Source organism: Schistocerca serialis, chromosome 4, assembly GCF_023864345.2.
Source record: "Schistocerca serialis cubense isolate TAMUIC-IGC-003099 chromosome 4, iqSchSeri2.2, whole genome shotgun sequence".
NCBI classification, from domain to species: Eukaryota; Metazoa; Arthropoda; class Insecta; order Orthoptera; family Acrididae; genus Schistocerca; species Schistocerca serialis.
Genome location: NC_064641.1, coordinates 248,552,190 through 248,696,368, shown reverse-complemented (window position 1 = coordinate 248,696,368; position 144,179 = coordinate 248,552,190).

Below are 144,179 nucleotides of genomic sequence, written 5' to 3'. Positions count from 1 at the left end.
TGGCATAGTTGTATACGAAGTGTCACAGCATTCCTCGAATGTACAAGAGACTGACACCTTTTTTCCCTCGAAATGATAAAGTGCGGTTTGCACATAGATCTAGCACAAAACCTGATTGACTATCTCTACAGACAGCATTTTCAGGCATAACAAGAATCACCTATGAATTTCTCTACAGTATTACCTCTTAATGTCGTCTCTAAACGTTTAGTTTAAGTAAAATTCGTAATTTTGCGACTTCCTTTTCAGTATAATTTCCTGAATCTATGTAACCAGAAGGCTCAATCTCATAGATCTCCCTCAGACGGTGCATTATCACGAGCTGTCCTAAATCTAAAACTTTTTGTTCCCGACTTTTGCGATTTTCATTTTGGAGCATATTTCGTACTTCGTGTAGATCTTTCTTCCATTTATACAATTTACATTCAGATTCTTCGAACGAAAACTGGCATTGCACACTTCTTACTTTCAAACTCATTTTCTCTCTTCGTTTAACAAAAATATTTATAACCTTTTCTTTGTCACTGAAAGCTATTATTCTACATGTTTTCTTTGGGACTGGAAGGTACTGTCTTTTTATCCTGGACTTTAAATAGCACCAACAGTTACCGTTCGAACTACAGTTACGGCAATCAGAGTTATTTCCTGTTCCTTCTAGTATTCTCACAATTTCTATCGAAATACCAACATCATTCAATGAATTTCCAAGAAATAAATAAGTGACACATATATAGTTCTTCAGGAGAAGTGATTTCGATTACATACTCGATTCTTTGTCTTTCATCTTCACAACATTTAAAACATTATCGTATTCCACTATACTGTGAATCTCTGGAACCTGCACAAGAATATTAATTGACTTGCGAATTGTAGTGGATAGTAACTGTGAACAACTGTGACAGAGCAACTGTCAACGAAAACTGAAATCCGCTTTAAAAAATAACGATGGCGTCGTGCCGTGTTATCTGTTTACTGATGTGTCGTCAACGACGGATGTGCGCCTGCCGTGTTGCTCATGCACTGTCTGCTACAACTACGGTAGGTGTACTTTTCTCCAGCCGCCTGGGTAGTTCAGAATTTTGCAATTTTCAACATTTTTCAAAAAAATATTTGCAGTGTGTCTTTTTTTTTTTGGGGGGGGGGGGGTCATCAGTCTTCTCACTGATTTGATACAGCCCGCTACGAATTTCTCTCCTGTCCAACCTCTTCATCTCAGAGAAGCACTTGCAAACTAAGTCCTAAATTATTTGCTCGATGTATTCCAATCTCTGTCTTGCTCTTCAGTTTTTGCGCTCTACAGCTCCCTCTAGTACCATGCAAGTGATTCCCTGATATCTTAATAGATGTCCTATCATACTGTCCTTATCAGTGTTTTCCACATCTTCATTTCCTCTACGATTCTGCGCAGAACTTCCTCATACCTTACCTCATCAGTCCACCTAATTTTCAACATTCGTCTGTAGCACCACCTCTCAAATACTTCGATTCTCTTTTGTTCCAGTTTTTCCACAATCCACTTTTCACTACCATACAATGCTGTGCTCCAGACGTACATTCTCAGGGATATCTTCCTCAAATTAAGGTCTATATTTGATACTAGTAGACTTCTCTTGGCCAAGAATGCTCTTTTTGCCAGTGCAAGTCTGCTTCTGATGACCTCCTTGCTTCGTTTGTCACTGGTTATTTTGCTGCCTAGGTGGCAGAATTCCTTAACTTCATCTACTTTGTGACCAAAAATCCTGATGTTAAGTTCATCGCTGTTCTCATTTCTGCTACTCTTCATTACTTTCGTCTTTCTTCGATTTACTCTCAATCCATATTCCGTACTCATTAGATTGTTCATTCCATTCAGCAGCTCATGTAATTCTTCTTCGCTTTCTCTCAGGATAGCAATGTCATCAGCGAATCGTGTCACTGATATCCTTTAACCTTGAAGTTTAATTTTATTCACGAACCTTTCTTTTATTTCCATTACTGCTTCTTCGATCTACAAGTTGAAGAGTAGGGGGAAAGACTACATCCTTCTCCTACACACATTTTACTCTGTGCGCTTCGTTCTTAGTCATCCATTCTTATTACTTCATCTTGGCTCTTGTACATATTGTATATTACCCGTCTCTCCCAATAGCTTACTCCTATTTTTCTCAGAATTTCGAACATCTGGCAGCATTTTACATTGCCGAACGATTTTTCCAGGTTGACAAATTCTATGAACTTGTCTTGATTTTTCTTTAGTCTTGCTTCGATTATCAACCGCAACGTCAGAATTGTCTCTTTGGTGCCTTTACCTTTTCTAAAGCCCAACTGATAATCATCTAGCACAAATTTAATTTTCTTTTCCATTCTTCTGTATACTATTCTTGTCAGCAACTTGGATGCGTGAGCTGTTAAGGTGATTGTGCGATAGTTCTCGCACTTGTCAGCTCTTGCAGTCTGCGGAATTGTGTGGATGATGTTTTTTCGAAAGTCGTACCATACACCATCGTGAATAATCGTTTTGTTGCCACTTTCCTTAATGATTTTAGAAATTCTGATGGAATCTCATCTATAACTTCTGCCTTTTTGATCTTAAGTCCACCAAAGATCTTTCAAATTCTGATTCTAATACCGGATGCCCTATCTCTTCCAAATCGACTACTGTTTCTTCTCCTATCACATCAGACAATTCTTTCCTCTCATAGAGGCCTTCAGTGTACTCTTTCCACCTATCCGCTCACTCCTCTGCATTTAACAGTGGAATTCCCTTTGCACGTTTAATGTTACCACCTTTGCTTTTAATTTCACCGAAGTTTATTTCAACTTTCCTATATGCTGGGTCAGTTCTTCAGACAATCATTTCTTTTTCGATTTCCTCACATTTTTCATGCAGCCACTTCCTATTTATTTCATTCCTCAGCGACTTGTATTTCTGTATTCCTGAGTTTCTCGTTCGTTTTTGTACTTCCTTCTTTCATCGATCAACTGAAGTATTTCTTCTGTTACCCATTGTTTCTTCGCAACAACTTCCGTGACTGCCCTTTTTAGAGACGTCCATTCCTATTCAACTGCATTTCCTACTGAGCTATTCCTTATTGCTGTTTCTGTAGCCTTAGAGAACTTTAAGCGTATCTGGTCGTCCCTTAGTACTTCTGTATCCCACTTCTTTTCGTATTGATTCTTCCTGACTAATTTCTTAACCTTCAGCCTACTCGTCATCACTACTATATTGTGATCTGAGTCTATATCTGCTACTGGGTAGACCTTACAATCCAGGGTCTGATTTTGGAATCTCTGTCTGACCATGATGTAATCTAACCGAAATCTTCCCATGTCACCTGGTCTTTTCCAAGTATACTTTCTCATCTTGTAAATCTTGAACTGAGTATCCACTATTACTAGCTGAATTTACTACAGAACTGTCTTTGTCCTCTCTCATTCTTTGTCCCATGATTATTAGATTTCTATCTCCTTTTATGTACTGTGTTACCCTTTCAATATCCTCATATACTTTTCCTAACTCTTCATCTTCACCTTGTGACGTCGGCACGTATACCTTATCTATCATTGTCGGCGTTGGCTTGCTGTCGATTCTGATAACAACAGCCCTATTACTTGAACTGTTGACAGAAACACACTTTCTGCACTACCTTCCTATTCATAACGAATCCTACTACTGTTATAACGTTTTCTGCTGTTGTTGATGTTACCTTACACTCATTTGACCAGGAATCCTTGTCTTCTTTCCGTTTCACTTCACTGAGCCCTGCTACATCCAGATTGGGCTTTTGCATTTCCCTTTTCAGATTTTCTAGCTTCCCTACCACGTTCAAGCTTTCGTTGGTTATTCATGCTTTTTTTCATGGTCACCTTCCTTTTGACAGTCCCTCCCCGGAGATCCGAATGTGTCTTAACAGCTAAAATACTGACACTGTGTTTCTTTTGCTGTATTCTTCCTGTATAAAAAATGTCAAGTCATGTCGGATTGGATCATTCCCTTGTTAGATAGCATCGAATATTAGCCTTTCTTGAATGAAGCTGGTCGTTCATTAAAAAGGTTCCTGGCTTAGAAATAAAGCTGCTAGAATGATATATGTACAAAATATGTTTAATGATGAGGACAAAGGCTAGAGAAACTCTGCAGTGGGTCACCAAATGCGATGTGTCGCATGAAATTACAGTCATCAAAACAGTATGACAGTGATGCACTGCAGCACATGTTTCCAGAGCTGTCGCATCACTTGGAGTTCTGCTGCAGGTGTTGTAACGTGACTCTTACGCTTATTCTTTAATATAGTTGATAACATACTAATTTATGCATTAAGGCTATAAGGGGCAGCCACGTGAAAACGAGACAAATGGAAGAAAAGTAAGTAAACTGTTTTTCATTTCTAAAGTAATCGCCGCAACAGCTCCAACATGTATCTCACTCTGATACAAGTCGGTCAGCGCTTTCATGGGAAAATGTTTGTTGTTGCCTGTGGAATCATGATTCTACCCAGACATGCACTTCTTACGTCCGAAGCAAATCGGCGACCACGAAAGTCTTTCTCTGGGACCCCAAAAACATGGATATCGCATGGGGAGAGGTCGGAATCGTATGCAGAAGGTGTAAGTGCTTCCTAGTGAAACTTCTGCAATATAGTCACCCAACCTTGGCGTCATATGGGTGTGCTTGTGTGCGATTTCCATATTTTTACTTCTTTTTCATCTACTTCGTTTTCATTTGACTCTCACTAATAACAACCGACAACTTGCTGTCCAAAGTTCAGTAAAATGAACCCGTAGCTAAAACAACAGTTTTTTTTATTCAAGTCAGAAGCGTCAAATTGGAAATTACACTACTGCTCATTTACATGTCAACACCAGCAATGATAAGAAAATACGAATTTTTTGTATTGTGTGTATAGAGTATAATAGGAAGAATATGTTATTAAATATTTAGGTGATTTGCAGGCCTACAGGAACCAAAATTTAGTACACCGTGCAGCCATCTCTGGCAGCCAGAGTGGCTCTAAACCGGCTGTGCTTCGCGTCCGACGGCCGGTGTGGCCGAGCAGTTCTCGGCGCTTCAGTCTGGAACCGCGCAACCGCTACGGTCGCAGGTTCGAATCCTGCCTCGGGCATGGATGTGTGTGATGTCTTTAGGTTACTTAGGTTTAAGTAGTTCTATGTTCTAGGGGACTGATGACTTCAGATGTTAAGTCCCATAGTGCTCAGAGCCATTTGAAGCAGCTTCGCGTCCAATTAAGCTTGGAAGACAATTACGGGAATGCCATTTTATGCTGCTTCACGTTCATCAATCATAAAGGGTGGTGAATTACGACATGCAGTGTCTTAACATCCAATGATTAGAAGTATTCCATAGCTGGGAGATCTGGACTGCAGAACGTGCTGGTCGGGGTAACAGCCGAATTCATTCTGTATTGAGTTAGGTCAAGTCAGCAAGGACAACATGCAGTTGAGCATTACCTTGTTGAAAAATAACATCACAGAAACCCCCAAGACAGCGCACAGCCAATGGTCTTGGTACGTCATAAATGTAACGGGTGCTGTCCAGGTTACCGACTATGCGAAACAGCGGTGTTCTTTTTGTGAATTCAGTGACACCCCGCACCACCAATCCAGATGCTTGAGCAATACGACTATGAAGAAAGCAGTCAGCCAACATTAGTTCTCGTCGGTGTCTCGACACTCTGATTATCATGAAGATGTATGCAGAACAGGGACTCTTCTGGAAAGACGACGTGGTGCCAGTCCTGTGTCCAGCCTTATTGTTTAGCACACCATTGAACAGAATGCCTCTCACTGATGCTGCGATGAGGGAAGCTGCAACAAAGATCGCCGTACTGTCAGACCATATTGATCCAGACATCGTTGCTTCCTCCGTGTGGATGTATTGCTGCAAACAAGCCCATTTCATGTCTCAAGGGACATGAGGTGGCTGTATGATCCTGTGCAGCTGAGCCAAAAATATGCTTGTCCTCTCGGGCGCTAGTCAAGTGGGAGTGTTGAGATCTTTCATGGAGTTCAGTCTGGCATTCTCGAACTTACTCAAACTGGTGGCATTAATGTGCATTTCATGAAACTGCTTCAGCGTCATGATCAGCCTCATCTTAATGCAGCTGTTAGGCATGTTAATATAGGGGTGGAGAGGGCACTGATGGCAGAGGGCATGGGTTATATTTCAGTAGTGCCACCTGAGTCTATCAGTTGATTGGGTTTCACTAGGCATGGCCTATACCTCATTAGGAATGGGAAGGGGAGGCTGAAACGCCTATAGGCGACAGTGTAGTGCATGGCGGTGGGATCACTGATGGAAACATTCCTGTAGTAGTTGGTGTTAGAGCTGCACCTTTTTTTAGATTGAAGCTTGCTGATAGGTATACCTGCTTAAAGGAAGTCCCTCTAACTGAGGGCTCACTTTCAGAGGATGTCATGTTTCAAAGTAGAGAAGGAATTAGAATATTTCATCAAAATATATGAGGTATTAGAGATAAAGTTAGTGAACTGCTTATAGATATTGATTCTGAAATTATTGGTATATTGAAGCACCACTTAAATAATTTGACAATTCAGAGGTTTCCTTTACCAGGATACAGATTAGCTGGCTGTTTTTCTAGGAGTTCCTTGCACGGTGGGGAGTGGCTATGTATGCACAAAAAAAAAGTATTCCATTTGAGTCCATAGACGTGTCACGGCACTGCACTGAACGTTTTGGTCAGATCCTCTATGCTGGTCGGAAATCTCGTTATTGGGCTGCAGTGTTCTGTATTTTCGCTATTTGCAACTGGCACTCTTTGGCAGAAATGGAGTGCAGGGCGTAAGAGTGGGCGAAAAATATTGCAGTCAACGTCGAGACGAAGTGAACGTGGATCTAGTCAGGATCGAGACACGGTGGATTCGGCTTTGGCCGAGACATTGTACTGACATCAGCGATTTCCAAGGTAGAGGACATACAAGGAAAGGTGTTGCAATTGTAACAACGCGCCCTCGTCTTCTCGAAAGAGCCTGCACGACAGTGGCGTTCATTATAGTGTACAGGAACTAACTTATGGGGAGCGTACATAGTAGCATCGACAAGGTAGGTCATTCATATAGTTCACTTGAGTAATTATGTATGATCACGTATTTCGATTTAAATTACGCATGCTGAATGTATGAACCTTTCAGTTCCCAAGCTTTCAGTCATTGTTTTCCATCAGGAAGTAGAAAGTTTTGAAATTGAATTTCAGAACCTCATTTTTGAGTTAACAGATCGTAATTTTTCAGAGTCAAGTAACACTGCTATCCATATAATCAATAAGCAGAATTTTCATACATTGGTCAACTGTTTGAGTGTCTCCATTTCATGAGTTGTGATCATCTGTGTGTTAATGTAAAAATTACTGTGTTGAAATTAAAGATTGTTTTCATCAGACAGCTTGCTGTCACATTAAATCCCCACTTTAGGATATATGCCTATGGATAGCAAATGTGCTATGCATTAGAAGTTGTTCACATTAAATTTATAGATAAGGTCTTACAGGAGTAGCCAGCCCACAGCTAGTTTTCTGGGCTAGTGAAATTTTTCACAAATAGGGGATTTCGCAAATTTGGACTCTAAGCTAAGTACCCCAATTATATATTCATGCCTAAATCGTTACAAATGAAAAACGAAACAGATAATTAACATTTCAAGTTTGTCCTAAAATACTGTTTGGTAAAACTGACCTGACAAACCTTATAATTGTAGAGAATACATGTTAGCTAAAATACTATACTGAGCAATTAGACATACACAAAAAAGAGGTTTGCAATTGCTGCCAGCTACTGAACAACTGTAATTAATTCCATTAATCAGGACTAAATTATTCTGAAAGTGTTTAATGTTATATCCACATCTGAAATACGTAAAGAGTGTTGATATTTCAATCTGATGCTGTGCATTCCCATAATCTAAGGTTTTCAATAATGGTTCATCTTAGTGAATACAGTATTATATAGGAAGAGAACGATGTATCACTAGAAAATGCAATCAGTGTTGTTATATCAACTAATATTTCTTTTAATTTGATTTAGTGGTTAAGCACAACATGAATTTCTACATAGGCTGTAATATTTACCAATCGAAATTGTGGTACCAAGGCTTTCTAAAATTGTATTATCGTCATTTTAGGAAGGAAGGAGAAAGGTGTAGTGATAAGGTTTTTTTTCTAGCAAATTTTCTCAAAACACAAAGAGAATATTTTCTTTTTTTTTACACACAACACAATGAAGCCTTAAATTAGAAGGAAGGTCTAATTTCACGTATATGTTCATTGTGCATACAGCACTGTGTGGAGTCACCAATCAATAAAACATTGAAGCATGGTGCTGGAAGAAAAAAGAGACGAAATGTCGTCAAGGACGATGGTGCCCAATGACAGACCTGATATCTCAAAAGCAAAATCTTTGCCTCCAAAATAAAGTTATTTATCAAAGAACACGTACAGGTTGCATGTAAATATAATTACAGATCTGTGATTACATACAAAAATTCAAACAAAAATAAAATTGTATCATTTCTCACAATACACAAGATTTAAAATACAATACACACTTTGCAAGCACAATAGACTCCAAATGAACTATTTTCACATTTAAACTGTTCTTCATAAATTATTAAAATACATGCAGCTCACTTATTAAACTGCTGAAAGAAATTTTGTGTTAGTAGATGAGCATAGTGTGAACTCAGCACCAAGTACTAAATTCATCAAAGTACTCTAAACCTGGCTGAAAAACACACATGGACACTAACGCTGATTTAATTTAACCTTAAAGTGCACTTGTTGGTGCAAATTGTTGAAATGAACAATGTTATTCTCAAGACAAAAACTCATCTCTAAAATCAAAACTTCGATATCCCTACCATATATTGTAAGAACAATGAACCTTAAAATTAAATATTAGCCTTACAACTTATTAAAATACACACAGCTTGCTTATTGACACTACTGAAATAAATTATGAATTAGATGACAATCATACTTGTTGCTTAGTAACAAGCATTATACTATTCTATATGCATAAAAATAGATTACAAAAAACATATTGGTAAACAAACTTGCAGCCTAACATGGTCTTTTCGACAAAAAGTAGAATGTAAACAATGGCAACATATTAGGTTCACAAAAGCAGTCCATCATTTATTGATACATCTTCCAACACCTGGTATGCATTTAACACAGCATGATGATCAGAAAGCAGATCCTTTTTGTTGGTATCAGTAATTTCTGAGAAGGTGGAACAGTTTCTCTCACAGTACCATCATCTTAGCCAGTTGTGGTTCATTAAGCAACTTAACACTGATATATAGGTAACAAACGAGTTTACTATACTTTCAACAATGTAGTTTCAGGTCAAACAATGACCCACTTCTCTGCACCCAAAAGAAAAATGTAGATTATTCTAAATACGAACCTTTTTGTCAAGATTTTTGGCTGGGAAATAAATAAGAAAACAAATATTATTCTACAAAACATTCATCAATTTTTTGCATACTCATTACACAAAAGAAACAACTATTTCTTTAAGTTTATTTTGTTTAGTTTTAATAACACTTACGTTAGTTTTTAACTTATAACTTGACATCTACATCTGAAATGTGTAATTCCTTCTCCAGTCAGTAATATAACAGAAAAAAGAAGTTATGTTCTCAAATAATAACACATACCAATTTATATTCCTATAAACTATATCTTTTATAGGCTTAATAACTGCTGTAACTCTTCTAGTCAAAGCCATTCAGAATATTAATATTGCCTCCTGTTTCCCATCTAACATTATTGTTAAAGTGTTCCACATCTTCTTGGGTGGTGTAGTGTAATGATGTAAGTTTTGTATAAATGGTTTTCTTTTGACATATGACCATGTGTAGACTTTGTCACCTACGTCAGTTACAACACACTTCAAAATTATTTAAATTCTTTTTAAATTGTCTCTGAATGGTTCTTGAACGAAACTGTAATTAAAACATCATCATTTGAGTCATATGCGCAGAATTATGTCACTCAGTCCATTTGGTTTGCACAAACTTTTTTCAATTTAGATGTCATTTGTTTCTTCTCAGAAATTATATTAATGCAAGTAATCTGATTTAATAAATACTAGAACCACATTGAATAAACTTTCAAGATTCAAACTCGCTACAAGCGTTGTCAAAAATTAATAATCTTGTCAAATAAATTACGTAACATAATTCTTCATAAATAAATTCTCGGAACACGTATTTAAACTTTAGTAGCATCCACTAGTTTATTATCTTCGTACATATAGACGTGAACCTGAGCCTTGACAAGATAGAACTGAACATTTACAACATGATTAACTTTCTATGATGTCATTGTTGTACAAACATTACAAATTCTTATTCTTTTTCAATTGTTAGAAGCACGATGCAACAACTCGGTTTCAGGATCTTCTGTTGCTCTTTGGCTGTCGACCCGCAATGTTTAGTGGCCAGAAATTTTATCTCTGGTCCCGGCAGTGAAGATGCTGTCTCCGTTCATTGTGCCGCCCCCCCTGTACATGAAACATAAAAAATAAATACAAACTTTAGATAATTCACAGCCATTACAAATATTACAAAAATACATAGACAAAACAGTAAATTAACTTATATTCACCTGCAAACTGGGCTGACACTGGTGGATGGGTGACGCTTCAATTTCGTGTCCCACTACATACCCCACCCACAAGCTCAGTTTGTCAGGTTTTAACCGAAAATTAAACTTCTTCTATACACAATATTATACATTTTTCTCACATTTTCCGTAATCTAGAGTCCTTGCTCTTAGATAGATTTAATCCTTTTATGACAATGTTGTTGTGACTGTTTGTCATTTACTTTTAATTGTGCTATTATGGTAATTCACAACTGAATATATGGAGATTACTCCTTTTCATTAATAGTTGATAGTAAATAATAATTCAGTACGTTCTTTAACGTTGTTACATTAGGACAGAGCGTTCAAATAGTGATAGGTTAGTTTCGGTTTTATTCATTTACTAGAGTTATTCTTTTCAAAATGTACATTACTAATAAGTTTCTCATTTACTTTACATCGTTTCTTTCCCTAATGCTTTATTAATGCCTGAGGTCAAGAAGAAATCAAGCAAAACTTTCTTTAGAATCTCGGCATGGCTTTCTTTACCTTTGGACATCTTGTTGGGTAATGGCAATTTATTTCGGAAAAACAAGCGAAAGAGCCCCGTTTGGTGTGTTCTATATTAACACTATTACAAATCTCTATTAAAGGCACTCTGCTATGTTCCTGTGAGCCATATAGCTCTGGACGCCCATGGTCCCTAAAATTATTAACCATCCCCTTTGGTCCCTGCTATCCGAGTAAATATAATATATACAAAATTCCTTCTGACCTAATAACAAAACTTTCTTCCATATAAATCCCCTTTTAGTTATCTTTTTCCTTTTTGAAGTACCAGTAGATTATTGTAAAACACTTGTTTAAACTTCCTGTCATTTTTTTAAATAACACGTAACTATCACGAAAAACTTCACATGAATAAACTATGAACACTCTTCCATATGTAACATATACTAAATATTAACTTATTTAGGAATGAAGGGTTTCATTTGATCGACACTATATAATCCTTTAATTACACCTGATGAAGGTTCCATAAGAAGTAACGCTTTGGGATGTACAATCTTATGTACAACATAATCACCTTCAAAGATAAAGAAGAATTTTCTACATTCGTTATTGATCTTCGAACTTTTAGGATGAGATCGTACTAACACAAGATCTCCTACCTGAAATGAGGGTTCTATAGCATGTTGATTATAACTTTTAATTCTCTGTTCAGCATTTTTAACAATCTGTTCGCAAACTTTTCCATCTGGGATGCATTGTTGGATCTCATTTACTGGTGGCCAAGGTAGAGCAGCTAGTAAAGGCTCACCTATAATTCGTTTGCCTAAAATTTCTATAGGTGATAATCCCGTCGTTAGATGAGGCAATTCATTTAATATCTTTTCGAATTCAGGCATTAGTTTGGCCCACCGAGTATGGTTATGTGCACAATAAGTTCTACATAATCGTCCTAATTCTTTCATGACTCTTTCTACTAAATTACTTTGAGGGTGATATTTCGAAATTAAGATATGTTTGATTCCATATTGTTTTATCATATCTTGAAACTTTTGCCTAATAAAGGCACTACCGTTGTCAGACATAAGTCGTTTAGGAATGCCCCAGTTAACAAAGTAATTTCGGGTAAGACAGCGTATAATGCTTGTGGTATTCGCTCGTTTCAAAGTATATAGCTTCACATGTTTGGACCAACATTCCATTACAACAAACACATAAGTAAATCCTCCTGAACTACGAGGCAGAGGGCCGAAAAAATCTAATGACAGTAGATCCCACAGACCTCAAGGAATTACCGCATATAATTTATAACGCTTAGATTTGTTATTAACTTAAACCTTTTGACAGGTTTCACAAGCCCTAATAATACTTCTCACAATATGGGACATATTTTTGAAATAATAATACTTCATTAGATGTTTAATACATTTATGAATTCCAAAATGCCCGTAACCTTCATGAATATAAGTAATTAATTCGTATACAACAGTTTTCGGAATGCAGATTTTCCATCTCTGGTGTTCTCTCTGTGCTTTCCAATACAACAAGTCGTTGAAATATAACCACACACCCCGGGTGTTAACTGTTTCGTCCCCATTATTAAGGTTTTGTATAAGGTCCCTATATTGATCGTCATTTCTTTGATTGCATCTAAAAGCAGTTACTATCCGTTTAACCTTACATTCGTTCTCCTGAGTTAAAATGAAATAAACATGGTAATTTGTTCCTGGCTCTTCTGCCATGTTAATATTCTCCATTCCTACTGGAAGTCTCGACAAAGCATCCGAAACTACATTTTGAGATCCTTTTATATACCTAATTTTATACTGAAATTCTTGCAAGCATAATACCCAACGTAATAATCTACGGTGAAGTAACCGACAATTGTTCAAAAAGGTTAAAGCCTGATGATCAGCATATACAATTGTTTTCCTTCCAGTTAATAATCCTCTAAATCTTTGAAAACCCCATACCACTCCGAGAGCTTCCTTCTTGTTTACAAAATAATTTCTTTCATGTTTATTTAAAGTTCTACTAGCGAATCCAATAGGCTGATATAATCCCTTTTCATTGGTCAGATCACCTTGGAATATTATGCAAGACACACCATAATCAGAGACATCCATACACATACGAAAGTCCTGATTGAAATCTGGATGGTATAACATTTTGGCTTCTGTTAACGCTCCCTTTATCTTATTAAAAACTTCCTCTTCCTCTTTTCCCCAGAGCCGTACTGACTTCTCTTTTAATAAATCCAATAATTTAGGATTAACAATATCCTGCCCTGGAAGAAATCTTCTCAGAAATCCTATCATTCCTAAGAATAATTTCAGTTGTTTCCGATTTCTAGAACTCGGGCATCGAGCAACAGCTTCAATACGTGCTGGGTCTGGCCTAATACCTTTACTGTCCACTATCTGCCCCAAAAATCTCACTTCCTTCTTTCCGAAGTAAGACTTAGATAATTTTAAAGTAATTCCTCCGTCAATTAAACGGTTAAACAATTCCTGTAATATCGTTACGTGTTCTTCCCACGTTTTAGTGGCTACCAAAATATCATCTACATATAAAATAATCTTTTGTAATAATTGCTGACCCAAAGCAGAATCTAATGCCCTAATGGAAGTTGACACTGATATATTAAGTCCAAAAGGTAAAACTTGGAACTGATATGATCTGCCTTCAAAAAGAAAAGCCGTATATTGCCGTGAATCTGGGTGTAATATTACTTGATGGTAGCCAGCAGTTAAGTCCATTGTACTCATATAACGAGAACCAGCAACCTTAAGAAGTACGTCCTCCATAGGAATATGTCTCTCTCTTTCCATCTCTATAATTTTGTTTAATTCATGAGCATCCAGAACCAGTCATACCCCACCAGTAGCTTTCTTAACTACCCACAAGGATGGTTAAATGCACTACATGATCGTTCGATAATATTTTGTTCTAGCATCTTACTTATTTCTCTACTGGCTGGTTCTTTTAATTGTACTGGAATAGGATAAGGTTCCTTAAAGAATGGTTTTTGATCTTTAATCTTAAGTTTACAAACGTAATCTTTGATTCTACCCAGTTCATCTGAGAAGACAGCTCTAAATTCTAACAATAAAGATTCCAACTCTTCCTTTTCTCGTTCGGATAGACAATTCATAGAATAACATTTTTCTTTCACTTCGGTTTCGATACTATTACTAACCTCACATTGGTATACTTCATATTCAAGATCACTAAAATTTGTTAATAGGTTCATGGTCTGTGTGTACTTAATCTGTAAGGATTCGTAGCAATTTTCAGGTACTTGGTTATTAGAAAACCTCAGTTTAAAAGCACATGCCTCCTTATGGATGGTTAAGGAAGAGTCTTTAAAATCTAATATAGCTTTATATTTACACAGCCAAACTATACCTAAAATTATGGCCACATTTAAGTTGGCTACAACAGGTACAGAGTGAGCAATTAATTGTTTAGAAATTTCAAAAGTTAAATAAACTTCCTCAGTAATATTTTGACTTCTTTTATCAGTAACTCCTATGATTTTCACCCCAGTTACAGGTAAGGTTGGGAAATTCCAATATTTTCTTTTAAGTTGAAATAATTCTTTGGATAAAATACTTAACTTCGCTATCCGAATCGATTACAATATTTACTTTGGTATCTTTAATATAACCTTTAATAACAGGTTTATAAGTTATATTCTCCCTTATCTGATTGTCTTCCTGAAGTAAATCTTGTTGCCAATCACCTTCCTTTTGGCAGCTTAATGATAAATTGCAATTGGGTCCTGTATAATTTTGACTAACAGTTCCCTTTAGTTGACCCGTACTAAAGGACTTTACTAGTTTTCCGAACTTTCTATGATAATGTCACCTACTACGTGACCTTCATTAATTACTTGAGGATGATTTATCTCATTATCGTTACTGTGTAATTTCCGCATTTTAGAGTTATTACCACGATTTTGTTGGCTCTCTTTATCTTTAGATTGACGTTTTATATAACAAAACCGGCTATGATTGTTGTTAAATTTTCGTGGTTCTGAATTATTATTATTTCGAGGATTGTCATTTCTACCAAATCTAAATTTCTCGTCTTCCCTTTCTCTATTAACTATATCTAACTGTTCTAAATATCCTAATAATTCGCAAGGCTGTGACCATTCCCTTTCTATCATTCTTTCCTTTACATAATACAGCAAACTACTAATTAGGACTCATATTAGATGACTTTCAATAATTGGATCTTCAATTAATTTAGCATGGTTTAAGTGCCATTCGAAATAATTCCTATAACCTCCCCACCGTTTAGAATATGGAGGAGGGTCTAACAACACTAAAGTTAAGTGTTGTTGTTTTCCTCTTGACCAATAATTTTGTTTAAACTGCTTAACAAAATCATCCCAGTCCCTAAATTCAGTTCTATGCAGTACTGCCCATTCCGCAGCTTCTGCTTCTAAATGTCCTATTACAAATTGAATCCGTTTTTCATTACTCCATTTAGGAGATAATGAAGTTTCAAAAGCTTTTGTAAAGATTATAGGGTGAAGTTCGCCTTCTGGTTTGAATACAGGAAATCGACTTGCTATGTTTGAATTTGTCATTATATCATCCCAACATTCTGCGAGAGACATAGTTGGATTTTGTTTAGATTGCAGAGACAGAGTTGCGTCGCATTTGCTTGCCGTGACTTCTTTATTTATATTGTTGTCGTCCGAGCTAGCAAACACGATGCGACTGTTGTCTCTGATTACGTTATTACTTCTACTACTTGAAATGTTTTCATTATTATGTAATTCCGATAACCATTTAGTAGTTTCCTGTCTTCGCATTTCTGTATTGGATATGCGGTTAGCTAATATCGATTCTTCACTGTGTTCACGATGCGAACGCTCTGTACCTTCGTCAATGTTATTATCTTTGGAAGTCTCAAGGTTACTGCATATTTCGGTAATTAAAAATTTCATGTTTTCTATTTCAGTATGATCTTTTCCTACTCGATGAGTTAATGTCTCTAATTCTACATTATCTATTGAAGAAATCTCCACAGGTTTGGTAGAAACCTCTTTAATAGATTCTAGTAATTCTCTACGAACAGTTTCTGTTTGCATAGAAAATTCATCTCGTAACTTATCGTTACTTTTCTCTATTTCATTTACAACTAAGACATTGACGTTATCTAGTCTCTTGGTTAAGTCAGTAATATCATTTCGCATGCGAGCTTTTTCCTCACGTGATTCTTGGATATGTTCTTCTAACCTTTTACAATTATCAGCAATCTTATTACTAAGTCCTACTAGTTTTTCCTGCATTTCAACTTTAGAAGCCTCTATTTTATCACTTAATTCTCGACTGGTTTCATTAAGATGTTCCTGTAACCTGTCTGTCGATTTTGTTAACTCCCCTTTAAGTTCCTCTTATAATCTAGCCATAGATTCTTCATTAGACTGTTTTAATCTAGCAGTAGATTCTTCATTAGATTGTTTTAATTCCTGTTTTAATCTAGCAGTAGATTCTTCGTTAGACTCTTTTAATCTAGCAGTAGATTCTTCGTTAGACTGTTTTAATTCCTGTTTTAGTTCCTCTTTTAATCTAGCAGTGGATTCTTCGTTAGACTGTTTTAATTCCTGTTTTACTTCCTCTTTTAATCTAGCAGTGGATTCTTCGTTAGATTGTTTTAATTTAGCGATCGCCCTAAAAAGGGATCTCATGCTCCTTCATCTGACATTTCACTTCCCGACATTATTGTAAGATATTAACTAGTTACACACGCAGACTTGTAATCAACAATCCTATAAAAGCACACTCCCTACATACAACACTCCACTTCCAACTTAAAACAGACTCACCGGACACCAATATTGTAATTTGTAATTCTCGATGATCAGTGTGCCGCTATGGGCTGCAGAAGTAACAGCCGTCAATGCAGCCGCTGAGATGCTGCGACCCCGCTTCCGCAACCGGCAGGACGCTGAGTCGAACACTGGAGACGTCACTGGCTGCAACCACGCCCGGCCCCACCATAGACAGGTGAAGCCCTCAGCAACACCTCTAATACCAGCCGGAGGAACGCCCCCCAGCTGACGTACTGGGCCTGTTAGTTTAGGGAGGAAAAGGGTATCAGGGTTTGCAGCGTTCAGCTGCTGCCCAACAGATGCGCCTTCTCGTAGAATAACTGCGTGACCATACTGCTTGGCTGTGCTCTGTCAGCTGCCCACACCCGTGAAGTCGCCGCTGGCTGGTAAAGGCTCCACGAAGACTCTCGTTGACTTCCGAAGGACTCTTGATGTTTTAATTGTTTCGTACCTGTGTGTCTTATTTGCACACAAGTCCTGTTTTTAAGGTCGCCACGGTGTAGTGTAACGACGTAAGTTTTGTATAAATGGTTTTCTTTTGACATATGACCATGTGTAGACTTTGTCACCTACGTCAGTTACAACACACTTCCAAATTATTTAAATTCTTTTTAAATTGTCTCTGAATGGTTCTTGAACGAAACTGTAATTAAAACAGCATCATTTGAGTCATATGCGCAGAATTACGTCACTCAGTTCATTTGGTTTGCATAAACTTTTTTCAATTTAGATGTCGTTTGTTTCTTCTCAGAAATTATATTAATGCAAGTAATCTGATTTAATAAATATTAGAACCACATTGAATAAACTTTCGAGATTCAAACTCGCGATGAACGCTGTCAAAAATTAATAATCTTGTCAAATAAATTACGTAACATAATTCTTCATAAATAAATTCTCGGAACACGTATTTAAACTTTAGTAGCATCCACTAGTTTATTATCTTCCTACGTATAGACGTGAACCTGAGCCTTGACAAGATAGAACTGAACATTTACAACATGATTAACTTTCTATGACGTCATTGTTGTACAAACATTACAAATTCTTATTTTTTTCAATTTCTAGAAGCACAACGCAACAACTCGGTTTCAGGATCCTCTGTTGCTCTTTGGCTGTCGACCCGCAACGTATAGTGGCCAGCAATTTTCTCTCTGGTCCTGGCAGTGAAGATGCTGTCTCCGTTCGTTGCGCCGCCCTCTCCGTACATGAAACATAAAAAATAAACACAAACTTTAGATAATTCACAGCCATTACAAATATTACAAAAATACATAAACAAAACAGTAAATTAACTTATATTCAGCTGCAAACTGGGCTGACACTGGTGGATGGGGGACGCTTCAATTTTACATTCCACTACAGTGTACATTATCCACTCCTCTCCTCCAAAGTTTTGTGGAAGTTCCATACAGGACAATAAATATTTAATTTTATAAAAATAATGATTGTGAAATATAGTTATTATGTTTGTTTTAAACTCTGAAGATAGCAATGCTAAACGCCCAATGTCCAGTCTGCCACCGTTAGATCCAACAGTTTGCATCTTTCTGTTATGGTAATGGTCTTCATCACATACTGAAGTTTTCATTTTTTATTGGCGTTGATCCCTTCCATTTTCAGTTTTCTTTTGAATTCACATAAGACATTAACTGCACTTAAAAGAATAATATCTCTAATAAGGAATGGTTTAAGTGTGTGCAATAAATATATTCTTCTTTATATGGGTGATAGTAACTGGTTAATTGGTAAATTGTCAAATGATTAAAAGGGTAAATGGTAAATGGTTATCCAGGTACATATGTATAGGGCAAACAATGGAATTATTCAATTGTGAAAATGTCAATGGCAAATGGAATTGTAATTTGAGACTTACAGATGCCAGCCAGTCAAATGATGTTGTTGTTGTTGTTGATGATGATGATGATGATGATGCTGATGATGAGGCAGATGTGGAATATGTGGAAACATTCCCCAGCTGAGGCAGAAAGTGAGAAGGAGATTCCCTGGAATAACTTCTCATATGAAACACCAAGTTCCCCCTAGTTTCCACACATGTTCCAACAAGGAAAAAAGTGATCACTACAAGTGGAAAAGTGGTATAAATAGAGATGTCTGCTTATAATTAGTTCAGTTGTTGATTCAACACTGCAGTTTTCAACATGTCTCTGAGCTACATTGGATGACAGAATAGTTTTAAAGCTCAAGTGTTCAAATCTCAATAAAATACCCAGAAACTGGAGTGGCTTCAAAAAAGGCAAGCTGAAACTGACTATATATTGGGAAGCATATTCAAATCCATTTCTCAGTCACTGCAGAGGTTGTGACAATTAATTCAAGAGAAGATCAATGAAGAAAAGAAACTGAATAGAAAGGAAACAATGCATTTATGAAAGCAAAAGGCATAAATATGGAAGTATATTTTATATTTGAACTGATATGAATAGTGTGCACAGTTGATGAATTACTGGTAGGTGTCAGTGGAGACAGTTTAATAATTCAAATTGTAAGATAGTCAAATCTACTGTTTAAAATTAAACCTTCTAAAAATAGTTAGTCATAAACATCCCAGAAAACATTGACCACAATAACATGGAATATTATTTTTGATATTATATTTGAAATGCAATATTTGCGTTTTACACATAAATGTATCTTTTACCATCATGGATTATACTCATATTCTAACTCTTAAATTCTTGGTCCCCCCATACCCAACTACACCTTTCTTAAGAACTACTAGGTATTCATGTTGCTGACAGTACAACCTACACTACAATTAACACTATGAACTGACAAACTATTTTGTTATTATTCTTATGTTTTTTATTAGAGACTGATCTGTGGTGTGGCATGGAAATACGAATTATATATACATTTACTTTCTTTCAATGTGTCAATTATTTTTACTACTTAACATTTACAGTAATGCCTTGTTTCAAACCAACTTAATTCCTCACAAAGAACCTTAAATTTCCTTGTGAGTGCAATGTACATATCTCTGAATATAGAGTGTAACAGCATACATATGGTTAAGAAATTATAATGAGTGTGGCATGCTGAGATATTCTTTCCACAAAATGCTGAATACAGTACTAATGAACCAAGATTAATACCTCATTAGGGACTTCAGAGCAACTATCACTGCTTGTAGGTAACATGGAATACTGTTATGGTCTGAAAATCTGTCTCTTTCCATGGCACTAATAGTGACCGACATTAGCATGGCACATGTTGACTACTTTAGCAAAGATCACACTGACACAGTCACAAAACTACCAATAGCTTAATGTATCTGTGTTGATATTACAGGTGCCTTATGTGATAATGCTTGTCATCAGGTTTGTATCATATTTAATTAATATGTGCAATACTTGTCTGACTTAGAATAGGACTATATTATTAGGCCTTGACTTCTACAGATACATTCATAAATGGCACATGATAGTTATGCAAGCATTTGGAGCTATATGCTGTAGCCCAAGATTCATTAGTGAATCGAATCTCAACACTCAAAGAAGTATTGTGCTCAGTAAATCAGCAATATTTCTGATGAACTATTACAGTTTCTGCGAACTACAGAATGTAAGATCTCTACTAACACAGAAACTGGAAGGTGGCTGTAGTGCTTTGTGTGTGTTTATACTTTAGCAGGTACACTATGTGGTAATTAAATTATCATCCAGCCATTTCATAATGCTTGCTTTTCCTTTAGCTAATTGGATACACTATGTGGTAATTAAACTATTATCCAGCCATTGCATATTGCTTACTTCTTCCTTTAGCGAAACAGGCAGTAAACTTTATGGTGTCAGAAAATAGCATTGTAAACAGAAATAATTACATTCCTTATCTTAGTTGATTCTTCTGTTAATGCTTGGAAGATCAACTGCATAATTACCAATTAGAAACATAATATTGTCGATGTTCTACAGTATTATGGTTTAACATCTACAATTTTGTGCTTCTCATTTATATATTAAAGTAGAATGAACAGTCATGTCACTGTTGTAATGAATGTTATTGCATAGCTTATTAGATGATTTGATGATTAGCCTAATGCATAACTAGTCATCAGGTAACAAAGAAAACTAACCTACAACTTTGGTGGTTCTCTGCTATTTATTACATAAATTGGTGTATATTGTTTAGTAGACCCTAATGATATAGTTATCTAAAGTGAAAGAGAAAACTCGTGAAAGTTGATGCTACAAAATAGCTCAGAAAACAGGTGTGAAAATTCATATGAGATAAAGCTCAAGTAATACAACTACGAACTAGAAAATACTACATGGAATTTTTAAAAAGTTAGAGAAATTCCTATACCTGGAAGAATGAACACATTCAAATTGACTCAACAAAGAAACAAATGAGAATTGGTTTATTGAACTAAGGCTTGAAAAGTATGGATCAGTGATATGGGTGATATGGCTAGTAGCATTATTTACATGTGAATGTTTAGGAAACAAGTAATTCAGGATCTCAGAAAGAAAGATGACATTCATAACAACAGAAAAAGTAAGTACTTCTACAAAGAGAAAAATAAAATGACAAATGAAATGTGTAAAAGACAGCTAAAGGGTGTTGGATATGTGTATAGGATGAGCAACAGTAGAATGAATACACTAAGGACACTAAGGATCATCTCAATACATATGAAAAAACGAATTACAAAATGGTTGTAGAAAGTAGTGCACAAAAACATGTAAAGAAGATTAAAAAATATTCACAAAAACCTATTGATGGGACATGTATTGTGTCATGTATTGTGAATTGTATGTGTATTTTGGGGAAAGGGGTGGGAGTGTAGGGGGCAGGAATAGAGTTCGGCAAAGTCTTGATCACAGTAAGCAGTATCAAGTGGATGTGAATTAGAATATGTATGCAGAGACTTGTAAAATATCGATTACCATGGAGAGGTGTATGACTAAAAGCAACAACAATAAAGTTTCTGTGTAAGAAATACAGTAGTATTATTCTTGTTATTGACAAGGGAAAATTTAAGCCCATATTCTGCAAAAAAACAGAAAGTAAAAGTACTGTTAATGAATTGTTAAGTAAGTGTATCAGATTCATAAAACAGAAGATCACTTGGAACTCACAAACCAAACTAAAATGAATCAAAAATTAGTAAGAAGGATTACACGCCAATTACAAAAAAACATATGTCTAGAGATAGAAACAAATAGCGAGAAAACGAAGTCGAGGGATTACCGCAAAATATTTATCAGTAAACTACAGAAATAACTCTCTAACATTAATGTCAAAGGATAAAATTAATAAGAAGGCCCATAGCAATAGAAAAAACACACCATCAAAATTATTAAATTGCGAAGATCTCCAGAACTACCACAAATAGACAGATACCCCTATTTAAAACACCAGCAGAAAATATAAACCCGCCCTTAATCTATGAAGTCTATAAAGCTTTAAAAGAGTTGAAACACTACAAAGGAAGTGGAGAAGATTGAACATATGTGGAACTTTGGAAATATACAGCAGAACCAGTGACGATATCAATACACCAAAGCAAATGGAAATCTGGAAAAAAGAAGAGCTACCAGAACACTCCACTATAGCTACACTCCACCTCTTACACAAAGAAGGAGTCAGATCAAATCCAGACGTACACGAATTTCCCTTTTGGGTATCACATATAAAGTCATATTTAAGAATTTTATACAATCGTTGTAAACCTCAGCTTGAACTGGAACGAAGAGAATACCAAGGAGGATTTGGGCCCTGGAGAAGCTGCCCAGAACAAATAATAACTTCGATACTGATAACGGATTGTTACAAAAGAAGACAAAACAAGAAGTCAGAAGCTTTGTTGTATTAAAAAAAAAGCTTATGATTGTATCCACAGGTCTTTGATGATGAAAATACTACAGAATTTTGGAATCCATCCCAAATTAATAAAAATTATAAAATTAACTGTAACGAATGACAGATCTAAAGTAAAGTTCAGAGAAGAAATATCTGAGCAATTTATGATTAAAACAGTGTTAAGACAGGGAGATGGTTTATCGCCATCCCATTTCAACTATGTTCTGGAGTAGATGATGAAGGAACGGTACAAGAAAAATTCTAAAAACATAATAATTGTAACCAAAGAAGATTAAATAACCTTCATTTGTTCAGGATTAGCATATGACTTAACATTGCCAGCTAATAGCATTCAAGAAGCCAGATTCAATTAACAGGCTCATCAAATAAAGCATAAAAAGTAGGACCCGAGATACCATTCGAAAAGACTGTGGTAATGATAGCAGATCCACTAGTAATCAATCGCACTACAGTAGATAACAGGAAAGTAAAAATAGTGAAACACTTGAAATATCTAAGAGAAATTGTAACATACAACTTGGACGAGAAAGCTGCAAGGCAAGAAAGCACTAATAAAACAATAAATCTCAAAAATTAACATGGTCTACATACAATAAGAAAAATCTATCAATCAAAATTAAATTAAAAAACCAGTGATTAGAAAACAGTGGTTCAACCAGAAGTGACATACGGAAGTGAAACTCTTTTCAGAATCACTCAGAAAAACGGAATCGACGAAAATAGAGAGAAGAATAACTAGGACACACAAAAGCAGGAAATATGTAAAAAATTGCACAATGGTGTATGGTGCCATATGAAATCGTGCACAATGACCTGGAGCCTACAGCAGAGACCACATACCACATGGAAGAAAATAATCTTTGTCTCGTTTCTTTTATTTTCTTTCTTTTTTTCTCGGATTTGAGGAGATCATAAACCAGATTACCAGGAAGAATTGAAGGAAAACTTTGGAACATGAAACAAAAAGTAATATGGATGAAGGAAATCAGGTGGGATAGGAACCCTGGACGATTTGCAAAACAAAACAGAAATTTTAAAGAAACTATAAAACATGAAAGTGAGATTCAGACCAAAAATAGACAAATGATGTACTATGAAAACGGTATTAACAGATGAGGAACTACAGAATAGATCAGAACGTATGAAAAGCTACTGGGAAGTTCAGAAAAAAAGGTTACTGATGCACATGACCAGAAAATGATTGGTTGAAGTGGTCCAATGAGGTCATAAAAGCAGAAGAAGAAGAAGTAGAAGTGTTGACGTCGAAGAACGTTGGCCATCGATGAAGAAAAAATGTATAGAGAGCAGGAAAGAAAAATGTTAATCATGTAATTCCTACATTTCAGATGGCGGTATAATTCTCAGTTAGCTATTTACGACGTGAATTTTGTTTTTTGATTTATGCTACTGCTGTGGCCCACTACCGCAAGGGCAGCCCATTGTCGTTCCTGCAAAATGCGGATCAAACAGCACGTCCAATGTGCTTAGTTGCTAATCTGAGTTTTCTCTGGCCGTCAGAGAAGCTTGGCGAGCAGCGAGAAAAACGGCGCGTTAAATCTGCCATCTACCGCTAGCTTCCACGTTACCTCAGCGGCGAGCGACTGAAATACTTGTAGCGGGCAGCGCGTGCCCAGAACACTAATGGGCGCTGATCGCCATGTGCCGCTGCTACTGAAAGCAACAGCCTGTTGCCCCCTCCTCCGCTCTGTAAGCGCCGTGCACACTCGCACGGTCTGTAGTACTCGCTGACCGGTCGCCTTTCCCCGTAAAATCTGACGAAACTCATCCGACACGTCTTTACACTGTTACACACTTGCCTTTCATTTTCACAGTTACTAAGGTTTTGCAATTTCTTTCGTGGGAGGAATGAAATTCCTACGAATTCCGTCAAACCACTATGAACAAACAAAAATCAATAATAACTTATCACTATAACTGACATATTTGTCTCGTAAGAATCAGAAACTGTATTGCTGTTTAAGAAAATTCGGATTTACTTTTCAATCTCAATCGCATATTTTTAATTGTATGACATCATTCGATCACTCAGAATCATCTTTAGTCTGAGTAGTCTCGTCAGCAACCTGTCTTGTCTGTTCAAAACCAGTACTCTGATATGAGGTTCTGAACAGACAAGACACGTTGTTGAGGCAACTACTTAGATTTAAAGTTGATTCTGCGTGTTCGAAGCATGTCATCTAATTGAAAACGGAAGTGAACGATGGACGATGAACAGTTTAGACAAGAAGAGAATAGAGGCTTTCGAAAGGTGGTGTTACAGAAGAATGCTGAAGATTAGATGAGTAGGTCGTGTAACAAATGAGGAGGTACACAGTGGAACCGGGGGGGGGGGGGGGGCGAGAACTTTGTGACACATCTTGGCTACAAGAAAGAATCGGTCAATAGGACACATTATGCGACAGCAAGGAATCACCAGTTTAGTATAGGAGGGAAGTGTGGCGGGTTAAAAACGTTAAGGGAGACCAATAGATGACTACATTAAACAGATTAAGAAGGATGTAGGTTAGAGTGGTTTTTCGGAGATGAAGACTTTTGCACAGGGTAGAGCAGCATGAAGAGCTGCATCAAAACCATCTTTGGACCAAAGATGAAACCAACAATAAACAATACCAAAATTATAAATATGCTACTCAGACTTAACAATAAATAAGAATTATCACTAATAATAACTTACGCTCAAAGTCAGTTTATTTTTATGTTTTAAACTGAAACAAATACTGCACTGTATTTTTCATGTCGGTTTTTTTTTTTCTCTTTTAAATCTAATGTTTCGTAAGAGCAAGGAAATATCCAAAAATTCTTACAGTATTTACATTATCTGCTTTTAATCAAGTTTTTATTTATGACATTTATCATGAATTTATCAGAAATTCAAATGGTGACTATCAGCAGCAATTAATTTGATATTCGGAAACAACAACCATCTAATTAAATAAAAAGTTCTTCCAAAGATGGTACCTAATTTTCTATAAACGTGTACAATTTTTTCCTCTGCAGTGACTGGTAATTAGCTTGCGATTAATAATGTTGTTTATTTATTCACTGGCTCGGTATCAGAAAAGCATTGATAAGTTCTTAACTTTATTTGTTGAAGTCGTTGTGTAAGTAGGCTGTTAAGTTTTTATGTTGGTAACGTCATGTAGCCCTCTGTATGAAAATCACTGGCTGTGCTGTGTGCAGTCTGTAGCTGGTTGGCATTGTTGAAATATTCGCTAATGTAGTGTTGGGCATTTGGATGTGAACAGCGCATAGCGTTGGGCAGTTGGAGATGAGCCGCCAGCAGTGGTGGATGTGGGGAGAGAGATGGCGGAGTTTTGAGAGCGGATGATCTGGACGTGTGTCCATCAGAGACAGTAAATTTGTAAGACTGGATGTCATGAACTGATATATATATTATGACTTTTGAACACTATTAAGGTAAATACATTGCTTGTTCTCTATCAAAATCTTTAATTTGCTAACTATGCCTATCAGTAGTTAGTGCGTTCAGTAGTTAGAATCTTTTGTTTAGCTGGCAGTATTGGTGCTCGCTGTATTGCAGTGGTTCGAGTAACGAAGATTTTTGTGAGGCAAGTGATTCATGAAAGGTATAGGTTATTGTCAGTCAGCGCCATTCTTTTACAGGGATTATTGAAAGTCAGATTGCGTTGCGCTAAAAATATTGTGTGTCAGTTCAGTGTTGATCAGAATAAGTAAAGAGAGAAATGTCTGAGTACATTCAGTTCTGCTCAGCTGTTTGAAAATCAATTAACGTAGACGTTCATCAGCACAATCATTCATAAATTTTTCTAAGGGGAGGTTTCAGTTGTTATGCCGTTCAGTCCGAAGATTGGTTAGATAAAGCTCTGTATGCTGGGCAAGCTTCTTCGTCTCTGACTAACAGCTGCAACATACGTCCATCGCACTGAATCACGTCTTGCTCTGCTTCTACAATTTTTATCCTCTACACTTTCCTCTTTCACCAAACTGATACCTCAGGAAGTGTCCTATGGACCTATTTCTTCTTTTATTCAAGTTATGTCATAAGTTTCTTTTTTCTCCAATTCGAGTCAGTATCTCCTCATTTTTTATTCAATATACCCACTTAATCTTCAATATTATTCTCGAGCACGACACTTAAAAAGCTTCTTCTCTCTTTGTGTTTGAGCTGCTTATCATTAACATTTCACATCCGTACAAGGCTATGTACAGTCCTGAAATATGTCATCAAAAAGACTTCCCATCAGTTACATTTGTATTAAATATTAACAAATTTTCCTTTTCCAGAAATGTTTCCCTTGTTATTACCATTCTGTATCTTATACACTAACCATTTCAGCTGGTATCAATTACTTTACTGCACGGAAGTGTTAAACTGATCTGCTACTCGTAATTTTACTGTCTACTTTCCTAATCTGATACCTGTAGCATACACTGATTTAATATGATTATATTCCATTATCCTTGATTTATCTTTCTTTATGTTCGACGTATAATCTCTTCTTAAGACATTAACCATTCCGCTCAACTCTTCTTCCAAGTCCTTTCCCGTCTCTGACAGAATTACAATGTCAAAGGAAAACCTAAAATTTTTAATTTCTACTCCCTGAACTTTAATTCTTTTTTTCAAATTACTCCGTAGTTTTTTTTTAATTTTTTTTTTTTTTTTACTACTGGCTGATTGTACAGACTGAATATCAATGGGGATGGGCTACAACCATGTCTCTCTTCTCTCTTCTAAGGTACTGCTTTCCTCTCATGTTGTTCGACTCGTATAACTACAGCCTGGTTTCTGTATAAGTTTAAAGAACTTTTCCTAGGTAAGTCATAGGGTGGGTGTTTCATTTATTTATTTTGTGAAGGTTAGAGCCGTAAGTTGCCCCGTAATACATAACCAGACATTCTTCATATTTTACTGTTGTATTTATGGTGAGACACATCTTGCAACAGGTCTTACAGTTTGCGTTGGACCTAACGCTTAGAAATAATAATGACAGGCATAGTGAAAGCAGGAATATGACAAAATTAGCAAGTATGTATATTTGTGAAGACTGCAGTAGAGATAATTTAAAGGCAGGTAAATTTAAACTTGCGCAGTGGCTACAATGAACGTCGGAGAAATATCTTACAAACCGAAAAAAAATGCAAAAAATACTAATACTGAAACGTCCCCTTTGAACAATTTACACACGACTGTGCTTAACCTGACACACAATATTTTTAGCGCAACGCAATCTGACTATCAAAGATCCCTGCAAAAGAATGTCCCTGAGTAACATTAAACTATACCTTTCAGAAATCACTTGCCTCACAAAAATCTTCATTACTCGAACTACTGCAATACTGCGAGGGCCACTACTGCCAGCTAAATAAAAGATTCAAACTACGGAAGGCACTAACTACTGATAGGGATAGTTAGCAAATGAAAGATATTAATAGAGAACAAACAATGTATTTACCTTGATAGTCATAATATATATAGCAGGTCATGACAAATTACAAAACTCCGCCATCTCTCTCCCCACATCCACCACTGCTGGCGGCTCACCTCCAACTGCGCAACGCTACGCGCTGTTAACAGCCCAGCTGCCCAACACTACAATGGCGAGTATTACAACAATGGAAAGCAGCCACAGACTGCACACAGCACAGCCAGTGATTTTCATACAGAGGTGGCGTTACCAATAAAAAAAACCTAAACAGCCTACTTACAATACCTATAGCTGCATATGCACTTTGCAAACCACCTGGTTTTATAAAGTGGCTAATGTGTCTTTCTAAATAGTAATATACTCTGAAACATATATATCCGTTTCACTTTGATAATGTTGACAACATTGACTACAAAATGAGTTTCATAATACAGTGGAGTGTATTATGGTGAGCTGTTTTTATAATTTCTCTCATAACAGTATGATCCCAGAAGCGCATTCCAGTTCGTAGAAATCGTGGGAGACGGATGAAACCTTGCTCTCAGTGTCAACACTCCAGTCAGCATGCATGTATTGACCACAGTCTGATGAGACAAGAACAGAGTTTGCGTTTATTTCTGGCACGTGAGAGGACGTTCTAGTAAATGTATGACACTTGTGATGTCACCACAAATATTAACGACAGTGACGGGTATTAAGGCAACTAAAACAGTGGTTAAAATAAATGTAGCACATTGCTGAAACTTTAATACTGAACTTTGTGATCGAGAAATACGTTATGATACCAATACATTGGTTTGTTTGGAATCTAATTCTAGGGGAAACAGTCCATGTTTCTACTTATAATTTGAGGGGACTGTATGTGCAGTTTGTGGCAAACATTTCACCTGTAAACATTGCAATAGTTGTGCTGTGTGTCATTACGGGAACTGTGTTGATTCAGAATGGCTTCAGATGGTTCAAATGGCTCTGAGCACTATGGGACTTAACATCAGTGGTCATCACTCCCCTAGAACCTAGAACTACTTAAACCTAACTAACCAAAGGACATCACACACATCCATGCCCGAGGCAGGATTCGAACCTGCGACCGTAGCGGTCACGCGGTTCCAGACCGAAGCGCCTAGAACCGCACGGCCACACCGGCCGGCCGCTTCAGAATGGTTCAGACAACAATGATGTATAGTCACTGTAATGGAGCAGAGAATCAGACAGGTGGGAGTCGCAGTGAATGTCACCGTGAGTCAAAGTAATACGTCTGGAGTCTGGAAAAAGTATCTACGACAGCGTCCGCTGAAGACTGTCACAGAGGTGGCCGCGGAAGAAAACCAACAGGCGTGCAGGACCTATATAAGCAAGTAGACAGCCTCAACACAATGTGAGAGGTCTATGGTGGCACGTCCAGACAGCTGGAGGTGTGCAAGCGCCAACACAAGTGATACGAAATAGGCTCCATACGTGCCAGAAAACCTCTCAAGGCTCCTCCTCTGAATTCGGTTCCGAGAGCGGCTCGCGTCGGATGAGTACGAAACCACTCGTGTGGACCAGGCAGCAGTGCAACACTAAGCTCTTTTCTGATGAGACGCGTAACAGTCTCCACCCAGAAAATGCTGATGTTCGTATGGGGAGGCAACGAGGACAACGTTTACACCCAAAGTAATAGTAGATCGACGATTCAGTCAGGTTTTGGGGTGGAATAGTGTATGGCCAGAGGATGCCCCTTGTGCCGAAGTGAAGTGTCGGGACAACTTACTTCCACTCAGTGTGGCTCCATTTGGTGAACGTATCAGAGCGGGATTGACGCCGATGTACGACTATGCGCGTCCCCATCGTCTCAATCTCGTGAACACCTCCTAGTTGAGCATAGAAACAGTTGAATGGAATGGCCTTCATATCCTCCAGATCTCAACTGCACTGAGAATGCATGGGCCATGCTAAAACAAGCTGCGTGCTACAATCCTGTCCCACCAGAGAGGTTACAGGGAAACATAGGGGCCGCTGACGACGAACGGGCCTGTATTCCCCAGGCTTCTCTGTACAATTTCGAAAGAGTATGCCTAGTCGCATTCGAAGACCTCCAATTAAGAGGAGGGCCAATTGTGTCATAGACAAGTTATTATGCAAGATAAAACTTAGAAGAAACTGTTGTGTTTCTACAGCAATCTTTTGACGTTTTGTTAGGTTTCGTTGTTTCATTTTTCTGTAGTGATTAGCAAATGGAAGTAGGTTTATCTTCTTCATTTTTTTTTTTTTTGAATGTACGTGGCGGAACAAAATCAGATTTTGTGGTATCGATAGCTACGATACCACGATGTAGGTGCAAGTTCGTACGTTGGCACTTCGATAGCGCCCTCTAGCCGGCGCCGTGGAGCTCTCCGAGCGCCGCTCCTGATTCAGCCCATTTGATTCCGAGCCCACGACCAAGCAACTTAGCTTATACTTCATAGTGGGTAGCCATTACAGACTTTGTTTCTTCAGTCACTTCAATGATAGTTTGTCCTACTACTAGTGGCTATTAGCGTTGATGCCTATCCAGTTTCGCACCTACATGCTCTTCAGTGCAAAGTTACGTATGTCATTGACTAATATTCTCTGTTAAACGTTCTGTAAAGTTAAACGCAGTATCGAAGCATTTTACGTTCCCATGATCGTACTCGCTTCCTACATCCGGCCTGCCCTTCAGTTTACAGGAGCAGACCCACGCGCCGCCTACCAGGCGGAATACAAAAGATTTGTTTCCCATTATGCCCAATACAGACAATAAACCAGTATGCAACACTTATTTTTACGACTGTAGTTTCAAGAGGAGGTAGAAATTTTCTGTAAATGTATGTTTATGTGTACGTCACATATTCACTTAACTCTTTTTCACTGCTCGGCAGAGCCTGTTCGAGAACATTTCTCAACACAAGCTAAATTCCAATCTTCACCCCCTCTAACCCCTTTCGTTCACACTCTCTTACCCGTTGTAACGCAGCAAGTTATTACGAGATGACATTCGTTGCAGTAAGGCACGCAGCCGACTAGTAAGGTGGCTGCAAGATGGCTATGCTTTTCTTCCCTTTGTTCACAGCGCAGCTGACGCTGCCTGCCATGAGAACTGCATAGCGTAACATTCAGTAGATACGAAGATTCATACCCTCCACAAATCTAAATAATTCATATTAGTTATTATCCGATTTTGTTCAAATTTGCTACACAGCCTTTTGTTATTAATGGAATGATACTGTCAAAATTTCAGATTTTTATTTATTATCGTTTTGGATATAAAGAGAATTATCTAAAACACCTAAAACCTACTCTTGTGTTTTAAAACGAAGTTCGGAACAATAACAGGTTGACTTTCATTATCATTTGAAGCCATTCCAAAATTATCAGTGCATAAAAATCAGTGAATTAGAATTTTCTTTTTAAAACTTTAGTCACTGTGCATTACGTAATACAAAAATTGGTCAAAATTATTATTTGATTATATTTTGCCGTGTGAGTGCGTGAGAATGATTGAAAGAATGTATGTGGGACATACGTTAAAATTTAATATTTCGTATTACGTAAAACTTGTACAAACGAACCGTGCGAAAGTTATGTTGCAACCACGATTCAGATGACATATGTCTGTGTGTGCTTTCTTTTGTATAAAAGTAGCCAGAATGGAAGTTAGAGGCGGAATATATTTATCAGTTTGAAGAATATTTCGCACTTTGTTTATTTTGATTAAACAAAATACAAGAATTTGAAGTTATGCTGACATTAATTACTATCAAATTAGTGATCGGATAAGGCAAGATTTGCCGCGAGAATGATCTGGAAGGAACGTTCTGATTGGTCGTTTAGATCAACAGCCAATCAGAATTAAACTGTTCCCGCGCAAAAAGAGGAGTGAGCATATAGGAGAAGAGTCGCTTGCTTGCCGGCCTACGGATAACAAGATGTCAAATCGCTCCTTAAAAATACTACGTAAGATGAGGAAATACTGAACTAATTTCGGTTCGAACATATTGTGACTGAAGCGACTGAAGTTACGAACGTTTTAATGAAAGTTTGATGTTTCTAAATTAAATAGTTCGAGAGATATGAGCGTGTAAACTGTCTGGTCGTAGTAACAACTCCGCGTGGCGTGTTTCGTGCTCTGTACGGAATATTTTGGCGCGCACCTCTTGCGAAGAAGACCACTGAAACGACTAAATATTTTTAGTTGTGAGTCTGTGGCTGGTAGTAGAACGCGAAAATTAGTCGGGTGAGACTTACTAAAATTCTGGCTGCTTTTCGAGTGAATATTCGTTATACAGACAGTAGACTTTGAATGATAACGTTTTAACATATTAAATACAGACTTGATAGCCATTTCATGTGTTTCAATATGAATAAAGAGCAGAGTTAATCTAATTTCAAACGCTTTTCTGCAAGTAGACTGAATATCCCGAACGCCCGATTTTTTTAATCATGAACTTTCAGGAACTGACTTTCAACTAGATTTACCCGGCCTGTGTGTGGTAGCTATTAGGTGGTGGTTTCATCAACGCTCTGCTTTACACTGCCTAGCACGTATCTGCTACCACAGAGTGGAGAGACATCGGCAAGAATCCTACCGAGGTAGGTGGACTGAACCACAGCGTTAACAAAAACGCAGACGACCGACCCCGCCCCGCCACACCGTGTCAGTTTTCGCTATTAATTGTGATAGGGGAAACAGGGTATGGCAGCCACATTTCTTTATTTCAGTTTTTTTACGAGGTCACCAACATAAATATTCGCACTTTTATTTAACTAACTTGTAGTCCATATTTTTAAGAAAGTTTATAAAAATAATTTACGGTTTCAGAAGTATTGTGATAAAATTACCATTGCCTATTTTATTATACAATGCTTGTGACTACCGTCCCGGGAATTGGGACGGTTGTCACAGGGATCGGTGTCGCTTGTCACGTGTTAATGATACACCAAAAATACAGGCGTTTGAAGAAACAAAATCCTTCCTGTATTCATACAAATTACTTCAATCCGAAGGTGCATTCAATATTAAAATATAACTATCATGTCAAACACTAATAACATAAAGACAAACAAAATAATTCTGATAACTACACACAAAAAGTTCAGCAAAAATGACTTAGAAGCTAATATCATTGGCCTACAAAAATAGCCTGCTCTGAAAACCATCCAGTGATAACAGCTCCAAAATAAAAATTGTTAGGACTCTACAAAATTAAATTGAAAAATCGGTCTGGAAATACTGACAAAAAAATGGGCACCTCATGAGATACATTTTTCATGTGTCCATTTCTTACAGTCTGCATATTGTACACACATTTTCCATGATCTGCTGCTCTTGACAAGCGAATCAAGACATACAATACAAAAACAATAATCGAATTCGCTGTCACTACTTTCAGCTTTCTTTTGTTGTTTCTGCTTTTTAGTTTTATTTATTTATTTACTTATTTATTTTTGGTTGGGGAAAGACGATTTTTGACATTCGTGGAACTTTGCAGTATTCCGAGTTCCTCTTTCACAAGATTGTCCGTGAGGGCAGCCGAGTATCTCTTTCGGTTGTTGTTGTTACTCCTTCGTTGTTTTCTTTTTCTACCTTTAGGGAAAGATTTGACGTCTTTCGGAGAAACAGTGGTAGGCCTAAACAACATTTTCGAAGCTAATTACGAGGAGGATGGGATTCAGAGCGCTTTCTTGTGTCATTAATTTGGTTCATGGAAACCTTCAGTGTTTGAATTTGATCGTCTCTTTCAATCGTGGCAGTATTTAGAGCAGTATGTCTAAAGGATTTGGTCGGTCTGTTACGAAAGCAGGAGCAAAAACCTCCCTACTGAAGGGACAAATACCACAACTCTTAAATCCCGCTTGGATACCTGATACATCTTTAATGATCCGTGCACTGTCCGCTTTAATGATTGCAATCGGTGGGAACAGTGAGGAGGAAATGACAATAAAACAGTGCCATTATCTTTCGCATAGTTCAGGCCAGTAATCGACAGATGAGAACTATGATCATCAAGAGAAGATTCGCAGACGTCTTCCTCCACCATCCATCCATAAGGGTTATTCGCTGCAAGGCAGCCTACTGACCAATCACAAATAAGGCGTTGTTTGAAGTACAGCAGGGGTAAAATGAAGAATGGTGGAATAGAATTACGTGTAGCAGAAACTGTAGCAGCGAAAGTAACTAGGCTACCTCATTCTCCAGATGTGAGCGATTTCACTTCCTTGAAACCTGTTCGTGACTTACTTCGATTTGGCTTTTGAACGGTTGTAGTACCAGTCTCGTCCATGTTCCAAATATCTTTCGTTTCAAAGCTGTATCGTTTTATAACAACAGCCAGGTTATCTAAAACAGCGCCAACGTTTGTTTTATTGAAGCTAGAAGCTCTTGCTAAGATGGTAGCTTCAGAAATCCTAATTGACAAATCCGTATGTCTCTTCATCAAACAAGAAAATCAGTCGGCGCCAGCTTGTTGAATTTCAGTCCATTTTGCAAGAATTTCGAGCTCATTAGAAATTGCAAATTTATAACAAAATTTTCGCACTTCTTTTGGACTGAGACCGAAACATATATGAGACTCAGCTTTGATATATTCTGTCAATTCGTTTTCAAGATCAGATGTCAAATGAGGCTATTGGGATAATGGCGTATCTGCAGTGAAGGGCTAGTCACTTCACTTCTTATATCCTCACTAGAAAACATTTTACAGTAGCGAGCCAGTGTTCGGTAATTTACATTGAAATCTTTGGCAACACTGCGTGTAGATTTATTTTCCAATTTCAACATTTGAGGTACTTTCAGCTTAGTATCTGCGGGTGTTAGACCTCTTCCTGTTTTATATTTGAAATTTCTAGGCATCTTGATACTGAAAACAACAAAAGAGCAGGATGGTACCCGAACGCGAACCGCGAATACTTTTGCAGAGATGACTGTCCCGTGTGACAGCCATCCCCGTTGGTTGTGTGACGAGGAAATCCGAAGCGCCATTTTGAAAACTGTAGCTAGTAACCAGCACTGTGTATTTCATAACGATTCAGAAAGACCGCACATAATATATTGAATGATCGCTATATCACTGTAGAATCAGATCATCACTATAGCAAAGACTTCTTTAGTTGAATCGAACGATAATAATGCTTTAAATTTTACTTACCTGCGTTAGAAACAGAAAAATATGGACAGCTACTCTGTCACTGGACGAAACAATTGAAACTTCACGCAACAGCTGCAGATAGTGTTGTCATTGTTAACAAAGTAATTCCAGTACGGTGCGACGTCTAGTGGACGAGTTATTAACTGTGGGACAAACAACCCGTGTGACTACCAACCCGGTCTCTCCTACTCGCTGTACGTAATCTTGCATTTCGGAGTCGCTCGCAGCTTGGCGCACAAAGCGACGGCTTGTATCGCTTGAGCTTTAACTCGACCCCGCTCTCCGATAAAAGCAAACGTTTTATACGCTGTGTCTCGTTACAGAACAGGCAGCTGAAAGTGATCTTAATGCTTTTGATATACGTATTTCGATTTCTACAAAAGTGAACTTATTTTATTCATTCTTTCCGCCAATGATATGTATTTAGCCTGCACCTTTTGCAAAATCTTCTTTGGCAGTAGTGGATAGTTTGTTGCTCAAGCAAGTACTTGCGTGAGCTACGACAATAACGTTATTGCAAATTTTTATAGCCATGGGCGTATTGTGATGGATCAAGTGAATCACTGATAGTGTACATGAAATCTACTGGTTATAAATTCCTTTAAAAATGCTGTAAAATTTATTTTCATTACAAGCTGATTCGTTGATTAGAGAAATTGTAGCTAAGCATGGAACGACAGATATTAGTTCAATAACGTTCCTTGCAACGATAAGACATAACTGATTATACAGGATGGTTATAATTAACCTTTCGCTACTACTTCTACTATGTACTATGCGGATAGACAACTTTATAGGACTGATGTTCGAACTGTGCGTTGTTAGTAGTGTTAGTGCTAACAGTGTTAGTGTCATGACACCAACACATGTGGGAGGTTGAAGATGAGCATAGCGAAGGAAGTAGCCAACATCCCACCTGAGATGTTTCGGGCAGTAGCAGAGCAATGTCTTAGTGCGGCCTAAGGTTGCATCGGATGCAGATAATCGTCAGACTGAGCAATGTTTGTAAACTGGAGCGTAAACATGGTACCCAATTAACAAATGTTACCACCTCATATTAATTAAAATTTGCTTCTTTCAATAGTGTCTTCATTATTTCTCTTCTGAATGTCCTCAAAAAAGTTTCTGCAAAGATTCATTGTCCTAAGATCATTCTTACGTTGCGAAAGTTTAATTACAACCTCCCTGTATGGTGTGTTTCATATTAACATCCTTAATTTCTTTCCGTTACTGTTAGGAAAAGAAAAAAAACCCTATCCATTTAGTTACATGAAAAAGCAATTGGAACTTGACATATCTTCGTTGTTAAACGTTAAAGGTTGATGAGATACACAATTTCACTAGCTGTTGAATTGCGTGATATGCTTCGAAACGGAACAATTATTGTCTGAGTGGGGCCTGTTATAATGCTACGTTTTCGTATTCATCTAGACTGAAAATAAGACGTCTAAGAATATTCTTCTATTAAGCTACGAGACTGCTATGCGACCTATAGACATCTTAAACCAGATGGAGAACCAGTCGACCTTGCGACCTAGTCAAGAGATTGTGCATTCTCCAGTAACCTCTACCTATCTTTAATCTCCTCATATTTACGACTGTTGGCACGGAATACAACAGCGGCTTGAGCGAACAGGAAAATGGGAGGGTTATGTAGAAGATATACCGGAAAGAGATTGCTTCGTATAAATTCCGTGTGCTGAGACTTAGTTTTCTTTATCAAGTATGTTACAGCTTGTTACTCGGTTTTTTGTTCACTTAACTTTTCCTCGTCTGCTTAGTTATACCTTTTGGCTTAATCTCTTTAGCCAGTGATAATATTAAATTCGTCAAAGGCCAGGAAATATTATTGTTTCTGCTGTAGCAATGTGGTATGAACTTGTGATGATTTGATGTGAAACCGTAATTGGTTGCTCGGATTTGTACTAACACATCCCCACCTCTTTCTGTTTTTAAATCTGGTTCAGTAAAAATGGATACTCTGCAGTTTCTTCGTAATTCTTGTTTTGCTATTAGCAGCAATGCCAGTTGTGAAATATATTAATCGTTAATAATTCCCTGAATTTGAGGTAAGTAACTTAGAGATAAAGTTCCCATCAATATCGGAAACTATGGAGACAGACCACTACCTCATCTGGATTAGGATATCGAAGAGTAGCTGTTTTGAGGAAATCGTTCAGGATTCACTCTCGAGTGAGTCTCGAAAATTTCACGAAGCTTAAATCAGAATGGCCGACAATGTCAGGCATTATGCTCTTGAAGAATATAAATGAAAAGCGGAACCAATAAGGAAAGACTAGAAGAATATATCCATGTAAATTCTGACAATTATATTAACATAAATCTAATGACCCTCCTATGTAAAAATTATGGGTAATCTTAAGAAAGCTCTGTTAAATGACAAATGTCTACAGAGACTTCTCTGACGTTAATATCTTTTAATGACTGCAACGCCTTTCGTCTCCGCTCGTTAGTACACCATCAAATAACATGCTTCTAATGAGCACACAACGGGTTCTAAAAGGCGTACAGCGATTCAGTGAGAGACTATGAAGTACCGCTGATCGTAAACAGGTACACGGTTATAGGCCTACTGTTGGACACCTGAATCACATCATCAAACAGTTTCATCTTCGAAAAAGTTCTGAACGACACTATTGGTATTTGCTTCTTTTAAGGGATTCTGCGTAGGGTATAATATCGTAAAATGAGACACGTGTGATTACAAGATGTTACATGAGGCTAACAGCGACTGATTTTAGTCTAACAGAAAACTGTGCTCGTTGAACTTGTATTTACAGGAGTACATAAAAATCATTTCACAGAACTGCCGCTGTTACTCCCTTCCTTCTGACTTCATTTTTTAAATAGCAATCAATTTTTCAATTCCTTCTTCGTTCATTTCTAGTCATCTGGTGTCAGCCTCTTCATTTCTGTATAGCAGCAATAGCCAACATACCCCAATATCAGTCGAACGCTGTTCCAGTCACTGGCATACAACACTGTCCGTTGCTCCACTTCTCGGTATTGCAGGAATGGTCATTAAAATTGCAGCGTCATCACGGCAACATGCAGCAAATTTTTTTTTAAAAAAAAAAAAAGAATACACCCCATTTCATTCTATATTTACTGCGTACAATACAGATTTCGGCTTTCACGCCATTATCGAGTACAATGTCAAAAGCAAGAATATGCAAATAATGACTCACGTAGAAAAAATTGAAAATTAAAAAAAAACATATTAGATGTACTCTGATACAAATTTACAAGATATGCAGTTACATCTTAGTCCATTAAAGTCTTTTGTTGCGCACTGTGCAAGCCGAAATATTCTTTCACGCCTTTACCGAGTACTAAGATAAAAGTTAAACAGGTAAATAACAGCCCATAAAGTAAAAATATTAAATAAAAGCTAATATACAATCACGAGAGATGCACTTACTTCTTAGAGAATTAACAACAGTTTACTGTGTACTGTGCAGCATGACAAATACACAGTTCAACACATTTGCTTAACTTGATATAAATGGTAGGAAATTAACGTTCTATAGGCTCTCAGCACTATGGGACACAACATCTATGGTCATCAGTCCCCTAGAACTTAGAACTACATAAACCTAACTAACCTAAGGACATCACACAACACCCAGTCATCACGAGGAACGTTCTATAGGATCGCAGCACATTATTGTACAAGGGATCTGGGAAAGTCATCCCAAAGCAGCTAAAGACAAGACTAGCACAAGCCTATGAAAATAATGTCAAGGAATGCAGACTCTAGAAGAACGGAACATTAAAATATAGAAGTATCACAGGTGTAAGATTACTAGTGTTAGGTGTTATCGGACTGTATGTGTTTACATTTGGAGGTGGCATTGCCAATCATCATCTATATATTTACGTATAAACATCACATCGATAATAATATGAAGTGAACATACGTAAGGTAACATAAAGAAAGTAAAGTCTGGATTGTTAGGCCGTGTCGTATTTCCTCTTTAACTTCAGTGAAACGGCCACGAAAGCCTGCAAACTCACATAAATTATAGTTTGTGACGAACAAACGAAATAAATTACAGAAGCCAATGGAACGCACTTAACGATATGGTAAGCGCCAGTAATAATATAGGAAAATTCATGTAACAATAGAAGGGGAAAAACGTGAAATTGGCATAAAGTGTACTGCTTGCATGGATATGCAAATGATCTGCATTCCAGTGCGACTGCCCAAAGTATTTAGCAGCTACGATATTTACACTGCTGGAAAAAAAAAATCGCATCGCAAGATAGAGTTATGTCACTTAAACAAAAGGTAGTAGGCATGTTTCTACATCTCATAAATTATGTTTATTAAAATTTCGCGCCAGTCGCATAAGAGTGGCGCTAGTAGCTCTACTATGAGGATGGAAATCAGTTTCGCTTTAAATATAGACTGTAACCTTTGAGATTTGTCGTGCTGAGATTATGTTTATTCAAGAATGCCTTTAAGACGATAAAGACGCCATTATCGACACCTCACTGAGTCTGAACGAGGTCGTGTAATAGGGCCACGAGAAGCTGGATGTTCTTCCCGCGATATTGTAGAAAGTGTTGACAGGAATGTTGTCACTGTACGTGACTGCTGGCAGCGGTGCCCACGGGAATGTACGGTCGCAGAAGATCGGGCTCTGGATGGCTACGTGGCACTACCGAAAGGGCAGATGGGCAGATGATGCGGTCATTTACCGACTTGTACAGTCATCAAATGATCAAAATGACTTGCAAAATGATTTATGATTTAGATATCTGTATGGTGGGAAAAGTGGAAATTGACCCTGAATAAGGAAAAGTGTGAAGTTATTCACATGAGTACTAAAAGAAATCAGCTAAATTTCGATTACGCGATAACTCACACAAATCTGAAAGCTGTAAATTCAACTGAATACTTAGGGATTACAATTACAAATAATCTAAATTGTAACGATCACATAGATAATATTGTGGGTAGAGCGAACCAAAGACTGCGATTCATTGGCAGCACACTTAGAAGGTGCAACAGGTCTACTGAAGAGACTGCTTACACCACGATTGTCTGCCCTATTCTGGAGCATTGCTGTGCGGTGTGGGAGCCTCATCAGGTGGGACTGACGGATGACATCGAAAAAGTACAAAGAAGAGCACCGCGTTTTGTATCATCGTGAAATAGGGGAGATAGCGTCACAGACATGATACGTGAATTGGAGTGGCAATCATTAAAACGAAGGCGTTTTTCGTTGTGACGGGATCTTCTCACGAAATTTCAATCACCAGTTTTCTCCTCCGATTGCGAAAACATTCTGTTGGCATCCACCTACATAGCGAGAAATGATCATCACGATAAAATATGAGAAATTAGGGCTCGCACAGAAAAATTTAAGTGTTCATTTTTCCCGCGTGCCGTTCGAGAGTGGAACGGTAGAGAGACAGCTTGAAGGTGGTTCATTGAACCCTCTGCCAGGCACTTTATTGTGAATAGCAGAGTAACCACGTAGATAGATACATAGAAGACCATCGTGTTTGGCGTATGGCTCTGGCGCATCCTACTGCACCTGCAGCAGCAATTTGAGGAGTAATTGGCACTGCTGTGGCACAACAAACTGTTACAAATCGGTTACTTCAAAGACAGCTTAGAGCTAGACGTGCTGTAGCGTGCATTCCTCTGACCCCAAGCCACCGCCATTTGCGACTTCGGTGGTGTCAAGCGAGAGCTCTTGGAGGGCAGGGTGGAGGTTTGTTTTGTTTTCTGATGAAAGCTGCTTCTGACTCGGTTCCAGTTATGTCTGTATGTTGGTTAGAAGGTGGCCAGCTAGTTGAGGGACTACAATCAATCTGTCTGCGTGCTAGACGCACTGAACCTACACTTGGAGTTAATGTGTGGAGGGCGATTTCGTATGACAGCAAGAGAACTGTCGTGGTTATCTCATGCACCCTGACTGCAAATCTGTACGTCATTGCGATGATTCGACCTCTTACGCTGTCATTCATGAACAGTATTCCAAGGGGTGTTTTCCAATAGGACAGCGCTTTACAGAGTGTCGAGATGTTGCCATGGCCTGTTTGATCATCAGATCTGTCTGCAATCGAACACATACGGGACATCACCTGATGACAACTCCAGCCTCATCCACAAACAATATTAATCGTTCCCTGTACTGACCGACCAAGCAGAAGAGGCATCAAACATCACCTCGTCAACTGACATCCGGCACCTGTACGACACAATACATACACGATTGCATGCTTGCATTCAACTTTCTGACGGTTAATCGGTTATTAATGTAGCAGCATTTCATGTATGTAAAGCTTTAACTTGCGTTTGCAATGTTAATCAGTTAAATATGTTTCCTAGACAAATGTATTGTCGAAATTTTATTATTCTACATAAATTTCTTTTTAGTGCTACGATTTTGTTTCTGCCAGCGTATATCCTGTTGATTGGTTGGTTGATTCGCTATATATCCTGTATACAAGGCAAAATTATGAAGCTGTTTTCTCGGTAGAAAATCACATTTTAATGTTGGTAGTTTTTGAGAAGATCTTGTTATGCCTCATGCAAGAAGGATAACATTTGTAAGTAACCTGTTTGTATGTTGGCAGCGCTATGGACTGTGCTAATATAGCTGACAGCGCTCTGCGCCGCGGCAAGAGATTCTGTGGCTGGACGGACTAGCAGTTAACGAGTGTATAGAGAAGTGTATGGATATGTTTTTTCTTAGTCGAGACTGTGTTGGTAGGACATGCATTGTAAAGTGCGACGCAAGGAAATGCATGATGACGAATGTTTGATTGGCAACGTTGGGGCAGTGGAATTATTGACAACTATGTAATTTTTGGAACTGGATCTCACATGAATAAGGTATTGAACTTTATGAACATTTTCGTACAAAAGTCAGAAGAAGACGAAATAGTTAATGTAAGAGTGTGCTGTAAAAGTTGTGATCAGTTAAGATTCACCCATTATCTAAAAGATATTCTGAAACAGAAGGAGATTTTTATTCATCACTCTATCTTCAGACTGATTCACAGTTGCTACCATTTTTATCGTGAATAAAGCGAAAAGTTGTATTACTATTTCAAACAGACACACGTACTGAAAGGATAGAGATAGCATTACTTTATTGGATAAATTGTGAAGTCACTTCATAAATAAGAAACTTCCTGGAAGATCAATGCACACTCCACTGCAGAATGAATATTTCATTCTGAAGTACATAAATACAATTTACATAAAATGTATAACGAAAGATCATGTTGCTTAGTTATTAGTCTAATGCAAAAATATTCACACGCAGAGTTCGGTATTGCGCCCCAGAAGAGTCACTTCCTGTCTCTATTTGGGACTCCATTTTTACTCTTGTCAAGTCACTTTTCATATTCACCATTATGCAGTTCTATTCCAGTTCACGTGCTGTAACAGAATGGGCTACTGCAACTAACATCAGCGCTACTACCTACCAGCCATTTACTGTGCTGATTCTTCTGCTATTCGGGAAGTTATACTAACTCGGATTGCCTCACAAATGACCCCTACTTGGTTCAGAAGAACGCCTTTGTAAATAATTACTGATATACATTTCTGCACGTAAATATTACGCATAATAATACAGCGTTAATAGGAGTCCAAAAACAAACTGTTACATTTCATTCTTACAGAATATTGTGTTTCGTAGTACAGCATCGTTTCTTTCAGACTGCTGTGTGTGAAACCTGTGACTTCAGGCACAGCTTTCAAAAAAATTTGATGACGGACATACGTAAGTCGCAGTTAGAAATGACACTTTCGAAGGCCGAAGCGCATAGGCATCTGGTTTGATAGGCGTCATGTATATTTTTGGTATCTGAATCGATTGTGAGCGAGCAGCGATGTTGTAAGCTGTATCGCAGAAGTTAAGTGAGTATCTCTTAGCTGCGTGAGGGCGCAGTGGAGCAGACAACGTTTAGCTTTGGTTGAGACAGAGTCGAAGTTCAGCTGTGTTACTGTTAGGCAGATAATGTTTAACAGTTTTAGTGAGGAAGCTTTGGTAATATTACGATTCAAATGTAATTCTCAGTTCATCATTTTGCATAATCGACATGATTATGAAACTGATTTGTGAAGGAAGAAATTTAATGGAATGTCAGGTAAATAGAAGAATGTTGTTACCTTTTTCACTATTGCTGCGCCATCGAACTAAGTTCATTATTGTATGGAAAGTTGTTAGATTTGAGAGATAGAAAAGTGTATTGTATGGATGTTGAGAAGTTCATTAAATTTAAAATCTTCCTTCAGCACTTTTTCTCAATACAAAAAAACCATAGTGTTGTCATTTGTGCGCATATTTCATTTTCTTACAAACCTTTCTCTTACAGTTCTTTCTAATGGATGATCCTACCTAAGTATGTTCGATAAACTGTTCGATTTGCATTTAACAGGGAGATCATTGCACCTCTCGAGTGTCTGTGTAGGTACTGTAGTTTACAGCTTTAGCATAGCAACGTATTATACAGATTTGCGCAAAATAGAAGTAAGGAAAAAAGATTGTTATTTTTTATTTATTCGATCTGGACCTACTTACGTTATTCCAACACAGTGTTTGTGATCAACTTTTGCAAATACAATTACTCTAGGTTTCATGTCCTAGTTAATTATTCAGGCAGTTTATACTGTTCAAAATTCTTGCAGATTACTAACTTTTAAATTATGAAAGTCTTCCATTTTCATTACAATCAACTATTATTAAAGTATAGCTTTGCTTTCACAATATGACAGTTGATTTACTATCACAGCTCATGCATACAACGATAAACTGTATACTTCGGGCTATATTTTTATTTATTTAGATAACTTTCATTGCCTATACAGAATAGTAGGAAAAATGCATCATTTAATTCGTAGGAATTTGGATGTGTATAACATGTGAAATCATGAATATGGAACTGCCATCTCTGGTAGCAACGATGGCTCTAAACGGCCTAGGCATCAAATCGAATTCAGGCTGGATGAGGGATAGGGGTACATCATTCCACACTGCTCCAACACATCACGAGAGTTCATCAACCATAGTAGCTGGAGATGGTATCGTGTCATTTTCGGCCACCAGTCATCAATGGTTCCAAATGGATCAGTTACCTGGAGAAAGTGCTGGACAGGACAACAGTGAAATACCTCACGTATCAACATTATATATTCAGTAAGCCAAAACGCTGCTATATACAAAGACTGTTTATTACTATGTAAAGGTTTTTTTTAATTATCGCTACCAGTCACAAACTTTGTCAACTATTGTATTACTTATTTATTTAGCGACATGTTTCGAGGGTGAAACTTCATCTTCAGGCCAAATGGCGTTACAAAAACAATTTTACAATAAGGTGATACTGTTATTACATAGTCTTTTCGTAAATGCTGTGGTCATCCTGTGGAGGAAGAGAAAAAGTAGTAAGAGGTGATGTTACTTTGGAAGCTGGACTAATGTTTGCACGGAAGTGTTGTGTAATGGTCACTCACTTTGTTCTGGCATGGCAGTCTCATTGTGATGTGTTGCGGTGTATCCATTTCCGTGACTCTCTTGGCCACTGTTCACGAATTGTCACTAACATAGCAGTAACTTGGAAACACGATCACAAACAGTTCTGTAGTGCAGTGGACAAGATGGCGGTCGAAATACAGCTGGTTTCGAATTGACTATCGATTTGTCGATCTATGTGGTGTCAGATGTTTACATGTCTTTTGCACGTCTTGTTATCGTACTACAGGTGTAGGATGACGAAATAGATTACAAATTGAGCACCTGTTACAATATTATTGAACACATCATGATATAAACTATTTATTTTACATATTTGCAAGCTACTGCTGGGGCTAGAGTCGAACGACTGTCATGTAATGTATCTTTCATTCAGGGAAAGGAATGTGAATTTTTGCAGTCTGTCATTTCATTCAGGATCTCGTTATTCCCCATGTGGCCATGGAAGAATATTTGCATTTCTTCCAAGATGTACATTTCCAGCTATTTCTAAATTATGTAGTACTTTGAGATCGTTGCCTATTGTAACACTGTGTCCTGCTTCATTTATATGTTTCGCTATAGCTGATATATTCGGTTTCCCAAGTCTGAAACAGTCAATGTGTTCTTTAAAGTGGGTTTTAAAATTTCTTCCCATTTGGCCAATGTAATATTTGTTGCAATGACTTCATGTAATTTTATAAATTCCTGCTTTGTTAAGTTTCTCTGTGGGGTGTGAGATGTCTTGTATCAGTTACTTTTTTAAGTTGTTGTTAGTGGCAAAGGTGATCCTGATGTCTGTTTTTTTGAACAGCTTGGCTATTTTGTCTGATATGGCACCTAAATATGGTAATGTTATGTACTTGGTTTTTTTGGATGTTGTGTGAGGAATCTGTGTCACATTGCTTGTTGTTATTTTTAGTTGTGCATTGTGATAGTGTGTCTGTTTCATGTTCGTGATAGCCATTATACATGCAATGTATTTGATAGTGTTCATTTCTGTCTCATAGACGGCAGCATTAAGTGGGAATTTCTGTGCTCTGTTTAAGAAGACCTGCATGATGGTAAATATGTAAATGACTTGACAAGAGTGAAAATGAAGTCCAAATAGATACAGGAAATGACTCATTTGGGGCGGAATACCGAACTCTGGGTGTGAATATTTTTGCATTAGACTAATAAGTAAGCAACATGGTCTTTCGTTATACATTTTATGTAAAATGTATTTATGAACTTCAGAATGAAATATTCATTCTGCAGTGGAGTGTGCATTGATCTTCCAGGAAGTTTCTTATTTATGAAGTGACTTCAGAATAAAATAATGCTGTTTTTACCATTCAGTACGTGTATCTGTTTGAAATAGTAATACAACTTTTCACTTTATTCACGATAAAAATGGTAGCAACTGTGAATCAGTCTGAAGACAGAGTGATGAATAAAAATCTCCGTCTGTCTCAGAATATCTTTTAGATAATGCACTGCATATTTCGCACACTGTGGATGAATCTTAGCTGATTACAACTTTCAGAGCGCACTCTTACATTAACTATTGCGTCTTTTTCTGAGTTTAGTACGAAAATGTTCATGAAGTGCAATACCTTTCATATACATGTATAAAACATACTTTGACAATGTTTGAATTTATGAAAGCCTGACACTCCTTTTGAATCTGGACGAGTGGGTTCGTATATAATTATTAACATGGTTCTTGCCCTGAAACATACCCCCAGACACTGAACATGACCCACTAATAATGCGCTCTACTTTACTGAGTCTCGAAGATGACAATAGTTTGGCAAAGCACAAAAAAAGGGGTAAGGCGTTAAACTAGGTATATATGTGAGAGTTTTTCACACTCAGAGAGCTTTTGCGAGTAACACGTGTCGTGTAAAATGCGCCGAGAGTCAGCTCACCGACAGTGTCCGATAACGGTCAATGGAAGCGCCCAGGCGTCTCGGAGTGAACCAAAGAGGTATCGGTGTGTACTGTAATCATGAATACCACCTCTGCAGGTCTCGCTGTATGGTGGTACAGTATGCCATGTATGGTTTTCATGAGCAATAAAAAGGGCGCAAATGATGTTTGCGTTGATCTCTATTCCAATTTTCTGTACAGGTTCCGAAACTCTCGGTACCGAGATGACGCAAAACTTTTTTTGGTGTGTGTATATTGTCGTTCGAGAGGTGCTCAATCAAATTAACTTTACTTAGGAAAATACTGCGATAAAGAAGATCTGTGCATGAAATTTACGAAGGAAGGAATCTTCGTGGAGAATCACATAATTTATATCTTCAACTAAGAAGATCACAAAGCAAATTCGTCGAAAATATGGAGATGAGCAGAGATACATTCGAGTATCGCGTCAATAACTCAGAGACGAGTGATACTTATGTCATTATGAATTTTCAACACACCGTAAGCGCGCGAGATTTACTGAACAAATACTGATTAACTCATTTTTCGGTTGCCTGTGGTGGAGCAGTAGCTTGTTGGGCTAGTTAAGTTCAGTCGTCGTGGGATCCAGTCCGGCCCTGTATACTTCTTAAATTTCCTTGACTCAATTATAGTCCTATAACATGTTCTCTGTACTACGTTTTATCTATACTTTTTAAACTGCAACTCGAAGTGTATTTTTAAGGTCTTTCCAAAGAACTTGTCTTTAATGTATATACACCTATACCAGTATACAACATACATTAAATTCCTAATAAAACAAGTTGAATAACCACGAAATTTTATTGGTATTTTATTTCTGGGAAAGTAAGTCATCAGCAATCAAGTATTTCAAAGTCCGCATAAATAAAGAAAAACAAAGTTTTTGAAAAACAAAGGTCAAACGATTTGTGAAAAGATTTGTCGAAAAGCAAGAAATAAAACATATTGGAGAAACATTTTATGCACCTCATTTTCTGTATATGATTTCGAGCATCACTCAAAGGCACGCCAAATGTTACCCTTAACCTCTTTTATTTCTTTTAGACAAATCAGTTCAAAAATATCTGACCTATTTGTTTTTATTTTTTCTATTTTCAAATGTAGTCAGAAAACATGATGTTACTGACACCTTATTTCCCTTTCTAGATATCCTTAATGTAGCATTTGATTCAAAGGAAGCCCTTTTTGACAGTTAAACGGCACACCTTTTTTTTAAGCCGCAAAATAGTTAGTCCTTGAAGAGATGATCTTTATGACACTTTATTTATGTAGCTAGCAGCTATTGGTGAAATTCTTCAACTTTCCTTCACCTCAGTAAGGTTTCTTAATTACCCAGAATACCTACAATTAAATATTCTTTTGTTAAATTTGATACACCGTCTGTCCATTTCTCACTCCTCGTTTGGCTATTAAAATTCGGATGAAAACCTTTTCCCGAAAGATAAATGCCAGTGTTGCTTAGTTATAATAGCTGCCCTGAGCAGATCGTAATATAACTGAGTGGAGTATGTTTTATGAAGCAAAATTTTATATTTTCACTTGCGTAAGTATCGGATACACGGTGGAATTTGTGGACGAAGGATATGGTGGAAGATTCGCGAAAACCAAACTTACAATAACTGCAGTATTATATCTGAAATGTCAATATACACAAGGTTATCCGTCTTGAATGAATGTAAGCATCGGATAAACCATTACACAACCCATGCGAACATCGTTACATAAAAATATTTCAAATAAAGTTACAAACCTCTGAAACATTGTCTTGGGAGAGAGAGAGACACTATTTGTAAGTCACTTGAATTTACTGATGGTTAACTCTGAAACGGATACCGATCACTATGTGTTCTGGAGAGATTAAAAGAGACAACAAGAGCATAGCGAATTCCACAGCAAAGTAGAATGAAAACTGTCATGAGAAATAACCTTAAAGCACGCGTGAATTCCAATCACCTAGAAACAACCTGAATGCTCAGCACTAGTTGAAATCTCAGTGTAGCGCTGAAGGTTGTCCGCCGACTTCACCCATCTCAAAAGCACGAGAGAACTGTCTGAATCATTGGTTCAGAACTAGCATCTTCATGACAGACGAACGGAAACATATAAACCCTCGATTTTTCAGTGACAGGGAATACTATTTGTTGTATTTTACATTTTTAAGAAGTTATTTATGAGAAGTAACTGCTAATAGAAAAACAACGTATACAGGTTCTTTCTGGAGGAATGGTAAATACTTTAATAAGGGTTGGTAGCATAGAATTGGAGGAGGCATAATGAATGACTGTGCTAGTAAACTTCTACGTTATTTGATACGAAGACAGCTGAGTAAAACTGAAAGTTCTCAGACAGTTCTCTCTTTACTTATTCTCATCATCACTAAACTGGCACACAATATTTTTTAGCGCAACGCAGTCTGACTTTCAATAATCCCTACAAAAGAATGGCCCTGACTAACAATAACCTATACCTTTCATGAATCACTTACCTCACAAAAATCTTCGTTACTCGAACTACTGCAATACACCGAGCCTTAATACTGCCAGTTAAATAAAAGATTCTCACTACTGAAGGCACTGATAGGCACAGTTAGCAAATGAAAGATTTTGATAGAGAACAAACGATGTATTTACCTTAATAATGTTCAAAAGTCATAATATATATATATAATTTTGTGACATCCAATTAAACAAATTTCCTTTTTCTGACGCACACACCTCCAGATCGTCCGCTCAGAACTCTGGCATCTCTCTCCCCACATCCACCATTGTTGGCGGCTCACCCCCAACAGCACAACGCTACGGCTGGTCACATCCAACTGCCTAACACTAATCAAGAGAATATTCCAACAATCAGTCCAACCAGCCACAGACTGCACACAGCACAGTCAGTGATTTTCATACGGAGCGCTACGTGGCGTTACCAACATAAAAACCTAAACACCCTACCTACAGATGATGCACGGGGCATATTTGATACACAAGCATTTTTCAAAACTGATTAAACATAATCGATTGGTGACGGCTCTAAAGCGTGTCGATGCGCGTGTGAATACAACAATTCCGATGGCGCCGACCGCCAGTTAGCTGATGGCGTTTGACGATAATGAACGTGTTTTTTGTGCCGCCAAGTAAAAAAAAAGTTGAAGGTTGAAGCTAATCTTCTCTGTCATCTTATAGTATTAAGGATATCGTATTTTTTAAGATCAATAACATTGTTTTATTTGAAGCCTTCATTGTTAGAAGCACATAGGTATGTATCAATGTGCCTCACGTTTGTCTGAAAGTGTTCCGGTAAAATATCGTTTTACCGAAATATAATTAAGTTTTTTTTTCACCATAAAATGGTACATACGTATAAACCAAAGACCGAGACGAGCAATGGAGATGAGAAGAAGATAAACGCTGCCATAACCGAAGTTACACTGAAGATATTATCCACATAAAAAACAGCTGACACGGAAGTTCTGGCTGTAGAGAAGCACTATCACTTGTTCAGAGAAGCTGTAGAAATCCAAAAACACGCGAACAGTTTCAACAAGAAAGAGGAAAGCCTTAAGGTAAACGGATCCTGGATTCCCGTACTGCAGCGAACACCCGTCGCAGGTAGCAAGAGGAGAACCGCACCGGAAATGACCACGGAGAAGCCCTCATACGTTGGCGCGCCCGGTACATATAGTCTGCGGCCGCGAGCTCGCCTCCAGTTCACCACCGGCAATGGAGGGTGAAGCTTTGACAATGCCAGACACTCGTGCTGGCGAAACGTCAGAAAAATCATTAGATGAACGTCGGCCGAAGAACCCGAGACAGAAGCCAATAGGCAGTTCGTAAGTACATTTCGTTTTGAATTGAGAACACTTTACAAAAATCCTGTTTTTTTTTTTTTTTTAGTTATGTGCTTGAATACCATGACGGAGCTTTGTACAATGTAGTTGTTATAGTCTGTACGCGTGCTACAGGTGGATGTGATCAAAACGTTCATGTGGATGGCAACCGCATTACTTATTTTTCTATGATTGCAGTATGTTATATTTGCCTCTAATAACTCTTATCTGTTCCAGTCTATGCTTATTTCACACGCCGAAAACGTAACATTGAGAGAGCTCTTTTGGGGCCCACTATACAGACGACGGAAGAACAAAAACACGGCTCTGCTGGTTACGAGTAGGCGCAGGTCTTTATTAGGAGATGTGAGTGACTTTTATGAAATTTTAAGATCTCAGGTAACAGCAAGGGGAATACCCAGGGAGTAAATAGTATTACTTTTAAAATATATCCTCCTTTACTTTTATATATGCTGCGCCTGTTCATTTGGCTGAGAAAAACGAGATAGCTATTTCCACATTTAAGGAAATACTCTGCAGATATGTTTCATCAATGTTGCTTCGTTTCGGACCCAGTGATCTTTGCAAAGAGTTCTGATCATTTTCACAGCCTTTGATGTCGTCTGGACGAGGAGCGGAGAGGGCTGCAGAGGGAACGGTATCTGTGCCACCCGGGCACCTGGCCTAGGCTGGGCTGTCTTGGAAGTAGTTCCCAGCGTTTACACAGCACCTGCAGACGATTACGTCATCGCTTCCGCGAAGATTGCACAAACACTCAAGTGGAGCGTGTCTGGCAAATAATACCCTCCCCCCTCGCCCTTCCTGGCTGTGCAGTTTTTACCAACACAACGTACGTTGTTTTGAGGTAGAAAGGTAACGCTGTCTTCAACCAGTAGCTAGGACTGAACATACCAGTTATTTACCAAAAGCGATGTGCAAGTAAGAAGAAGGGTGTGTGATGTGTTCTACGCAGAGAGGAGTGGAAAGGGTAAACAAGCTACAGAAATGTTTGATACAGCACTGAATGCAGTAAATTTCCAAGTTTTATTCCCTCCTAACAGTGTTAGTTCGAGACGTTCCCTCTACGTGGCTTGTGCGAATGACTTATTACAACAGTCATTATGGAGTCGCATAGCGGTGCGTGTGCGGTGTTGTTTATGGTTTCATGAATCCAAATCCGCTTCTCCAATTCAGAGACGATTCAGGACATATAATAAGTCACCACCTCAAAGACAAACTAACTGGTACAATCGTTTCACCGAAACTTCTATCTATCTATCTGCATCCATACTCCGCAAGCCACCTGACGGTGTGTGGCGGAGCGTATCTTGAGTACCTCTATCGGTTCTCCCTTCTATTCCAGTCTCGTATTGTTCGTGGAAAGAAGGATTGTCGGTATGCCTCTGTGTGGGCTCTAATCTCTCTGATTTTATCCTCGTGGTCTCTTCGCGAGATATACGTAGGAGGGAGCAATATACTGCTTGACTCCTCGGTGAAGGTATGTTCTCGAAACTTCAACAAAAGCCCGTACCGACCTACTGAGCGTCTCTCCTGCAAAGTCTTCCACTGGAGTTTATCTGTTATCACCGTAACGCTTTCGCGATTACTAAATGATCCTGTAACGAAGCTTTTCCATCTCTTCTATCAACCCTATCTGGTACGGATTCCACACTGCTGAGCAGTATTCAAGCAGTGGGCGAACAAGCGTACTGTAACCTACTTCCTTTGTTTTCGGATTGCGTTTCCTTATGATTCTTCCAATCTCAGTCTGGCATCTGCCTTACCGACGATCAACTTTATATGATCATTCCATTTTAAAACACTCCTAATGTGTACTCCCAGATAATTTATGGAATTAACTGCTTCCAGTTGGTGACCTGCTATATTGTAGCTAAATGATAAGGGATCTTTCTTTCTATGTATTCGCAGCACATTACACTTCTCTACACTGAGATTCAATTGCCATTCCCTGCACCATGCGTCAATTCGCTGCAGATCCTCCTGCATTTCAGTACAATTTTCCATTGTTACAAACTCTCGATGTACCACAGCATCATCCGCAAAAAGCCTCAGTGAACATCCGATGTCATCCACAAGGTCATTTATGTATATTGTGAATTGCAACGGTCCTACGAACTCCCCTGCGGCACACCTGAAATCGCTCTTACTTCGGAAGACTTCTCTCCATTGAGAATGACATGCTGCGTTCTGTTATCTAGGAACTCTTCAATCCAATCACACAATTGGTCTGATAGTCCATATGCTCTTACTTTGTTCATTAAACGACTGTGAGGAACTGTATCGAACGCCTTGCGGAAGTCAAGAAACACGGCATCTACCTGGGAACCCGTGTCTATGGCCCTCTGAGTCTCGTGTACGAATAGCGCGAGCTGTGTTTCACACGATCGTCTTTTTCGAAACCCATGCTGATTCCTACAGAGTAAATTTCTAGACTCCAGAAAAGTCGTTATACTCGAACATAATAAGTGTTCCAAAATTCTACAACTGATCGACGTTAGAGATATAGGTCTATAGTTCTGCACATGTGTTCGACGTCCCTTCTTGAAAACAGGGATGACCTGTGCCCTTTTCCAATCCTTTGGAACGCTACGCTCTTCTAGAGACCTACGGTACACCGCTGCAAGAAGGCGGACAAGTTCCTTTGCGTACTCTGTGTAAAATCGAACTGGTATCCCATCAGGTCCAGCGGCCTTTCCTCTTTTGAGCGATTTTAATTGTTTCTCTATCCCTCTGTCGTCTATTTCGATATCTACCATTTTGTCATCTGTGCGACAATCTAGAGAAGGAACTACAGTGCAGTCTTCCTCTGTGAAACAGCTTTGGAAAAAGACATTTAGTATTTCGGCCTTTAGTCTGTCATCCTCTGTTTCAGTACCATTTTGGTCACAGAGTGTCTGGACATTTTGTTTTGATCCACCTACCGCTTTGACATAAGACCAAAATTTCTTAGGATTTTCTGCCAAGTCAGTACATAGAACTTTACTTTCGAATTCATTGAACGCCTCACGTTACAGGAAAGTGGCGTAATGTTTGGATATGGGGTTCTAACCTCGTGGTTTCGCTGAGCTCATCCTACAGAAATACAGTCCATACGCCTGCCCTGTGAAGAACGAATAATGTGTCCCTCCCTACTGGAAAAGCTATAGTAGAACCAGGAGCATTACACGAGTCCAACGGGTGGAGCAAATGTTTTATTAGTATCAGTTTAGCAGACCTATTAAACGATGGATAGTTTGTAAGTGAAAACTTCAATATATTGTACTTCTCTGATATACCGAGCGAGGTGGCGAAGTGACTAGCACATTGGACTCGCATTCGGGAGGACGCCGGTTCAGTCCTGCGTCCGGCCATCCTGACTTAGTTTTTCCGTGATTTCCCTAAATCACTCCAGGCAAATGCTGGGATGGTTTCTTTGAAAGGGCACGGCCGACTTCCTTCCCCGTCCTTCCCTAGTCCTATTAGACTGATGACCTCGCTGTCTGGTCTCCTTCCCGAAAAACCACCCAACCCAACTCGTCTGATACAAAACGCCGACAAGTCCGTGCTAATCTGAAGTTACAATTTCGGCACACTCACAAGCAATCACAGTCACTCATAATAGCCAGCTTATGGTAATCAACCGAACCCGTTACCAAGAGTATACCAAACAGATTACTTGTGATATAATGCTCGCTCAAATGTTAGACAATTTCACCACTGCGAATGTTCAGTTTGCCGTCACGGCTTATATAACATGCTACCCGGATTTTGATTATTAAAATGTCACAGTTTACATATTAAAATCGGAATGTCAGGTGTTCCTTTTTCTCACACATTGGCATCCACTTTGCGGCGCTCCACGGTCAAGTTTTAATCACTATTCTGCAAAACTATCACATCCGTTCAGATCTCCTCATATGCGATTCCGAACATCATGCCTGAACCCCTAAATAACTCTTTAAAACGAGTTTGTTAGTGTGGCCATTATCCACAGCAAGCACAGAAATATTTGTTTCGTAAATAAATACCGCCTTTTCTTGTTGCACTGTATTTTATTTCCCCCATACGCGTTTCGTCTAAATCACTTTAAGGCATCATCAGCGGGGTCTATTATGGTACGGTTTTGTTTTGATATGTATTATTTGTAGATTATAAAACACTTCACGTATCGTTTTCCATGCAAATAAGTGATTCATTCAGTTCTGATGGCAATCAAAAACGTGAAGAACTGTGTGAACCTTTTATAACCTGCAGATAGGACATATCAAAACAGAACTTTATCATTCTATATCCCACTGACGTATTTGTCGCGTGACTAGGGCCTCCCGTCTGGTAGACCGTTCGCCGGGTGCATGTCTTTCGATTTGACGCCACTTCGGCGACTTGCGCGTTGATGGGGATGGAATGATGATGACTAGGACAACACAACACCCAGTCCCTGAGCAGAGAACATCTCCAACCCAGTCGGGAATCGAATCCGGGGCCTTAGGATTGACATTCTGTCGCGCTGACCACGTTTTCTTTTTTTTTTCGGTGATGGTCGTGTATTTGTTTGGGGAGGACGTCCCATGACGTGTGTTCAAGTTCATCGCTGATCCATTCACTCGGTTTTTGTATTACAGAGGGCAGCTAACCCTCTGACCGAACACGCTGAGCTATCGTGCCGCCGGCGAACACTCTGCTACCGGGGCGGGGGGGGCGACATCCCACTGATGACACCTTATAGTTAGGCGAAACGCGTCTGGGAGGAATAAAGTACAGTGCAGCAAGTAAAGGCGGTTTTTATTTACAGAATAAATACCTCTTTGGACTTCACAAAGGAATTCTTTAGCTCACAAAATACGAGCCAAAGTACTATCGCCTGATTGACTTGTACACATCATAGCCAGCCCGATATTCGTATTAAACCGTGCAATCCCCTGTCTTTTACCTTTGACCAGTCACAGCTTAATAGCTTTTATGAACCATGTACCAAACGAACAAATTTAGAAACTTTACAAACATAAAAAACGCCCACCTTAAAAAAAAGAATAATTGAAAATGTTTCTCGTTTTCCCAGTTCTACAAGCAGGATAGTTCTACATTACAGAATTCCTTGATGGTATTATTAACTTTCTCTGTACAATTACAGTTCTCACGCTAATGTGTACTCAGTTAATAGACATAACAATATTCATTTAATATCCTACTCTCCAGTCATACCAACATGCACGTCAATAAACAAATTAGCAATAATTAATGACCGCCTTAATAATCACAATAACTACGGTTTGAAGCTGATGACTTTTCGCCACAGTTGTAACCAGTCCATTAAAGCTGTAAGGCTGAGTCTACCCAAAAAAATCCAAAATAACTCGTCCAAATTGAATTTAATCCGATCTGATCACGTACCCTCATAAATGTTTTCCAATATTTTACGTTTGAACTTCGCATATGCACCCGCCAATATAATGCATCATTTGTCAACAGCAACTCGGAACTCCGCGATTGTTACGATCATGCGCACTAAGGCCGTTTCTTTCACTTGACGAATTGGGGTTTCTACAGCGTGAATACGGTTTTGAAAGCTGTTGTTTGATTTGCCTCTACTTCTCACCAGCAGGTGGATACTCGCCTAAGGTGAATGACAAATTATTCAGCAGTTCCCTAACAGAGAGCGCTATTTTGCATTGTCTAGCACGCTAACAGCCAGCCGAGCAGAATGAGGAACCGTTAACACTTACCGTGCGTGGTGGCGCAGTGGTTAGCACACTGGACTCGCATTCAGGAGGACGACGGTTCCATCCAGCGTCCGGCCATCCTGATTTAGGTTTTCCGTGATTTCCCTAAATCGCTCCAGGAAAATGCCGGGACGGTTCCATTGAAAGGACACGGCCGACTGGTTTCCCCGTCCTTCCCTAATCCGATGAGACCGATGACCTCGCTGTTTGGTCTCTTCCCCCAAAACAACCCAACCCCATTAACACTTAATTTATGAGTTTATTTAAAACAGAAAAACAAGAAGACATCCATAATTCATAAAAAATTAATGCGAATCTTTCATTGGATGTTGTTGCAAGATGATAGAAAATAGCTTGTGTGTGTTCATTGTTCCTCCGATTATAATTTAACAGCCTTGCTTATTGCAAAAGTTGTAGTTCCATAGCCCGTCTGTAATTTTTCGTATCAACAGTACTAGACGCGCTTATGGTGCAACATGGAACATCAATTTTGTAGTTAAAATGTAGTAAATAGCGGTAGTGAGTAACTAATTAGTGAAGTATGTTTCGGTGTGCCCTGTCACATGCGAGGTGTCATCGTCATTTTTTCTTGTCATTCTGTTGTGGAAAGGAAGACTGTAAGTTGTCTAAAATTTGAATCATTAGCTTGTAACGCACGGTATTCCTGACTACCTCAAGCTGCGATGGAAGCGTTTATTTATCACAAAGTCCACTGAATTTTTTAACTGGAAATCCTGTATTCTTCTCTCGTCTTTCTTTGGAAGACAAATTCCTGGTGAACGAACGAAAGCAGACGCCAAGCCCGTCTATTAAAAAGTCGTATGGAGAATTTGTAAGACGTTCCAGACACAATAGTACAATTTAACACCGTGGTTAAGCAGCAGCGTCGTAAAGAGCAAACTTTTTTGTTTTTCCTGTGTACTGTTTGGAACCTGTTATGACGGTTTTGAATGGCGTTAGTGGAAAGTATGCGAGGATAATCCTCAAAATTTCGAAAGCTAAAATGCATGAACGTTCCATTTCACATATCACAGCAGCTGTTACATACAATCAGCAAGGTACAACTGACCATTGTCCTTCAGAAACAACACGCCTGGAAGCCTTGAAGCATAACGAGAAAGTTGACCGAGACAGATGTATAATGAAGAGACTTATTTCGACTGTCTGCTTTTTAGCAGGGCAAGAGTTAGCTCTTCGAAGTGATGACGAATCTGAAGTTTCCATTTCACATATCACAGCAGCTGTTACATACAATCAGGAAGGTACAACTGACCATTGTGCTTCAGAAACAACACGCCTGGAAGCCTTAAAACATAACGAGGAAGTGGCCCGCTCAGATATATAATGAAGGGACTTATTTCGACTGTCTACTTTTTAGCAGGGCAAGAATTAGCTCTTAGAGGTAATGACGAATCTGAAGTGTCAGGAAATAAAGGAAATCATTTAGAACTCCTGGATTGGCAAATGTTTTGCTGAAATCTAAGAAGCGCATGACAGTCGTCTCTTGTGCATCCATGGCAAGCTTCAGATCATCCATTACCTTTTTTAAGGCAGATGTGCTGCGATGTTCAATAAAACTTTTGGTCCTGTTCCTCGCCGATTTAAGGTCGTTAACAAGACTAGAGGCAGGATTGCATGAGATTATCGTGACGACTCCTGAGGATATTTTTTTATCCGTTGTACTAATCGGAGTTATCGGTTGGTTGGGTTGTTTGGGAGAAGAGACCAAACAGTGGGGTCATCGGTCTCATCGGATTAGGGAAGGATGGGGTAGGAAGTCGGCCGTGCCCTTGCAAAGCGGCATTTGCCTGGAGCGATTTAGGGAAATCACGGAAAACCTAAATCAGAATGGCCGGACGCGGAATTGAACCGTCGTCCTCCCGAATGCGAGTCCAGTGTGCTAACCACTGCGCCACCTCGCTCGGTCCGAGCAATGCTATATATGGAGAAATAAGCACATATTTGTTGTTAGTGGGGGCGACTATTTGATACAGTCTGCCTGCGGCATCAAATAGGCCAGGGCGAGAAGCAAGAGCAGTACTCATTTCACTGTCTGCCGAGACGACGATCAAGGTGTGTAATGAATGAGGAGGAGCAGGAGACTAGGCGGAGTCTGTGATATCTCCGTCTGCGATATAGTTTGTAGAGGGGCGGGAGTTCGTTCACCCGGTTCTCGCCTCGGTTAATGGATGGGTAGGAAACAGCTTAGGAACCGCAGAGCACTCTCGTGAAACCACAGGCACTGCGCGGTGCGCAGTAAACACCACGGCAGCGCGCCACAGTTTGCACACGCGTGTCGCCTCGTGCCGGGCGGGTCATTGACCACGCTTCCCACTGACACACTGGTCCGGGCCGACTCCGGGCGTTTTTCACTGGCTGCCGAATGCTGGTACAGAAAGGGTACTGTCCCTCAGATGGTTATGTCTGGCAGTCACGAACAAGGTCACCCCAGATGCAAAATAAAAATTTTATCAGCCAATGATGTATTAACTGCCAGGGGCACATTCATCGGCAGGACTGCCTTTATTGTAATTTGGTTCTTCACGAAGGTATGACAATCAGTACGTCTTTCTTCACAACCCCCAATAGTTTTTATTCATTAATCCACTTCCATTCCCCAAGACCTGTTCAAAACGTATCACAGTATACCATTCACGTTAACATAACGTCATCAAAAAGTATCACTAAACTGATTTTGACTCTTGCATACCACCAGAGAGTGCAAGTAAGCTGTATAATGTAATTCGTTCTCTTATTGGAGTTTGCAGTAAACAAATACACGTCGGTAATTCAGTCAACCGTGTTCAGTTGAAGGTTTTTTTGGTACATCGTACACTGAAAGAGGGAAGATAGAAATGCTACTCACAAATGTTATGGAGAATGTAAGTTAGCAAAAAAGTAATTGCAATAATATATCCATATTTACTTATATTCCTCATAAATTAGTAGTATTTCTATCATCTCTTCGTTGGTTAATGACCTCCTGGCAACCAAACACATTTCTTATTTTGCTTCTGGGCAAAATGTTATTAGAGGAGGTCAGGATACGAACTTTTTACGTGAAAACTCTTAAAGTTTTTTTGAATAAAACAAACTTTATTGACATTCTACATGTTTATTCTTCATATCTATATTTTTTTTCACACAGCCACCCTGGTGACGAACAAGCTTCTACCAAACAGTTTTTTTTGTACCATCACTATGGTATGTTCGACTCGCGACCTCACCTTTGCTACCATCGCTTTATCACTACCAAAGTGAAGTCCTCGAAGGTGCTCTTTAAGTTTAGGAAACAGATCAAAATCGGATGGGGCCAAGTCAGGGCCTTAAGGAGGATGATCCAAGACAGTGAACCCAAGATGATCGATTATTGCAGATGATGCAGCGCTTGCGTGTGGTCTGCTGCTGAAGAAGTGTTTTCAGTTTTCTCACGCGCCGACATATTTACGTTAGACACCGCCATATTACACGTTGCATTTCGGAGCCCTTCAGCGGCAGAGTGTTGCAACTTGTGTCGTCGAAACGGCAAAGTCGGCCGACTAAATTGAATGGCATGTAATACCTCAACCGAAATTAAGAATAGAACAAAAAATTTGAAGCCAATACTTTTCAGCACGCCCTCGTAAACGGGACACCCCGTACAGTGACGTGGTAATCGTCCTTCAAGCTCCTCGTGTGATGATGATAAAGACAGTTACGGTCTCCAGGAAGCTCTCCTAGTGTGATAAACTTTACATACGACCTCTACCACAATGAGCCACGAGTTAATAGCCACACCAGTACGAGTTGGCCATATATCTTCGATATTAGTGGTCATTCAAAAAGATGTCCGTAAGACATTCGTCTACATCTAAATCTACGTCTACGTGATTACTCTGTTATTGAAAATAAAATGCCTGGCGGAGGGTTTAAGGAACCACCTTCAAGCTGTCTCTCTACCGTTCCACTCTTTAACAGGGCGCGGGAAAACGAGCACTTAAATTTTTCTGTGCAATTCCTGATTTCTCTTCCTTTATCATGATGATTGTTTCTCCCTATGCAGGTGGGTACCAACAGAATGTTTTGGCAATCGAAGGAAAAAACAGGTGATTGAAATTTGATAAGAAGATCCCATCGCTACGAAAAATGCCTTTGTTTTAATGATTGCCACTCCAATTCAAGTATCATGTATATGGCACTACCTCCCCTATTACGCGATAATACAAAACGAGCTGCCCTTCTTTGTACTTTTTCGATATCATCCGTCAATGCCAGTGATGCGGATACCCACACCGCACAGCAATACTCAAGAATAGGACGGACAAGCGTAGTGTAAGCAGTCTCTTTAGTAGGCTTGTTGCACCTACTAAGTATGCTGCCAATGAAACGCAGTCTTTTTGGTCTGCTGTACCTACTACATTATCTATGTGATCGTTACAATTTAGGTTATTTGTAATTGTAATCCCTAAGTATATAATTGAATTTACAGCCCTCAGATTTGTGTCACTTACCTTGTAATCGAAATTTAGCGTTTTTCTTTTAGTACTCATGTGAATAATTCACGCTTTTCTTTATTCAGGGTCAATTGCCACTTTCAGCACCATACAGGTATCTTATCTAAATCATTTTGCAATTCGTTTTGATAATCTGATGACGTTACAAGACGGTAAATGACAGAATCATCCGAAAACAATCTAAGAGGGCTGCTCAGATTGTCTCCTATGTCGTTAATATAGTTCAGGAACAACAGAGAGCATATAACACTTCCTTGGGGAACGCCGGATATTACTTATGTTTTACTCGATGACTTTCCGTCTATTGCTACGAAATGTGACCTTCCTGATAGGAAATCACTAATCCAGTAGTACAAATGAGGCGATACTCCATAGCCACGCAATTTGATTAGAAGACGCTTTTGAGGAACGGTGTCGAAAGCCTTCTGGAAATCTAAAAATATGGAATCAATTTGACATCCCTGTCGATAGCACTTATTATTTCATGAGTATAAAGGGATAGTTGTGTTTTACAAGAACGATATTTTCTTGCTATGTGTCAATAAATCGTTTTCTTTGAGGTAATTCATTATGTTCGAACACAGTATATGTTCCAAAAACCCTACTGGAAATAGACGTTAGTGATATGGGCCTGTAATTCAGCGGATTACTCCTATTTTCCATTTTGGGCATTGGTGTGACTTGAGAAATTTTCCAGTCTTTAGGTACGAATCTTTCTGTCAGCGAGCGATTGTACATAGTTGCTGAATATGGAGCTATTGTATCAGCATACTCTGAGAGGAACCTGACTGGTATACAATCTGGACCGGAGGCCTTGCCTTTATTAAATGATTTAAGCTCCTTTGCTACACCGAGGATTTCTACTTGTATGTTTCTCATCTTGTCAGTTGTTCTTGATTGGAATTGAGGAATATTTACTTCTTCTTCTTTGGTGAAGGAGTTTCGGAAAACCGTGTTTTATAACTCTGCTTTAGTGACATTGTCATTAGTGACTTCACCGTTGTTAATGCGCGGTGAAGGTGTTCATTCAGTCTTGCCAATGGTGTGCTTTGTGTGTGACCAAAATCTCTTTGTGTTTTCTGCCAGATGCCGAGACAGAGTTTCGTTGTGGAAATTATTAAAAGGATCTCGCATTGAAGCACGCGGTATATTTCGAACTTCTGCAAAATTTTGCCGATCTTGGGGATTTTGCGTTCTTTTAAATTTGGCATGGTTTTCTGGTTGTTCCTACAACAGGGATCTGACCCGTTTTGTGCACCATGGGGGTCAGTACCATCACTTATTAATTTTTGTGGTATATATCTCTAAACTGCCGTCGATACTATCTGTTCGAATTCATTCCACATCTTTTCAACGCTTACATGATCAGATCGGAAGGAGTGGAGACTGTCTCTTAAAAAGGCGTTAAGAGCATTTTTATCAGCTTCTTTGAAAGAGATGTAATTTGCGTTTCATTTTGATGGTTGTAGGTGTTACGGTATTCAGCCTAGCAGGAACTGCATTGTGATTGCTAATCTCTGTATACGTTATGATACTTACCTTTGCTCTGTGGCCCATAAAAATTTGTGGCTAAGTGTAAGGCTCCCTTCGATTCTAGGATTTTTTCTGTCACTTACAGCCTTTTGTTCCTTATTGTGAAAGAGGCCAAGCTGCTCTCTGATTCTGAGTCCACATTAAACTGTAGGTCTCTCAAATCGTTAGTCAGATCAGAAGTTAGCGGAAGTCAGCAACACACCGCCATCAGTGCGACCATGCATTGGGATGTTCGAAGTAACTTTGGGTGGAGATCAGCTTTACTCTTATAATTCCTGAAATCATAAAAAGTATTATGGCTCTTTTTCATGCAGGAATGTTCTTTGGGTGGGCTCTTTATTAACACGCGTGTCATACCCAACTAGCCATATCTTCCATGCAAGAAAGTACGACTAGCAACAAAAGAGTAGCATCATAGAGAGAGAGAAGAAGAGAGAGTGAGAGAGAGAGAGAGAGAGAGAGAAGTGAACAACCCGCGTAATGAATAAAAAAGGAAAGAGGTAAGAAAAAAAATTGTCACCGTTAATTGTAGAACAAAGAGGAGTAGATTCACCCAACAGTCTCGCATGCTCTCACACGAGTAGCCGCTGTTGACAGGTTCCATATTCAGCCCAGGACATGGGTTGTAGTTGGGCGTCAGATTTGTAAGTTCGCTATTCTCCTTCCTTTGCCGACCAGATGCTGTAACACGACTCTAAACACAAAGTATTGATTCGAGCGTCACTAGAACGATACGTATGCCATCCCAGGCATGGATGTACGACGGCTATTCGAAAAGTAAGACACGATAGGTCACGAACTGGAAACGAGAGTGAAAATCCGATGAAGCTTTGCACATAATAGTTGAGGACAGTGTTTCTAGTATACCTGTCGATATCATCATGTCGCTCTTTTCACTTCTGAGTACACAATGAGCACGTTAAGATGCCAAGTATGGGTGCCCACTGCAAGGTTTCGCATGATTTCATACAACCCCACATAACGTACATGTTATACATTTCCTTCTCCATGAAAATTCTCGGCAATGAGGATGCCCCTTCAGTGTTTTCGATGGAAATGTTTTATCATTCACCATACAGCCGGACTTAGCACCCTCTGATGTTCATCTCTGCTCTATGAACCCTGGCTATGAAGACAACATTTTGCAGAGAGAACGAACTGCTGACCAGCGCAGAGAAGTGGCAGAAATCACAGACAGCTGCCTTTTGTAGTGAGGACATTGGAAAATTGGTACAGCGCCACGACAGATATCTAAGATGGAGCAGGCACTATGTATAGAAGTATCCCAAGGTGTATCAAACTATTACAAATAAAAAATTTTTGAATTTCACTTTCGTTTCCGTTATGCGACCGATCGGACCTTACTTTCCGAATAGCCCTCTAGATTAGGAAGGAACAGATGTAAATGAAGACCAGGAACAAGCTGTGTGTTATCAGTGTGTGGCCTATATCACTGCATTGTGTCCACAATATCTGTAAAAAGTGATTTATTTTAGGAGACAGATGTCCGGATCAGTTCCAAGTTTACGATTACATTTCGTTGACCCAAACATTCAACTACCTACTAATTCGTATTCACGATGGTCTGAAAAACCCATGTCATGGATCGCAGGACATCATGAATATGAATTGGTCTCTACTTTTACCAGTCAGAACTATACATGTAATTAGTCCGCAATCGAAATACAGCCCATGGTGGAGGATATTTAGTAGTAGATTAAGTGCATTGCATTCGCGTAACTAGCGAGGGAAAAATAAATGTTTGTAAGCCTCTGTACACGCATCTAAATCTCTCTCACCGCCTCTACGTAAAATAAAACGGTAACAGCAGAATTTTCGCACAGCCCGCGAATATGTTACGCCGTTTCCGGGATTCGGGGAGCCGTGGCGGTCCCGAATCGAATCGCCGGTCGTGGTGGCCGAGTGGTTCTAGGCGCTACAGTCCGGAACCGCGCGACTGCTACGGTCGCAAGTTCGAATCCTGCCTCGGGCATGGATGTGTGTGATGGCCATAGGTTAGTTAGGTTTAAGTAGTTCTAAGTTCTAGGGGACTGATGACCTCAGATGTTAAGTCCCATAGTGCTCAGAGCCTTTTGAAACATTTTTTGAATCGAATCGCCCCGGCGGGTCTACGACGAGAGCAAGTGTGCCTTTCAGCCTGGGTGTAGTTTTAAGGTGGTTCCCCACATTTGACTTGGTGAATACCAGGCTGGTCCCTACGTCGTGTCTCAGTTATTTGATTTGCAAACATTTAGGATTCGTTCTTAGACTTCCGCATGGAATAGCAGTAGACGCAGACAGATGGGTACACAAATTCCGCCGCGCGGAGGCGGAAGGATGGGAGGTGGCAGGAAGGACATTTCACTATCCACTACTACTAACCTTGCGAAATCGGTAATAACAAGCCAATGACATGGAGACACGGGATATGGGCAAGGGAAAGATGAAGGAGGTGTTCTTCTAATAATAAGGATTTGCTTACATCAGTGACAAGTACATTGTTTAAGCGTAACGCTCAAGAACTGCAGCTCAGAAAACTGCAACTTTTGAAAAGCATACGACCATGTTTGTGTCACGCACTTAATATAAGAAGTTTAATACGAACAAACTTTCACTACTTTCTTAACGGACACAGTATACACCATAAAATCGAGGTATGCATTCAGAATTAGCAAAAAATTCCTAACCATTATAATTGGGAACACTTGTTTACAAATTATGGATCAAAATGTTACATACTTCTCAGGGGGCTTAAATGCTCGAGTGGGTTACAGACCCATTTAAGTATAGTAGGTACGGGGAGGAGGGTGAAAATGCACTGAATGCCAGCGGAAGGAAGTTAATAGTTTGCCACATACAATGAATTAACGATATCAAACACCTTTTTTAAACATCATGACAGACTTAAATTTGCAAGGGCAGCTCGAGGTATAGCTTCAGTAACAGCATATGTAATGCTTATCCGTTACGGATATTTTAGAACCGTGACTCTGATTGAATGTAAATAAGTTATACACAACTGCAACCAGTCACTTTTTTGAATAAAAATGCTTTATTACATGGACCGGTTTTCGAACCTTTACAGGTTCATCTTCAGATGGTGTCAGGAGGGTCCGGGAAGTTACATCATTACTGCTAGTAGCATAATGCTGGGTGCTGGTTCTATGGCAGAAAGATGGGTCACACTTTAATGTATCGCCATGACTATAGCTTATCTGTCGATATGGATGTAAATTTAGTTTTTACTTACTGCGACAGTATAGGCGGCTTTTTTCGGATCTGTCTGCCTCCATTTTGATGTCCAGAACACTTTTACACAAACTATATTAGTTTACACTTTGACAGTGACACTTTACCAGCATCCAGCATGCGCTTTACAACTGTTGCTTGTAACAAAGATCTTGACAGAAAGATATGGCATAAGCCTACTTTGTACAGAGATGTAATTTGTTGTTCTTTACATGTGTTAGAGTCGATATAAGGGCAAGTATTTTAATCAGAATGGTGATAACCTGAGAACGCAAGATAAAATAAAAAAATAAAAAATTACTACAAGAACAAATTTCATGTGATCTGATATCTTATTTCTACTTGTATATTACAGGCGGTTTTTTTAATAAGCAATTATCATCTTTGGCATTAAAATGAATCCCAAGGAATCAATAATACAGCGTTATTGTATCTGCAGTGAGGTGCAGCTGTCTGTATGAGTAGGAACTGTATATTTAAATTAATAACAAATTTTCTGATAAACTGTTGGCTTATTTCTGTTGTATTGTTAACATGATCTGGGGTATTATCAAGAGCAGATTCTGTTTATTTTAGCTAAAGGTATATGTATAAGAGTTATAGTGATTGTAATGGATTAAAGATGTTTATATGGCTGTACATTTAATATTTAAAAAATCATGAACAAAAATTCTTTAACTGTTGACTTATTTTTATTCTAACGTTAGAGTGATCTGGGATATTGGTAAAGGCAGTTTCTGTTTGTTCCAACTAGAATTAATATGTATGAAGTACTGATTTATGTTAGCAATGGAGGACTTTAACATTTAGAGATATGGTACAGGTCTTATTCTGTGGTAGTATATTACATTGACACCGGGTGGTTATGATGTAAGGAGAGGGAGGGGGTGGGTCATTGGGAGGGGGGGTTTGGGGAGCTGGTGTAGGGTTTGTTGGGTGGTTACTTATTTTGAACAAGTAGATCTTCAAAGTTCTGAAAGAAAAATTTGTTTCTCAGTTCAGATTGACCATTGAGTAGGTAGTCAGGTGCTGTATTTGTGTAGATAAATATTTCAATTTCTTCAAGAAGGTCAAGTATTGTGCCTTTGTTGGCAAAATGTAGTATTCGGAGATTCTGTTCTATGTTGTTTGCAGAATGATTGTGTTGGGCAAGATGTGAGGCAAAGCTGGACTTGTTCAGGTTGTTAAGATGGAGTGCATCTATGTGTTCTTTAAATCTTGTTGTGAAGCTTCTACCAGTTTGTCCAATGTAGAAGCTTGGACATGAGTTGCAAGTGAGCTTGTACACACCTGACTTTTGGTATTGTTGTGTAGTGGTTTTGCTGCTGTGTATGATTTTATTTTGTATTTTGTTGTTGGTGAAGAAACTTCTTTTCATGTTGTATGTCTTGAGGAGGTTTGCAATTTGGTGAGAAATCTTCCCTAGGAAAGGCAGGCTAACAGATGTGGTTTTCTTGTTCATGGGTGGTTGTTCAGCAGTTGGTTGATTTAGTTTTGCTGTATGGATTAGTTTATCTATTATTGCAGGGTTGTACCCATTGGTGGAGGCAATTGATTTAATAATTTCTGTTTCTTTTTGTTTTTACTTGTGTCCGTTGGGATTTTAAGCATGCAGTTAACCATTGTTCTGAAGAATGCTTTTTTATGTTGGTCGGGATGGCAAGAGGACTTGTGTATGTTAACATTGATGGTTGTTGGATTTCTGAAAATTTGAAATTTATGCTTCTGATTTTTATTTGAGATTGTTAGAGCAAGATAGTTAATGCCTTCTTGTGTTTCATGTTCTACTGTGAATTGGATTTTATTGTGTATTTTATTCAGTCCTTTGGCTAGATTATCTATTTCTTCTGTGGCTCCATTGAACAGAATGAGTGTGTCATCAACATAGCGTTTGTAATAAAGCAGCTTATCTTTTAGTTGGGTTTGGGACCTGAAAAAGTTATTTTCAAGGTTATTGATATATATGTCTGCTAGCAAGCCTGCAAGACTACTACCCATTGCCAGTCCATCTTCCTGAATGTAAAACTTGTTGTTGAACAGGAAGTAGTTGTGTGACAATATAAGTTCCAGGATCTCTATGAGTTCATAGATTTCAGCTCTACCTATTGTCCCATGTTTGAGTAAGTTATTCCTTATTAAACTAATTGTTTCCTTGACAGGTATGTTTGTATATAGGTTTACTATGTCAAGAGATGCAAATTTAGCTGTGAGTGCGATGGGGATATCTTTTATACTATTGATAAGCTCATAACTGTTTTTAATGGAGTAGTTATTTTCAAATATATATGCCTTGGGGATAATATCATTAAGTTTCTTTTGTGATTTTATAGCTTGGGATATTGATAGAGTTCACAATGGGATGTATCGGACATTCTGGTTTGTGGATCTTAGGCTGTGATCTCAGTTTTGGTGCTGTTGGGTTCATCACTATACAGTGCTTTGCTTCTAATGGTGCCAACAAGTAGTTGTAGTTTTTAAGTAACTTTTTCATTTTATCATGGAATTTGGGAGTAGGGTCATATGTAATTTCCTTTATATTATTCTTTCTGAAGAATTCACAAGTTTTGCTAATATAGTCTGATTCATACATGACACCAGCTGTGTTACCTTTGTCTGCTCTGACAATGAGGGCATTTTCAACTGAAAGTTTCTCATTTATGTCACATAGTGTCTTATGTTCAGTATTCATCTTATTGTACATTTTGTACTGGTGAATGCTTCTCATAATGATGTTGTTTGCCTTATGAGCTACAGCATTTTGTTCATTGTATTTTAGTTTAGCTGCTGTACATGCAATTTTATATGTTAACTATGAGGTCTTCAATGTTGCTTTTATTTAGTGAGGGGGTAACGTTGAGCTTAAGGCCTTTGTTTAACAGTTTTAATTCATTACTACTGAAGCATATTTCTGTAGTATTTATCACTTTATCAAAAAACTTATGTTCTGTTTCAGAAGAGATACTGGGGGACCTCACTGCATTCTTTGAAATTAGAGAATTTATCTTTTTCTCGTGTCTATGTGAGATGATAATACGTTCTTTGTTTACATATATATTGACACAGTCTAGGAAGACCATGAAGACGTGAGCAATAAGTTTATGGCTAAGTTCTAAGTGCATATTATACAGCTTTGAATTGAGCAAAAATGGTTCAAATGGCTCTGAGCACTATGGGACTTAACTTCTAAGGTCATCAGTCCCCTAGAACTTAGAACTGCTTAAACCTAACTAACCAAAGGACATCACACACATCCATGCCCGAGGCAGGATTCGAACCTGCGACCGTAGCGGTCGCGTGGTTCCAGACTGTAGCGCCTAGAACCGCTCGGCCCCTTCGGCCGGCTGAATTGAGCAGATCTTTCTTTTTGTAAAGAGACATGAGTTCAGTTTTTAACCAAATAATTTCACATCGTGCTTTTGCTATCTAGGCTGACATACTTGGACTCGTTATTTTTATTCTGATATAATTTGGAGCCACGTTTTCTGAGAGACATTTTTTGTTCAATCTTATTGCAAGGATGGTTTTCGTTAGTTTAAGTTTACATTACCGAAATTCGCGCATTATTCTGATTACCTGGCGTGGTATCAACAGATTATGCTTATCCATTACGGATATTTTAGAACTGTGACTGTATATTGAATGTAAATAAGTGATACACAACTGCAACCTGTCACTTTTTTGAATAAAAATGCTTTATTACATGAACCAGTTTTCGAACCTTTTCAGGTTCATCTTCAGATGGTGTCAGGAGAGTCCGGAAAGTTACATCATTACTGCTAGTAGCATAATGCTGGGTGCTGGTTCTATGGCAGAAAGATGGGTCACACTTTAATGTATCGCCATGACTATAGCTTATCTGTCGATATGGATGTAAATTTAGTTTTTACTTACTGTGACAGTGTAGGCGGCTTTTTTCGGATCTGTCTGCCTCCATTTTGATGTCCAGAACACTTTTACACAAACTATATTAGTTTACACTTTGACAGTGACACTTTACGAGCATCCAGCATGCGCTTTGCAACTGTTGCTTGTAACAAAGATTTTGACAGAAAGATAGGGCATAAGCCTACTTTGTACAGAGATGTAATTTGTTGTTCTTTACATGTGTTAGAGTCGATATAAGGGCAAGTATTTTAATCAGAATGGCGATAACATGAGAGCACAAGATAAAATTAAAAAAAATTACTACAAGAACAAATTTCAGGTGATCTGATATCTTATTTTTACTTGTATATTACAGGCGGTTTTTTTAATAAGCATTTATCATGTTTGGCATTAACATGAATCCCAAGGAATCAATAATACAGAGTTATTGTATCTGCAGTGAGGTGCAGCTGTCTGTATGACTAGGAACTGTATATTTAAATTAATAACAAATCTTCAGATGAACTGTTGGCTTATTTCTGTTGTTACGTTTACATGATCTGGGGTATTATCAAGAGCAAATTCTGTTTATTTTAGCTAAAGACATATGTATAAGAGTTATAGCGATTGTAATGCATTAAAGATGTTTATATGGCTGTACATTTATTATTTAAAAAATCATGAACAAAAATTCTTTAACTGTTGACTTATTTTTATTCTAACATTAGAGTGATCTGGGATATTGGTAAAGGCAGCTTCTGTTTATTCCAGCTAGAATTAATATGTATGAAGTACTGATTTATGTTAGCAATGGAGGGCTTTAACATTTAGAGATATGGTACAGGTCTTATTCTGTGGTAGTATATTACTAATATAGTTTGTGTAAAAGTGTTCTGGACATCAAAATGGAGGCAGACAGATCCGAAAAGAGCCGCCTATACTGTCGCAGTAAGTAAAAACTAAATTTACATCCATATCGACAGATAAGCTATAGTCATGGCTATACATTAAAGTGTGACCCATCTTTCTCCCATAGAACCAGCACCCAGCATTATGCTACTAGCAGTAATGATGTAACTTCCCAGACCCTCCCGAAACCATCTGAAGATGAACCTGAAAAGGTTCGAAAACTGGTTCATGTAATAAAGCATTTTTATTCAAAAAAGTGACTGGTTACAGTTGTGTATAACTTATTTACAGTAGAATATGTTTTCTGGCATATAAAAAGGCATGGATTAGAATAAAAGACACAAAAGTATACTGAGGCTTGGATGTATCATCAGATCACTTTTTAGCTAGAAGTGACATAACTTTTTAAAAAATATGGAAGAAACTACGAATAATTACCCAGTTGGATGTAAGAACTTATAATGTGCACATATTCCCAGACTATAGTATCAAACCATCATACCAAAAGAGGCTAAATGAGAGATGTCAAATGAAACCAGCAAGCAACAACATAAATGGAGAATGGAATGCCATTAAAGAAAATATAACACGTCCAGCCACTGTAGCATTAGGAATAATGCTAAAAGGGGATAACGATTTGAAGTGACCATATTAGCAATTTAATAAAAGATAAAAAGGAAGTATATCTGTAAACACTGTCGCCTAATAATGCGAAATACAGAGAGGTTTTTAAAAGTGAATCTGTTTTAGTCAAGAAAGAAATGCGAAAAATTAAAGAGGAAATTTGGGACTGGTATGGGTAATAGAACATGATATTCGTGGAAGACAAAACGAAGTCTACAAAATTATGAAGCACTTGAATAAACAAGAACGAGATACATTACAGTTAAATGTAATATCCTCAAAGGAATGGTTAAAATACTTCAAATATCTATGGACTGTTAATGAGAGAGAACCATATATAAATACCAAGACTAGCGACTAAATAGACCTGATAACAATGGAAAAACTACAAAATGTGTTCAAAGAAATAAAAATTGAAAGTCTCCTGGCTCTCATAATATAATCATGGAGCCGATGAAATATGCGTTAGAGGAACTAAAGCATAGTCTCCTAAATTTTGTGAATGTTTGCTGACTGATGGGACATGTAGCGGAACAATGGAATGAAGCTTTGGTATGCCTTATTTACAAGGAAGTTGATGACTTACTGAGGAATAAGTCTACTAAATTCATCCTACAAACTGTATGCTAAAACTATAAACAAGAAATTAGTATCAATAGTTGAAGCTCTTATGTTAGAAGTACAACATTGTTTTAGAAAGGGTAGAGCACTTTCTGATAAACTTTGGCGCAAGTAACCGAGAAATGAAGGGAATTTAGATTGTCAGTTTAGTATGTTTTTATCGACTATAAAAAAGGCGTTTGACAAGATAAAGCTGAAAACGCTATCAGAATCACTTAAGAGACTGAGAGTTCCAGCATTTGTCATTATATAAAAATAATAAAATAAGGATCCATTCTGTGAAGAATAGCAAGAGTAGCACAAAGTCTGCCGACATGAATCAAGGAGTCAAACAAGGATGCCCACTGTCTCCAACCCTTCTTAATGTTTAAATTTACGATATCATTAGTAAATTGTTGACTTTATAAAATGACACATTAAAAAGTCATAATTTTAAGTTTATGACGAAACTATTTGCTGATAAACAGATTATAATAGGAGAATTTGAGGAAAAGGTTCCAATTTCAGTACACAAATTGAGTCAAACTGCCGCTGAATACAGAATGAGAATATCGACAAACAAATCAAAAGTAATGGCGTTTCAAGAAAGTGAACCCATAAGAGACAAAAATTTTATAGACGGCAAATAACTGACCAAGTAAGGGACATTAAATATTTCATAAGTTAGATGGTGCAGATGAAGTTGGCAAGATGAGACATCGCACATTGAAACATAACGTACTAAAAGAAACATTAATTAAACTCTACAAAATAACACCATTACATTCATTACTGTATGGTAGCGAATGTTGGGCCCTGCGTCTGATCATTTATGGTGAATTGAATCATCAGAGATGAACTTTGTCCGATTTGTGGAGAGATGTTCATTGTTGGACCATAAAATATATACTGATGTTAGACAGGAGCTAAATGTTGAAACTATTACAAATATAACTGAAAAATACCGACTGAATTGAAGAGACCATGTCCAACATGTGTCTAATGATAAAATTACTAAAGTGGCGATACAGTATTAACCAACTGGCAGGACGAGAGTTGGATTTCCGTTACAGAGACAGCGTGAACCTAGTCTTCGAGGACCATGATGATTGATACACGAGCGTGCAAGCGAGGGAATGACGTTTCTTACAATAGTTTCTACCTACGTTCAGGAAGTCTACTTTTCAGTTTCTCAGTGAAGGATCTTCCCCCTTCTATATTTCCTTTACTCAGCTTACCTGTGGTTTTCTAGCAAAACCTGTGGACACACTGACATTGTTGGATTCGCTGTTGACAGTAGGTACGGTCAGACTATCGCTATTCACCTCTACCTGGATCAAATATTACCGGCAAGATCACAAGTCCATCCACGTGGCCAGATCCAGCGCTAGTAAGTGAAAAGCGTTTTGTGTTAAATACACTTCTAGACTTTCTTGCCACTTTCTAGACTCTTAGTATTCATGCCACATAATCTCTGAAAGGTTGCTGCGAAATTTGGAAACTGATGTTTTCTGATTGACAGTTTCTAAGGAACAGAGACGTTACTGGACAGGAAAAATAACAGGCAATGATGGCCGACATGAAACACAGTTCATACGTAATAGAGATTGAGTCGTATATCTACAACGAAAAAGGTACAAATTTCAGCACATGGATACAAGCCAGACACTCAACAGAAAGGTCAATACAGGATTCTCAGTACATAATATGGCCTCCTCGGGCACAAACGCACATTCCTGCGTGTGGTGTGCGTACTGCAAGACCTTTGGTACACATACCATCAGATTATTTGACTTGTCACTCTAACGAAGTAGGCGAGTGTCAGCAATATGTCTCGTGGTCTTATCGTGGCATGTTTATCTTCTGCCGTTAGGTCAGACGATAGAAATGCCACTTGCACGCTTAGAGTAGCAGATTGACGGTGACCAAAATTGACAATCTGAAGTTCCTTTGGTCTTGGTACGTTAATCTTATTCTCACATATCTCTGATACTTGACAAAGTGTCTATACATTTCTCTTCATGGCTATGTATAGGAATATGATAATCTTATTAGGCGCAGACTGAAACTTGACTATAGACTAATGCAGACTCGTACAGACTGGTGCAGACTGACTAATCAGAGGTCTGTACAGTCGTTATAATACCACGAGCGTTCAGGTATCACTGCGCGAGTGTGATTCGTGAGGAGAAAAGGTTCTACGTTAGCAGCAATCTCATTGGCTGCGTAACATATTAATACGCGGATCGGCGGAAGCAGAATTTGGTCTGTGTCTAAGACAGTGCCATCTCATAGTGCGGAGACGGACGAGCGCTGTGCCTGCGCTGTTGTGCTTAGCAGGGCGCGCTCTAGTGGGAAAGTTGTGCACGCGCTGACTATGTGGAACTACACTCCTGGAAATGGAAAAAAGAACACATTGACACCGGTGTGTCAGACCCACCATACTTGCTCCGGACACTGCGAGAGGGCTGTACAAGCAATGATCACACGCACGGCACAGCCGACACACCAGGAACCGCGGTGTTGGCCGTCGAATGGCGCTAGCTGCGCAGCATTTGTGCACCGCTGCCGTCAGTGTCAGCCAGTTTGCCGTGGCATACGGAGCTCCATCGCAGTCTTTAACACTGGTAGCATGCCGCGACAGCGTGGACGTGAACCGTATGTGCAGTTGACGGACTTTGAGCGAGGGCGTATAGTGGGCATGCGGGAGGCCGGGTGGACGTACCGCCGAATTGCTCAACACGTGGGGCGTGAGGTCTCCACAGTACATCGATGTTGTCGCCAGTGGTCGGCGGAAGGTGCACGTGCCCGTCGACCTGGGACCGGACCGCAGCGACGCACGGATGCACGCCAAGACCGTAGGATCCTACGCAGTGCCGTAGGGGACCGCACCGCCACTTCCCAGCAAATTAGGGACACTGTTGCTCCTAGGGTATCGGCGAGGACCATTCGCAACCGTCTCCATGAAGCTGGGCTACGGTCCCGCACACCGTTAGGCTGTCTTCCGCTCACGCCCCAACATCGTGCAGCCCGCCTCCAGTGGTGTCGCGACAGGTGTGAATGGAGGGACGAATGGAGACGTGTCGTCTTCAGCGATGAGAGTCGCTTCTGCCTTGGTGCAAATGATGGTTGTATGCGTGTTTGGCGCCGTGCAGGTGAGCGCCACAATCAGGACTGCATACGACCGAGGCACACAGGGCCAACACCCGGCATCATGGTGTGGGGAATGATCTCCTACACTGGCCGTACACCACTGGTGATCGTCGAGGGGACACTGAATAGTGCACGGTACATCCAAACCGTCATCGAACCCATCGTTCTACCATTCCTAGACCGGGAAGGGAACTTGCTGTTCCAACAGGACAATGCACGTCCGCATGTATCCCGTGCCACCTAACATGCTCTAGAAGGTGTAAGTCATCTACCCTGGCCAGCAAGATCTCCGGATCTGTCCCCCATTGAGCATGTTTGGGACTGGATGAAGCGTCGTCTCACGCGGTCTGGACGTCCAGCACGAACGCTGGTCCAACTGAGGCGCTAGGTGGAAATGGCATGGCAAGCCGTTCCACAGGACTACATCCAGCATCTCTACGATCGTCTCCATGGGAGAATAGCAGCCTGCATTGATGCGAAAGGTGGATATACACTGTACTAGTGCCGACATTGTGCATGCTCTGTTGCCTGTGTCTATGTGCCTGTGGTTCTGTCAGTGTGATCATGTGATGTATCTGACCCCAGGAATGTGTCAATAAAGTTTCCCCTTCCTGGGACAATGAATTCACGGTGTTCTTATTTCAATTTCCAGGAGTGTATGTACACAACACTGCGCTTGATAATCATGCTGACTATCAAACTGTTGAGGAGTCCTCTCTCAAGGCGCTTTTTAATTCTTGCATGGTTCGGATAGTAGATGTTCGTTGAGAAACACATCTGCTAATAGCTTCCCGGACAAGCTTTATAGGATTTACGTCAGAGAGTAAGCAGGTGATTCCCCATGTTCAAGCCACGCGGGATAGCCGTGCAGTCAGAGGTGCCTTGTACGGGTTGCGCGGTTTCCCCCGTGGGAGGTTCAAGTCCTCCCTCGGGCATGGGTGTTGTGTTGTCCTTAGGGTAAGTTAGTTTAAGTTAGATTAAGTAGTGCGTAAGCCTAGAGACCGATGACCTCAGCAGTTTGGTTCCATGGTAAAAAAAATGGTTCAAATGGCTCTGAGCACTATGGGACTTAACATCTGTGGTCATCAGTCCCCTAGAACTTAGAACTACTTAAACCTAACTAACCTAAGGACATCACACACATCCATGCCCGAGGCAGGATTCGAACCTGCGACCGTAGCAGTCCCGCGGTTCCGGACTGAGCGCCTATAAGGTCCCATAGTCCTTACCACCATATGTTCAAAATATTCCCTTTCCAGCGTGGACGATACTTCAGCCGTCCTGTGTGGGCGGGCATTGTCGTCCATAAAAAGAAAGTCGGGACCTACAGCACCCTTAAACAGACGAATGTGGTCGAGAACAATCTTCCTGCAATACTGCTGTGTAGGAACGTGCAAACTTATGCAGCGACATTCGACCATTGTCATAATGCAATTCATAAACATTCTGTCATGTGTAACGTGTTCCCCTCTCACTCCACACTAACTGGTGGCCAGAATCATTTACCACAGTGAATCAGGATTCGTCGGAGAAAACCACTCTGGACTGTTGTTGCTGATCCACTCCAACATACTCCCTACACCAACGAACTCTTTCTCGACCATGGTATGGTTGAAATAAGATGCATTTAACAGGCTTCCAAGCAGAAAAACCAGCCCGCTTTAATCGCCGCGAAAGGGTTCTGACAGAGATATGTGCACCGGCAGCGTTTGCAAGGTCTGCTGCGATCTGTCTAAGAGTGGGGTCACTAGTGATATATATGATCTTCTTGCTGTGGTGATAGTCCGTCTACGTAGCATTTCCAGCTTCAGCGCCCTATTTTAATCGCATGATGGCACTTTTGGATCCACCCATTACTGTGGCCACAGTAGTGACACTTTGACCGGCTTCGAGCAGTTCAGTTGCTCGTCCATGATCGTACGCAATGAAGTGATGTCTTGCGTACAAGTTGCGTTATCACACGGAATGTCGCACCAATCGGTTCCACAACAACGTTCGTTGAACATCGTACTGTATGAACTGTTGAATACATACAGAGTGTTCGTGCACAGGCTTCGATGCAGTTAACACGTCCCGCTCTCTACATTTACTTCTGTAGTCATTGATCGGGTGTTCATAACAATGTCGGTTGTTCCGTAGCAATTGGCGGTTTTCCTTAGAAAGTGTCAGCTGTTCCTTCGCAGTTGTCAAGTACTGTATGTAAAAATATAAGCGCTTCTACAAACTTTTTTTATTTGGGTGTCATGACCATGTCAGACACTTTGGATACTCGCCACCGTGACAAAGCAGCAGCTACATCACTATCTCAGTGTGCTGTATCGGCCACTTAGAAAGTACGTGATTTGCTTCTAAGGTTGAGAGTTTCTTTAGTGCTGAAAGTGTTAGACGGAGAAACGTGGCTAGCGAGTTGTCCCGTTGCAGTGTGATTTATCAGCCAGTGTGGAGACGTGGCAGGCAGCGCGTGTTGTGTTGCGCCGCGTCCCTTGCCGGCAGACAAGGGTGGATAACAAAAACCGAGCGTTCCGAGCATGCGCCCCAAGGCAGTAAACGTCGACACCCCGGCTCGGAGCCGACAGATTTACTGCCGCCACTCTACCTGTTCACTGCCTTTGTTCCGCAGTCTTCACGCTGTCCTCTTGTCCAAAACAATCCCGCCTTCCCCGTAACAGGTTTCTCCTCAAAGAGCGAAGAGTTCGGTGAACCTGTGACGTAGCTTAGAGCGAGGGAAACCGTCAGATACTGCCGAGAATGGGTGGCTGGCACCCTCAAGAACATATTTCCTCCCATCTGCTTTTTAATCTCTCTGGAAAGCAAAAAGCGTCTTCAAGTGAAACACTCTTTTAATATTGTCACATTATTTACTACGTCTTTTTACAATTATCGAGTGCAGTTGCTAAAATAAAATTTGAAGATGACTCCTAATTTCGAGGAACGAGGGACACGGCAAGAATACATGGATCAACCGAACAATGACACAACTCATGGATACATTGGTTTCTGTAATGCTTCAGAAAAGCATGTCAGAAAGGATAATGAACCAAATTATTCATGAATGAGATTTTCACTCTGCAGCGGAGTGTTCGCTGATATGAAACTTCCTGACAGATTAAAACTGTGTGCCGGACCGAGACTCGAACTCGGAACCTTTGCCTTTCGCAGGCAAGTGCTCTAACAACTCAGCTACCCAAGCACGACTCACGACTCGTCCTCTCAGCTTCAATTCTGTCAATACCTCGTCTCCTGCCTTCCAAACTTCACAGAAGCTTTCTGCGAACCTTGCAGAAGTTTCATATCAGCGCACACTCCGCTGCAGAGTGAAAATCTCATTCTGGAAACATCCCCTACGCTGTGACTAAGCCATGTCTCCGCAATATCCTTTCTTCCAGGAGTGCTAGTTCTGCAAGGTTCGCCGAAGAGCTTCTGTGAGCTTAGGAAGGTAGGAGACGAGGTACTGGCAGAATTGAAGATGTGAGGACGGGTCGTGAGTCGTGCGTGGGTAGCTCAGTTGGTAGAGCACTTGCCCGCGAAAGGCAAAAGTCCCGAGTTCGAGTCTCGGTCCGGCACACAGTTTTAATCTGTGAGGAAGTTTCAAATTATTCATGTTTTGGAGCCCATCTGATAATAAGCGGCTACTTGAAAATGTTCCTCAAGCTCAGTGATCAAAAGAAACAAGAATGACGATTTCTTTGCTTACTGCTTCTTAATGGTCAGTGAAAGCGGACAAGCCAACTGTTCGTACAACGTGGCATTCGATTCGCTCCTCATATCATAGCGTCCGTGTCTTACTGGCTCACAATCAAAACCTCTCTCTGCTGTGGTTTTCAGTCTGAAGACCGGTTGGATGCAGTTGTCCAGGCTACTCTATTCTGTGCAATATTCTTCATCTTCGAATAACTACTGCAGCCAACAGCCTTTTTAAACAGTTCACCTGTATTCATCTCTTGGTCTTTCTCTACAATTTTTACCCCACAAACCTCCCTCCGACACTAAATCGGTGATCCCTCGATGCTCAGAATGTGTCCTATCAACAGATCTCTTCTTTTAGTCAAGTTGTGTGACGAATTTCCTTTCTTTCCAATTCTATTCGCTACCTCCCCAAAGTTACCTGATGTACCCAACCAATCCTCATCAGTAGCACCATATTTCAAAAACTTCTGTTCTCTTCTTGTCTGAACTGTTTATTGTCCTCGTTTCACTCCATACATTCAGAACTGTTTAAGTGTTGTTTGACGACCACATACTTCAAGTGGAATGAACAGTTTTATGAACAAACAGATGGCGTGGCTATGGGAAGCCCCCTAAGTCCCGTAATTGCAAACTTCTTTATGGAGAAATTCGAAGAACAGGCCTTCGGTACTGCCAGCAAAAAACCAAATGTATGGTTCCGATACGTGGATGACTCGTTTGTGCTGTGGAGACATGACAGGGAGGAACTAAGCCGGTTCCACGAACATCTGAATAGTATAAACTCGAGAATTCAGTTTACAATGGAGGAGGAGGTAGACGGCAAATTACATTTCCTCGATTTGATTGTTTTTAGAAACGAAAATGGTAGTTTGGGCCACTCAGTATACCGCAAACCCACGCACACGGACCGTTATTTGCACCGGGATTCGAACCACCACCCACAACAGAAGCGAGGTGTTATGAAGACGTTAGCGGAAAGGGCTAGAAATATTTGTGAACCTGAGTTGCTCGACGCTGAGATGGAACATCTCCACAATACACTAATGAAGAACGGATATTCGTCCGTCGAAATAAAACGTGCGTTGAGACAGCCACGCAGAAACCACAGTGACGTACAGGCTACTGCAAAATCTAAAGTTTTCCTGCCGTTTGTTAAAAATGTAGCGGAAAGAATAGGGAGGATCTTGACGAAGCGGAATATTACCGTAATTTACAAGCACACCAGGAAGATACAGGAATACCTTAAGCCTACCAAGGGCGCTCGCAAACCATTGGCAAAAGCTGGAGTGTATAGGATCCCATGCAGCTGTGGAGATGTTTATGTGGCTACCACTAAAAGAACTGTTTCTAAACGTTTGGAAGAGCACGAGGGCAACTGTAAAAGAGGAGAAACGGAACGATCAGCTGTTGCGGAGCATGCTTTCCAGCCAGGGAACCACAATATTCGTTTCGAGGAGAGGCAAGTACTAGCGGCCACGAGCGGATACTACGAAAGGCTCTACAGGGAGGCAATCGAAATCGCCAAACACCCTAATAATATCAATCGAAAGAAGGGCGGCGTGAAATTAAACGGTATATGGATGACGGTGTTGAAGAAGATGTGTACCACCCGTCCACTACTGGGTGATGACAACGGCGATCGACGGCAGCGGACAGCGGCCAATTGCACTGACGTTTTCAAAACACGTGACGTCACGTCTCGGCGCGGGAGAGCGCGGACATGGAATTTAGCGGCAGTCAGTAGCGAGCCAGTGGGTGTGTTGGACCTTCCATCGAGCTACAGACCCGCTTGAAGATGTCCCCCGCAGACGGGGACGAAACGTTGACACAGAATTCATCAACCGACCACGGCATAACAGCCCGGATAATTATAATGGACATTCCATACAAGGTCATTCTCCAACGAAATACTTTCAGAAAAGACTTCCTAACAGTTAAAATCTGTATTCGACGTTAGCAATTTTTTCTTTTTCTGAAACGATTTTCTTACCGTTGCCAGGCTGCATAGGACATCCGTTCTACTTCAGCCACGATCAGTTATTATCCTGCCGAAATAGCCACTGTTTTTAATGCCTTGTTTCCAAATGTAATTTGCTCGGCATCGCCTTATGTGATTCGACTACATTCCATTGCCGTTGTTTTGCATTTGTTTATGTTGTTATCCATTCAATTCAGTAGCTCTTCCAGTTCCTTTGCTGTCTCTGACCTCGATAAGTACCAAACTTCCGGTCCAGTTGAGGTATCTTTCCCTCCAGCAACGTCCACAGCTGTGATGCGACTGCTACCCGTGTCTCCGCCGTCCCCCACAACTACGTGGAGTCCACTGCGGCGACGCGGGGCTGCCGTGAACGACCGGTCAGCGGCGGTGACGAGCGGCCGTCCGTCTTCTGGGAATCTGCGGCGCGCGGTTGATGAACTCTCAGCGCGGCGAGCGCTCGATGCTCATCTCGTTTCGTTTTCCGCCGCTCCGACAAGTTTTTCCGGAACAGCCCAGTCGTCCGAGCCAACTTTTTGTCGCCATGCACTTACGAGTCTCGAGAAATCGAACGCGTGCGTTCCCGCTGATCGAGTCTTGCTAATGGCGCACGGTAGCTCCTAGCTGTTAGCTGGTAGCAGGTCGCATCTCGACCCGCGGGCTGCGTTCTTGCGAGTGCCGCAGCGCCACGGGAGTAATGGGACACACCTGTGCAGCGTACGTGGAGCTTCGCGACGCTCGCCTGCTCTGCAACTGCTCACCTGCCTTAAGCCATCGGCACACGAACCGTACAGTCGAACGTTAATGTGGAGCGTGCTGCTGAACGCTCAAGAACGATGCTACTTGCGCATACGGTACGTCGGCCCCAACGTGGTATACGCGATCGCAGCGCACTCCAGCGGCAGTTTGAGGGATGTTTCGTAAATCACCCTGTGTACTCAACGGGCGCGCGTAAAATTACCACGTTAGCTCTATTAAAACGCACATTTCCTCCGTCGTCCACGAAAAGGAAGGTACCATGTCCAATCAATAAGAACACAGGCTTATGAAAGTTTCATTGCAAACAGTGCGGTACAAATTTGGAATACTTCTTCGCATAAGATAAACATTATTTCATCATTCCCACATTTTAGTAAAACCCCAAGGTCAGTCTTACTTGATCACTATTCCTACCCAGTGGCAGAATCTTTGCAAAATGTGAATTACGCAGCGTAAAAGAAAAGCGAGCAAAATATCTTTATACAAGTAGCGCAAGCTGTCCTGTAGATTAAGCGAATCGAACAACGTCACCCCTTAAAAAAAGGTGAACTTATATTTACATAACATCAAATATTATAGCATATACTTATATTAAACTAATAATAATCAGAAACTAATAAAAAAACCGAGCGAGGTGGCGCAGTGGTTAGCACACTGGACTCGCTTTCGGGAGGAAGACGATTCAATCCCGCGTCCGGCCATCCTGATTAAGGTTTTCCGTGATTTCCCTAAATCGCTTCAGGTAAATGCCGAGATGGTACCTTTGAAAGCCGGCCGGTGTGGCCGTGCGGTTAAAGGCGCTTCAGTCTGGAACCGCGTGACCTCTACGGTCGCAGGTTCGAATCCTGCCTCGGGCATGGATGTGTGTGATGTCCTTAGGTTAGTCAGGTTTAAGTAGTTCTAAGTTCTAGGGGACTGATGACCACAGATGTTAAGTTTCATAGTGCTCAGAGCCATTTGAACCATTTTTTGGTACCTTTGAAAGGGCACGGCCGACTTCCTTCCCCATCCTTTCCTAATCCAATGAGACCGATGACCTCGCTGTTTGATCTCTTTCCCCAAACAACCCAACCCAAACCGACCCTAATAAAAACGCGAATGTTAGGAAAAAAAAAATTTGGAGGTGTTAAGGCGCGAACAACTGCCTCAATATAAATTCAATAGCGGACAGAGACGCTACTCATTACGCTAAACCAACAACACGGTCCTTGCACTTAATCATATTATGTTACGCCTTTCTGAAAACGTTAAACGTAGATAATTATGTTACTAATTGAAATTTAATTATAACAAATTGTACCAAGAACACTGCGTTTTGGGTGGATCTTCAGTTTGTCGCTGCCTTGAAATAGCAAGTTTCAATAATTCTTTTGCCACGAATATGATGTTTCTCATTATTTGTATTGGAACGAATCACACAACTAACAACGGGTTTTCCAGTGATTCTAAATTTGCTGGTGCTCAGAAACGGCATATATACAAATAGGCTTGAAACGAATGCCAATATGGCGCCCCAAAATTGTGTACTGAAGGGAGACGGCGTGCGTGTGACGTAGGTGGCGTTGTGCCATCTCATTGGTCAACGCTCAGACGCACGCTCTGAACAGCTGATATGCAAGATATTGCTCTGCACCTTCGGAAAGACTCCCGCACGCGCAATTCCACGTTATGACGTCAGAAACTCGGCACGCTCAACGCTCAACGTTCGGATGCAATGTCCGTGTGCCGACGGCTTTACGTACTATCATCCGTCTCCTCTGAAAGACGCTTAAATTTATTGAGGAAACGTGACGTTTCCCACTACATTTCCAGTCAGAAGGAGCCATTATCTAAGAGTTGGGATAAAATATGGAGAGAGGGAATGTCAAACGTTCGAAGTGCCAAATCTCACATTTGTCAGAAGAATCAATAAACAAAGTATTTTTTAGCTAACTTTTTTATATACAAAAATTGAGAAGGTTTTTTGTACCACAAAATTATGCTGTTGAGCTTATCGTTCTCATGCGCTGTTGTGCTGAATAGCATGAGGGCTCTTTCATCTAGTACGGCTTCCGTTGGTGCAGACTTTTCGCCCTCCTGCCTCAGCATTCCGTTGCCCAGAGTACACCACGTCGGAACTTGGTGATATTTACTGTTGTCGCCATACGAAAAAATAAATAAATACAGTTCAGCTCACCACTGTGAAACTAATGAGGCAAATAAATATTTTATTGAGGACCCTCAGGGTTTATTAACAGGGAAATGCCTGATACTGAATGCAAATGAAAATATTTTAGTTTCAGATGTATTTAATACTGGGGCACTACGCATTGTTTGTGACAATACAAGTACAGAAATAATTTATTAATATTTTAGCTAGTAGCGCTGTAGTCAACAAAAAAATTTGTCCCAGACCTTTCAATTTTTTGCTAGAGAATAACAAACTTAAACCCAAGGAAACAATCTTTCCCTATTGCTTTCTGTTTCTAGCGCAGCTTCATTCTTGGGATGTGATGTTTTAAAGTTAATTGTAGAACTCCCTGTGCTTTTGAGGAAGAAATCACTTTTCTCGTCATTCCCCAGACATATGTTGTTTTATCTGTTCATTTTGATATATATTTTTTTCTATTTATGGAACAAAAATTATCTCCTTCCGTTACGAAGATGTTTTATTGATACAAACAGAAGCTTACAGGGCCCTGCTAGCACACATACTATCCATAACACAATGGAAGAGACCTGCACATATGACACATTTAACTCGTGAGGATAGCACAGTTTGTCGTAAAGACTATCTAGTAATGAATTTTTTAAACATTTTCTTCATGAAATATATGGGGAAATGCAACAGAGTACTGAGGACTCAACAGCACTAAAAATGTGTTAAAAAAAAGAAGAAAGTACTTCGAACGTTTGATGTTGCCACACTTCAGTTATTCATCGACTTCCGGAAACATTGTTGTTATGGTCTTCAGTCTGGTCTGATGCAGCTAGTCTACCACGAGCAAGCCCTTTCATCTCTGCAACATATATCCATTTGAACCGTTTTCTGAAGTCATGGTTCAGATTTTTATTCAATTACCCTCTATTAACAAACTGACTATTCTCCAGTACCTCAGGAAGCGTGCAATTAACCGACCCGTCCTTTTAACGAATTTCTACCAAAAGCATTTTTCTCTCCGATTCGATTCAATACTTCCGCACTGATTATTCGATCTATCTATGTAATCTTCAGTGGTTTTCTGTAGTACCAATTTTCTAAAGCTCATGTTCTCTTCTTGTTTAAACTTTTTAACATTCATATTGCATTTCCGTTAAGGGGTATTCTCCAGACAGATACCTTCAGAAGAGACCCAACACTTAAATTTATATTCGATGTTAATAAATATTTCTTTTTCATAAATAATTTTTATTTTCTTTTTCAATTTCCAGTCTGTTTTTACATTCTCTCTACTTTGGCCATTGTCAGTTACTTTGCTTCCCAAATAACAAAACTCATCTATTATTTTCAGTATTTTATTTATTAATCCAATTCTGTCAGTATCTCTTGATGAAATGCGATTACATTTCATTAATCTCGTTTTACTTGTGTTGCTATTACGAGTTTGCTTTCGTTCTGAAGGGAAACAGCAAGCAAACACGTAGTTCTGGTGCGTGTAGAAAAGTTAGCAGTGCACCATCGTCAAATGAATTAGCAATCGTTTACAAATACATCATGGCGGAGCTTCCAATAGGGACTAATCTTCTTTCTGAAGCCAGCTGTTGCCGTTTGATGAGTCACATGGCTGTATGATTTCCCTGGACCAGCTACAAGTGGCAACGATGGCTTAATGTGATCCAACGTCTTTAATCTGACTAGATACTGTCAGAGCCAAAACACATGTAATCTTTCTCAAATTACTTGAGAAATTAATACATAAGTTTTTTTTACTTAACATGGATACTTCTAAAATATCGAAACAGGATTTATAACATGTTGTTGTGATTACGGCAGCCTTCAGTCACAAGACTAGTTTGTTGCAACTCTCCACACTAGTTTGTCACATGCAAGTTTATGTTACTCTGCATAGCTACGGCAACATATATTCATCTGAACTTGTTTATTGTAGTCAAACATTTATCTCCTCTACAATTCTTATCACCCTTACCAAACTGTCTCTTTCTTGATGCCTCAAGATGGGTCCTTTGTAACGGCACAATTATGTCAAGATAGTAACACGCACTCAAAGTCACTCGCTTTTGTCTCCCTCTACACTTCTTACCCCCATTACCAATCTGACTCTTCCTTGATGCCTCAGAATGTGGCCTGTGTAACGACACACTTATGTCGAGACATTGACATACACTCAAAGTCACTCGTTTGCGAACTGTAGAAGCGCAGCATAATTTTTACTTGTGAGTTAATTAACTGCAATCCATAATACGATCTGCAATATTTCAAAGTTTGCACTACTGTTTTGCAATGGTAATCAGTAACTCCATCTGATAGCACTGGAAATACCATTTGTATAAATATTGTCGCTTCTGTTTGAGCACTTTAGTATTTTCGGTTAATACTATCCGTGTGATCAATTCTTTCAAAAGGTAAACTATACTGAATGTGTGTTAACAATAATGTGTGTTAAGAAGAAACAAAGTACGTACAACATTTGTTGCATTAGTTAGGCAGGCTCTTTTTTTATCGTAACAAATTTGAGAATAGTGCTCTGCAGAAGTCTGTTCGTCATGGATGGCATGTGACCTGTATGGAACTGTGAGGATTCTCTGATGATCGACGAAATACGTATGGAGAAATATTTATAACGTGGCTATATCTGGAGATATACATGGCAGACAAAGGGGCGAGGAAGGATATGGAAATTATTTGTCCGCCACTGAACAGCGACATCACGAGAACAATTATTTTTTCGTGAAGGGCAGTCTTCTGAAACTATAGGAATTAAATGTGTTGTAAACAGCTGATTTCTTTTATTAACTATTTTCGTAACCCTTCATTACAAATTATTTTGACACTCAGGTTGTTGTTGTTGTGGTCTTCAGTCCTGAGACTGGTTTGATGCAGCTCTCCATGCTACTCTATCCTGTGCAAGCTTCTTCATCTCCCAGCACCTACTGCAGCCTACATCCTTCTGAATCTGCTTAGTGTACTCATCTCTTGGTCTCCCTCTACGATTTTTACCCTCCACGCTGCCCTCCAGTACTAAATTGGTGATCCCTTGATGCCTCAGAACATGTCCTACCAACCGATCCCTTCTTCTGGTCAAGTTGTGCCACAAACTTCTCTTCTCCCCAATCCTATTCAATACTTCCTCATTAGTTATGTGATCTACCCATCTAATCTTCAGCATTCTTCTGTAGCACCACATTTCGAAAGCTTCTATTCTCTTCTTGTCCAAACTATTTATCGTCCACGTCTTACTTCCATACTGGCTACAATCCATACAAATACTTCCATAAACGATTTCCTAACATTTAAATCACTACTCGATGTTAACAAATTTCTCTTCTTCAGAAACACTTTCCTTGCCATTGCCAGTCTACATTTTATATCCTCTTTACTTCGACCATCATCAGTTATTTTGCTCCCCAAATAGCAAAACTCCTTTACTACTTTAAGTGTCTCATTTCCTAATCTAATTTCCTCGAAACGTGCTATTTCAGCCACTGCACTACAACATTCAGGTTAGCAACTGTACTATATTAACTGAATGAGTAGTTATTTTGATTAGCTCATGAATAGTATTTTAAAGTGTGTGTATGATAACAAGAATGATTATTGCAGTTATTACGGTATTAAAAAATTATGTAATCCAGTGATGCGGTGTAACACATCGTTAGCTGCTAGATGTCAACCTTCCGTTCGTCGTTTTGTTTCCTGCTGATTATCAGTTGTCAGTAGGTGATCGTAAAAGTGGACCAATTTCACGGTGCGCACTGAAATTTTGTTGTATTTCTGTGTCGGGTAGTCCGATGTCTTCACTGCCACATTTTCAATAATTTACATCTTTTATAGTAAATCTCGACGGACGCCCTATACCTATCAACTTATGCCTTATTTTACTCAGTTGTAACATTTTTTCTTCCAAATTCAATTCAGTACCTCTTCATTAGGTATCCACTGTAGCCAGCTAATCTTCAGCACGTTTCTATTGCATCATTTTTGAGTTTTATTCTCTTCTTATCTTTACCGTTTACTGTCTATGCATCACTTCGATACATACAAATACTTTCGAAACGATTTACTAAAATTAAACTTATTCGTTAACGTATTTATACTTTATCAGAAAATATTTTCTTGCTATTTTCATTCTGCATTTATGCCATCTTTACTTCTGCTTTCATCAGTTATTTTGCTGCCCAAATAGTAAAACTGGTCAATTATTTGTAGCGTCAGATTTCCTAGTCTATCTCATAGCAATATCTGATTTAATTCGACTACACTGCTTTAATTTTTACTTTTGTTCGTGTATACCTTATAAAATCTTTTAAAGGCACCATCTGTTCAATTCAACTGAAACTCCAAGTTCTTTGCCATCTCCGGCAGAATTAAAATCTCACTGGCCAACACTGCAGTTTTTATTTCGTCTTTCTGGACTTTCTCCTTCCGAATGTATCCTCAGTTTCATTTTTCGGCTTCTTCAATGTACAGCTTAAATAACATAAGGGATAGTATATTGAGGTCGTTGTCCTGTCTGAGGGTATTTCACGTGTTCTGTATATCCCAAATACCTGGTGGAACAGTTTTTTCATCTACCTCGGCAACGATAATCCGTTAACTATAGCTTTCATAGTAGTACCTCCTATTGTCTTGAAGTCTATTTGACTTCGTGATATAATTCTGTGCTGACATGATCAAAAACTTGTTTTTACGATGGCATTTCATTGGTTCCCACTATATCTATCATCAAACTGTCCATTTCTATTTTTAAGCTCTTTTGCTTACTACCAGATTAAGGGATCTAAGATTCCATGCTCTGATCCATGATTATATCCTACTGAGTATCCTTTGCCCAGACATTCCAAAACAGGATACGTTAGCTAATATTACAATACCAAGTGAAATATCCGGGCTGTTGCCCTGCAAGTACTGAAATGACCACAGGAATTGAAACAGTGTTTGATCGCAAACACTGCTTTAGTTTCTACGAAGTTTTAAAAATTGGATACCTGCAAGGTGATCACGTGACCACTCATCAACACTGAAACTCTTGCTGCTCCTCTCCAGGGACCATATGTTAATCTGGTCTCTGCGTAGATACTCCTACGACTTTGTTGCTATTTGTTTTTGAAGCAGGAAAGCTACTTATCTCGCCAAGTTCTATATTTCATGATGGGTCTGAACATTTATTATTGTGGAAGAGAGGCCAATATTTTGCTGTGTAGTGACAGCTCTTTACTTTTATATCTACCAAACTGCTCCCCGTACAGACAGCTTTGGAAACAGATGATGAACTTTTACTACCGAAGTTACAATGTGCTGTAAAACGACAGTAGATTTTTGAGAAATCTGGAGTGGATGAAAAAAACTGTTAACTTTAGTTGGATGTCGATCTGCTAGATAACGCTCACAAGAGCAGTTAAGGATAGATTTCGAATTATGCTAGAAAACTGTATTCGCTAAGAACGCACGAGATACAGATGTGGACTTTAGCTGTTGTGGTAATCTAATTGCTGCAAGAATTTGTAGAGGTAAGTAGCCATGAGATGAATAATTAAGAGTATAGAATAGTCTAATAAATTTAGATTTATGCTAAATACAAACTTATTAATATCTGAATGGAGGTAAGACCACCTGCAGTTGCGTAGATAGTAACCTCCATATCAACGTAATGAGTAAGATAAACTATTTTTCTACTGTGGTCCTGAAATTGATTTTTGTGTCAGTGAAGGTCGACAGAGCGCTCATCCTAATAACGACCAGCGCAGCTTTCTGGACGCCAGACTTCATTTCAGACGGCGAGCAATGGCACTGAAGAGAACTCGCTCTGTAGGAATACCTGCCAGCGATCTGCCCTGGTAACACGGTCCAAGACAGACGGCCCTCCCTCTCGATGACGCAAGGTGACAACCAGATGCCTCTCCGAGTTTGTTAGTTGCAGAACAACGAATTTCTTCTAGCTCTAGAGTCTGAAAGAATAACAGTAAAAAAGAAATTGCAGGCTAAAATCGTTGGTTTTTGGCATAATTTGCTCAATTGAAAACAAATATAAAAAAGGCCACCGAAGGTACGTCAGGCACGCACACGCACAAGCACGCTCGCACAAACACACACACCCATACACACACACACACACACACACACACACACACACACACACACACACACACACACACACATACACGCGTGCGCGCACGCACAGAGAGAGAGACAGAGAGAGAGAGAGAGAGAGAGAGAGAGAGAGAGAGGGCGCCGTGTTCCACGACAAGAGCTACGCCCTATACAGCGTATAGCATAATGATTCATTTTTTCGTAGGCAGCATGCAATATTTCTCTCAGTCACTGTCCTCGACGCCTAGGGCAGGCAGTCATGGGCTCTAAAGAGAGACCTGCATGCAGACATAATCCTCAAATTAATTTAAAAATGTTTAAACAGAGCACTGATTAATCAGTAGCCATTATGAACAGTTAGGGGAGCGAAAAATGGTACACTAGACGAGCACGCCGCAATACCAGTGATAAGGAGGATAAAGTAGAGCTTGGCCATAATCATGTAACGACTTATAGGAAGGTATGAAAGTATCAAAACGTCAAGTAGGCTCAAGCGATGACTGCAGGAGAGCCTGCTACCGTACATGGTAGTGCTGCTACGAGTGTTCAGTAATAACCTTGTGGTACAACAAAATCATGTTGTCCCTCCTGGGACAGGGAGGGGAAAATAGCATCTACCTGGGAGCCTGTATCTAATATTTTCTGGGTCTCATGAACAAATAAAGCGAGTTGGGTGTCACACGATCGCTGTTTCCGGAATCCATGTTGATTCCTACAGAGTAGATTCTGGGTTTCCAGAACGACATGATACGCGAGCAAAAAACATGTTCTAAAATTCTACAACAGATCGACGTCAGAGATATAGGTCTATAGTCTTGCGCTTCTGCTTGACGACCCTTCTTGAAGACTGGGACTACCTGTGCTCTTTTCCAATCATTTGGAACCTTCCGTTCCTCTAGTGACTTGCGGTACACGGCTGTTAGAAGGGGGCCAAGCTCTTTCGCGTACTCTGTGTAGTATCGAATGGGTATCCCGTCAGGTCCAGTGGAATTTCCTCTGTTGAGTGATTCCAGTTGCTTTTCTATTCCTTGGACACTTATTTCGATGTCAGCCATTTTTTCGTTTGTGTGAGGATTTAGAGAAGGAACTGCAGTGCGGTTTTCCTCTGTGGACCAGCTTTGGAAAAAGGTATTTAGCATTTCAGCTTTACGCGTGTCATCCTCTGTTTTAATGCCATCATCATTCCGAAGTGTCTGGATATGCTGTTTCGAGCCACTTACTGATTTAACGTAAGACCAGAACTTCCTAGGATTTTCTGTCAAGTCGGTACATAGAATTTTACTTTCGAATTCACTGAACGCTTCACGCATAGCCTTCCTTACGCGAACTTTGACATCGTTTAGCTTCTGTTTGTCTGAGAGGTTTTGGCTGCGTTTAAACTTGGAGTGAAGCTCTCTTTGCTTTCGCAGTAGTTTCCTAACTTTGTTGTTGAACCACGGTGGGTTTTTCCCGTCCCTCACAGTTTTACTCGACACGTATCTGTCTAAAACGCATTTTACGTTTATGTTCAGCGATAGGAAGTGCAAATTTGATGTGAAGTATACAGTGATGGCAGACTGTATCAATAAATTGTTGGCTTGGTTCTGGAACCGATTACTTGGAAACGGATCCATAGCTGTATAACTGTATCGGAAATAGCTTTAAAAAATGAGTTATAGACCCTACGCTGTTATCCAGTTAGCACTTGAGAGACACAAAAGGGTGCAAAAAAGAGGAAATGTGGACAGAAGGGAGCAATTTCCAAGAAAAAGTACGTGAAAGAAAAAAGGCCTGTTAAAAGATCATTGGCTGCCAAAGAAGCAAAATTCATATGAAGTCAGTTCTTTCACGTGTATTCCAGGCCCTTTGACATAAAAGCATTATATATCGAAACATAGCAGAATTAGAGACCATCTGATCCAATAGGTCCAGGGAAGTGCACCGAATTTCAAGTTTGACGGTATATACATAGGCTACTTGTGTAATGGTCATGGACGGATGAGTTCTTTTCTTTACTTTTTTACCTAAAATGTTCATTTTCTAACAGTCACCTTAACACTTAATGCATCCAAGTTGCCGACAGTAAAAATACATATGAAAACGGAAAAAATTGAGAATCTTTTAGATGGCGATCAGTTTGACACCAGAGACCAGAGAAGCAATTCTGGAAACAAGATTTAAAATTAAAACATCTTCACAGGATTTTTAGAACAAGAAAAAGCTTTTTGATTTGCGCAAATTGCTTTGAATAACTAGAAAAACGAATGTGAGTTACAGAGTGAGAAGAGTAACATACAATATGTGTAAGAATCAAGCACGAACAATATAAATGCAAGATCAAGAACGAAGCCTTGGTATTAACAGAGATATTAGAGAAGGACAGTCTGTATCCCCTACTATTCAGTCTGTAGACCGGAAAAGTCATACAAAAATAAAACGGAGGCCAACAGCAACGATTCAGATGCAAAGTGGAAGAATATCAATGATAAGATTCACTGACAATATTGTTATTCTCCTTGGAGGTGAGCAGAAATTACAGGATCTATTCAATGCAATGAACGGCCTAGTAAACGAAGAATTTGTATTGACAGCAAACAAAATGAAGACAAAAATAATGAAAGGTAGCAGAAATGAGGTTGTCGGTAAGCTTAACATCAAAATTGGGAACCAAGAAGTAAAAGAAGTGCAGGAATTTTGCTACCCGGGAAGCAAAATTACACATGACGGACGAAGTAAGGAGGATATAAGAGGAAGACTACCACAGGCAAAAGGATCATTCCTCGCTGAAAGATAACTACTAATTTCAAATATATACCTTAGAGGAAGAAATTTCTGGAATTTACGATTTGAGAACAGCATCGTACTGAAGTCAGCCACGTATTGTGGGAAAGCCGCGAAACAAGAGAATCGAAGGGTTTGAGGCGTGGTGCTATAAAGGGATGCTGGAAATTAGGTAGATATACAAGATAAGAAACGAGGAGTTTCTTAGCAGAAGCGGCTGGGAAATGAGTATATAGAAAACACTGACAAGAAAAAGGTACGGAACAATAGGTTTTATGGTACGATATGGGTCAATAGTTTCCATGATATTAGACGCAGCAGTAGAGGGTAAAAATTATAGGGGGAGACAAAGATTATAATATATCGAACAGTTAATTGAGGACGTTTGAAGTGGGTACTGAGATGAAGAGGATGGGTCAGGACAGTAAATCATGACGGGCCGCATAAAGTCAGCTAGAATACTGAAGAAGAAGGAAAAAAAGAGGAAAGTTTTTACGATCTACTGACAGAAGATGCTCACGTTTTTCGTCTCTGAGATTAAGTTTCGACTCTTGGGACATGAAGAAGTTCCGGTCACAAAGTTAAAAAAATCGCTAAATCATGACAACAGTGGACAGGCTATGGTGGTCGGTGGAATGGTGGGGGGAGGGAGTCAAGCAACCAGATTCGACTTTTCAGTAGGACTGAAATACTTCGAGCGGAGTCTCAGGGGAGCATTGTTGCAGAAGAAGGAAGACTAGTTTATTATGAAGCACAAGCTCGGACTGGGAAGGTGTGGTAAACAGCGGTGAAGTTCACTCAGTCATCAGTCAGAAGTCGTGAGTTCGAAACGCGACTGGTATATGTAGGGACTATTGAATATACCTTCACAGTTTGTCAATGGATTTTCATAGAAATATACAGTGTCTGACAATTGTTAAGGAACGACTGACACGTGCTAAGGAACAACTGCCAATTGCTACAGAACAGCCGACAATTGCTACGGAACGCCCGTCCAATGTTAGTAAATGAAAATGTAGCGAGAAGGATATGTTAACTGCAGCGAAGTCTGTGCATGAACGCTCTGTACAGACCGCGGCGCCTAAATCCGGACAAATTTCAATTTCCTGCCATTTCGTAGTTCCACCGGAGGTCGAGACTGGTGTTCTTGAAAGCCATAGGCATCTAGGAAACAGTCAGAAATTGCCGAGATGTTACGGACAAGTGCGGAGCACAACCGAAGAGCCACGATTATCGAAAGTCTCGCACTGAGCATTCGCTCCCTGAAATAGCTCGATTCTTCGGATACCCGTTGTTATATCCTAGCCAGTAATGCCACCCGAGCCCGCTGCCAAAAGGTTGGCAGCATCGAAGTCCGGACGCCGTTCGCATAAGCAGCGCCAGCGATACAGGAAATCGCCGCAAGTCAGCGCGCGCCACCGCTGGCTTCTGGCTTCTTAAGCGCTGGAGTCGCGAGCGCTAGGACAGTTCTGTATTCGCCGCTCAGTTGTATACTCGCCACCGAATTGTGTACTTGCTAGTCAGTTGTGTGTTCATCGCAGCAGAGTTGTTGTTTGTCGTCAGCCGACGCTGACCTAGCCGCTCCGACTCGAACTAGACAGATTTCTGTAGACACGGAGTTCACTACTATGTTGCTGTATCTTCGTGAATAAAGATAAGTACCGACTTTTATTTAATCAGAGTGTTTGAGTTTTCATCTTTCTGTTCACTGTTCCAGCGGACCGGTCGGCCCGCTATTAAAAGTGTGGCGGTGACTTCGTAAGCCGTTTCTACAGCAAATTGCTTGTCGCTACGAACACCGCCACAAAACCCGTCATCAACTGTTTATTATATTGCGGCCAAGTATAATGCTTTGGAGAAGTCTGGAGAAGATTCCGCTAATCTGGAGATAAAATTTCATTCGAGGAAACGCGTGCCACGATCTGCGGCAGCCATCGAAAGGGCTCAGCGGATGATTTCGGAGGACCCGGGACAATTGCTGAGGAAAGTGGCGTCAGCATTGAATGTCGGTGAGCGAACAATGCGTCGGATGGCAGAGGAGGACCTCATACGAGTCATTTAATCCAAAACTGGACCTCAGATAACGTTGACATGTTCTGGTCAAAGGAGGTCTGGCCAGCCTAAATTTGAACCACTCGACTACCATGTTTGGATCGTAGTCGTAAGAGTCACCTGTAAAACAAGGTACAATAATGTTGCATATCTGCGCACCGCTATCGAAGCAGCAATAGCGAATATGGACAGCGCTGTTTTAAAGAGTTCATGCGATCGCTTCAGGACAAGATCGGAGGCGGTCATTGCGGCTGAAGGGTGTCACATCGAGTAATGTTGCTCTTGCATGTAAAGGCATGTTCATATTATTTTGTTTTAATAAATTTACTTTTAAAGAAAAGTTTCATTTGTCCCGATTTAAGCCCCGCACCCTGTATGCATTTGACAGTTCATGCAACACGGTGTTTGGTGAAATTCGATGTGGAACCGGTCGACGCTACATTCTGTGTGGCACGGCAACATGTCTGCAAGACATCATTTGAGTTCTTAGGATTGTGGACGAGCAGGTGGACGGCTCGAAGCCGATCAAAGTGTCACAGTAAAAGGTATGACCAGAAGTGTCATCTTGCGATTAAAAAAGACCGATGAAGGCGGAAATGCTATGCTCAAGCTTGCCGGTAATCGAAGATGAACAACAACACCGCCAGGGGATCATTATGCAGCCCTAATGGCGAAAATGAACAGACATCTCACTCTAGGGAGATTGTTGTAGACCTTGCAACCGCTTCCAGTTCACATGTCTCTGCCAGAAACGTTTCACGGTGATTAAATAAGACTGGTCTGTATGTTCGGAAGCCTGTTAATTGCATCTCATTTAAACACGCCATTATCAAGGAAGAGTTTCACTGGTGTACGTAGGATGTACACTCACGCTCATAAATTAAGGATAATGCTTATACATGGTGAAACAACGCTCTGGTGGGCGGTTTGTGGATTTAAATCACCTCGAGGTATGACCAAGTGGTGTATCTGACCTGCGGTCGTCGCACGGTGGCACTGGCAGCAGTCCACATACGCAGAGGTGTGTTGGTGCATGTCAGAGTACGGTGCAGCGAGTAAGTGTGCACGCGTTTTCAGACGTGCTAATGGTGACAGTGTGTTGAAAATGGCTCAAAGAACACATATTGATGACGTTATGAGGGGTAGAATACTATGGCAACTGAGGCTGGTCAAACATGTCATAGCACGGGCCCTCCGTGTGCCACAAAGTGTGATGTCAAGATTATGGCAACGATTCCAGCAGACAGGAAATGTGTCCAGGAGCTACAGTACGGGACGTTCACTGCGTACATCACCAAAAGAAGACCGATATCTCACCATCAGTGCCCACAGACGGCCACGGAGTACTGCAAGTAGCCTCGCTCGGGACCTTAGCGCAGCCACTGGAACAGCTGTCTCCAGACACAGAGTCTACAGACGACTGAACAGACATGGCTTATTCGCCCGGAGACGTGCAAGGTGCATTCCACTGACCCCTGGTCACAGGAGAGCCCGTAAAGCCTGGTGTCAAGAAAACAGTACATGATCATTGGAACAGTGGGCCCAGGTTATGTTCACGGACGAGTCCAGGTATAGTCTGAAGAGTGATTCTCGCCGGGTTTTCGTTTGGCGTGAACTAGGAACGAGATACCAACCCCTCAATGTCTTTGAAAGGGACCTGTATGGAAGTGATGGTTTGATGGTGTGGGGCGGAATTATGATTGGTGCATGTACACCCCTACATGTCTTCGACAGAGGAACTGTAACAGGACAGGTGTATCAGGACGTCATTTTGCATCAGTATGTCGGCCTTTTCAGGGGTGGAATAAGTCCCACCTTCTCCTGATGGATGATAACGCACGGCCCCATCGAGCTGCCATCGTGGAGGAGTACCTTGAAACAGAAGATATCAGCTGAATGGAGTGGCCTGTCTGTTCTCCAGACCTAAGCCCCATCGAGCACGTCTGGGATGCTCTCGGTCGACGTATTGCTGCACGTCTTCAAACCCCTAGGACACTTCAGGAGCTCCGACAGGCACTGGTGCAAGAATGGGAGGCTAAACCGCAGCAGCTGCTTGACCACCTGGTCCAGAGTATGCCAAACCGTTGTGCGGACTATGTACGTGTGCATGGTGATCATATCCCATATTGATGTCGGGGTACATGCGCAGGAAACAGTGGCGTTTTGTAGCACATGTGTTTTGGGACGGTTTTCTCAACTTATCACCAATACTGTGGACTTACAGATCTGTGTCGTGTGTGTTTCCTTTGTGCCTATGCTATTAGCGCCAGTTTTGTGTAGTACCATGTTGTGTGGCACCACATTCTGCAATTATCCTTAATTTATGAGCATGAGTGTAGACTGGGGTCTGTAACAGCGGTTGAGAGTGATGGTCTCTGACGAATCTCGCTTCAGTGTGACGAGTGATTCTGTTCAGCAGTTAGTGCGCAGAGAGAGAGAGAGAGAGAGAGCGAGGGGGTGAGGGTGGGGGGCTTACACACAACGGATGTTTATGAACGTCATCGGTAGGCGTTATGCACAATTGCCGAACACCGCTGCACGTATTTGCATGAGGTACCGATGCAGCGTAGTGGTACTGCAGGGAGACTGTTCTGGATCATGTCCGTCTGTTTAGGGGAGCGGCAGGTCCCGAGTTTATGGATGACGATGCCCTCCCATACAGGACCGCTGAGATGTCGAACACACTGAAAAGTGAGGATATTGAAGATAGGGAGTGGCCTGCGTATCCCTGGACCTGAAGCCTATAGAGTATGTCTGGATGCTTTTGGCAGACGAGTTTCTCAATGAAAACCTCCCCGCACCGTGTAAGAACTGAAAACCGCCTTGGGAGAGAAGTGGGACAAGAAGTCATCACCAGTTTGGTAGACAGCATGAACAACGGGTGCACGAATCTGATATCGACCTTAATAATAGGAGTCTGACCTGTCTGAAACATGAACGTTACTTTCGTCTGTTATCCTGCTCGCCCATGTGGTGAAATCTGTAGCATTTGTAGTTGTAACTATACCACTCTTCCTCTATTACGCATGTATTGTGTTTTAATCGTCCATCAGTGCCTGTGGATATTCCCGTCCAACAACGTCTCTGTTCACTGGAAATTGTCAAGCAGTGTAAAATTAAATATGATAAAAAATAATCCATCGAATTTTCCTTAAAAGAGAAACTTGATAAATTATGACTGAGCTCAGCAACATCGAGATTAAACAACGAATGAAGAAAGGAATCCCACTGTAGTTTGCAGAACAACTCTTGTCACATACTGTTCTGAAGGGGAAGTAATAATGGGTACAGTCACAGAACAATCGTAAAAAGAGTGTGGTTTGGTGGGGCCTTGGTGTGGGGATGTTTGCGTTGAATAGACACGCAGCGCTCCGCTTGGAATTTGCTACGAATAATAAAAGATGTCGTTGCTCCCGTGCCAAAGGCGGTCTAAAATGAAAGTTCATCAAAACCATTAACTATACACTGCATCATTCATCAACACTCTTTGTCGGTAAAATGCTTGGATATGTCACCAGTTTTAAAGACAGTACGTCTCCTGTTAATTGCACAAGATGACATGGTCTCAGTCATCATCTGTTTCGCGAGTTTATCGAAGAGATTCAAAGAAATGACTTACCATATTAGACAGAAGTACATTGGCTTAGCTATGAAACATCTCTGACGCGATTTCTTGAGCTCGGAACAACAGGCAGAATTTTCGTGAATGAAAGGAATTGTTCTCTGAGTGAGTTATAAAATAAATGAGTGGTTATGGAAGTTATCACTTTTTACAAATCAAACTAAACCTATGAACTACCTTAATTAAAAATTACAATCAGAAAACCAGTTGCTGCCTGATTTGTACACTTATATTAAAGACTTTAGGCCTATACAAAAACCGGTTTTGTTTAGCTCTCAACTGAAAAAATGTATTTTAATAGATGCCAAACATTCATTCGGCATTCAGAGTATCATTCCCGGTTGAATACTTCAAAACAAATTTTTAGTCTCGGTATTCAGATTTTGATACAACTGCAAACAACATCAAGATTTTTTCAGAATCCTTTTAACAGAAATATGGAAACTCTTGTCCCACAACTTCAAATAGAGACGTTTGATTTGCAATGTAGCAATTTTCGTTCGGAGACTTGAGTTGGATTTACATCAATCTTTCATCATAAAATGACTTTGTAGTCAAACTGACAAGAAAGCAATGAATGAAACGAATGTATTACTTGCTCAAGACCCGAACTGGAACACTTAAATGTGTCTTCCGTGGGATGTGACTTGTCAGCTGAGTCAACCAGTCACGTCTCATGGACCAATTCCAATCTTCAACACGTCACTGGTTCTTCTGTCTTCGGTCTAGACTTGGCAAAATTTCTCCAATGATGCTGTGAGGAATCCTTGAGAGCTTGACTTAATCGAACCTTAGGGTTTGTAAATAAGGAAAATAATGAACCGATGTCCACCAGTAAACTAAATATTTGAATCGGTCCAGAAGACATGTTGCAGGTGACTATAGTAAGAGCACTACCTCCAAATGGGAAGCGACATGGTACGAATCCCAGTCCCAGACACAGTTTTAACATATCGCAACTTGTTAGTGGAATGTGTATTCCATCAAGTGCTTTTCAAACGAAGATTCATAAACAACGGATTTAATGATGGTATGGCGATATAACTCAATTCGTGAAGAAACAAGAACGAGAAAATTAAACATCACGTTCTTGTTAGGGTCATCAGTCCGAAACCTGGTTTGATGCAGCTCGTAACACTAGTCTGTGCTGCCAGACACTAGTCTATACTGTCAGACTAGCGATTCTTTGATACCTCAGGATGTGTCCTGTCAATCGATCCCTTCTTTTCATCCAGCTGTTCCATAATATTTCTTTTCTTCCCAATTAGTTTTATTGACTAGCCATTAATTATCCTATATACCCACCTAATCTTGTACATTGGGCATAAGGAAGATGGCTCCTCGAACACTGCAAAAACAAGAGAACGACTTATCCAAGCCATGTCAACATTACCAACACAAAAATAAAGTAATCTCCTCGGAAACTTGAAGATGAAACGTAATAGTCGACAAGCCTGGAAATTAGTTAGTAGCATTCACAGTCCTGCAGTTTCATTCTCGAAACTGAGCAAGGTCATCCCAACTGACGCTGAATGGCAAAACCACTAAAAGATCAAAAGCAACGAAATGTGAATGGTGTGAAGGAGAGGACAATCGTCTTGGCACTCCATTCAAGGATGAAAAATTGACAACTGCTATTAAATGGGATAAGAAATAACAAATCTGAAAGCTTGCATGACATAAGGTCGCAGCAGATAATGAACTTTGGCCCTGTAACTATCAATTGGATCCTGAAAACGATGAAGACATGTGCAGATATCTAATCAAGGCATAGGCTTTGCTTGAACCTGGTAAAGATCCGAAGAACTTCAGATCTGTTTTCCTTCTGCGTAACCTGTTTACGGTTTACGGTCCAGCCAGTAAAGTCATCTATTAGTCCAGCACGTAATCTAACCCAGCACACCTTATGAAAGAAAACAGATTACATGAGTTACTTTAATCGATCACAGCTGCTTATGATACCGTGAATCATAAGAAAGTAACAAAGAAGCTGTGCACAACAACTAAGAACTATCGACTACGACTCAGTTTATTCAGAGTTTGCTACAGAACGGATGATTATCTATCACTCTAAACGACAAAAATATCCGGCGGGAGTGCAAAAGTATGGCCTTCCCCAACGAGGTGTACTGGCTCCGATATTATATAATACATATTCCAATAAAAACAGTCATTTGCGCGAAACCTGTAATATAGATGACTTGTTTGCAGCGAATAACCGTGCCGTTGTCACTGAAAAACATCGGACTTACAAACCATGGAATTCCCCTCAATCACTGAAATTAGATTGTACTTTTAGGATTATACTGTGCTTTAGTTTATTTTAAGTGATGAAAACGCAAAACATTTAGTGTGTCCTTTGGCAGTGCCACATTTCAAAACATTCTCTTCTTGTCTAAACTGTTTATCGCCCACCTTTCACTTCCGGCAAATCAGCGCTCCATCCAAATATTTTCAGGAAAGATTGCCTAAAGCTTAAGATATTTACAGAGTCCTCCTCTTTATAAACGCAGTTTTTGCTATCAAGAGTCTAAATTTTACATCAGCTCTGCGTCGATTATAATAACTTATTTTGCCGCCCAAATAGCAAGTACCATCTACTACTATTAGCGTATCATTTCCTAATCCAATTTCCCCTACAGTTCACGATTTAATTCAGCAACGTTCCATAACCCTCGTTTTAATTTTGCTGATATTCATTTTATAACCTCTTTTCAACACACAGTTCATTCTAAAGTATTTATTTCCTCTACCTGAACTTTATTGCCTTTCTAAATTTCACTTCAGTTTCCTTTACTGCTTGGTCAATTTACAGATTTTATGATATGGGTGATAGACTACAAACCTTGCATGGGGGCTTAATTAAATAATTATTATGCAAATGATTTTGATTTTAGTAGCTGTGTGTCCGGTTACGCAGTCTCGTAACCGGTTGGCCCTGACTAGTATTACTCCGCAATCTGACTGCATGGAATAACAATAAAGAATGAAAGAAAATTTCCGTTAACACAATTAATTAATTAAGTCCCCAGCAACTATAAAACCTACGAAACAACAAAACACAAGTGTAACTGTTCTGTATGTGGAAGTGTGATTCAACGTACACATCTGGTACGGTTGTTCCTCAATAAGACCATTTATTTTAAACACCATTTATACTGAAGTAATTTAAAAAAACCAGAAATACTACAATTGCACATAGAAACCAGAAATGCAGTCTAATACAAGAACACGAGCCAGATGCTTTGTTGACTGAACCTGTGACCAAGAGGCATTATTGTTTAAGACACTGAAATAATGAAAAAAAGGAATTTTTTACCTTCATATATATTGACGAAAAGCACACTCTGATCATTACAGCATCCCCAATCCAACAACATCTGGTGTCTAGCCCATCAAAACAATATGACAACATCTGAACAAGCACTCTCCATGGGAACTTCTCAACAACGACACACCACTGCTACATCTCAACAAGCACTGCCTACTACGACTTCTCGACAAGAACTGCCAGTGGAGGCGGCTAAATAATACTCTTTGGCGCAATCTCTAGCGCTGTGGCCCAGTGTGGCCACCTTTCAACCTGTGTCACTCAGTTCTCGACTACTGCCTCCTTTTTTATGCGCTTCGACTGTTATAACTGTAGTCTGATTTCTGTACAAACTGTAAATAACCATTGCGGCTCTGTATTGTTATTTTTTAAGTGTCTATGAGTATATTCTAGTCAGCATTGTCAAAATGTTTCTCTTAGTCAACAAAGACTGTAAAGAAGTTTGCCTGTTTTACTGCGTCTAAGTCGTAGAGTCAGTTTTACTTCGTGTGTTCCTATCTTCCTCCGGAATACAAAATGTTGTGCCTTACCCTCCCCTCCTTTCCGGGTCGACTTTTAATAGGTTTTCCATTCTTCTGTAAATGAAGCGCGTTAGTATTCTGCAAACATTACTATTTAAGTGATGTAATATTGTTTGAAGAGATTTCGGGATTGCAGCCGGTCATCGTAAACTTCACTCTAAGATATTTCTGCTGGACACCTGCCAATTATCTTCGGGCTAACCATCGAAGACTAACGAAGACGTTCTGCTCTCCGCCCTATATGGCGCGCTGAGATTATTTTCACTCATGCGTAAGAGTCATGGTGACAGATGGACCACCCCGCCTGGCGGCAGATCCCTCACACGAGGAACTGCGAAGATCAGCTGTCTTCGGAGTATTCTGTATGTAATATTCACACCTATGAGCACCTGTCATCTTTGGAATTGGGATTATTAAGGCAGGATATCAAAAAATATCTTCAATATTAGTATAACAGGGCATAACTTTTTAAAATGGTGCACGGCAGTCCAGAGTGACATACGGGCATGGATGTGTGTGATGTCCTTAGGTTAGTTAGGTTTAAGTAGTTCTAAGTTCTAGGAGACTGATGACCTCAGAAGTTAAGTCCCATAGTGCTCAGAGCCATATGAAATGTGTCCCCAGTTCCGTGCCACTTCATTCACGCACTGTGACGCACTAGTTAACCGTCCCGCAGCAGAACTACGTCTGCAGTTAACCCAGAACATGTCGTCTATTCTGAAAATGCACTACTCATCTTGCACAATGGTCCTAGCGTAGGAGCGAGCGAGGTGGCGCAGTGGTTAGCACACTGGACTCGCATTCGGGAGGACGACGGTTCAATCCCGCCTCCGGCCACCCTGATTTAGGTTTTCTGTGATTTCCCTAAATCAATCCAGGCAAATGCCGTGATGGTTCCTTTGAAAGGGCACGGCCGACTTCCCTTCCCATCCTTCCCTTCCAATCCGATGAGACCGATGACCTCGCTGTTTGGTCTCCTCCCCCACACAACAGCGTAGGGAAACATGGGTAACTTACTTTTTGAAGGCCTCTCGTATATTGTTCTTGAAGTCGGAGGATATTTCGCTAGCATCATATATCTCGCATATTAGCTGAGGTTACGCAAAACGCGGTTTAATATACCTTGGTGACAAAAAAAGTCATAGGACAGTGATGTACAGATAGTGATGTCGGTAGTACCGCGTACACAAGGCATAAAAGGGCAATGAATTGGCGGAGCTGTCACTTGTACTCAGGTGATTCATGTGAAAACGTTTCCGACGTGATTATTGCCGCACGATGAGAATTAACAGACTTTGAACGCGGAATGGTAGTTGGACATAGACGCATGGGAGATTCAATTTCGGAAATCGTCAGGGAATTCAGTATTCCAAGATCCATATGTCAAGAGTGTGCCGAGAATAGCAAATTTCAGGCATTACGTCTCACGACGGGCAATGCAGTGCCGACGGTCTTCGCTTAACGGCCGAGAGCAGCGACGTTTGCGTAGAGTTGTCAATCCTAACAGACAAGCAACACTGCTTGAAGTAAACGCGAAACTCGATGTGGGACCTACGACAAACGTATCCGGTGGAACAGTGTGGCGAAATTTTCGGTTAATGGGCTATGGAAGCAGACGACCGACACGAGTGCCTCTGCTAACAGCAGAACATCGCAACATCGCCTGCAGCGGCTCCCCTGGACTCGTGACCACTGACCATATCGCTTGAACGCTAGACGGGGAAAATCGCGGCCTGGTCAGATGAATCCCGACCTCAGTTGGTAAGAGCCGATGGTAGAGTTCGAGGGTGGTGCATACACCACGAAGCCATCGACCTAACATGTCAAGAAACAACTGTTCGAGATGATGGTGGCTCCATAATGATGCGGGCTGTGTTTACGTGGAATGCACTGGGTCCTCTGGTCCAGCTGAACCGATCATTGGCTGGAAATGGTTATGTTTGGCTGCTTGGAGATCATCTGTGTTCATGGGCTTCATATTCCTAAACAACGTTATCACCTGTCTACAAATGTTCGCGACTTGTTTGAAGAAGGTTCTGGACAATTCGAACGAATGATTTGGCCACACAGATCGCCCGACATGAATTCCATCGAAAATTTATGGGACAAATTCGAGAGGTCAGTTCGTGCACAAATTCCTGCTCCGGAGACACTTTTGTAATTATGGACGGCTGTAGATTCAGCATGTCTCAATATTTCTGCAGGGGCTTCTAAGAGTTGTTGAGTCCATGCCACATCGAGTAACTGCAACAAGCCGGACCAAATGAGGTCCGACACGATATTAGGAGGTACCCAAGACTTTTGTCGCCTCAGTGTTAGGATGTAACAAAATTAGTGGGGAAATAAGAAAGTGGAAGTGAATAGCTTATTTCAATGGCGTGGTAAGAGAAATGAAACAGTAGATTTTCTGCGCTTTGAGACTTAATAAGAGGGTTGACTGAAAAGTCACGGGAAGCCTTAGCATTGAACTGTTGTTACAGTGTAAAGTACGCAACCCTGCGCAGACGGTCGGTCAATGCGATTCAAGCAACGTGCAGTCATTGAATTCTTCAACAGTTGGCAGCATTGGTATGCTGCAGGTACTGGCTTGCTCCGTAGCCTCTTCTCTACAGCTCCCGTTGACGGGAAGCCTTAGCATTGAACTGTTGTTACAGTGTAAAGTACGCAACCCTGCGCAGACGGTCGGTCAATGCGATTCACGCAACGTGCAGTCATTGAATTCTTGACAGCAGTAAGTAAGTTCGAAGATTTTGAGGCGGAAACATCTTACCTGCGTAACAAACAAAGAGTTGAACGTCCTGTGACAGCAACCACCGAGTTTCACAAGCAAAATTTTGACAGATTGATTCAGGATGATCGTCGTATCACTCAGAGCAGGTGCAAGCACAATCGGCATTTCACAAGAACGTGTGGGTCACATTATCGCTTTGCTTGGCTATCGGAAGATCTGTGCACGATGGGTACCCCGGATGCTGACTCCTGAGATGAAAGCGCACAGTCTTGAAATTTGCCAAGAACTCCTCTCGCGTTACGAGAATGAAGGTGACGACTTTCTCCATTCAGTTGTGACAGAGGACGAAACGTGGGTACACCTTTACGACCCGGAAATGAAACGTCAGTCTATGGAATATCGACAAAAGACTCGCCCCAGGAAAAGAAATTCGAGACGCAGCCCTCGCTTGGAAAAATCATGGCCACAGTGTTCTGCGACGCAGGTGGTACTATCAATGTTGATTTCCTTGATCGTGGAACAATAATAAATTCAGAGCGTTACATCAGAACACTGCGAACTCTGAAACGACGGCTAACAACGGTCCGAAAGGAAAAAGGAAATGTTTTCCTGCAGCATGACAATGCCAAACCACACATTTCACGTGCCATCACAGCAGAACTTCAGAGACTGAATCTCACCATCGTACGGCATCCTCCATACAGTCCGGATTTAGCACCGTCTGACTGACTTCCATCTGTTCCCGATAATGAAAGACGATCTGCGGGGACATCATTAAGCTTCTGATGAAGACGAGAGAACTGTGAGACTGGTTGCGGGAACAGAGTGCGACTCTTCCGTGACGGCTTCAGAAAACTTGCTCATGGTTGGCAGAAACGTATCTAATCGGCTGGTGATTATGTGGTAAAGTGATGATTGGTAATCAAAAATCACGTTCTAAGGATTATTTCTGCGTTTGTTTTGTTAAAATATTCCCATCCAAGCCCCGTTAACGAAGGTGAAGGCATTGCTTTTCATTCAACGCTCGTGCGTCGCAAACGCGAATGGCTGAGGATACTGTGTGGATAAAAAGCTGGAAAGTGAGGGAGAGGTGAGTACGTGAGAACCGCGGAGGCAGTGAGGCCGGGGAGGCGGGCCCGCGGCTCGGAGCGCAGCGACCGGCCTGAGGCCAGTGACCTTCCGAAAGCGGGCCACGCCGGTCGCGGGACGCCGTCTGCCCGCCTGGCCGCTTCCCACTGCGCCTCGCCTGTTACGTCACTCAACTGCTTCCGAGGGAAAATCGGCCACTAGCGATTGAAATGAAACTACCTGTAGGTTCAGTAAGTTTCACATTGCAACAACTCTACAATGGAAGCACCAATTATTGTGCAATTTTATGACACAGAGCTTGTTTCTATCATAAAATTAAAAGGAGCAATAACGTTAAAAATAACAACAGCACTGACAGAATGAGATTTTCACTCTGCAGCGGAGTGTGCGCTGATATGAAACTTCCTGGCAGATTAAAACTGTGTGCCCGACCGAGACTCGAACTCGGGACCTTTGCCTTTCGCGGGCAAGTGCTCTACCAATTGAGCTACCGAAGCACGACTCACGCCCGGTACCCACAGCTTTACCATCTAAAATTCTCGAGTAACTTAAGTCGTTTCAATCAATATATTGTGAGGTTAATATCGAAGGGCATAATTTTCCCTAATTGATGGAAAGTCTTATATTAATAGTGAACTCGGTTTCTTTCCGCTGTCCTGTACCGCACAATATAACAACAACCATCATTATCTACATGTTTGTATCGATCCACATATATAACTACACTACTGGCCATTAAAATTGCTACACCAAGAAGAAATGTACATGATAAACGGGTATTCATTGGACCAATATATTATACTAGAACTAACATGTGATTACATTTTCACGCAATTTGGGTGCATAGATCCTGAGAAATCAGTACCCAGAACAACCACCTCTGGCCGTAATAACGGCCTTGATACACCTGGGCATTGAATCAGACAGAGCTTGGATGGCGTGTACAGGTACAGCTGCCCATGCAGCTTCAACACGATACCACAGTTCATCAAGAGTAGTGACTGGCGTATTGTGACGAGCCAGTTGCTCGGCCACCATTGACCAGACGTTTTCAATTGGTGAGAGATCTGGAGAATGTGCTGGACAGGGCAGCAGTCGAACATTTTTTGTATCCAAAAAGGCCCGTACAAGACCTGCAACATGGGGTCGTGCATTATCCTGCTGAAATGTAGGGTTTCGCAGGGATCGAATGAAGGATAGAGCCACGGGTCGTAACACATCTCAAATGTAACGTCTACTGTTCAAAGTGCCATCAATGCGAACAAGAGGTAACCGAGACATGTAGCCAATGGCACCCCATACCATCACGCCGGGTGATAACGCCAGTATGCCGATGACGAATACATGCTTCAAATGTGCGATCACCGCGGTGTCGCCAAACACGGATGCGACCATCATGATGCTGTAAACAGAACCTGGATTCATCCGAAAAAATGACGTTTTGCCATTCGGGCACCCACGTTCGTCGTTGAGTACACCATCGCAGGCGCTCCTGTCTGTGATGCAGCGTCAAGGGTAACCGCAGTCACGGTCTCCGAGCTGATAGTCCATGCTGCTGCAAACGTCGTCGAACTGTTCGTGCGGATGTTTGTTGTCTTGCAAACGTCCCCATGTGCTGACTCAGGGATCGAGACGTGGCTGCACGATCCGTTGCAGTCATGCGGATAAGATGCCTTTCATCTTGACTGCTAGTGATGCGAGGCCGTTGGGATCCAGCACGGCGTTCCGTATTACCTTCCTGAACTCACCGATTCCATATTCTGCCAACAGTCATTGCATCTCGACCAACGCGAGCAACAATGTCGCGATACGATCAACCGCAAACGCAATAGGCTACAATCCGATCTTTATCAAAGTCGGAAACGTGATGGTACACATTTCTCCTCCATACACGAGGCATCACAATAACGTTTCATCAGACAACGACGGTCAACTGCTGTTTGTGTATGAGAAATCGGTTGGAAACTTCCCTCATGTCAGCAAGTTGTAGGTGTCGCACAGGCGCCAACCTTGTGTGAATGCTCTGAAAAGCTAATCATATCACAGCATCTTCTTCCTGTCGGTTAAATTTCGCGTCTGTAGCACATCATCTTCGTGGTGTAGCAATTTTAATGGCCAGTAGTGTACTACTACATGTTATACTAGACATTATTGTAACGGAGTATTGTTCAACTACCATTTATAATGTAATTCATTCTGCTGGTCAGTCAGTCATTTATTGTGTTCCGTAGATCCCATAAACAAGGCAAACCTTCAGAGATGTGGGTATGGGCCAATGTATGTATTAACGAAAGACAAGCAAATCATAGTAAAGCTTGATCTGTACATTGTACTAAAAATCTCTCTACCCCTTAATGCCACTCTGGGTTATTATAGCTACAGTTAAACACCCTTTCTGTCAGATGAACTGTATGTCCATCCGTATTGTCATGTTGCCAAAATTGAAAGTAAAGCTGAAAATAACGCCCGCGAAATCTGGTGGAAATAACACGCGGGTGTTCAAAGTGAACATATTAACACTATGTTAGTACTGCGAAATGTTATAAACAGCATTTACTGAGGTGACAAAAGTCATGGGATATCTGCTAATACCGTATCGGACCTCCTTTTGCCGAGCGTAGTGCAGATACTCTAAGTGGCAGACTCGACAAGTCGTGGGAAATCCCAGCACAAATATTGAGCCATTCTGCCTGAATAAGCCGTTCATAATTGCGGAAGTGTTATCGGTGCAGGATTTTGCGCAAGAACTGACATGTCGATTATGTCTCAAAAATGGTCAGTGGAATTCATGTCGAGTGATCTGTGTGGCCAAATCATTTGCTCGAATTGTCCAGAATGTTCTCCAAACCGATAGCGAACAGTTGTGGCCTGGCGATATGGCGCATTGTCATCCACAAAAACTACATCACTTTTGGGAACATGACGTCCATGAACGGCTAAAAAATGTTCTCCAAGTAGCCGAACATCCAGAGAACCCAGTGCATTCCATGTAAACACCGGCCGCACCATTAAGGAGTCACCACCAGCTTGCAAGTACTTTTTTGACAATTTGGGTCCATGGCTTCGTGGTATCTGCGCCACACTCGTAACCTATACCATAAGCTCTTACCAACTGAAATCAGGGTTCATCTCACCAGGCCACGGTTTTCCAATCCTCTATTACAGATATGGTCACGAGTGTCTGAGAGATGCTGCAGGCGATATCATCCTGTTAGAAAAGGTACTCACGTCGGTCGCCTGCTGCCACAGTCTATTAACGTCAGATTTCGCCGCCCTGTTGTAACGGGTACGTTCGTAGTACATCTCTCATTGGTTTCTGCCGTTATTTCATGTAGTGTTGCTTGTCTGTTACCACTGATAAATCTGCGCAAAAGCCGCTCACTTCGTTGTCCATGGTGAGAAGCAATGCCTGAAATGTGGTATTCTCGGCACGCTCTTGACACTGTGCAGCTCAGAATATTGAATTGCCTAGCAATTTTCGAAATGGAATGTCCCATGTGTCTAGCTCAAATTACCATTCTGCGTTCAACATCCATTAATTCCCGTCACGCGGCCATAATCACGTCGCAGATCCTTTCACATGAATCATCTGGGTACAATTGACAGCTCCGCCAATGGACTGCCCTTTTATACCTTGTGTTGGCGATACTGCAGCCATCTGTATATGTACATATAGTTATCCCATGAGTTCAGAGTATGCTAAAGCTGGAGATTTCATCAGACTTGATCAAGACAGTGCGAAGTCTGGTAAGAAGATACCAAATAATCAAAATTACTGTTCGCGGCCTATGCGAAGTTTTGAGACTTCTAAGGCGGAAGAATGATAGGGGAATATGTATTAATGCAAAATACCTGAACAACCTTCATTCTGCTGAAGATGTGCCGTTTGCCTCTAGTGCAGACAAACGTCAATAACAAATCGAGGAACTGAATAGGGCCAGTTTGAAAGTGAGCATATAAAACATTTACGAAAAAAACTAAAATTATGTATAACCAGTAAATGACAATAGTAAAAATTGATAACGAAACTATAGGATCAATTAATGAGTTTCTTTCCAAGCAGCAGAAGAGAACGACTCAATATCTAAGAAAAATAAATAAATAAACAAGAGTAAAAACGGCCTTCAGTGCTTTTGGTAAAGTGAGTAGCTTTTGAATCTAAGCTCTTTATATGTCTGAAATTTTCGTCAGTGTGTACTGCCAGTTTTGAGTTACGACACATAGTTATACAGCTAACTGAACTGCTTGCGTTATTGTTCCAACCATGGCCCGTTGCACACGTCACACGTCTTGAGACGTTCGTTCTCATCTGTCGTCACAAAGTCGTTACAGTGCCGGCAGAAGCCTCAGTCACCGCCCCAGCCAGAGACCGCGTGCTGCGTGAGACAAACCACGAGACCTATCGCTCCGTGGGATTCCTCCAAAACGTTATTTTCGGACGCTAATTATTCCCGTGCACTGCTACACTTAGACTACGAAGCTAAATAAGGGTTGCAAGCATCGCTTGGACCCACAATACAGGCTAAAAATAGTGACTTCTTCCGTACCACAAATCAGTATTCAGTGGAAATTCCACTACTTTCAAACGAATCTTAAGACACGATCACTGGACAGGAATGGGAGCACAACAAATAGCCACTACACTGTCTCCCAACGGTATCAGTCTCTCCACCTCAAATAAAACGGACTAACAGCTTAAAGTTAAAAGGGAAAAGCACAAAAACAAAATACCACAAGTCTCCTCTGGAAGCTCGCAAAGTTCGCCTCCAGCGAGCTCATGTCCCCACGTTTTAATACACGGTCTAGTCACATTAGGGTGATGACCGCCTATGTTCGACGTCAACATGCAGTAACCACTCACAAACAGCAGATGGCAGCACTAGCAGTGGAGGGTATGTAAAGCGTGTCGGCAGACGTGGTAATTAGTACAGTCGTAGTCATAATGAGGAAACAGGACGTTTTATCTGATGTCCAAAAGGACATGATCATTGCTTTCCGGGCCAAGGGTGAAAGCATTTCCGAAACAGCTAAGTCTGTAAACTGTTGCGTGCCGCCGTGAATGACAAATAGGCGCTGTCCAAAACCGGCATCATCAGGGGCTTAGAAGACAGTGGTAACGACGGCCACAGAGATGTATACGGACGCATAGCTGTGCTACTATCGCGAAACTGACCGCCCGGATGAACAAATGGTGCCACAATAGTGTCACCTCAACGACTGTTCAGCGAACGTTGCTTTGTGTGGCCGCCGCAGCAGCCACGTGGTTCTTGCGCCCAAGCTGACTGCTGTTCGTCGGTGACGAAGGCTGGAATTTGCATGCCAATACCGCAACAGGGCGTCCACTAAGAGATGACAGGTGAACTTTTCAGATGAATTATGTTTTACGCTCTCATCGGAGAGATGCCCGTTGGCATTTACGGCCCTGCAACAATTGTCGGAAGGATCCAGGCCAGAGGAGGGACCGGTATGATCTGGGTATTGTTCCCGGGACATTCCATGCGTTATCACGTCGTTCTGTAAGGCACAGTGGATCACCACAAGTATGCATCTTTCCTTGGGGACCACTGCTAGATATAGTTTGTTTTCTCTCAGCACGATGGCGTCTGCTAGCAGGATAATGCAACTTGTATACGTGCATGGCTCGAAGAGCACTAGCATGAGTTTACGGCACTCCCATGGCCACCAAACTCCCTAGATTTAAATCCAATCGAGAATCTGCGTTCGCGCCATGGCTCCGCAACCGAGAAACCTGGGCAATTCACATCCACATCCGTTTCGGTACTTTCCAGATTATTGTTGACTCTCTTCCTGCACGCTCGCAGCGGTCCGCGCTGTAAAAGGTGATTATTCAGACTTTTGACAGGTAGCCACATTAATGTGGCGGGACGGTGCATGCGTCCTCTGACCACCAAAAAAAAAAAAAAAAAAAAAAAAAAAGCTCGCTCATTAAATTGCTGCCTTTCTCATAAGCATCGAAGTTGATGAGAGAGAAAAATTCACACCGACTTTACCCCAGTTCTCCTCTACAGAGCTCACGACTGCCCCTGTATCTCGCAAGGGCTGCCGTTTCAATTCTTGATTCCACGACCTCCCAAAACACTCCAAGACATTATTAAACCTCATATGAATTACAGCCAGTCATAAGCAGGAGCATAATGTTGGTATTTTCATTGGCCATGTCCATCTCCCAGCAATACAATAGAACTTCCGTAAGATTCTGCTTTCTGGTAGGACATTTACAAGTTTCTCTGCAACGGATATCAGAAAATACAGGCTGTCGCGAGGAAGCTCAAACCTGTGAACTGACCATGTAGCCTCAGACTACGACCATTGTACGAAACGACCAGCCTCCACCTCCACGCTGGAGGAAACCACCTTTCCCCAGCTACTAACGACCACACAGGCTTTCCGAGGATATGATACGTTACTAACTTTCCAAAATCGTTCTCCATGAATTTATAATTTCTCAGATGCTGCATAACGTATGTTCAGAATGTTGGAAAAATAGTTTTATAAACCTTGAGGACAGGTTCTTTATACCAAAACAAGAAAAAAGTCACAAATACATTGCAAAACCTCTCATGTGTTTCAATGAATTTAATTACACCTCAGTTATTTATGAATCAGGCACACCCTTGAGACTTATTTACTAATTAATGTACGCAGCGGATCTACTAAGGATATAATTCATTTAGGCCTACGCACTGAATCTGAAAATGGGGAAATGAAATGACATTTATCATTGAAAAGGATTGAATGAAATGATAAACACAAGATTAAAAAATGGTTCAAATGGCTCTGATCACTATGGGACTTAACAGCTGAGGTCATCAGTCCCCTAGAACTTAGAACTACTAAAACCTAACTAATCTAAGGACACCTCACACATCCATGCCCGAGGCAGGATTCGAACCTGAGACCGTAGCGGTCGCGCGGTTCCAGACTGGAGCACCTAGAACCGCTCGGCCACAACGGCCGGCAAACACAAGATTTAAATCCACTCTATGGGTATTATAAAAGACATTTGGAAAATAAAGCGCTGAAAACAGTTAAGTGAATATCAGTGTTACAAGTACATACTTTCTGATGAGAATTTCACACCTATAAGTTGGTAAAGTTACTATGAGAGGTGAAGTTACTTCATGATTTCGTATTTTGCTCTGTGACATATACTGAAACCTTACTATATAACAGTTACAGTGAATGTTTGTCTGCAACAAGAACCTAAGAATCCCAAAGATCTGAAGATGCACTGACGAATATGAGACAGTGGTACCTATCACGAATTTGAACTACTAATTTTTATATGTCCTAACATTCTGGAAATGTAAGCTACACTTACCATACTTTTCGATGTAATACGTGCACAATGGAGACATCACACCTCGCTGGCAGGAAGTGCGGAGCTATGGTTGCTCAGCTGAAGACTCGAACATTATTAACACGAACGTTAAACTAATTCAGCTCCCCTCCATTTGCGTAATTAGAGGTAAATAAATGAAAAGAGATAAACCTAAGGGCTTGTCGCCTTTCAGTGTGCTCGAAAATCCTTCGTTTTCGAGTAATTAATGGAAGTTCACGTTCAACGACTATGCAGGTACAGCACAACAACTTCACTTATCTATGCATCTGTTTGACTCGTTGTTTGCTAGTTGGTTTCGTGTTGCCATGCAGACTTGTACATTTGTCACTCGTCGCTCTTCAAAGTGCCCATTGTGCACATGTACTACAGATAGGGAGTAAACTGAAAGTGTTCTATTGAGACATGGCAGGATATTCCTTTCGTTAGCAGACAGACATTATTTTTATGTACGGTCGCACGAATGGTAGTGAACACAAGTGTTGCTGTATCAGATGCCTATTCCAGACCGTAGAGAGCCGAGTCATCGAATCTTTCGTCCTTTGTATCGTTGCGTTGCCAGGATCCGTAGCACCACAGTCAACGGATCGAGGAAGACCACGTGTTGCTCGTACGCCTGACCATGAAGAGCACGTTCCACGGGCTATCGAAAAATCAAGGCAAGTGGCCCAGGCATGGGGAACAACTCCAAGTTCATGGAGGAGGATACTTCGCGAAGAACTAATGTATCCGTATCATCTTCAGCGCATAAAGGCCCTTAGGCCTACCACTCACCCTCCACAGGAAAACTTTTGCCGATGGTTTGTTGCACAAACTGCCAATCCCTTTTTTGTCTCTTTCCTTTGTTTACAGACGAGACAAAGTTTGGAAGAGAGCACATTCGAGCCGATCGCAGTCTTAATGCTACAGTACAGGCTATACAACAGGGTCAGTTTAAGATTAATGTGTGAACTGGAATTGCAGCTGACTGTCTGGTAGGACCAGACGTTTTCCCAGCACGTCTTACGGTACTGTTTTCGGGGACTTGACTTGGAACACACTCCAAGCCCTACAAAAAGATGTATACCAGCAAATAAGAAGAAATGTGTAGTGCATGCATGATGGAGCTGCATCACATTTTAGTCTCAGTGTTTGAGTTATACTGACTGGCCTCTGCCATGACAGATGGATAGGTAGAGGAGGATCATCACACGCACGTTCCCCTGAACTCAGTCCTTTGAATTATTATGTCTGGGGCACCCCGAACAAATGGTGTATTTAGCAGACGCTCCGGAAGCAGATACCTCTTCATCGACGTGTCATGGAAGCCAGCGAAACCATTCAAAACCGCCAGGGGGTATTTGAAAGCGTGTGACAGTCCATGACTCGGCGAGTGCATGCGTGTTTAGAAGCAAGAGGCCATTTAGAACATTTATTATGAGTTTTAGTATTGATGAGCGCCAATCGCCTAAAAGTAAACTTTCATTAATAGTTCGAAAACGAAGGTTTTCGGACACATGTTCGTATGTTTATAAGAACTTTTTTCCTGTTTTGATATAAGGAACCTGTCCCCAAAGATTGTGAAAGTATTTTTGAAGTACCCTATATCTTATTGCATCAAATCACACATCTATTTTTCACCGAGCTGGATGTACGACGTACCAAAGCGTTGGACTGACCAAAGTAGTGCCGTCATTACGGCCTTCTACTCGCATTTAGAATGAATAGAGCACAAATCCAATCCGACCACGTAGATTTAAATTTTCCGCGGTCACCTTGACTCACTTACGCAGAATGCTGGGTTGGCACCTTTGGAAAATAACGGCAATGATTTTCTTTTCCATTCTTTTCCGATCCCAGCTTGTGGCTCGTCTCTAATGGCAACGTCATCGGAAGTATGTTGTTATTCTTGGAGATTATGGCGCCACTGCGGAGAGCCAACGAATAGCTGAAGTTAATGACTTCATCAGTGAGAAACACTTCCGGAGCGTCTGCTAAATACACCATTTGTTCGGGGTGCCCCAGAGATAATAATTCAAAGGACTGAGTTCAGGTGAACGTGCGTGTGATGGTCCTCCTCTACCTATCCGTCTGTCATGGCAGAGGCCAGTCAGTGTAACTCAAACACTGAGACTAAAATGTGACGCAGCTCCATCATGCTGCTGTGGCGTGTTTCTCACGCAAGTGGTAAATTAGTGATCTTGTAAAAATTCAAGAGGTTTGCGGAAATTTTTAGTAACATTATCGAAAAGAATGTGGCTTGCCGAAAACAATCTTTCTGACTGATAGAACAACTTAATTTGCATCAGGACTTCGTAATGATACGATCCAGGGATGCAAGACATTTCATGGTCTTACAAAAACTTAACGTAATTCCTCAAAGAAAGCTGTATTTACGTTGTTTCTATTTTCACGACGAAGGTCTGGTCTCTCTTCGGCCGCAAAATACAAATTCTACCCAGGTACACTCCTTAATACTCTCAATACCGTACATGTCTACAGCTGAATTTAGTAGAAGAACGTACTCCACTCATGTCGACTTGCTTTTATCACCTTCCTTCCTTTAACAATGTAGCGTCGTACTTTTATTTTCGTTTCTTCATTAGTAGCCTTTCCATAGTAAATGTACAGCTTAACTGTTGTACTTGTTTCTCTTACTGCAGAGTCAGTTATTATTACTGTTCTATGTACCCCGTTAACACGAATCCGAAAGACCGAAAAATCAGGAGTTCGTGTTAAAAAAAATCGTGTTAAGTGAAAAACACAGATTTTAATAAGTATACATGTACAGCAGTACGCTACTGTGTAATACACTACACTATCGATCACGTTATTGTAGACTTATAACACTATAAAGTGATTGTAAAATTGCAAGTACTCACAAATTATGTTCGTTACTTTCTTGGAAAAAATTCGGTCACGGTTCGCTGACGTTCGTGGGAACGACTATATTTTGTAGTTTCACAACCAATTGTAATGATAGCGTCCGTAAACCCAGCAGTGACGTCGGATGTTGAAGCGAACCTTTCTAAACAGTCCAAGGCTGTAAACATCCTGCAAAACTGTTTATTCATCTGGTGAAGTGGCATCTTCTAACTCGTGGACATCTTCAGTGTTGCTATGTCTCCAAGTTCTGTTAAAGCACTTCCCTATATGATGTGGCGATACTGAGTTCCAGGCTGCTGCGATGGCTTTTATTGCGCCAGGCAGATTCCAATTTGAGGTTGCACTATTGTTTTCAGGAGCACAAATTGCAGCTCTTACAAGTCACTTACGATGAGCTCCCTTTATGAGAGAGATTATGCCTTGGTCCAAAGGTTGAAGACGGCTTGTGGCGTTGGATGGAAAAAACTGAACCTTTATGTCGGTTAGGTTCGGATTATGAACGTCATGGGCAGTACATCTGTCCAATGTAAGAAGAACATGTCTATTTTGAGCAACCATTCTACTGTTGAAACGAAGAAGCCACTTGCGAAATGATGTGCCATCGATCCAAGCTTTCTTGTGGTGAGAGCAGATGCAAGGTAAAGTGTCCATATTTATGTTTTTAAAACAACGTGGTTTCTCGGATTTACCGATAACCCAGAGACGAAACTTCTCACTGCCGTCAGCGTTACAGCACAGTACAACAGTCACACGTTGTTTGCTTCGTGCTCCACCGTGACACTTGTCACCTTTTATCCCCAGGGTGTGATTTGGTAAACGATTGTAGAAAAATCCAGTTTCATCCATGTTAAACACCTCACACGAGGCATACTTTCCCCTCACTCGGTTGAATTCATGCAACCAGCTGTTCTCACTTTCCTCATCAACTTTATTTGCTTCACCACAAATTTGTACAGATGAAATTGAATGTCTCTTTTGGAACCGATACAACGAACCAGCAGAACAACGGAAGTCTTCGATGCCCATATCTTTAGCAATATCATTTGCTTTTGATTGAATCACAGGGCCAGTTAAAGGTATGTTAGATGCACGCATATGATTGAACCATTCTAGCAGTAACGTCTCGATGTCTTCATACTTAGTGGTACGAAATCTTTTAGATTTGTTTCCAAAACCTGATGCCGCAGCATTAATAATTTTTTCTCGATTCTTAATAATCGTAGATAAAGTAGACTTAGGTATACCAAACTGCTCTGCAATTGCTGTTTTCTTGGTACTAAGGTCCACTTCATCTAAAATCTTAAGCTTTAACTGTACATTTAGAGCTGTCTGTTTCCTCTTTGTCATTTTCGCGTGCTACGGTACCGGTTGTAACTGTAGTTTTTATTCAGTATTCCAACTAGATACGGCTACGACTAACAGGACACCTGTCAAATCTGGCACTGTGTACGTTCCTAAATGCTGCTGCACACATTGTTGAATGCCTTACAATGTACAGTATACTCTGTTGAGGTGATAATCGCAGCTACCGACATACAATACGTTAAAAACGAGTCAACAATAAGTACAAATAGCTTTGCAGCTACATTTTCTACATTGATTTCGTAAAAAATATTACGCTTTAGAATACTCTAAGGTCGGAAGTTTGTATTACGTTGAAATTTAATTACGCTAGGAAGTGAAGCAGAGTTCGTAATTCGCCTTAACCGAAATTCGTATTAACCGATAAAACATACCATAAGAACTAATGTATTCCTGGTGGGGCCAATATTTTTTACGCGTTAACCGCAAGTTCGTCTTATGCGAGTTCGCGCTAACGAGGTTATACTGTATTTCGTTAATGTTTTGATATATTCAAGCAAGTGTGGCCACGTTACAGTGAACCTACAGAATTACAAATAAAATAAATAAGTCATCCCGACACCTAGCTTCAGGGATGAGGAACTTTTATTTATCCAAACGAATAATTTATATACTTTCTGGCTCACACAACTAAAGGGCAGTTTCAGGGTACCTTTCTGAGCCCCATCTTATACACGTTATAAAACAGACCTCGAAAACATATTTTCTTCTAATATAAAATTCCTCCATCGCACAGGCGACCCACTCGTTTCCAATGTCTTCACCGTTATGGGTTAACCATTTGTAGTTTAACGACACAATAGCAGCTCTCCATGAAAAAAAGCTGACAATGAGAACGGATTCCATACGTTTTAGGCCCGTTTGTATTTCCTACGAAGTCCTCAGTCAAATCCCTGGAATTACACAGGTAGTCCCAAGAGGAATAATCGATATTCGTCGATGCGAAAGGAATGATCGATCAGAGCAAAATATGTTCGTTAAACATGGGCTCTAATATGAGCACTTGATCGTTTTCGTTTCTGTGAAACACGTCTCTTATACTAAACAAGTGCTGATATCTCTTAAGGTACGAATTTTAGAGACTATGTTTATCAGACAATTTTTTCTCGTCTTTGTCCATACTGCCTCCTCCCAAAATATGGAAGACAAAGAGCTTGCAGTGGAAGAGATTTGTTTCGTAGTGTCGAAGATGAAGACGTGCCCATAGCTCGTAAGATACACATTTTATAGCGCATGTTTACCAGGCCGTTTTGCATCGAATGGCCGGCCGGATTGGCTGAGCGGTTCTAGGCGCTACAGTCCGGAACCGCGCGATCGCTACGGTCGCAGGTTCGAATCCTACCTCGGGCATGGATGTGTGTGATGTCCTTAGGTTAGTTAGGTTTAAGTAGTTCTAAGTTCTAGGGGACTGATGACCTCAGAAGTTAAGTCCCATAGTGCTCAGAGCCATTTGAACTATTTTTTTGCTTCGAATGATCGTGCCTGTCATATTCTTGAATACTGACCATTCCTCTTGGGACACTCTGTATACAGAGAACGGATAATCAATGCATCGAAATATCGATAAGGGCACATTAAAAATTAATCGATCACATGCATGCCTGAGAAAGAAAGTGAAGTATCGAGAAGGGGAGGAGGAAACGAAATGAAACTTCCCGATTTGAGAGGTTATGTGATGTTATTTCAGGGATTACAAAATTAGAAAGAACGCGGCAGTACGAACCCGTTTGTTAGAATGACGTTGCATCCCCTCTGACTTGAATGTGCGCACTGATGCAATTGAGAACGGTACCATAAAGCTGTTTATCCTCTCCTGAGGCATACTGGCCCACAACTGTTGTAACTGGTCTTTGATAGATTGGATTCTGGCAACGGGGTGATGTTCCAATTGGTCTTGCACATGTTCTATCGGGGCCAGAAATGAATACCTTGCTGCGCGAGAGCAGCTCAAAAACATGCTACTAGTTCAGACAGACACATGTCATGTGTGGTCGAGTATTGTCGTGGTGAAAAATGGCATCAAAAGCCTGTCGCGTGAGAGGTGACACACGAGGTCACAGGGACTCGTGACGTATCTTTGTGACGTCATAGCTCCCTCACTCATTACTAATAGTGACGTGAAGTCATACCCGATAGCTCTCCACACCACGACGCTAGTAGTAACACCGCAGTGTTTCTATAAACCATTGGAAGAATAGGATCTCTCGCTGGTTGCCACCATACTCACTGAGGATGGTCATCCGGGGTAATGCACTAACGCGGTTCACCGCTGGACACAATGCGACGTCACTTATCAACAGTCACGCTTCCCTGTCACAGCATAACTACAAGCAGCAGTTTGTGGAATAGCGTTAACCGCAGCGTAGGCAGGGCGCGGTAATTCCCTAGTCTAGCAGCTGCTAGTCTCCGTCCAATGCCGTGGAATGACACAAACTACTGCAAGGAATCAATTTTTTTCTCGGTTGGGAGGCGCAAATGTGAAAGGGTTTCCGTGTGCTTGGTGCACAATACGGCGACTCTCCCCTGTGGTAGTTAGACGTAGTCGGCCGGAGACTTCAGCTGTGTCAGCTCTCACGTTCCCATACAGTACAACATTGGGCCACTGTCAGCTCCAAAATGCCCCATATATCTGTATGTTGCACGGTCCGTCCAGCCAGGCAAATGGAGACCCACAACGAAACTACCTGAAAACTCTCTGACTCTGAAAACGCTCTCACACGAATATCGCTGCATCTCCATGTTGTTCACATCGATCACTCAACATCTGATGCTGTTCACGCCACTTTTATACTATTTCAGGCCTGATAGCAACACTGAACACGGACGAGGCTGATGCACTTTTGTGATTGCTCAACCCGTCACAGAGAATTACAATTCTATCACATACGCGCCGATGGTGTGCACATACATGAAGTTCCATCCATATTCGACCACGTCTTCTGAGTGGCTACCAAGTCTTTCGCGATGAAGTTCTTGGATAGGAAATTCTCGGTAAACTTTCCATGTCAAATGGAAATACAGACGTGAGAACTATTTACATTATAGTTAAAAAAGATTAATGACGGACAGTTAAAGGACGAAGAATATATACAACGTAAAAACACAGATGCGATGAGGTGAAATCTTTCTACGAAAAAACACTGGAGCGCTGCACTTTCTCTTAACGTCTGAAGAACATGCACTGGGTGAAAAAGTATTCTGGGAGGAGGGAATATGTCCTAGAGAGGTTCGGAGGGGGAGGGGGGAGGGGTAAGGAAGCAAGAGAGGCCTGTTAGGTGTAGAAACAATGGAAATGATGGGTAGGAGGTGAAGCAGATAGCGGGAATACAGACATTGGGAAGGACAGAGGGTGAGGAGTAATGGTGTGTGGGGAGGGTAGTGGCACAAGAAGAAAGGAATATGCGTGGTTGTAGAGGAAAAAGGAGCCCTAATGTGGAATTGGATGCGTGGGGAAGGGCGGATCTCATTGTCTGGGAGAGAGAGTTGGTTGAAGTTGTGATGGGATAGGACGTTGAGAGTGTGGAGGAGCAGAGACGGAGGAATGTGTTTGTGAAGACGCGACAGCCATACCAGGGTTGGTGATCAGAGAGGAGACAATGGGGTTACTGGAAACTAGTTTGGGGACAGTATAGGAGATGCGCAGGTGTTCGATGCGGGTGAAGAGGGTGGGAATTTGATGAGATAGTAGAGAATCCAGGTGGAGGAAGGTAAACAAATGCAGAAAGCGAGACGGAGTGCATGGCATCGAGGATGCGGAGGGATATATAGAACTTCGGTTCCGCGGAGAGGTAGTCATCGAAAGCTCGGGACTTACCCAAATTTGACGCGGCAAGTTTACCGAGAATTTCTCATCCATGTTTTCTGGGTGCTACATTTCTTTGTTCAGGCACTGTATTTCGATCCATTACACTCATTTAAGCCGTCAGCACATGGACTGTGATTCTGAAAATACCGGATCAGCATGCTGCGTTCGAGGTGCTGCTGAATGCTCAGAAACGACGGGACTTGCGCATACGGTACGTGTGCCTCTCCGGCAAGAGCTGTCGGCAGTATCTTGCTCGCGAATCACACTGTTTACGAAATGAACGTAAAATCCCTATGTCAGCTCTATTGAAACGCACAGTTCCTTTCCTAGACAAGTCATTCTGTCTTTGGTATACGCATATAAAAACTTCAATATCCGTGAACATCTTGTAAGGCAAAAAGGAAAGTACCATGTCCAGCCAATAAGGACAGCGGCTTATGAAAGCCCCTTCACAAATAGTGCGACACAAATTTACAAAAGTTCTCCACATTAGATAAAAAATTATTTCATCATTACCACTTTTTAATAAAAACCTAACGTCATTCTTACTTGGCCACTGTTCCTATTCAGTAGTAGAATATTTACAACATATTAAGTACAAAACTTAAAACAAGAAAGTGCAGAACATCTCATTGTAAATAATGAAAGTTATCTTGTACATTAACCCAGTTCAACAAACTCACTCCTCAGAAAGAGTGCACTTATACTTACATGACATCTAATATTATAGAATACCCTTTTGTTAAACTAAACGAAAGTATCAGAACTTATTGGAAAAGGCGAAGATTAATAAAAGGAAGTTTTGGGTCAAGCGAGACGCGAACCAGCAACAAATTATCTTATCTCTTACAATTCTACGACTCTTTCCATTACGCTACATCGACCGTGAATAGTCCACGACCATACTTTGCACCTTATCATCTCCTGAATGCTTGAGTCGTTGTTATGTTATTAACTGACGTTTGATTATAGCACATTGTTAACAAGAACAATGCGTTTTTGGAGGATCCTGAAAGTTCCGTTACCACTCTCATAATAGGTGAGCTACAATAATTCTTTAAACTTGAATATGACGTTTCCCGTCATTTTAGTAGCGCGAATCATACAATTAAGGACGGGTTTTCGAGACATCCTCAATTTGATGGTGTTCAGAAACGTCATACATACATCTGGGATTCAACTGAAAGCCAATACGGCGCCTTACTTTTCCGTACTGAAAAGAGATGGCATGCATATGATGTGGGTGGCCTTCTTCCATCTCATTGGTCTACGTCCATACCCACGTTCAGACTGTCTGACATGCTACATATTGCCCTGCAGGTCCGGAAAGACTCCCCAGTGTGCTTTTTCCACGCTATGACATCACAAATTTGGCATCCTCAACGTTCAACGATTGAATGCACTGTCCGTGTGCCAAAGGCTTCGGTGTGGAGTTGAACCACAGACTCTTCTAATTTTCTACAGGTCGTTGTTGCGCTCTGTACTTGTCTATGGAAACAAATCGTTCGGAAGAGCTCCAGTAAATATATTAGAAAAATTTGACAAACTACGATACAGAGGAACACACTTCAACCAATTGTCAACGTCACCAACAAATAGGCTCCTTGCAGAAAAAGGAAATGACACTTAACATTCAGCAGCAGTTACTAGATAAGAAATACTTATTACGTAAACACACGTAGACTCCAATAACCTGGCGATTCAGCAGCTATGTCAGTAAAAAAAAACAGGTAGGGAGATCTTTTGCACCGGTTACTTGACAAGATCCTAAGGATAGCGATTTTCTGCTACATCTTTCTGGTGCATCTGAATCATGTAAAGGGTATTTGGTCATTTTAGAATTATTGTTACTGTGGTGAGTAACAGCGGTGTGATATAATGGAAAAGGGCGATCCCCGAGGTCGGTGCAGACCAGCCGGGCCCAGCACCACAAAAGGGACTGTCAGCGGATGTGTCGCTGCGAATAGTGACACATTCAGTGAGGTACTATGGAGAGTATCAAACGGGACCACTGTCTCGTATTAAGGAATCGAAAACACCCACCTATCTTCTTTTTGGCAGCAAATTCTTGTGAAAAAATTTAATCGAACCGGCTGCATTTAAACGATGAATATGTGCAGTCCATAATCGCAAATTTTCAGAGTAATCGGGCTTACAATAACCGCTTTGGACTGGTCTCTTACTCTGAGCAGCTGCCTGGAACTTCCGAAACATTATGTGCGGCCGGAATAACGCCATTGATTTGTCATCAACAGCAGTAATTTGTCGACAGAATCCGGGAGGCTTTCAGGGGCCATTTCCAGGTTAGACGTGGTAGCGGAAAATTTCCCGCGGACAGGGATCCGCTTTCCAGCAGAGGCGTCTGATCCTATATTTACTAAATTTGGGCGCCTCCATTTTCCAGGACCTCGTCTAATGGCGTTCTGCAACTAGCGGAATTTTGAAACGCGTAGAACCGGTTTTAGAAAAAAAATTGCTTTTTGTGTGAATCCTGAAGAAAAAGTTACCTCAGGTCAAATCGAATTCGTTGGTTGAAGATTGAAACTACGATTCTGTTAACTACAGCAGCTGCGGAAGTTATTGTATCTAGGTGAGTGTAGGCATCGATGTTATTAAAATTCTAGTTTACTAGTGTGTACGTTCTAAGCTACAAATACAATTTAAAATTAGTGAGTCCCCTTTTTAACCAATGATTTCCTGAATCATTGTTCTTTTCAGCTACATACCCCATCATAATAAAGGAAATATTACTGCACCGAGACACAGCGAGTTTGTGAAATGCAGAGAGTTTCATTTGCAATTTTCAGTGGTTGAAGTTTCTTTGAGTACGCTAGGTGGAGTATTATATACAGGTATACTTATCGATAAAATGATGTATGAGGTAAGATGTACATACAAGTACTCGGCTTCAGTTGATAATCAAGGTTAAGTCTAACCTTAAATATTCTAAAAAAGTGTTTACAAATAAAATTTATAGCACATTTCTCAAATTAACTTTTTGATTTTTTATTTCTGAACTGAAATATACTGCGAAAGTTAAGGGCGGAATTAATGATGTAACTTCGGGGCATTAATCCAATGATGGTTCAAAAACCGGATGAGACTAACATTATCAACTTGAAGATCATCTTTCTTCTTCACGCTCATCTGTTATTCGTGTAGTAATTAATTCTTTGTTATATTGCGCTTCTTTCACCGTATTGCGCACCTAGTTTCCGACAGAATGTCATTAGTGCAAATCAGTGCTTGCTCTTTTGCATAAGAAATATCTGTCATTTTGGGTATTCCTGACATACTACATGTTGGAACAGCAATCAACGCAATCAGAAAATGTATTTGTTTTTGTCTGTAGTCGCAAATACTTTTTCATCAGTCGCTCATTTGTTTGATGAGTAGTTTGCCGCTGTTTCTGAAACTAGAGAATACAAATACATATCGAAGAAGATATCACTACAAAAAGTTTGATAAATTTAAATCGGAATTAATTTGCTTGAACGCAGTCTTTTTATCTGATTATAGAAATGATTTCACTTTTAAGGGACGAATCCGGGGCATACGGTTGGCTCTCTACATTGAATGAGCGCAATTTTTCGGAAATCCAGGGCACTGCCCAAAAATTATTTCTTCATCATCATTGATGAGACAAAGTGAAAGCAGATACTTCCATTTTGCGATTTTAAACATATAAACTGTTGGCAAATGACGTTTGAGTTTCATTTCCCTCGCTGCTGTTGTACTGTGGTAGTCTGCTGGGACTTTGGGGTTCGTACTACGTAGAGAAAATTGCTGAAACGGTTATATATTGTTTACACAGCTGGAACCATGGAAGGGTAGAATTTTTACGTCTAGGAATAGCTAACAGCGTGCTAGAAGATCGTTGATTGTGTAATTTACGAAGTAACGAAGAATATTTAAACATGGTCTTCGATTACGTAGTCTAAAATATGATAGTTCCCGCGATAAAGGAAAAGGGGATGCATCTGGATGTGTTCCACACCTCATAGAGACAGTTTTGATTCATTATCGTCTTTAACACTCCTTTTCAGGCGGTTATCGCGATACATTTTTTGTTAGGTGAAGTTGTAAGCAATAAAAAAAGCTTCGGACAGCAACGTGCAGCAACGTTCTCAGAGATTAGAAGTGCTAGCAGAGTTAAAATATAAAATAGTGACGATACATGCTCCAATGTCCAAATAAACTCACACTGATAAAGAAACGCTGCAAATATGAAAAAAAAGCGTTGGTTACGAGTTCTTAAGTTTTCAAGTGGAGCTGCAAGCAGACTTGAATATCTACTCACATTCACAAGAAATACATAAAAAATTATAGCTGGAGAGAACTGTGAAATTGCGCTGTACATAGTTCGTAACGTTTTTACATACGCGTGAAAAATTTAATGAGCCTCCCGACTTCTTAGTTACTGAATTGCCTTATTATAGCGATCCATGTGTTGACCCCCTGACGGTTACATGCACCGTCATGTTGATGGTTCATATGCACTACTTAGGCGATCCTCTACAGCAACAGTTTTTAATTTTTAACGTCTTCTTCACAACACGTCATCTTTGACTTTTGACAATGGAAGGTCAACTCTCGAAATTTGCCGATAAATGGTGTCATGTATCCAAATTTAATCAGTTGCGTGACGAATTTTCAGATTTATTATTATGACGGTTCTACATTTTAATAAGAGGTAGATGCTTTGGAGGAGAGTAAATCATTCTTAGCACGATGAATGGAATAGTTCGACATGACACACGACTGAAATGTCGTCAGGCATTACGCGTTCCGTCGGTGTACAGTGGTGCACGGGGTGGGCTGGATGCTCCATATCCGCATGTTTGCTCGCAACCAAAAGTGTAGAACGCACGATCTCTCAGGTTGTGCAGACAGTGGCCTTCTCACGTCCCATCATGTCTGGGTTGTACCGCAAGTACCTTAATTCGCGAGAAACGCGTACCGTCAGAGTTAATAACCATAAATTGATGAGAAAGAGCCCCTGCCAGTAATCGTGCACTATAGTACAGTCAATCAGGGTAACTTTTTACCAGTCGGGGTATGTATGTACCACTAATCACTTTTGTTTCAAGCGGCTACTGCTCCATCTACTTACTTTATTTTGCACTAAAAGTAACAGTTTTACTACCTCTCTGATTTCCAGTTAATATTTCAGTTGTCTTTGCAACTCCTTGCAAGCTCTTAGGCTGTGAAGAGAGCCTCTGACAACAGTGACTTAAGTTGAATAATTCCAGATCGATTCAAATATCTTGATATTTCAAAGTGAACCTATAAACTGAATTAACATTGTTTGTTTTTAATTCTTACTAGCACCTGATTTCCTTCTAGCACGATCTCAATTTACCCAGAGCGTTAGATATAGGAAAATTCTTCGTTTTTTAAGACTGTTCTGAAGTTATCCTGAGCGACAGCGTAACTTTGCACCAGCATTAAAACTGAAATTTATATCTAATAGGGTATGGTTGGTATACGTTCCCTTTTCTATCACTCAGTGACTACAGATGTAAAATGTTAAAATATCTGTTGCGATGTGTAATTTACATTTTCTAAAAATTGCAAAAAGTGAAAAGTGGTACAAAGTTACCCCAATTGACTGTAGTGGATGGAAGTCACTCCCAAATTCAGAGACTGACATCAACAGTGACTTCCTCTTCGATACATATGTGAAATGATTGTATAGACGTGTATTATAATTCTGGAAATTTAGTTTTGAATAGTATATGGCTATCCAAAACCTGTTTCTTAAATACCACAAGAGCGTCGGTTTTTGGTGGCCTCCATTCAAAATCCCTTTCGCATCTCTTAACTGAAGTCGCTTCTCCTAACGGACGACGGAATGCCACAGCCGCACCGAGCGAGACGGGCGTAATGCACCACACGTTCTCTGCGTGTTTTAGTCTCGTTTCACTACCAGTGCTGCCAAGAATTTCCTACATTTTAGAAATCTCACAGTTCTTCGCCCTCAAAGGCGTAGCAGCGCTGCAATATGCATCCCATTCGCTGACACGTAATGAAATTCTCATTAAAAACTGCTTATTTCACTGGTATCATGTTTTATTCCTAGACTCCGTCCTCTAGAACCTGTTTAGACACCTCGTCCAACGAGCTGCACGCGCTCTCCCTAGTGGCGTCATCGGCGGACACTCCTTCCTGTGCGTGCCGTTGTGTCCACCTTTCTTCCTCTGTTTTCCCAGCTATTAGCGCTTTTATTTACAATACTGCACCCCTACGATTGGAGCCTCATACTAATTTGTGTATTGGCTTCTCTTCCGAGTGCCAATATTTCTGTTCTCCCAAAGTGAAGAGGATTCAAGCTTGACACTTTTTCATTATGAGATGTTACCGATTGTACAACCAACAGGTAGAGCTTCCAGAGTAAAATAAAGAGTGAAGAAGATCAATTTGAATATAAAAAACTGTATTATACCACGCAAGAGAATGGACATCCATAAATATACCAAAAAAACGTATTTTCTGGGTGAACAGTGGCAAGGTGGCTTTTAGATGGGGCCCCTCCACGCCCGCACCAACGTGGTGACCAAACCAAAAGTTCTACTGTCACCTCCGTAAACATGTTAGTTGTCTAGTATGTGGATCACAGGATGCTGGGCTGTGATGTTGTCCGTGCGTCTGGGTAAGGCTACGCATTAACACGGTCCATCAGGTGATAGATAGTGGACGAAACGCGAGTGAGGGTAGCGATTTGAAGAGCAGAGGAAAAAAAGTGCCATGGCTCGTGCCGTGGGAAAAAAACCTCTGCGACAGTGGGATGCGTAGTAAGAGCAGTAGTGGCTTACTAGCTGCGATAGTTCATGCAAGGCTGGATTTGTTAGTATAGGTATCATGCATCATTACCATGACAAGCGATGGCGTTGTGTCCCAGTTGTTGCTGCTGCTGCATTCCTGGAACAATCAAGATCGTTATACAGTAGTGGGAGATCGACCATAGATCATCTCACTGTGTGGGGGATGTGTGGAGCTTGTTTGCATGCAGTGTACGGTACGGCTTCCCTGTGTGGTGCCAGTTATTCGGCAGTGTACTCCAATCCAGCTGGATAACCAGTAATGGGTCTGATTAACAGGGGCTCGCCTGTGCCGTTATGTTTGCGTATGCTTGGCCATAGATGTTATGTCCTTACAAGTATGTCTTTTGGTCTTTTATGTTTCCATCTATGGTTGTGGTTGTAGTTCCCCAGATTCAGAATAAACGGGTTCTGCGAGTGTCTGGAGTTTCTGTATAGTCTTGTGGTGAGTTTGTGGATTACCTCCGTGAGAGTCTCAAGTCGGTATTCCCGGTGAAGGTCCGCGATGCGTGTGTATCGTGGAGCATTGCTTATGATTTTGAGTACTTTGTTTTGTATGAGCTGCAGACGGCGCATACGTGTAGGCGCAGCGTATCCCTAGACAGGAGCTGCGTACGTCATCAGGGGTCGGATAAGTGTCATGTACATGGACCTCGACACCCTTCTGTTCGGTGTGCTACGCCTGTTGAGCATAGGATAGAGCTGTTTGAGCCTCGCGCTAGCTCGGTTGGTCATGTGTTGTATGTGGTCCCCCCAGAGTAATTTCCGGTCCAGCCAGACACCGAGGTATTTGACTTTCTCACGGAAACGTATTGGGCGTGCATGTAGAGTTATTGGTCTGCAGTAGCGGTGTTTGCGCAGTTGCTTCGGTCTTCTAGTGAACAGAACGGCTTCGCACTTGTCGACGTTTACTCTAATACGCCATTTCTCCAACCAAGGCTCGGCCACTCTGAGTGCAGTCTGTAGGCGTGACGTAATGTTTGATGGTTTCCAATCTTGCGCAAGGATGGCTGTGTCATCCGCGTAGATTGCCATCATTGTGTTGTGTGTGGTTGGGAGATCGTTTATGTAGAGGTTAAACAGCAGGGGCCCTAGGATGCTTCCCTGGGGTACTCCCGCGTGTATACCGTGTTGTGTTGATTGTTTTCCCTGCACGTCAGTGTTGAAACTCCTATCTGTGAGGTATGAGTGTATTAGACGCAGCAGCCCGTCAGGGAATCCCGCGTCGCTGAGTTTGCGGATGAGGCCGTTGTGCCATAGACGGTCGAAAGCCTTTTCGATGTCCAGGAACACTGCCCCTGTAGCTTTCTTTGTGAATTAGAACAAAAGAACTATTATAATACTATGTCTCTGGTTATGAAAGATTTTAAGGAAAAATCAAAATCCATTACTCTGTTTGACAATGGTGTTGTCTATTAGGCCCAGTAGAAGCTTTGTCAGAAGACTGAAATATTTAGGCACCAGAGGCTCCGAGAAGCTACTTCGGAAAGTACTGGGTAAGTCTGACAACTGTTTTGTGTTTATGTTTCTAAAATGCAATTTAATCTTGACAGCAACAGTGTGATAATATATTGAATTTCCTATTTTCCGACAGCCACTTCGTTAGGAATTATTACACAGATAAATCGCCGTTACGCATTATTTGTTTAATTGATAGTTTCGCATTTCATAGGAGGGCATGTTTAGATATTAATTCCCATGATGGGAACTTATTAAAGGTGACAAGATCTGCTCGGTACCAACGTCAAAATAAAGTTGTGAGAACAGCACAAAAAATAAATGAATTTTGAGCCTGCTTACTGTATTCAAGTGTTGGTCTCCCTCCAAAATCCCTCCTCCACCCCCTCCCTTAATCCCACCTGCTACACACACACACACACACACACACACACACACACACAAACACAAACACATTTCCTCAATGAATGTAAGGAGCATTCAAAAAGAAACGAGCCAAAGACTGTAAAAAGAAAACCGCTGATTGGATTGTAATGCCATTACTTACGGAAAAAAGTGATCCCTACAAAATTACTGGGCCCATAGTAATGGCTGGTGGGACATGAACGAGCACCCACAAGACGACACAACGAACATGTGCACTCTTCGATGGACCACTGCGCTTAGTTGTGCGGAAAACAGAAAACTGGGGGCTTCAGGAGAAGAGTGATGGGACATAGTGCGTTTCCTGACAGAGAAAAAAAGTGCGAGGAACGGAAATTCATCGAAAAATTGCAGAAGTGTACGTAGAGAGCACTGCACGTCCGTTGGGAGAAGGATCAGGCGTGGCACAAGCGACTGAAAGAAGGACGGATTTCGTTTGCCGACACGCATGATCTGGAACGCCTCGCCGCTTTGTCCACCGGCTTCCTGTCCACATTTTACCTCCATAAAACGCTACACAATTTTAGAAAAGAATCCCTAACACCCAGAGTTTTTATTTTTCACAAAGGTAATATTTTTATATTAGTCTAAATATGTAATAGGACCTGGAAGAGCAGTTGAACGGGACGGACGGTGTCTTGAAAGGAGATATAAGATGAACGTCAACAAAAGCAAAACGATGATAATGGAATGTAGTCGAATTAAGCCGGGTGATGCCGAGGGAATTATTTTATTTATTTATTTATTTATTGATTTATTTAACCTGGCAAGATTAGGGCCATCAGGCCCTCTCTTACATCTAACCAGGCATTCTACTTATTTTACATTCATATGTTTTAGTAGGCATGTTAAACTACATCTAGTACAAAAAGTGAAATAAACAATTTGAAAGGTACACCTGGAAAAATACATACATATAGAGTTTATATTCTTAGGTCACAAGTACTGTTATAATTAGACATTATTGAAGAGACAGATTTTAGATAGGAGTGCCGGCAGCAGGGAGTATGAGGGAGACTCATGGTGAAGGGAGGAGAAGAATAGAGACATGATGAAACATAATTAAGGAAATATAAAGGAAAAGAAGATTGCGTGGCTAATAGAGAAAGATGAAGAGGAAGGCATCTCGGGAGCAAGATAGGAGACGCTAGCTTTGCTATTTGACAGATGAGGGGATTGTCCTTGTACATTAATTTTGTGGAGAACTTTGTGAGGATGATAGTAGGAAATGCTTCAACTTCTTCTTAAAAGCAGCAGGAGATCGAATTTTGCGCAAGGTAAGGGGCAGTTTGTTCCAGAGGCGGACAGCGGCAACTGAGAAGGAGTTTGCAAAAGTTTTTGTTTTGTGAGTGGGCACAGTTAGGATACCAAATAAGAGTGACCTCGTGTTTCGATTATGATGACATGACAGGTTTTTAATCTCTGAAGCAAGGTACTGGGGTGCTTGCGCGATGAGGAGTCGGTGGAGTAGACATAGAGTGTGGTAGTCACGCAATTTGTCCGGCCGCAGCCACCCTAGCTCGGAGTATGAAGCACTAACATGATCATATCGGTGAATGTTGCAGGTGTAACGCACACAGGCATTCATGGTTAGCTCTAGCCGTCTTTTGTTTTCACTACTCATGCCTTGTTGAATCACATCACAATAGTGGAGGTTCGGTAGAACGAGTGCTTGCACGAGCTGGCGTTTCAAGTCCTGTGGAAATATGTTCCGAAACTTTTTGAGAGCATAGAGACAAGCAGACGTCTTTCGGCACACTGCGACTGTATTCTCCGCCCAGTTGAGATTCTCATCCAAAGTTACACCCAAGTTCTTCACTGTTTTCTGATATGGTATTGGAGTACCGTCGAGCAGAATAGGAGGTAGCCGTTCGCGGAAATCTGAACTTATTAATTTCTGATGGGCTATTAAGATTACTTGCGTCTTTTTTGCATTTAGTTTAAGCCCCAGGTTTTTCGCCTATCTCACTACTGAAGACAGATCATCATTCATCTGAGCGATTGCAGTGTTTACATCTTCAGGTCTGACGCTTAGGTACAGCTGGAGGTCGTCGGCATAGAAATGATATTTACAGGAGGACAGAACCGACGAAATATCGTTGACATATAAAGAAAACAAAAGTGGTCCTAAGACTGATCCTTGTGGCACTCCCGAGGAAACATGTTTCCAGGAAGATTTTTCATTTACGCAGACAACACATTGCTGTCTGTCTTTTAAGTAGCTTTCAAACCATCTCATTGCACTATCAGAGAAATTAAGCTGTTGCATTTTTCTGAGCAATATGTCAAAGTTAACAGTGTCAAAAGCTTTGTTGAAGTCCAGTAGCGTCAATATTGTTGCCTTTCGATTGTCGATGGCATATTTCAGGTCATCAGTTACTTTAATTAGAGCAGTGTTTGTGCTGTGATGTTTACGGAAACCGGATTGAAATTTGTCATATAGGCTGAATTCATGCAAGTGTTCAGTGATTTGGTCATGAACAGTATATTCAAGTGCTTTGGAAACAGCAGGCAGTATGCTAATTGGTCGGTAATCACTAGGCAGTTGCGGGTTTTCGATCTTAGGGATGGGTCGAATTAGGCTTCTTTTCCATGCAGTGGGATATATTCCGTTCACGAGGGAAAAATTAAATATGTCAGTTAAGACAGGTACTAAGATATCGGCAACATTCTTAATCATGGTTATACCGATACTGTCGTTGCCTATTGCATCAGAAGAGATTCTCATTATTGCTTTTCTTGCCGTATTTGTTGTTACATGTTTTAGATGGAAGGTATCGTTGTTAGTTATCCTGTTTGGGGATTCTTGTGGACGGTAATTATTAGCTGTGCTGATATTCAGAGGTGCAGAGAAAAATTCATTTAATTCGTTAGCTGACACATGAAAAGTAGTTTCCGATTTTGCCTTTCCGACCCCCAAGCTACGGAGATTCTTCCATAGAGTCGTGGGCGTCAGATCGCTGCATACAAGGGAGCGAGCGTGCCTGATTTTAGCATTGCGAATGCATTGTTTCACTCTGTTCCGTAGCTTTCTATATTCTTCGAAACGCTCGGGTTTCGGATCTGCCTTGAAACGCCTGTGGGCAGCATCCCTATTAGTCATCATTTGACGTAATTCAGCTGTCAGCCATGGAGCAGGAGATTTTCTTACACGGATTGTGCGCACAGGTGCATGTTTGTCATAGAGGGCAGTGAGTTTATCACCAAGTTCATTAATTTTGCCGTCGATTGTGGGTTTTCTGATTATTTGATGCCATGAGATTTCTGAGCAATCGGCTGTTAGAGCGTCAAGGTCAATACGTTAGATTAGGAAATGAGACAAAGTAGTAGATGAGGTTTGCTATTTGGGGAGCAAAATAACTGATAATGGTCGAAGTAGAGAGGATATAAAATGTAGACTGGCAATGCCAAGGAAAGCGTTTCTGAAGAAGAGAAATTTGTTAACATCGAGTACACATTTAAGTGTCAGGAAGTCAAAGTGGTTCAAATGGCTCTGAGCACTATCCGACTTAACTTCTGAGGTCATCAGTCGCCTAGAACTAATTAAACCTAACTAACCTAAGGACATCACATACATCCATGCCAGAGGCAGGATTCGAACCCGCGAGCGTAGCGGTCGCTCGGTGCCAGACTGTAGAGCCTAGAACCGCACGGCCACTCCGGCCGTCCGTCAGGAAGTCGTTTCTGAAAGTATTTGTATGGAGTGTAGCCATTTATGGAAGTGAGACGTGGACGATAAATAGTTTGGACAAGAAGAGAATAGAAGCTTTCGAAATGTGGTGCTATAGAAGAATGCTGAAGATTAGATGGGTAGATCACATAAGTAATGAGGGAGTACTAAATAGAATTGGGGAGAAGAGATATTTGTGGCACAACTTGACTAGAAGAAGGGAACTGTCGGTAGGACGTGTTCTGAGGCATCAAGGGATAACCAATTTAGTATTGGAGGGCAGCGTGGAGGGTAAAAATCGCAGAGGGAGACCAAGAGATGAATACACTAAGCAGATTCAGAAGGATGTAGGTTGCAGTAGGTACTGTGAGATGAAGAAGCTTGCACAGGATAGAGTAGCATGGAGCGCTGCATCAAACCAGTCTCAGGACTGAACACCACAACAAGAATGTAATAGTTTCTTCGAATAAAATTTGAATCGCTTGTAGTGCTTCTGTTATGGTACAGAGAGTCTCACGATGGTGCGAACAGTCCGATCGAGGAGGTTCCACAGATTCACGTTTGGTTTTAAGTTCGGGGAGTTTGGTGGGCAGGGGAGTACGGTAAACTCACCATGGTGTTTCTCGAACTACACAAGTTCACTTCGACGTCTACGTCTACGTCTACGTGATTACTTTGTCATTCACAGTAAAGTGCCTGGCAGAGGGTTCAATGAACCACCTTCATGCTGTCTCTCTACCGTTTCACTCTCGAACGGCACGCGGGAAAAACGAGCACTTAAATTTTTCCTTGCGAACCCGAATTTCTCTTATTTTATCGTGATGATCATCTCTCCGTATGTAGGTGGGTGCCAACAGAATGCTTTCGCAATCGGAGGAGAAAATTGGTGATTGAAATTTCATGAGAAGATCCCGTCGCAACGAAAAACGCCTTTGTTTTAATGATTGCCACTCCATTTCACGTATAATGTCTGTGACACTATCTCCCCTATTTTGCGATAATACAAAACGAGCTGCCCTTCTTTGAACTTTTTCGATGTCATCCGTCAGTCCCACCTGATGCGGATCCCACATCGCACAGTAATACTCCAGAATAGTGCGGACAAGCGTAGTGTAAGCAGTCTATTTAGTAGACCTGTTGCACCTTCTAAGTGTTCTGCCATTGATTCACAGTCTTTGGTTTGCTCAACCCACAATATTATCTATGTGTTCGTTCCAATTTAGGTTATTTGTAATTGTAATCCCTGTATTAGTTGAATTTACAGCCCTCAGATTTGTGTGACTTATCGCATAATCGAAAGTTAGCTGATTTCTGTTAGTACTCATGTGAATAACTTCGCACTTCTCTTTATTCGAGGTCAATTGCCACTTTTCGCACCATACAGATATCTAAATCATTTTGCAAGTCGTTTTGATCATCTGATGACTTTAGAAGACGGTAAATGACAGCATCATATGCAAACAATCAAAGACGGCTACTCGGATTGTCTCCTATGTCGTTAATATAGATCAGGAACAATAGAGGGCTTATAACACTTCCTTGGGGAACGCCGGATATTACTAATGTTTTACTCGATGACTTTCCGTCTATTACCACGAACTGTGACCTTTCTGACAGAAAATCACGAATCCAGTCGCACAACTGAGGCGATATTCCGTAGGCACGCAGTTTGATTAGAAGACCCTTGTGAACAACGGTGTCGAGCTGTGTGATACGTTGCCTTGCCCTGCTCGTAGATGCCATCGTGGCGTGAAAAAACACACCGCAGTTAGATGTGGAAATGGTCTCCATGGGTAGACTTGTACTGAATCATTGTGCTCGTTAGAATAACAAGATCACTCGGAGAACGCCACTAAACCATTCCCAAGTCCATTTAGCATGAAGGGTGTTTGCTTTCAGACGTTTCACATCGTACACGCCAACGGCCGTCTGCCCGATGAAGCATAAAACGTGAATCGCGTGCCCTCACTCACTGGACGTCAAGTTGCAGTATGGGCGTGGAAAATCGAGTCTTCGCTGCTGATGAACAGAAGCTAGCATGGGTACATGGACCAGGCGCTTACTGCGGAGGTCCATACGCAGCAACGTCCGCTAAATGGGCATTGAGGAGAGTGTTGCTAGCCCTCTGGTTCATCCGGGCGCCCAGTGGCCCAACAGTTACACGTAAATTCGCCCGTACACATATCGGCTGCCGTCGTTAATCGCTACAGCCCGTGGCGCACCGCAGGTGCCACGGCGTGTGTTTTGGATAGCGCCATTTTGCCCTGCACGGTATATTTTGACCACGGCGGCACGGTGTTTCGGAAATAGTTAAACCCTTGGCTCGAAAGCCGATGATCATGCCCTTCTGGACGTCAGATAAATCGTTCCGTTTCTGCATTACGACAACTGCAGTGTTTTCCGGTGTCCCCGTGACACGCTTTATACACCCTCCACTGCTAGTGCTGCCACCTGCTGTATGTGATTGGTTACTGTGGGTTGACGTCCAACATGGTCGGTGGTCACGTTAATGTGACTCAACCGTACATATACATACACACTCCTAAAGCCTCCGAACATGACGGAGAGTATCATGTGCTACTACTACTCATCTCTTATCCTGTTCCACTCACAAATAGAAGGAAAAACGACTGACTGTATGTCTCTACACAAGTCCTGATTTATCGACGAGGACATTACGCGGGACGTCTGTTGGTGGCAGTAGAATCATTCTGCAATTAGCTGCAAATACCGGTTCTCTAAATTTTCTCTATAGTATTTCGCGGAAATGTCGTCTTTCCTCAAGCAATTCCTATTTGAGTTTCGGAAGCATCTCCGTAATATTCGATGGATGATCGAACCTACCGGTAACAAATCTAAGAGCATGCTTTTGAATTGCCTCGATACCTTCCTCCAGTGCGACCTGGTGAGGTTGCCAAACACTCGGGCAGTACTGAAGAATGGGTCGAACTAGTGTTCTATACGACATATCCTTTATAGATGAGTTACACTTTCCTAAATACCTCCCAATAAACCGATGTCGTCAATTTGCCTCCCCTTTTGCTATCCTCACGTGCTCAATCTATTTCATATCACTTTGCAATGTTTCGCTCGGATATTCAATCGACGTGCATGTGTAAAGCAATACATCTCTCATACTGTATCCGAAATATACAGAATTGTTTCTGCTACTCATCTGCACTGATTTACATTCTTCTACATTTAGAACAAATTGTCACTCATTACAACTACTCTCATCATTCATATTTATTTTGAAAAAGCACTCCGTCTTCACGCCACAAGTGGCCCATCGGGACCTTCCGACCGCCGTCATCCTCAGTTGAGGATGCGGATAGGAGGGGCGTGTGGTCAGCACACCGCTCTCCCGGTCGTTATGGTGGTTTTCTGTGACCAGAGCCGCTACTATTCGGTCGATTAGCTCCTCAATTGGCATCACGAGGCTGAGTGCACCCCAAAAAATGGCAGCAGCGCATGGCGACTGGATGGTCACCCATCCAAGTGCCGGCCACGCCCGACAGCGCTGAACTTCGGTGATCTCACGGGAACCGGTGCATCCACTGCGGTGATATTTATACAGTTCATCATTTAAAAAATCAGTGCCATTTCTTCTCGACAGAAATGTTGCTCTTCCCTTTTGACAATATACTAGTGAAAATTGTCCAGATATTTATTCAGTTGATAGTGAATATCAAAAAGTCAGCTGGTAATAGGGTACTAACAGGGGGACCGTATGAACTTCCTTTCCCATGTTTGATTCATATTGACAGGGTGTGTAGGGCACGACTAGGACACCAACATAGGTAAACATGAAGACGGAATACTCAACTGTTTGAGAGAAAATCGAGTTTGAAAACTTTTGGCTTGCTTATATATTTTGTGTGATAGCTAGTATGTAAAGAGTCTGCAGCCGAGTGAGTAAGCGCCTAGTTTCTTGAGCGTGAAGTCGCCGAATCGAATCTCACTGTCGTTACTTCGTTTCTTTTGTTTTTCATTCCCACGTGATTTTAGCAACAGATATGTGTGGCGTACCATGAAATTGTGTGATGAGCGAGAACCGTTTATGTGTGTAAACGAAGTCCGTTTGCAATAAATCCATGGAAAGAACCATGCACATGCAAAAATTAGGTATTCATTACATCTGCTGTATGTATCAATAACTGTAGTGTTCCATGTTTCTTCTATCAGTATGATTTTGATTCGTGCAGTGCCCTGTAGGTTATAAATTATACTCGTTCCAAACGTAGATACAATAACATAAATACAATTACTGTATTAACTTGATTGAAAGTTCTTATAAATCGGTTTTTTGTTTCCAGTCTCCTCCCCCAAAAAAATCTCCTTTTTTCATAGTAAAGATTATAAATATAATAAATCTGTTGTTAGCGCGAATGACAATTGTAAAAACCGGAAGTACCGACAGTGAGCTTCGATCCAGAGACTTCGTACATCTGAAATTAACAGCTTACTTGCTCGGCTGCGCACTCCTTGAATACTAGCGACCAATATATGGCACGCTAAAAACCTTCAAACTCTATTTTCTCGAAAACGGTTGAGAGATGCGTTTTCCTGTATATATATATGCTGAAGTCTTAGTTGCGCCCAACACGTCTTGTCAATATGAATCATACCGGTGGCAAGAAGTTCGTACGCTCCCCTTGTAAGCAGAGAAGGGTAAGCTGGAAGTTAAAGGATTATACGAAAGGCCTACGTAAAAGAAACGCACTTAAAGGCCATTTTGTGCAAAGATGAAGTAGATAATGAGATGGCAGATGTGATACCGATAGAAAAATGTGGCAGAGAATTTAAAGACCCACGTCCAAACAATGCACCTGTAGTAGAATTTCTGTCAGAACTTTTGAGATCTTTGGGAGAACATACCATACCAAAACTGTTCCATCTATTATACAAGAATATAAGGTAGTTTGTGAATAAAGCCTTATATCACTTTATATATGTTTTATTTATAACTTCATTTCGGGTACTGCCATCAACATATCAAAACTTAGGACCCGTAAGACACCGTTCAGTGTCAGAGATGGGGGAAAGGGGTGGGAGGGGACATATTTAATTGATAATGCCGAAATAATGTTATATTAAGTGACTTAGGTGGAGTAATTTACGAAATATTCAAATGATCGTAGGCTCACTAAGGAAATTTATTTCCTTTATTAATGTATGAAACAAGCGAATTACGCTCAGATCTCAAGAAGAAAGTAATATCCTAATTCGAAAGTAGACATATTACAACAACACCAGTTCAATAAATCGTGGTTGTGCTATAAGAAGAAGATTTATTGAAAAGAATGGAAAGACTGGTAGTAGCGATCCAGGGGGAGCACCAGCTAAGGTTATGAAGAAATGTAGGCAATAATCACACTACCAGCTGAGGCTATGAAGAAATGTAGGCAATATTGACTCTATAGTTCAGGCCAGCAGTTATATTGCAGAAAGGTAAACCTACGTATATAACATTAGTACTTTTAGAGAAAGCTTTTTGCAGTTTTGACAGGAATACACCCTTTTAAATTCTAAAGTAGCAAGTATTAAATGCACTGAAGGATACGTTATCAACATTTACAAAATAACGAGACTGTGATTATAAAACTCGGAGAACATAAAAGAGAAATAGTAGTAGAGGGGGAACTGAGACAGGGCTGTAGCCTACCTCTCATGTTACTGAATGCGCATAGTTAGGAAGCAGTAAAGGAAAGCAAGAAGACATCTGGAAAGTGAATTAAAGTTGAGGGAGAAATTATAAGAAATACGAGGTTTGCAGGTGACGTTGCAAATCTGTTACATAATGAAAATGACTTGGAAGAGCATTTGAACGAGATGTATAGTGTCAGACAGAGGATAATGTGTCTCAGACAGAGGTTAAAGTTAATTACCAGCAAAAATAAAACAAGGATATTTAATATATAGTTGAATCAAATCAGACGATGGTGAGGACAACAGACAACAAAATGGGAAACTAAAACAAAACAACGAGTTATGCTGTTTGCACAAAAAATAACTGACGATGACCAAATTAGACTGAATATAAAATTCCGTTTACCATCAGAAAGAAAAGAATTTCTGTAAAAGGAAAATCTTATAACATCGAAAAGAAATTTAAAAGATACGAAATCTTTTTTAAACATATTTATCTTGAGCATAGCCATTTACGGCAGTGAATTGTGGTTTATAAACGGTTTTTCTCAACCGTTCATAAACCACAAGATGGACACTACACGACGAATTATGCTATTAAGCTTTAGAACTGCAGAACAATGTTGAAGACTAGATGGTTGAGCATAATAATTAATGAAGAAATACTGAACTAATTCCTGGAAAAACAAAATTTATGGCACAACTCGGTGGGTATCGAGTTTACGCGCAAGCTATGTAGCTGCAGCACGCGTCACATAGGGACAATACTACAAAAGTTTAATTACAAAAAACGTATTTTTTTTCTTATGTTTCAGTGAACTGTCGATTTGAGTTATATCAGCGTTCACCTTTCAAATCTCGCGCTCTCTGACATCAAACCCACAGTGGTACTCGGCCAAACACGTGACTCTTCAGCTCGCAAAATCGAAGGAATTTTACAGTGTTCGCTACAGTCGACATATTCGTCTTGTGATAATCAGCAACTGTATTAATATTTCAGATAATTCTCACTTATTGTTACTTCTCAGCTGCACATTTTTAATTAGAGTACATGTTTCGGTCACACAGGATCTTCTTCATATCTAAACCAAAGTAAAACTAAATATGTACCACCGAATATTTTACAATAAGTAAAAAAGAAAATAATTGTAGATAACTGTAGAAGTTACGTGAGTAGTTGTGACAGCAGTCCATCTTGTCTATCCAGAACCACCTATCAGAGTACTACGATTTGCAATTGTGGTCAATTTCCTAAATAGGTATGTGTTGGAGGTAGTGGCTAGGGGGAATAGGAATTGGAGTGAGGCTGACGGAAGAGGGGAAGGGGGTAGGGAGGGAGTGGTGGGGATGTCATGAGTTTAAGAAGCATCGTGCTAAAGTTATTGAACACATGTTTATGCGAAAATTATGTTACAAATATTAATAGTGTAGAACAATGGGTACGTAATATGTAAACGGCGAAAGATAGTAACATTTGAAAATGGAGATAGGGAGACTGAAAGCGGGGAAAGAAGGCAAGGGAGGATGAGGGGGAAAGAGGGATAGTGGCAGGGACACAAGACAAGAGAGGGTCTTACACAACAACTGCAGGAAGTTGATTATGTAAAAACCTTCTGTTAAAATAGCAGAGGGTGCGTAAAACAGTAAAAAGGGATAAAATAGTACATGATAAAAGTTGAGATAAAATAGCAACATCTGAATTAGTATGATAAGGTATTAAAAGTGTGGAACTTCGAAAGTATATAACCACAAGGTCTCACTCCGAAGTATAAAAAATAAAAACTGCGTAAAAATGTTCCAATAAAATATATTAAAAGAAGATAATTCCGACTGATCGCAATATGTAACTAATTAAAAATGTGCAGCTGAGATGGAGCAATAAATGAGATTTATCCTAAATTATGCTGTGTTGGTAAGGGAATTTTTGGGAGTTTTAAGTGAGTTCAATTTCGCGAAATTTTCTTCCCTGCACCATTTCATTCAAACAAGAGCATCTAATTATCGATATATGCAAATTCTTTAGCTCTTAAAGCTGGGGAAAACCACTTTTAGAGAAATTTCTTTGTTAAGGAGATCTTGCGGGAAACGTACAAGACATTGTAAGATCCATAACGTCGAACAGATAGCTTACTGACTCGTGAAGTATCATGACAAGGTCACGCGACCACCTTGAACGCTATAGAGGGGAATTCAAAAGTCAAAGACATATAATCTCGAATTACCACTACCTGATTAAGGCAACATTCTCAAGGAAAAGGGGCAATTTATCTACAAGCGATGTGGCATGTAGTTCGTCATTGTAGGAGTGTAGGATAACAAATTCATACCAAATGAAACACATATGTCGCAGTACTGGGTGACCAAACAGTCCCCTCAATACACTGTGTACCGCCGCTCTAGCCTGTATTGCTCAACACAAACGAGCATAAAGGTGCCGAATGGCATTATGCGATAGAACGTTCCTAGCACCTTGCACCTTTTGTTGCAATTCGGCAATAGTTGTAGAATGTTATGGTGATCACCATGTCCTATATGTATACTACTGGCCATTAAAATTGCTACACCACGAAGAGGACGAGCTAAAGACGCGAAATTTAACCGACAGAAGAAGATGCTGTGATACGCAAATGATTAGCTTTTCAGAGCATTCACACAAGGCTGGCGCCGGTGGCGACACCTACAACGTGCTGACATGAGGAAAGATTCCAACCGATTTCTCATACACAAACAGCAGTTGACCGGCGTTGCCTGGTGAAACGTTGTTGTGATGCCTCGTGTAAGGAGGAGAAATGCGTAGCATCACGTTTCCAACTTTGATAAAGGTCGGATTGCAGCCTATCGCGATTGCGGTTTATCGCATCGCCACATTGCTTCTCGCGTTGGTCGAGATCCAATGTCTGTTAGCAGAATGTGGAATCGGTGGGTTCAGGAGGGTAATACGGAACGCCGTACTGGATCCCAACGGTCTTGTATCACTAGCAGTCGAGATGACAGGCATCTTATCCGCATGGCTGTAACGGATCGTGCAGCCACGTCTCGATCCCTGAGTCAACAGATAGGGACGTTTGAAAGACAACAACCATCTACACAAACAGTTCTGCGACGTTTGCAGCACCATGGACTATCAGCGCGCATTCCATGGCTGCGGTTACCCTTGACGCTGCATCACAGACAGGAGCGCCTGCGATGGTGTACTCAACGACGAACGTGGGTGCACGAATGGCTAAACGTCATTTTTTTCGGACGAATCCAGGTTCTGTTTACAGTATCATGATGGTCGCATCCGTGTATGGCAACATCGCGGTGAACGCACATTGGAAACGTGTATTCGTCATCGCCATACTGGGGTATCACCCGGCGTGATGGTTGGGGTGCCATTGGCTACACATCGTGGTCACCTCTTGTTCGCACTGACGGCACTTTGAACAGTGGACGTTACATTTCAGGCGTGTTACGACCCGTGGCTCTACCCTTCATTCGATCCCTGCGAAACTCTACATTTGAGCATGATAATGTACGACCGCATGTTGCAGGTTCTGGATACAGAAAATGTTCGACTGCTGCCTTGGCAAGGACATTCTCCAGATCTCTCACTAATTGAAAACGTCTGGTCAATGGTGGGCGAGCAACTGGCTCGTCACAATACGCCACTCACTACTATTGATGAACTGTGGTATCGTGTTGAAGCTGCATGGGCAGCTGTACCTGTACACGCCATCCAAGCTCTGTTTGACTCAATGCCCAGGCGTATGAAGGCCGTTATTAGGGCCAGAGGTGGTTGTTCTGGGTACTGATTTCTCAGGATCTATGCACCCAAATTGCGTGAAAATGTTATCACATGTCAGTTCTAGTGTAATATATTTGTCCAATAAATACCCGTTTATCATCAGCATTTCTTCTTGGTGTAGCAATTTTAATGGCCAGTAGCGTATTCGACCGGTGAAAGATTTGGTGGTCTTGAAGGTCGAGACAGTTGTTATACACCACGAAGGGCACGTACCATCTCAGCAGTCTCGGTGGACGCGCATTGTCTTGCTTCCTATCGAAGAAATAACAGTATGATGCGGATAATAACACGTGCAATAAAGGGGGCACTGTTTACTTTGTCCTCCACAAACACCAAATGTGACCGCGAGTTTCAACTGTTCGCCTCCATACCATGAACCATGGGGTGATGCCTGTGTGCCGTGGGCGAATGCACGCCAGAATACGCCACTCCCCGGCCTACACCGTGCACGTGTACGTCCATCACTCAATTACAGACAGAACCTATTCTCATCACTGAAAACAACAGAGCGCCATTCTACTTGAGGGAAGTCAGCCGGAGGCTGGACGGCCTCCTCTCACATTTAATTAATTTCGTCATGGTGATATGCTAATTTCGAAACCTCTTCGACCGTGGTTGCAATGTTACCCTGATTCAGTGGATTCATGAGTGGTTATGTGGTCCATCCACAGCTGCACTTGAAAGGTCTGTGTTGGATTCCTTTCATGTTAATTTCTTAAATCTGTTGTAATTTACGACATAAATTCCTCTTCTAAATTTACTGTGGCGTTTCTGACTATCTGGGAGGAGACTGAGTAGTGGAACGTGTTACTTTTACACATAAACAAGAACGATCTGTCACACTACTACACTTTAAAACACAGTTTATATGTAATTCATGTCACACAGTCTCATACGGAACCTACATCCACTTTCTTTTGTATGCTGTATATGATAAGATACTGTCATCCCCCTTCCATTCTGTGTGAGAGGATGAATCAGCAAATGTATTTCTAATTGCATGCTGAATGGTAGCAGACAAGCCTGTCTGCTAGAGAACAGTAGGACCAACGTCGGAACAGGTAGCTACGCTTTCTAAAAGCAGAGAGGTTTCTATCCTTGGTATGGTCCTGTTTGTCCCTTGTCATGTTGGTATAGGAAGCTGCCTCTCTGGTCACTTCCGATTGTATTGGTGAGGCACCCCTCAGGAAGGGACCAGGTCAGTCTGTCCGCGGCGAGCGTCTGAAGTGGTAAGATCTCCGGCTAAGCGCGTGTCTGCTAAGTCCGTAGGACAATGGATTTCTTCAGCCTAACTCAAAATTTAATCACCTTTATTTCAGGTTTAGCTCTAAAATATCTAATGTTATCTTAAATTGCAGCGCAGTGTAATTCTCGTGTGAAGTTCAGAATATATTCCGGTAGCTGCTTTG